Genomic DNA, 140666 nt, shown 5'->3' with positions numbered 1-140666 from the left:
CAAACAGCTGTCTCCGCCAGAGGTGGCTTTCCAAAGGATGCTGGCGATGGAGCTGCGGAGCCCTGACCATCCCTGATGGGCGCCCTGACTTCTCTCCCTCCCAGGGCTGGTGGCTGGACTCGAACAACTCCCTTCAATAAAGGGGCCAGTCTTCACTGGCAGTGGCTGGTACTTGGCTCTCAGCCTGGGATGGCAGCTCTGCTAGCAGCTGGGTTCACTCCCACTTCATCCTGGCTGAAGGCAGTGCTGAGCTTTGAAATGTAGCCAAGGAATACCCAGTCTGATTACCCGGATTTGGGCAGACCAGCAGTGCTCTCCAGAGTGGTCTGGCCTGCTTTGGGGGATCCAGGTGGTGTTACATGTCCATTTCATGCTCTGGGGGCTCCTAGCCCCACAAAACACTTTTAGCAGAGCCTTGATTAAAAGGAAACCTGCAGACTCTCCTGGTGACCGACCTTTCCTTTCTGTCCCCTAAGACTTAGCTGGGGAGGGGAGGTGGGCTAAGTAGTGGAAAATCGTCAACCATGGGTAGGTTTGGAAAGAAATGCCACAGATACTACCAGATTTAAATAAGCATTTAATTAGGATTTCATTAGTATTTAATATTGCTTTTTCAATTCCAAAAAGTTAAATTTTCACTTCTTAACAGATATTTTAAAGTACAATATTAAGTTTATACAAAATGAGCAATTAAGCAAACACCATTATTTCACATTCTTCAAAAATACAAATTCATATTTACTCTTTTTTGGGTTTGGAGGTTTCTTCCTTTGGAAGTACTGAACCTGTAACGTTTTCATATCGCTCAGTGGAAGTCCGTTGTTCCCATGTTTCACACTTCAATAAATTTGATAGGCTTTCACATAATCCAAATAAAACCATTTGAGATTTAAAAAACTGTCACCAAGACCTCTGGCCAATGACTACTAGTGTGTGTCAAAAAAGAAGGCTCTCCGTGGGTCTTGCCTTTCCTGGCCAGAAGATGTGAGCCAGAGATTCAGCAAAAACCTGTTTCCAGCCACCTTCCCCAAAAGGGACCAGGAGGAGTTGACAGGGAAAGGTAACAGCCACCTTGAACTCTGACCTCCCCACCCCCATATTCTCCAAAACACAACAAAGGATGTAGACTGTTGAATCAAAGGCGCCCTGGGGAGGCCTAAGGACTTGAGAGAAGGGCAAGAGAGGCCTCTGACTTGGCACCACTTCGAGGATAACAAGGATATTGCAAAAAACACCCCTGGGTTTTGGTGAAAAAAGTTTTTATGAAAAATTTTCCCCTAAGAAAAAAGAGTAGAAACTGCATTGAGCTGAGAAAGTGACACTACATTATCACCCAATTTTTGGCCCAGCAGGCACACCACCAAAAGGGCAGTGTGTGGTTTTAAACTTTGCTTCCAGTAAAAAAAGCTTGTACTATGTACACATTGACATAAGATCCAGTTTAATTTGCATTTTTCAGTGCAGACTGAGAAGCCCTCTGGAACAGGAGTAACAGTGAGAAATGCCCAAAGAGTGATCATCAGCTTCCCCAAAGGGCGTGAGAGGACCCTCTCCCTGTCCCCCCAAAATATGCAAGAGGAAACAGGCTAAACTACCAACCAGAAATATGCAAAATTCCGTTTTGTCGCCTCCCTCCACCCCCAATATTAGGGAATGGACAATCTCCCATCTATGTCACAGCAGGACTATTTGCATATTGATCTGTGGAAATCCTTCTGCTTTGGCTGAAGTGTTATTTCAAAACTTCTCTATTCTACAGTAGCCTGAGAATTGGAAGATAAAATGGCGGGGGACTCCCCCCTCCAAGACAAAAGGGGAATATGGGGGAAGGAAGAAAGTCAATAAAGGAGATTATTAACAGCTTTGTTTACTGGATTTAATGAAGGCTGGAGACATTTTTTCTTAAAGAACCAGCACGGACGGTGAGGGGAGCAGTAGGGAAATGGCTCATGTTGCCCGCTCCCCCACTACCACCACAACCTCCCTAACATATTTCTGATTGGTGGTGGAGGAAAATGTAAACTCTAGCAATACTGTTGCAGTTCCACAAAGCAATGGTTTCAGTGACTCTGGAGAAGTCTTTAAGGACAATGAACATGATTACAAATAGAAAAGTCTAGAAGGTGCCAGGTTTCTACCTAGGAACAACCTGTTCCTTCCTTTCAGGCATCACTTTGTAATGGTGAAGGCGGGGCAAGATGGCAAGGGACCAAGAAGTGATGAGAAAGGGCCTCAACAGTCAGCAGAAGAAAACAGGACCCGCAGCAGTTCTTCAGAGAGCCTGAGGGGGCGCCCTCGGGCACACAGGGAAGGCTTGCATAGATTGAGCAGTTGCTGAGAATGCATAATAGTGTTTCCCTATAGACAGCCTTAGAGCACAGGGCTGATCCAGTGGAAAAACGAGGCCAGGCCAGGGCCACATGGGACAACGACCGTCAAGCTACACATATTGCACCAAGGTAAGTGCTTTTCTTTTCACACCTCAATTTAACTTTTTATTCTGAGCAAAAAATAAAACTTTGTGGAAAGTATATATATGTATATATATATATACACAAAAGAAATTGCAGCAATTGGGTTAAAGATAAAATAACCTAAAGTGCTTTTTTATTTTATTATTTCTTTAATATACCAATATGAGGTTCTGCAAACTCATCCCTCTGGACACATTCAGCATTATACAAAGTCTCTCAGGAAAACCCACCCACCCTCCATGATTCCCATCAGTCCACTGCCTTGACCCTGAAGGTAAAACTCCAATCTACTGACTTTCCCAGAGCTGGTGGAGAGAAGTCCCTGGCTTCTACCCAGAGAGGTCTTCACACCTTAAGGCCCCTCCTGGGCTTTGTACCATGATCTCCTTCTAAGGGGAAAGGGATGGAATTTAATAAATGACACCAACTCCTGTCACCAAACTAGTGATGCCCCCATGAGGCTGGCCAGACCCCGCCCCCCGCCCAGGAGAGGCAGGGCCATTCTCCCTCGATGTCCCACCCACATGCTGGGAAGGGCCCACTTCGCTAAGGCAGTTTGGGGGTGCCAGCCGGTTTCCTACCCCTTCCTAAGTCCATGAACTCCAGTCCCTGGTGCTGACGACACCCTGTAAAGGGGCGGTGGAGCTGGAGATGCTAGTGGGAGCTGGAAGCATACATCTACCAGGTAGAAATGATTAAGGTTACCATGGGAAGAAAAAAGGCTTGGCTTCACCTGCCCGAAGTTTGCAGTCCTTCCCTAACCTCACCACAGGTTCATTCCTGGGTTTGGGGAAGCACACCCTCCATGAAGGCTCTTTCTAGCTCCACTTTAGCCAGTGGCCTGCTCTTCCCCAAGGTCCCTGGCACCAGTGGCCAGGCTTTGCAGGAGGTGATGGAAGGGAAAGAGCTCTGGAAGAGGAAGGAAAGACTGCCTGCCCTGTAGAAAAAAACCTGCTCTTTTTCCTACCAATTTTTCTAAAGCTAATTGGCTCTGATAGTCCCCCTTATAATTTTGAGTCACCCTCAAAAGGCAGATACTTCCACTAGAAAAATCTGTCATTCTAAATACTGTTTTAAGATGCTTCTTCATCTCCCCCAATCTTTGGAGAGCAGAAAAGCCACTGACCTACCTAGGCCCAAGAGGAGCACAGCCCTGGCTAACTAGAAAGAGATCATGAAACCACGGACACTTCCAATGGCCTTCCCTGGGCTCCTGTTTCCCACCTCAGCTCCCAGGAACTGAATCCCTGGTGCCCCGAGGCTGGCTATGTGGGGAGGTCATTCATGTCCTCTGATATGAGCTACCTTTGGGACCCCATCACGTTGCTCTGTCAGAAGTTGTAGCGAAAACAGCAAGGTTCCTGCCTCAAAGCTTCCTATGGGTTCAAGACCCAGAGACAGCCAAGGACAACCCACACTCAGCAACTGGTTTTCCAGGAAGACTAAGCCACTGTGGTAATAGAAGATTCCTCCCCCCTTATCAACTTCTGCTGAGGTCAGTGGTCACCAGAACCCTCCAGCCTTTGGGGGAGGGGAGTGCAGAAGGTCAAAAAGAAATGGATTCTCCAGACTAGACTCCTGGAATGAGAAACCACCAGCTGCCTGGGGGGAAGGTCCTTTTCTCTTCATGGCAGTAACAACATTTACTACTTCTGCTCTCTTGTCCAACTCTGTCCCTGCAATTCTGTCAAAGGCAGGGCCTCTGGGCCCCCAGATAAATGATCAGCTCTGGATACTGTCTTGGCTGGCCCTGAGTAATAGCTCAGAGAACAGAAGAGTGACACATGCAGATCTCTTTATGTTAGGGAATGGAAAAAGAAGGCAAAATTATGGCTGCTGTCTCCTGACTCAGGAGAGCAGCCTTGTTTGTGGACCCCTGTTCCTCGCTCAAGGCAGGGAAGGGGCTCTTGGAGGCAGAGGCCTAGTCTAGACCCTGGGCCAGGCCTCATTTCTGAGCTCAGTGAGCTTGGTGAGCACTCATGACTACGTTAATATAGCCAGTTGAGAGAAACTTTCCATTTTAGTGTGAATTGTATTTTAGGTTTTATTTTAAAGAGGCAATGACTTGGAGCCAAAGGCAGACAGATGGATATAATTCTATACACAAATCAAAAAAAATTTTTTTTCCTATAACACAACTTAATGAAACATTCCAAATGAGATAACTTATTGCAACATTTCAGGCTTTTTGGTGGAAGGGGGATTTTTGTTTTGTTTTGTTTTGTTTTACCCTGAGTAGAAGATCATCGTTTTGTGGTTTTTGTTTTTTTGTTTTTGTTTGTTTAGAAATCACATGACTAAGCTGAGCAAGTCACATCCTTCTTTGCACTGTACTAGGACTATATGCAAAATCCAGAGGGGTGAGAGGCGGAGATGGGCGGGGCCACCAAAAGCCTGGCTAGAACCTGGAACCAGGGCACCTGGCCTGCCAATTACATGCCGCCTTAAAAAGGTAACAAAAAAAAAAAAACAAAAAAACTCCCTTAAAGCTGCACCTTCTCCCAATAAGCAAAATGCAGCTCTTCTGCTCGGAGGAAGAAAATACCATTAAAGGCAGGCAGACCACCACCCAACCACTGGCCATAAGCCACATGTCCACTCTAGGACAAAACAGGGACATTCCCCAAGAAAAATTCACTGCGATCTGCAAGCCCTGGCTGCCAACCGAGAGGGAAAGAACCAGGAAAGCAAAGACTGGGATAACATGGTTAGAGCTTGCTCTGCACACGCACGGACAGACAGTGGTCAACAGCTCGCCCAGGGCCCCCGTAGAACCCGATCACCCACACAGCCTCAGGCCAGGCTTGTCGCTACCCACTGGGCCACAGCCAGCTGCTGGATGACACCTGCCACAGCCACCCTGAGCTCCACCAACACCAAGAGCAAACAACAAAACCACCTCACGCAGTCCCTGTCAGGCTCACAGCTGTCTGACCTGCCTTGGCCACGCCCCCTCTGTCGGAGCCAGGGTCTGGGCCAGCTGCGGCCTCAGACTCAGACTCAGAAGACGCACAGGGAGGAGCAACACCCGACACACTGAACTCTGCTGCCCAAACCACAGAGATCCCAGTGCAAGTGATGGGCAGCATCAGACTGATGGAAGCCACACCCTTTCATTTCGAATGTTTATGCAAACGAGTAACCTTAATTTCCAAGTTCACATGACAATAAGCAAAAGTGACATACAGTGCAGCCAAACAGTTCATTTATAACTTAGCTTTTTTTGTTTTGTTTTTTTTTTGTTTGTTTTTTTTTTTTTCTCCAAAGATCAGTTCCTTAAAATGGATACTCCTGGGATATGACTAAAGAAAATACGTCTGAAAGGTGAGGATTTCAAACAGTAGATTTCTTCATCCTTCGAACTGCTGACCCCCCCAACCCCACCCCCGTGACGGCGGGCACCGCACCTTCTGCTTCCCGCTCGCCCTCCTTTCCTGGAGGTGAGCGCGTGCGGCCCTTTCACTTGGAGAAGCTGGTCAGGCCCATCTCCTCCTCCCCCTGCAGTAGTGCTTCAATGGGAATCAGATTGGACGGCGTGTCCAGGCTCTGGAGGGACAAAAACTCTGACACATCCATGGCACTTAACGTTTCTGTCTGAGGGTCTGAAGGAGTCTCTGTTTGTCTGCTTTGCTCACAGGAAGAGGGGACAGCGGAGGAGGACGACAGGGGGCCCGGGGGCGAGGAAAAAGTCTGTGGTGGTAGCTTCAGGCTGGGCCCGTCAGGAGGCTGGGGGCTCAGCTCTGCAGGGGGTGGGGAAGAACAGCCCTTCCTCCTGCCCGCCGCCCGCTCCTTGGCAGAGTCCCGGCACGCGCACTGACACTGACACGCCTCCTCTTGTTTGATGATGATCACAGGAACACTGAGGCCAATCTGCTGTACAGAGCTCCCTGCGAGAGAGGCAAGAGACACTGCTCCTCAAGCAGCCGCGGGCAGGGCCGTGAGGGCCGGGGGGGGTACAGACTAGGTGGGTGCCGAATGCCATGGCGGCAGAACAGTGGGGAGGGAGGATGCCACACTGCAGGCTTCGCTCTGCCTGACACTCCCCGTCCCCTCCAAGGCAAAGTCCCTTTTCCTCAGAAAGCCACACACACCGTCTAGAGGACCCTGTATCTCCAGCTTTGTTTCCAACCATTCTCCCCTGGGCCCTCCATGCCAGCCAGAGCAGATGCCTCCCTTTTCCTGACATGTTCTTCATACCTCTGGGCCTCTGGACTCTTCCTCCTGCCTAAACTCCCCACACAGGGCTGCTTTTCCGGAGAACTTACTCTTCTTCCCTCTGAAGACACAGCTCATCCCCTCCTCTCCCAAGGCTGCCAGGCCATGACTCCAGCAGGCTCCCACCTAGGGCTGGCTCTCGGGCATCCGGCCCACGAACCTCCTGTCTGTGTGCACGGGGCGCACCTCTCTCCACACTGTGTGGGACGTGGGGCTTGAGTTGCCCCCTGCCCAAGATCAAGCTCCTGCAGAGCCTCTTGCTCACACTTGCATCCCCAGTCTCAGACACACGGTCGGTTGGGGGGATCCCCCTTAAAACTGCCAGCCTTGTGCTCACGCATCCTCCCGCTCTTTTGTGCGTGTCTGTGTGCTCTGCACACGCACACTCTGAAATCAGACAGGCTGTGTGTGTCTCAAAAAAGCTAGAGACCAGGGGAAGGAGAACAGAGTGGGAGTCAGGAGCCTGAGAACTAGGGCTCTGGCTCTCACAAACTCACTTAGGATTCCGGAGGAGTCACTTCATCTTTCAGGGCCCCGTTTCTTAATCTATAAAATAGTTTGGAAAAAAAAAAAAAAAAGGAACTTTCTGCTCTATAGGAGTCTCTGACCCAGATGCTATTTCTTCATTACTGTAATTAGAAAAGAGTCCAGTGAATTAACAGCTGCCCTCTTTGGCATTAACTGTGAGTCAGACTTTCTTCTGGTTACATTTAAAAGCTGTATCTGAGAGGGAAAGAACCATTACTCCTTAAGGAATGTTAAATGTGGTATTTATGCCGTAGGTGTGCTCACTTGCAATAGCTGTGAGAATGTGAAATACTCTAATAAATAAACAATACAATCTGACAAATTTGAGGTTTTAAAAACTGGGGCAAAGCAACAAAGAACTGTGCCTCAAGGGGCCCAGAAAGCGGACCTGCTGTTAAAGCTCCCACACAATTACATACCTGTGCTACTGGCTACTGGCACTGCAGTGGTAAAAAACACCTTCTCAACTTTAGACGCTTGCTGCTGGGGGGAAAAAAAAAAATCACATTTACAGCCACTCGAGTATGGCACATCTCCAAGGACCTGAAGCCTGCCCAACTGTACTGGTCATCCAAGAGGACAGAAAACCCTCCGTGTTCAAGGATTTTTGCACTGAGTGATGTTTTGTTTGTGCTCTGACATGAGGTCACTGCACTGTTTGACATTCAGTGCTGACGATGCAGCCAGCTTTGTCCCCTACCACTTGGCTGTCTCCCAGCTGCCCAATCTAGTAGGTTCTGTCTGCCCAAAGGCTCCGCCGAGGCTGCTTTGCTTAAGCTGGGTCTTCTCACAGGGCTCCCCAGGGCTAGCTTCCCTACAAGCCCTCCACTGCCGCCACACCCCGACACTTCTGTGAGGCTGGAAGGTTCTTTTGCCTCCTCAAGGATCAAGCTGCACACTAAGGACCGGCTAAGACCCTCTTATGGGCAGAAGAGCCCCGGGAAGTGTGCTGTAAGCCGCACGGGGAGCAGCTCCAGGGTGGGCCCAGGCCTCAAGTCCAAGCCCCACCACCTCTTAGTTCTTGAGGCCAGGCAAGTGATTTAACATCTTAGACTCTCAGTTTCCTCATCTGTAAAATGGGGATGATAACCAAAGGACCTCTCCGAGGGCCCCCGTGAGGGTGAAATGAGAGGAGGCGTGTGGAGCCTGCGGCGCATGGTGAGCTCACAGCAAATGTGCGCTATTTATGTTACTATGAGGCGGACCATAGAGTCAGGCCCAGAGATCACCCCTTTCACTGTGGTAACACATCCTGTTACACTGGCTACAGGATTTCTGCTTTCTGCAAGTGTTATCTTAAAAAGGCTTTGTCGGGGCGCCTGGGTGGCTCAGGCGTTAAGCGTCTGCCTTCGGCTCAGGTCATGATACCAGGGTCCTGGGATCGAGCCCCGCGTCGGGCTCCCTGCTTAGCGGGAAGCCTGCTTCTCCCTCTCCCACTCCCCCTGTTTGTGTTCCCTCTCTCGCTGTGTCTCTCTCTCTGTCAAATAAATTAAAATCTTAAAAAAAATAAAAAAAAGTAAAAAAAATAAAAAGGCTTTGTCTTTTATCCCTTTAAGGAGGGAAAAGGGTCCCTCCTGGCTGAGTCTAGGAGGAATGTGAAAGCTTCTGGCTAAGTTGCAGACTTAGCTGACACTATAAAATAATGATGGAGAAACGAGACCCATATTTACATACACAAAGATAAATTGTATGGAAAAGGAATGACACCTGCCCCATGCAGCTCTCCAGGGCAGATCCAGAAAAAAAAAATGATAAAAATGACATGGAGCAGATTGGATTACGACACCAAAAAGGCCTTTCCAGTGACTCTGGCTATCTGAACATGGAATCAGGTGGCCTCCAGAGGTGGCTGGCACCTGACCTATGGAATCTGAATGCCCTGGCCTCACTGTTCAGCCCTAGACTACCTTTTCAGTTTGATAGCGTCATACATCTACCCAGACATTCTCCTACTTGGTACATCCTTTTCTCCATCTATTTCCCCCTCATACCTCAAGGCTCACCTGCCCTGGAAGGCTACCCAACAAGCCCCGACTCTCTGCACCCCTCATCTGGCAGCACGATGTAGTAGTCAGGAGCACAGGCTCTGGGACCAATCTGTCTATGCTCAAATCCCAGCTTTGCCACTTACGAGCTGTGTGACCTTGAGCTAGTCACTTAACTTCCCTGGGCCTCAGCTCTCCACTGGGGTAAAATCATACCTACCTCCTAGGCTTGTTGTGATTAAATGAGCAAAGCATTGAAAAGTGCTTAGTTAGCACAGTGGGTCACATTTAGACATACAGACATTTAGAGACTGTAAAAATATCAGTGGTTGCTAAGGGAGGGGATGAACAATTGAATAGGGATTTTTAGGGTGGTGAATCTACTCTGAATACAGTAATGGGAGACACATGACATCATGCATCTGTCAAAACCCACAGAATGGTGCACACAAACAGTAAGCCTTAATGTAAACTATGGACTTTAGTTAGTAATAATATATCGATACTGATTCATCAGCTGTAACAAATGTGCCAGACTAATGCAAGACATTACTAACAGGGCAAACTGGGTGGGTGGGCGGGGGTGGGGGTGGGGGTGGCCAGGGAGTGTATGGAAATTCTCTGTACCACCTGTAGAATAAAATTTAAAAAAAAAAAAAGGTAATCTAAGAATAATATACGTAAGGTAATGACTGGCACGTTAGACCCTCAATTTCAAAAAGTGCTTAATCAGCACAGTGAGCCCTTACACATAGTAAGGGTTCAATAAATCACTGCAGTTATTTTTTTATTACCATTTTTATTATTATTTGGCACTTTTCCTACTGGTAATGTTAACTTTCTTTGAGGCATTTTAGCCTCTTTAACTAGAATGTAAGTTTTTATGAAAAAGAGATCATGGTTTTCACTTTTCTGTAACCCCAAGAGTATCATGCATGGTATCTGGTAAACACCAGGCCTTCAGGGCACCTGGGTGGCTCAGCTGGTTAAGCGTCTGCCTTGGGCTCCAGTCATGATCCCAGAGTCCTGGGATCGAGCCCCCGCTCAGCAAGGGAGCCTGCTTCTCCCTCTCCCTCTGCCTCTGCCCATGCTTGTGTGCTCTCTCTTTTGCTTACTCTGGCTCTCAAATAAATAAATAAAATCTTAAAAAAAAAAGAAAAAATACCAGGCCCTCAAAATATATTTGACTGAATGACCAAGTCATTTCCTTCATCATCGAGACCAAACACTTCTGTAGAAACTGGCTCTCGAGGAGGCCCTGGGAGCACAGATTATCTCTCTGACTTGGCCACTGCTGTGTTTTCTGCCTGATGGGGTCCCACCATCCCCTCACATCAGTCTGACTCTGCCTTGGAGAAGAACCCGCTTTCCTAAATTGTTCTTGGGCCTCTGCAGTCTGTTGACTGCTCTGCTGTCCTGGATGGTGGCGTGACACTGCAGATGGAATATTCGTTCACGTGCCTCCTGCTACCTGGCAGAACGGGAGGGCTCTTTCTCTGCTTTCCTGTTGCAGGTGTGCATCATGGCATTCCCTGGATTTCTACCACTCGGTCATGGGGAAAATGACAAAGAGGCCGAATCACAGGTTTCGGGGCAGATATGATAACCATTTTCCTTTCTGAAGCAAAACCTGGGAACATGTCACCTATGTAAATACACTCCACCCCACTGGATCCGTTTAGACAGAGTACTTACAATTTGTTCTTGGTTTTGCGGTGAACTGGTGGCACCATTTAAGATCCATTGCAAGTTCTGTTCTCCCATGACCAGGCTGGACTGCAGGATGGCCGTGTTGGGCGTCGGGGTGATGGTGATAGTGGGATTATTAGTCAGGACAGAGTTGGCGCCCAGGGGCAGAGTCTGGACCACGGCCGGCAGGGGCTCAGTAGTACTTTGTGATCGGGGCGGTGCCGCCACGCCTGGTACGGCCGCCGAAGCCCCGGCAACGACAGAGAGTCCCGGTACGACGGGCTGCGGGGCCTGGGGGTGCGGAAGAAACTCTTGATGATTAGCAGCAAACTGTGTGCTGTGGGAAACAGGCACTTCTGGAGGTTGTAAGAGAGCAGAGGGGTTGCCAAATGCAGCTTGCTGGGCACCAGTTCCTAGGGAAGGAGCAGGCGGAGGAGCAGACGGTGCTGAGGCTGGTAGTAGAGGCTGCGGTGGCTCGGACATGCCAGGCTGCAGTACAAGTGGAAGAGATAAAGATGCTGAATTTCCTGTGGGTGGCGGAACATCACTGACTGACTCTGCATCACCATTAAAACTTTCAATCAAGGCAGCTGGCAAGAAAAAAAAATAGAAATATATATACATATCCCAAGCCTTACAGGAGCCACAAAAACACAGTCATCATGGCGATACCAAAGACAGCTGAAGTCCGTTAGGGCCAAGAGCTTCATTCCTAGAAGGCTGGCTTCCCACTTTCCATTTCATCACCCCTCTGGTCGATGCGCCAGGCTTCACGACCGACCTCTCTCTCTAAATGTGAGGAGCTAGTCTAGGCTTCACCGTAACAAAAAAAAATGTATTCTAAGGCTTTTCTGGAAAAGAGACTAAACATCCTTTTTTGGCATAAGCAGCGAACACGCTTTCTGACTGCTGTGAAGCTTCAGGGACAGATTTTCATTCAAACACAGAAGGATCTATGCATCTGATGCCGGTCGTGGATCCTGCCCACTCATGAGCACAGTATCGCATCAGAAGAAGAAAGAGCTCACAGCTCCTCTTATTTTTGAGAGCCAACAAAAGCTTTTGGAGAAAGAGACCCTCTTCTTTTGAAGGGCTAGGAAAAGCAGGCCCTCAAGTAGACTCTTGCTGAGGGAAGGAGAGGAAAAGATGGAATCAAACAAAAGGCTCATACTTCCCGGAGCCCTCACCAAACGCACGCATTGTTCAAGGGAACTGAAATCTACTTCATGGCGCCCGCATCGGTGTGTCACCGAGGGAGATTCACTCCTTTGCCCGGTGCCGAGACGTGAGTAGGAAGAGAGTCTGTGGCACAAACCTGTCTGTTGAGGATCTTCCTGAATTGCTGTATCATCGGAATTCTGGAACATGGATTCGAAGATGATTGCTGGTGAAATTGTGCTGAGGTCCTGGCCCTGTGATTGATGGACAGAGACAAAGATGTGAAACTTGTCATCCTGAGGCAATTCTTCACCGGGAGAGAACACACAGCAGCAGAACTAGAATGATCTTTTTTGATACGCTTCTTGTTTCTAACTTCTTCCTTTCCAAGGTGACATTTATTTCCCTCAACCTCAGACACTGGAGATTTGGGTCCTCAGATACTCTAAAACAAGAGCCCATAAACTATGACCTGTAGACTGCATGCCTGTTTTGGGAAATAAAGTTTTACTAGAACAGATGCATGCTCGTTCATTTATTGTCCACGCTGTTTTCATGCTCTGATGGCAGAGCTGAGTTTTGTCAGAGACTCTGCAGTCCGCAGAGCCAAAAATATTTTACTATCCGGCCCTTTCCAAAAAAACAGCTTCCTGACCCCTGCCCTAAAAGAAGACCAAATCCTTCCTAAAAATGGGATTGTATAATATCTATTACCTGCAACCTGCTCTTCTCATGTAATAATATACTGTGAGTATCCTTCAAGGTCATTACATAACTTCTATGATAGTCTAACATGTATGCATGGTAATGAATCAAACAATACAAAACTTTTCACGAGAGGCAGTAGTTATCGCCTTATACTCACTATTGTTTGTCACTGCAAGTTTCTTTGTAATTAAGAATTAAGAAAACGTCAGAGGCATTTTTAAAAAGATAAAATGTGTGTGTGGGGGGGGAACATAATGCCCTGACCGTCTGACTCCTGATAGGCACCAAATAAAATGGCCACCTCTAGGCTTCTCTTTGGTGAAGGGGAGGGGACAGCAAATCTTTACCTCTAGTCCAGCTCCAACCCACATTTGGTAGGGCAGGAGTGACAGAGGCAAATGCCTCCAGGAGAGCAGGCAGGTAACACAAGTAATGAAGCCAGGGTGGTGGGGACGGGAGGCTGGGACAAACCGGAGAGCATGCGCCCCTGGCACCTAAAGGGCTTCAGAGGAACGCTGCCCTGTGATGTGCAGACTGGGGATTTCCAGCGCTCAAGAATGGTCTGAGATTTGGATTTTTTACGTGAACTCTACTGACTTGTAATTAAAAGCAAGTAACTGAAAACAAAGCACTGTATAGACCAAACAAAACCCATCTCCTGGCCATATTTTGTGTCAGTGCCAACTTGTGTTTAAAGGTCATTTTGCAACAACTCTGCTTCTGGGAGGGGGAAGGATCACTCTGGGCCTGGGCAAGTGTGGTGAGTGGAACTGTCCAGCAGCCTAGAGGTCCTCAAGATGAAACTGCCCATTTGAGCCAAGGGGGCCATTATTCTAGCATGATTCCATCGACTGGAAGATGAATCTGATTTCCAGCATGACACACACTGAAGGCACAAATCAACATGAGGCCTTCTGCTCCCAGTGCAGAGGGAGTTAAGGATCACAGGCCAAGACAGTGGCCTTCAAAGTCTTATCATGATGCAAAGTAAGAAATGCATTTTATATATACACACATACATGCCTCACATTACGTAACTATCCATATGCATAACTGTAACAAAAGTCTACGAAACGAGAGTTATCCTTACTACACGCAATGCCTTCTGATACTCTCTGTTGTGCTGATACCCTAAAAATGCTGACCATAATCCCCTACTTTATAACCCAATAAAGAGGCACAGCTCAGTTTGAAAAGCAGTGGGCTAACAACTCCCACTAAGCTGTCAGCTCTACAACTTCCTCATGGTGGTTATTTTTGTTTTACCTGTTTACAAAATATCCGCAGTAACGCTGTTAAAAAGGAATAAGCCTGTGTGACTCCAAAAGATCACCTACGAAAATGTTCACAGCAGCACTATCCTGATGGCTCCAAACTAGAAACTATCCAAATGCCCAAGGGAAGCAGAAAGACCAAATTGTGGTACATTCACTTAGTGTAATACTGCTCACCAAGGAGAACCAATGATCTACAACCATGCAACAATATGGATTCATTTCTTAAACGTGATGTTGCCAGGAAGAAGCCAGCACAAACCAGTACAACGGGCATGATTCCAACTGTACAAAGCACAAAAATAGGCAAAATCCATCTTAGGTTGTTAGCAGTTGGGATAGTGATTATCCTTAGGGAGAGGCAATAGCTGTTAGTGGGCATGGAGGGTGGGAGGCTTCTGGGATGCTGGGAATGTTCTATTTCTTGATTTGGGTGCTGGTTACATGGATGTGATGAATTGTGATCATTCATTAAGCTGTGCATTTGTGGGGCGCCTGGGTGGCTCAGTCGTTAAGCATCTGCCTTAGGCTCAGGTCATGATCCCACGGTCCTGGGATTGAGCCCTGCATCGGGCTCCCAGCTCAGCAGGGAGCCTGCTTCTCCCTCTCCCACTCCCCCTGCTTGTGTTCCCTCTCTCACTGTGTTTCTCTGTCAAATAAATAAATAAAATCTTAAAAAACAAAACAAAACAAGCTGTACATTTGTGATAGGTATACTTTTCTGTATGTATATTATACTTCAATAAAAACTATTTTTTAAAAAAAAGTGCTGAAGGGACCGTGACTCAGCCACTGCCAGGCTTCAGAGCACAAACCCTGGGGGCAGAGTGAGTTCAAGCAGCTCCCCAAGGTAGAGGAGACCAGAACAGGCTGAGCCTCTGGGGCCTGGAGCAGAGAGACAAAGAACCCTGGGAGCTGTCAGGGACCAAGATGGATCCCGGAGCTCAAGAGCAAAGATGCCCAGAGGATCATTCCCTAGCCACTTCAACCCTCCTTTAACATAAGATCCGAGCAAACCGAAGCTCACTTCTGGGACACACATACACACATGGCTGCCCAGAAACCTAGAAAAGGATGACCTCGTCAAAATGTATCATTCAGTATTAACAATTCATCATTTTTTTTTAAAAGCAGAACAAAGCAAAATTAATTCTATTGCTTCAAGGAATTGTGGCCTTAGAATGAAAGACTACAAATGAGACTATTTCCAATCCTGGAATAAATGATGGGTGGTGAGGGTACACTATGTAATTTGACCCCAAGGGACAGAGCCTCTCTCCCTGATGTCAATTGTGTTAGAAAAGGCATTCCTTTTTCCGCCCCCCCAAGAAGGATTCCTCACCTGATGACCCCAGGGCTCCAGAAAGCTCTTTAGTCCTAGGTCATGGCCCTGGCCAGGGAGTGGACGCCTAAACAAACCATTTAATACAACCTCTGAGATTAAAGAGATATTATACCCAGAAATCTTAGGTTCCATAACTCAGAGGGCATCGAGGCCGTCCAGTGTGGAAATTTTATTTTAGACTATTAGCTCTGATATGTGAAATCCTGTGAAGGGCTTATGTGATGTCTTTCTTTGTTCTTCAGATTGGTTCATTTCTATTGCTCCGTCTTCAATTTAACTTGTTCTCTCTTCTGTCATTTCCAATCTGCTGTTAAGCCCAACCAGTACATTTTTTACTTCAGATACATTTTCAGTTCCAGAATTTCCATTTGATGTACTTTTTATAGTTTCTTTTTCTCTGCTGAGATTTCCTATTTATTCAGTTACTACAATCATATTCCTTTATGTCCTTGAGCATGAAGGAGCTACTTAGAAATTCTTGTTTACTGGGGCACCTGGCTGGCTCAGTCAGTGAAGCATGTAACTCTTGATCTTGGGGTCGTGAGTTTAAGCCCCACACTGGGTGTAGAAATTGCTTAAATAAATAAACTTAAAAAAAAAAATCGTTTTCTGTGAATTCTAGCACCTGGCTCATCTTGGGATTAGTCTCCAAGATTACCTTTGCTTTGAGTAGGGGTAATGTTTTCCTCTTTCTTCTTACATTTACTAATTTTAGATTACCCTGGACATTGTAAATGATATGTTGTAGAGACTCTGGATTCTGTTACACTTCCTGGAAGAGTGTCTGTTTGTCAGCTTGACTATTCTGCTGATCTGGCTAGGCTCCAACCGCAAACTCGGTCTTCCCTGCAGGGGACAGCGGCTGCCTCTCTGTCCAGCTCCTCAGCCTTGGCTGGGCTGCTTAGGGTCGGTCTCACACACGCACAGTTCGGGGGCCAACCAGAGAGGTGAACAGTTTATACAAAGAGCCTGGGGCTCCCACTTTGTGTCTCTTCACTTGCCAGGTGCTGCTGTGGTAGCTAGGAACTCTGTCCTCTGGTTATTCAAGCCAGTGAGCCTGAATGTTTCCTGAGTTTTAGCCATCTTGTTTGGTGTCACCTGGGGCTTGCCCTGAGGCTGATAAGCCATAAAACTTGAAAACCTATCCAGTCCCTTTGCCATTGTCCACGTGGCTCCTTCTTCCAATCTTTACCTCTGCCTTTTTGGGGGCTGCTCTTTGGTGCCTTCAAGTAGTTGTTCTTGATCATTTGGCCAGCATATGAGGTTGTTTTCTATGGGAGGGTTGGTCTGTTAAGAGCAACTCTGCCATTACCAGAAGAATCCAAGCCTTGGGGTGCTTAGATAAAAATGCAGTGTCAGATGCCATTCCCAGAGGATACTGATGAAGCAGGCTTGGGGTGAGGCCCAAGAAGCCACGTCGTCAGAAGCGCTGCAGATGACCCCACTGACACACTCTGGGAACCAGCACACATTTCAGGGCATTCCTGAGTCTTTCCGCCTCTATTCAAATACCGCCTATCACATTGATTCCTTCTTATTTACGCATATACTCATAGAAAATCCAACTTAAGTTATGTTTATTTACCATAGAAGAACAACAAACAATGCACACTTAACAACCAGTGTTGGTGACAGAGCAAAGCACAGATCCTCATGAAGGAGCATAAGCTCAGGCTTCAGGCAGTGGCCTACGAGGCACATCATGGAGCCACAGGAATGGCAGGGAAATTCCACACAGAGTGAACTGAAGCCATCAGATCAAGAGACAGTGGGGTTGCTCTTTAGAAGAGAGCTTATAGAGAAGGTTCCCTTCAGGAACCCAATGCAGTGAGCTCAAAGAAAGACAAATACAGACTCTGGTCAGATCAGCAGGGCTTGAGGAAGTCTGCAAACTGGACTTCTGCTGAATTCTGGCCCTCCCCGTATCGTGGACTAATTTCAAACTCCTCAAGGACAGACCACACCTACTTTTCTACCACTACAAGCTCAGCACCAGCACACTGCCTGATGGACTAGGTCGTCAACAGATATTGGCTAAGCGAATAAAAGAAAGAAATTTCCTGGGGCCAGAGGTTATCGAGTGAGTGACATGGGTCAAAAGGCATTAGACATCAGAGAGAACAACCTCTCCCATGGGGGCTCTATCGGGAAATAAACCAAAACAGCCCTAAATGGTCAGTAACTGGACATAACCAAATCTGGAAGACTGCAAAGGCTGGCCTCCCTCAATTTTCCCACCAAAGGGAAGCACTCAATTCTTGCACTTATTTTTCTCATACTCATATCACAGGTACACTTACTGTAGAATTTTCTCGCAGTTCAGAATCTGTGGACAGAAGGCTCAAGTCACTCAGACAAAGTGAGTGATTTGTATCCTGTGAAAGAGAAAAAATTCTAACTGAGTAACAAAAAAATCAGAATTTATAGTAGCATAGCATGTAATAAAACACTTGATCACAATGTCCCTATGGTTCCAAATGTCAAGATTTGTTACTTGGAGAGGTAAAAACCATCCAAAGAAAGGGCTATGTGAATTATTTTAATTTTTAAAATCCTGATATTCTTAGAAGACTGTCTTATATTTCTTAAAGATGGTTAATAGAAGAGTTTAAGAAATCTCATGACTCCGGCTCCAAGTAACAAAAGCTGTAATAATATGAAATTAGTAATATTTGTATAATTGGTTTTATCCTTTACAAAAAGCAATTTCACATGACCTCATCTGCTATTCATATGAACCTGAAGTATTTTATTTTTTTTTTTAAGATTTTTATTTATTTACTATTGAGAGAGAGAGAGAATGATAGAGAGAGAGCATGAGAGGGAGGAGGGTCAGAGGGAGAAGCAGGCTCCCTGCTGAGCAGGGAGCCCAATGGGGGACTCGATCCTGGGACTCCAGGATCATGACCTGAGCCGAAGGCAGTCGCTTAACCAACTGAGCCACCCAGGCACCCCGAACCTGAAGTATTTTATATTCCCATTTAAAGTATGAGAAAATTAATGCTAAGACTGACAGTGAACTGTCCAAAATCACATAGCTAATTAGCAGAAACACAAACCCAGTGCTGATGGGAACTCCACTACTGTATCGCTGTGTCCCCAGCATCCCAGGGATTCTTACTCAGCAGTACTGAGGACTTGCTTTCAAATACGACTGCCTCGGCTAACTCTGAACTCTGGATTCCTAGAATGCCAGCTGCAATTCACACACTTTAGGTGGTATCCCTGCTTACCTCATGGATCAGATGTTTCCATTCATACATGCATTCAACAAATAGTCACTGAGCGTCTACTATGTATTAGGAACTGTTCCAGGCCCAGGGATACAATAATGAACAAAACAAGGTCCCTGCCATTAACATAAGAATAAAACAAACAAACAAACAAACAAAAAACAAGGTCCCTGCCACCATAGAGCTTACACTGGGGTGGGGGGGTGTGACAAAATCCCCGAAGAATACAAGATGATGCTAAGTGCTACGGAGGGTAGAGGGAATAGGGAATGCCAGAGCAGGAGATGCCCTTTTATTAGATCAGAGGAGGCCTCTTAGGTAAGCTGGCATTTGAGCAGATACTGAAGGAAAGAGAGCATGGGCCATGCACATCTCTGGGAAAAGTGTTCTAAGCAGAGGGTACAGCAAGTACAAAGGCCTGGAGGCAGGAATGGGCTTCCCTTGTTCGAGGCACTACGAAGAGGACAGTACAGCTAAAATGAGAGAAAGAGAAGTAAATGAGGCCAGAGAAGTGACCAGACCAGAATCTATAGGGCCCTGTGGGCCACTGTAAGATTCTGACTTTTGCTCTAAGTGATGCAAGAAGCTACTGGAGAGTTATGAACAGAGAACAGACATTATTTGCCTTATGGTTTAGAAAGATTGCCCTGGGTGAAATAGGTAAACCAGTCTGCGTCAAGGCAGAGTGGGAGTAGGGAGAAGGAGAAAGGTGTGAGGAAGATCACTTAGTGGTTACCGCAGTAATCCAGAAAAAAGGTGACAGCAGCCTGAACAAAGTTATCAGAAATGATCAGATTCTACGTATATTCTCAAGGTAGAGCTGACAGACTTTGCTGGCAGATGTGGGATATGAGGGGAAAGAAAGCGGTATCAAGAACGACTCCAAGACTTTTGGTCTGTGCCACTAAAAACACAGAGGTACCATTTACTAAGGTGGGGACCTGTAGGTGGAGGAGGTTTGGACATATCAAATTTGAGAAGACTGATGTTTTCTGGGTTGAAGAGGGAGGCTGAATATATTGCTCTTCCTCAACTTATAGTGCAGCTACGTCCTGATAAACCCAGCCTAAGTTGAAAATGCACTGAATACCTAACCTTCTAAACATCACAGCTTAGCCTAGCCTACCTGAAACGCGCTCAGAACGCTTACATTAGCCTATAATTGGGCAAAATAATTTAACACAAAGCTGATTTTATAACAAAGTGCTGACTAGCTCCTGTAACTGACTGAATACTGTACTGAAAGGGAAAAAACAGACCAGTTGAATGGGTCTGGAATAGTTGGAAGTGTTATCAGTTGTTTACCCTTGTGATTACAGGGCTCACAGGGGGTTGTGGCTTGCTCCCACTGCCCAGCATCACAAGAGAGGATCATACAGCCTACTGTTAGGCCAGAAAAAGATTCAAATCAAAATTCAAAGTATGGTTTGTACTGAATGCATATCACTTTCACACCCATAAAATCAAACCATCCTAAGTGGGGCCTGTCTGTACAAGGCTAGAGTTCAGGAAGAGATCCAGGCTGGAGATCTTTATTTAGGACTTAGAGGCAATCTAGATGGCATTGAAAGCCTGGGACGAGAGGAGCTTCCCTTTACTGGGGAATGAGCTGTGACCCAGAGAAGACGAGATCTGAGCACCATGCACTGGGGCGTCCCAGTGCTTAGGGGCTGTCACCAATTAAAGTGTCCTTGGATTGTCACATGAATGAGAAGATTGATCACGACTTAGTACAGGCAGCTTAGTAGATGAAGACTCTCGGATCTTAATGTTTTTATCTGGTTTTCCAGAAGAGGAAACTGAGGCACAAAGATGCCATTTGCCTAAGGGCATCCATCTGATCAATAGCAGAGCTTGGATCTGAATTCAGGAAGCTGAGCTCCACAGGCCACAGCCGTCACAGCTAACGTTATTTTGCCTCTCACAACACAGGGGTCAAGAACCAGGCTCTGGAATCAGACTGCCTGTCTCAATTAGAGTAATTAAAAGCTTTGGATACTTAAGCAAGTCATTTAATTTCTCCTTGTCTCAAAAGTTTCATTACTGGTAATGTGGCGCTAATAACAGTATTGACCTCACAGAGCTCTTCTGAGTGAGATAATCCATATAAAAACACTTAGCACCGAATCTGGCACAAGGTAAACACTCAGTAAATGTTAGTTATTGTTACTAATAAGATACAGGGGCAGAATCTGTTTGAAGGGATCCTTTGCTATTTAAAAATTGGAAACCAGAGAATTAAAGTATGCTGTCTCTCCCCAAATCAAAATCGTATTGCCTACTTCAGGTAAAAACCTCATTTTTCAAAAGGAGGTCAGTATGTTTCAGTTCCTTTATCTATGAAATAGTAAGATAATAATAATACTCACTTCCCAGGTTTAAGAGACATACATAAGTGCCCAATATGTTAGAAGTAAGAACAGTAGGGGTGCCTGGGTGGCTCGGTCGGTTAAACATCTGACTCTTGATTTCCGCTCAGGTTGTGATCTCAGGGTTGTGAGATCGAGCCCCATACTGGGCTCCACACTTAGTGGAGTTTGCTTCTCTCCCTCTCCCTCTGCCCCTCCCCATGTTCTGTCGCTCTCTCTCTCTCCCTCAAATAAATAAATAAATCTTAAAAAAAAAGAAGAAGAAGAAGTAAAAACGGCAAATTTCTCCTAGGACCTCTCCAGAATGGAGCTGCAGAGGAGAGGGAAATATGGTAGAGGGCCTTGGCAAAAAACAGACCAACTGTCCAAAACTGCAGAATAATGTTCTGTGGTTCAGCACCTCCTGTCAGTGGCTCTCAAACCTTCTGGCCTACAGACAGTTCAAAAGGGCAAGGAACCTTCCAGATTCTGCCTGGTTCTCCAATGATAGATTAAACAGATGTATGAAGCAAAGCATTAATTTGTGTTCCAAACTCAAGTACAGATGTACCATTTTGTAGACACAAATGAGAAAATAAGACCCTTTTAGAGCATCTGGCTGACCCATCTGAGACCTCTGGTTACAAGGCACCTCTTGCACCATATCTGATGGGAAGGAGGCAGAGCCGAATCAAAAGCTGAAGTACAGGGCGCCTGGTGAAATTTCTGGCTTGCACCATCCTGTCACAAAGACACAGATCTTGACCCTGATTTCTTCCCTCTCACTGACGGATACATAGAGAAGATGTTTTAACCTTTTATTTTGATACACAAACAAATGTTGCTGTTCCATGTTGCCCAGATCAAAACAAGGGACAAAACACCACGCACCTCTGATCCATTGTGATTTGGAAGTGCATTGTATGAATGTCCTTTGTTATCGTGACCTTTCATGTGACTTTTGAGACTGTACTGAGTGCTGAATGTTTTCTCACAGCCATTACTGGGGCAGAAAAAGGGTCTTTCACCTGCAAGAATGACAAATAGTGTTAATATTCCCATAGTCATTTCACTGGATTCAGACATCTACTTTTCCCTAACAGAGGGAAGTAAATATTCCTGAGGGTTCAGGTAACAGTTGTTACAAGTTGGACAAATTACATGTTAACCATTTCAGTCCTAAAACTGAATGTAGAACAAACATAGCCTGCCCTGGTAAGTTTAAAGAGAAGATATGTTCCCCCCCCCCCCCCCAGCTTCTTCTTTTGAGAATCTCTGCACTGGTTTCATTTCTTAAGGTTGGATTCCTGAGTCCAACCTTTAGATCCTTTTACCTCTGGAAGAAGCTCAAACATTATAGGTGAAGGCTAAGCTGATTAGGCTTGCTCCTTCCACGAAGCTCTACAGGTCCCAAGGGAAACACAGATACTTACTGGCTTGATGAAGGTTAAGAGGAAAACTACAAATCAGCCTAAACTCACCAGTATGTGTACGGACGTGAGTTTTAAGGTGGTGGCTTGCCGCGAACGCCTTCCCACAGCCATCATGATCACACCTAAGGAAGTTGTTTAAGCAAAAGAAACAGCAGTCATTAGGGAAACAGGTCTTTATCGTCACCATCTCTTATAAATACAAGCTCAAACTAAAACACATGTTCAGAACACTGAGGTCTCATCGAGGAAATTGGTTTTAGAGATGGGAAATGGAGATAGGTCACTGGAAAAAGTGACAGATCTGGGAACAGAGGGAACTGATGATCCAGGATAAATATTTCTTGTCCTACAAGTAAGTCACATGTTGAGAGTTCTGACAATAAAAGTCTTTTGATGAATTACTTAACAGAATTCTATTGACGATCCAGAGCCGATATGGAAAATCTACTGCCAGTGGAATACCAGGGATGTCAATAGTGGGAACAGAGGCTCTCACAGAGGCAGGAGGCCTAAAATATAACACTACAACAAAATCAGTCCCAACTACATTGACCATATAATATAGAATGTATAGTGGTTGTAATGACTTATTCATAATCTTCAGTGTCAAGATCCATTTCTTTCTCTTTTACTTTCTTGATAACCAGCGCTGGAAGTAATCTCTCCCTCCTGAGAACTCCTGAGGCATTTATCTATGTGCTTCTTTTATGGCATCTGTCATTTCCAATCTTATTTTATCTCTATGTGTATACATTTGTTATCTGTTCTCCTAGATTATAAACTCTTTGAGGGCAGGGTCCAAGTAGTCCTTTACATCTGCTGTAGTTCTTGCACACAGCAGACATTCAGTAACTATTTATATGAATGAATGCATTTTCTTGTAAGCCAAAGTATTTTATTTCTTTAAATAGAAAGCTTCTCTGGAGCATTTTACTTCTTAATAATATATAATCATGTGTCTAAAGCTCCATCTAATATTCAAGAAAAATTAGCAGTTTTAACCCTCAAAAAATGCATGTGATTGAATAGAAATTAGAGTCCCCTCAACAGCCCTATGGAGGAAAAAGTAACCCAAGCGTCGCAAAATGTGGAGAGTAACCAACTAGAATTTAAATACTCTTACTTTCAGGGGTACCTGGCTGGCTCAGTCAGTAGAGCATGCGACTCTTGATCTCAGGGTTTTGAGTTCAAGTCTCATGTTGGGCATACAGCTTACTTATTTACTTACTTACTAAATAAATAAATACTCTTGCCGTTAGAGGGGCTATGACTCAGGAATGAATCTTTAATTTTATTATTTTTTAAAGATTTTATTTATTTATTAGACACAGCGAGAGAGGGAACACAAGCAGGGGGAGTGGGAGAGGAAGAAGCAGGCTTCCCATCGAGCACGGAGCCCGATGCGGGGCTCGATCCCAGGATCCTAGGATCATGACCTGAGCCGAAGGCAGACGCTTAACAACTGAGCCACCCAGTCGCCCCCAAATCTTTAATTTTAAAACACCATTCCATTCAGTTGATGTTTAAGAGTTGACTGCCCCTGAAGACAGGGGCACCATCTAAGGATCCTGATAAGGAGAGGGGGAAGGTAGCATATTTGATGCCATGTACGTAACAGCAGTCTCTCCTGCCACAATTCAGAGACAATGTTTATGGGCAAGTTTTCAATAATACATCTATATTATATTTAGGGGAAATCCTTACAAACTGATGATCTTATTTAAAAAGTCATATAGGGGCGCCTGGGTAGCTCAGTCGTTAAGCGTCTGCCTTCGGCTTGGGTCATAATCTCAGGGTCCTGGGATCGAGCCCCGCATCGGGCTCCCTGCTCCACAGGAAGCCTGCTTCTCCCTCTCCCACTCCCCCTGCTTGTGTTTCCTCCCTCGCTGTCTCTCTCTCTCTGTCAAATAAACAAATAAAAATTTTAAAATAAATAAATAAATAAGTAAATAAAAAAGTCATATAATCATCCCAAAGTTGTTTTTGAACCCCTACTGAATGCCCAGACCCACACTCTACACTATGAGTAGAGAAGAAGGTAGATGATACAAGTCCTTCCTTCAAGGTTACCCGTTTACACGTGTATGTATTAAATACACATATATACACATGTATATATAGATTGAAATACAGACAAAAATGGATGCTCCTATATGTGTGAATACACACGTATTACAAGGCAACAACTAAACAAGCCACAAAATAAAATACCTGCATTCTTACCCCTCATCTCCCCTCTCATCGTCTCCTCTCCCCACCTCGATTTTTAGGTAGCTCTCCCTTCCGTTGTGCTCAGTCGTTTGAGCACCTCGGTCTCATGTACTGTCTGGTTACTGGGGGTTTCTTTCTCACCAGACTACGTGCCCAAGAGAAGAGCGTGTGTCTTAGTATTTCTCTAGCACCGATAAAAGTGCCTCCCACCTTAAGTGAGTTTCAACAACTGCTCGTTGAAAAAGGGAAAGCATGAGGCGGAAAGGCTACCACCAGAGTCCAGAGTAAGGATGCTCTTAGAACCCATCGCCACGCCTCCCGTGTGCAGCAGTTGGTTGTAGCTGCCAAAGAACTAGCGGAGGGAATTCTCTTTCCACTTTGAAAAATGTCAGGGCCACATGACGACACCCAGCTGCAACCTGGTCAGCGACAAACAGACGACAGTAAGACTTACCGAAATGGCTTTTCTCCTGTATGGGTTCGAATGTGCTTCCTCAGATCACTGAGTGTGGTGAAGTACTTGCTGCAGCCTTCGGATTCACAGTTAAACGTTTTCCCTGTGTGAAGCCTCTGATGTGCTTTCAGCCTGCGAGACAGTCCAGAGACAAAGTCCCTCGGTCATTTGCATAATGTACGACAGAGCTTCCCCTCCCATGTCAGCTTAATGTGCTTCAGGATCCAGTGCCTAAGAATTCCATATCCATAATATACTAGTGTGCAAAATTTTTTGCTTGAAGAGAAATTCAGAGAAGTATGTAGCCTAGTGGTAGGAGTGTGACTGTGCAGCCAGACTGCCTGGGACTCAAATCCTGGTCCCACTTCCTATTGGATGGGGGAGCCTCGAGCCAGGTACAAAACCTCTCTGTGCTTCCACTTACGTAACAGCTCTGTGAGGATTAGAACTCAGGACAGTGCTTAGCACACGGTGAGTGCTTCCTAAGCGTTAGCTATTGCCACATTTGTTATTTTAGACCCAAAGTTGAAGACTAATAGAAGTCTCCTGATACAAACGTGTACAAGAGAACTGGCTAACGAGTGGTAGAAAAAGTTATCTTCAAGGTGAGGAGGGAAAGAAAATGACAGAAGCCTCTGTACAAGACCCTGAGCCAAGGGGAGGCAACAGTACAAGTATTAAAATCCCCAGGCCAGTATGTCACTCCCGGAGATACAAATCTGAACACGAATGTACTATCCTTTTTAACCAACCCCATATACGTCAATCTTTAAGTAAGTTCCTCCAGCGAATTTTAAACATTCGAGAGCACAGCTGTGCTCTTTATTTTTTAATTTTATTTTTTTAAGTAGGCTCCATACCCAGCGTGGAGCCCAGCACGGGGCTTGAACTCACGACCCTGAGATCAAGACCTAAGCTGAGACCAAGAGTCGGACGCTTAACGGACTGAGCCACCCAGGCGCGCCCCAGCTGTGCCCTTTAAAGCACTGGAATTGCCCATCTGCACAGGGCAAGGAGAGGGCTCGGCAATCACAAGGCCAGGGACAGGGGCTGGAGGAGAGGCCGACCTGTACAGCGTGTTGAACGCCTTCTCACAGCCCTGCACGTCGCACTCAAATGGCTTCTCCTTCGTGTGCACTCGCACATGGATCCTGAGGCTGTAGGAGGTGAGGAAGGCCTTGCCACAGCCCTCCTGATTGCAGACAAAGGTGTACTCTCCTCGGTGAGTCTTCTGGTGGGTGCGCAGGTTGCCTGCTGTGCTGTAGGTGCGGGGACAGCCCTCAAAGGTGCACTGGTACCGCTTTACCTGGCAGACAAAGGACACCTCATCAATAGGACAGAAGAGCTGCCCAGGGCCTAACTGCCCCCAGAGCCTGGCTCCCAGGAAATGTGGACACAGAGGTCGGAATCATAAACACAGAAAACAACCTCTAACAACAAAGTGGGGAAATCTTCCCCTTGATCAAATCACGCCAGAACAACAAATAATAAGTCACAGGGATGAGATAAGCTTGTAGGCAGATGAATATTCTAAATGAATATACTAAGGGGGGTTTTCAAACTCTTAGCATACATCTAGCATCTAAAGGTGGGCCCACACTGTTACAGTTACCTATACTGAAATAACATTTTGGCTTTGTTTTGTGTTTTTTTTTAAATTTATTTATTTATTTTAGGAAGAGAAAGAGAGACTGAGACTGTGTGTGCAGGGGGGAGGGACAGAGAGAGTCTTAAGCAGACTCCCCACTGAGCACGGAGACTGACACGGGGCTCAATCTCATGACCCTGAGATCGAAATCAAGAGTTGGACGCTTAACGACTACACCACCCAGGCGTCCCTTGACTTTGTTTTTTTTTTTTTAAAGATTTTATTTATTTTTTAGAGAGCGAGCGAGAGAGAAACAGCATGAGAGGGGCGAGGGTCAGAGGGAGAAGCAGGCTCCCCGCTGAGCCGGGAGCCCGATGTGGGACTCGATCCCAGGACCCTGGGATCATGACCTGAGCCGAAAGCAGACGCTTAACCATCTGAGCCACCCAGGCGCCCCCTTGACTTTGTTTTAAGGCTTGATTAAACACCCTGCTTTATGGCACCCCACCTTGATTGGAATTGACCAATGTTAAACTGGGTCTAAAATATCCTGACATTGACATACTCAGTCATCAAGCAGTATCTCCCTAGCATAGTTTCCACTGCAAAGTTTCAAGTCTATGAAATGAAAATACTGTATCGTGAAATTCTTGGAGTATTTGCTGGTATGACATTTCTCAAAATGCCAGCCTCTCGGTTTCACTTTCACCGCCAAACTTCTTGAGAGGGTGGCATACATGTGTGCCTCCCTCTCCCTCGATGCCCACATATTCCTTAACAACTTGGCAAGCTGGTTTCACTGCAGGAAATTATTCTCTTGCACTTCCCAGTGGCCAAACCCTTCCATCCTTCTCCATTTGCCTTCACTTATTTGCAAACCTCTTGCATCGCCCTCCCTTCCTGAAAACTTGTCCTTCACAGCACAGCAATCCCACAGGGCTCTCTTTATCTTCTTCTCCTCGAAGCCACGCCTTTCCCTTCACCTTGATATGTAGGTTTATTCTGGAACTTATCTCTCCCCTCCCATGCCTGCCCAGTGCAAGGGAAGCAGCCTTAGATGTGGCTGGAGGAGACTGAATCTCTGGCACTTATGTTCAAGACCTTCCGCAACTCATTTTGCTTCTCTGAGCCTCAGTTCTTTATTTCTCAAATGAGTATTAATGCCTACCCTGCCTGTCTCATGTGCTGTGGAGTGGAACGAAATGAGATCAAACATTTGTGAAAATACGTGGTGAATGATCTGATGCTGTACACACCAGGGTGCTAGTATTGTCTCCTCTTCAGCTTTCGCCAACATCTTCATCCTTTGACCCGACCTTGCTCCAAAGCCAGTCCACATCTCCAACTACACTATTAGTATTCATTCCACAGTTACTGAACTCTCAGGTCCCAGGCAACAAGCTAGATACCATATCAGATAACAAGTGAACAAGACAAAAATCTCTGCTTTTAAGGAGTGCCAATTTTAAGGAGGTATATGTGCACAAATTATTATAAACTATGCTGAGCCCAGCAACAGATATTTGCCCAAGGTGCCTAGGGAATATAAAAAAGGGAAACCTAACTCTTCCTGGAAAGACTAGAAGTAGTAAAAGGCTCAGAAGCTGAGGTCCTCTCTCTGAAGTGTTTTTTTCACTTGCCTGTCTGTTGTAGGGATAAACTGAAAATGTGTTCCTCAGACAAACCAGGAAGAGAAGGGCAGTCTAGAAAGTGGTGACACAGGGTGCCTGGGTGGCTCAGTAGGTTAAGCATCTGACTTCAGCTCAGGTCATGATCTCAGGGTTGTGAGATCGAGACATCAGGCTCCCTGCTCAGTGGGGAGTCCGCTTTTCCCTTTCCATCTGCACCCCCTCTCAAATAAAAAAAAAGAGGTGACACCTTGGGAACTGCATGGAAAGAGGAATGAGTGTGCTGGTACAGTGAACCACAAACATACCTGCAGTATATAAGAGACTATAAGGAGAAGGATCTAGAAAAATAAGGTGAGGCCTCCTTAGTCAAGCTATGGAGTAGAAGAATAGGACAATGGGGGCTCACCAATGGATTTCAACCAAAAGAGCAACATATCAGATCTGCAGTTTAGGAGAGATCCTTCTGGTAGCCTAGTGGAAGATGGACTGGAAGGGTAAGAGAACAGAAGAAGGCATAGAGACTAAGAGAAGAGGGACATTAGTCCAGGAGGGGATGAGAAGAACCTGAACAAGGAAGTGAGAGTGGACAGTATGAGAAATGAATTCCAGAGAAATTAAAGGGGGAGGAATGACTGGCCATAGTGGCAACTGGGTGCAGAGAAGCAGAAGGGGTTAGGCGGAGGCAAAGTAGAGGTCAAGAGTATGGCCTGGATGACTAAACAGATGGTCACATCACCAAGCTGGGGCTGGATGGAGGGTGGAGAAGAGATCATGAGTTGGCTTTGAGGTGGTGCGAGGACTTCCAGGTAGAAACTTCTAGTAGATAGACATACAGGCTGCAAGCTGAAAGGAAAGCCTACGGCAGGAGTCATCAGTACACGTAGATGACTTAACCTATAGCAGGCTCTGGTTCAAGCCCAGCTCTGCCACTTATTCTGTAACCTTGGGAAAATTACTTAAGTGCACTAAGCCTCACTTTGCTTATCTATAACATGGAGAAAACAAAACCTGTGTTTTTAGGTTTGTTGTAAGGATCAAGAATAATTTGTGTAGGGGCGCCTGGGTGGCTCAGTTGGTTAAGCGACTGCCTTCGGCTCAGGTCATGATCCTGGAGTCCCGGGATCGAGTCCCGCATCGGGCTCCTTGCTCCGCGGGGGGCCTGCTTCTCCCTCTGACCCTCCCCCCTCTCATGTGCTCTCTGTCTCTCTCATTCTCTCTGTCTCAAATAAATGAATAAAATCTTTTAAAAAAAAAAAGAATAATTTGTGTAAAGCATTTAAATATGGTGACAGGCGTATCATAGGCATACAATAAAATAATAGCTCTTGTAAGAGGACAAAGGCTAGACCTTGGAAAGTCACCAATGTGTAAGGTGCTGGTAAAAGAAGAGAAGCCACTGACAGGTGAGTGGGGGGAGGGGAGGGGAAAACAGGAAGAGATGCCAAGGAGAACGATGGCACAGAAGCCAACAGAAAAAGGATCTCAAGGAAAAAGAATGATCCAAACATGAAATGTCCAAGAAAATAAGGAAGACAGGACTGGGGCAACTCCTGGATCCAACAGCTAGGAATCACTAATGGCTTAGCAAGGCTAGTTTTAATGGACTGCTGGGGCCCGAAGTCTGGAGGAAGGTGAATAAACCAAAGGTGAAGTGGAGGTAAAGATGAGAGATGGACAGCAGCAGCAAGAGAGGGCTTCTGAGTTGATGAGGATTTCTTTCTTTCTTTCTTTTTTTTTTTTTGAGTAGGGTAGGTCCTGAGCATATTTGGAAAGAGAAAGGTCCCGGAAAAAAAGAGAAGCTGAGGATCTGAGAGGAATATAAAAAAGAGAAGGGTATTTAAAAGGCTAGTGGAGGGGCGCCTGGGTGGCTCAGTCGTTAAGCATCTGCCTTCGACCCAGGTCATGATCCCAGGGTCCTGGGATCGAGCCCCACATCGGGCTCCCTGCTCGGCGGGAAGCCTGCTTCTCCCTCTCCCACTCCCCCTGCTTGTGTTCCCTCTTCTCGCTGTGTCTCTCTCTATCAAATAAATAAAATCTTAAAATTAATTAATTAATAAAAGGCTAGTGGAGGGAAAAACCTCAGGTGGGAAGAGGGACAGGCAACTTGAGAGCAGAGAGGGACTGAGGTAAGGACAGGTGTGTTCAAGGGTGTACTAGGTTTCCATAAAGGGCCAAATGGCACATATTTAAGGCTCTGTGGGCCATGCAGACTCTGCTCCAACCACTCGACCCTGCTGCTATTATGTGAAAGTAGCCATAGACAATATATAAATGGACAAGCCAGGCTGTGCTCCAGAAAAACTTTATTTATGGACAGTGGAATTTGAATTTCATATCATTTTCATATATCACGAAATACTGTTCTTGTTCTGATTTAAAACAAATCATTTAAAAATGTAAAAACCACTCTACAAACACAGGCATCTGGATGGACTGGGCCTGTGGGCCACTGTTTGCCAAACCCTAAAACCTGTGGGTGTGGGGAAGGGAGGAGCCCTAACTCCTCCCATCTCCCCTCCCACTCCTTGTCTCATCTGTCCAACCCCCAACACAATCTTGCACAAGTGCTCCCTCACTTTTCATTCCACAGCCTTCCCACTACTACACAGGAGGTGCTCTGTCAGCCCTTGATGACAGCAGAATGACTGACCCCGAAGTCCAGGCGTTTTCGTGTCTCAGTGCCTACGTCTGAAGCCAATCGTTCCCAGATTTGTTCTACAATGTATTCTCCACATGCCACCTCTATGCTCAGATGCGAACGTCCCTTCGCCTGATATTCAAGGTCCCCCCGTAGGTGTCTTCTGCTTTCTCCCCTGCGACTCCATCACCAGCCCAACAGGAGGCTCTGTTTGGGCCCACAGGCAACAGGACCCCCCTTCCCTAATCGCCACAGTGAGTCCCCGCTTGCCTGCCTCTGCTCTCTCCATTCTCTCTGCTGGAAGTGCCTGCTTCCTTCTCTGCTTTTCTGAGTCTCTCTCTTCCTTCCCTTCAGGCCTCACTACCTCCAAGGCACTCCAGGATCAACACACGACGAAGTGACAGTGCCCTTCTCCGAATTCCAATCATATTAAACTATACCACTTATTTGGCACTTAGCCTGTGTTGTTAATTTTCCTCTCGTGCCTATATCCTGATTTCCCATCAAGACTGAAAACCTCTTTGGTTCTGCCAGGCAGAGATTTCAAAATAGTCACCGACCAGGAAGGAGAAGTGGACCGTGGCTGCAGCAATAAAAGAGTAGCATGTCTCAATCAGAGCGCGTCAACAATGGCAGCTGATAAGAGCAGACTCTCATTCTTAGGATGCGACAGCAGTTGGTCACTTTATAAGGAACAGTGCAATCAATCATTAACTACCCCTCCTTGTCCCCTTGCCCGGCCAACCCTACTCCCGTCCAGGATTTTCACTTGGCCAACTCAAGCTTCCATTAAAAGCTCCTTCCTCAAGGAACTGTTTTACATCATTAGCTCTTTGGTTGGTGGGCATGGCAGTAGCTGGAGAACATGAGGCACTAAATAACTAACTAAATAACTACTTGTTGAGTTAAATGCAGGAATGGCTACTCTCCTGGTGGACTGTAGGCTCCATGAGAGCAGGGCCCACATCTGTCTCAGTCACAGCCTCAGGGTCTAGCCTGGTGGAGGAGTGGCACCACATTCATATTTGTTGAATGAATGAAGGATTGATTACACAAACAAACAAAAACAAACCAGCAGGACTTAATATTGAGGAAAGTAGTGACAAAGGGTGACAAATGACAAAGGAAGGATGGTCAGCTAGGTCAAATGTAGCAGAGATGACTATTGAAGCATTTCTTGGGTTCACCTGACTCGCCAGATCCTAAGCACCCCAGCAAGATTAGCTTCACTGGAGGGGTAGGACTAGAAGCCAGAATGTCACAGGCTGAGAAGTCAGGGAAAAGCAAGAAACTAAAGACCAGAATATAATTACTCTTTCAAGGAACTTGGCTGAGAAGAGAGAGGAGAGAAAGTTGGGAAAGGACAGAGACTGGGGAAGGTATTTGTGTTTAAAGGTAGGGGAGACAGGTTGACTGACAAAGCCAATGCGTGCTCCCCGATAACGTGCTGAATAGACGAGTAATCTCTTACCCCATCAGGAGGGAGGCTGGAAATGGAATTCATTATTCTGGGTCTTTCAGAATCGTTTTTAAATAGCACCAAATTTCACAAAAGGGAAAACTAAACCTCCTCAAACTGGATCCAAACAGGAAGTTGCAAAAAACACGTAAGTTTTCATGGTTACAGAGAAGAGGTATTGCAACATATGGTACATTTAAATACAAGTAAGGTTTATCATGATTTCAAAAAATTATGTCACAGGGATTATACTGTCCAAGGTGCCAGGCATACAGAAAAAACAGTCCCTGCTCTCAAGGAGCTCAATGTCAAGAGGAGAATCAAACAGACAGACAAGACCAATACGATATGAGAAGTTGTGCTGATAATGGATGTGAGAATAGAAGTACAGGGAAAAGCATCTAACTTAGACTTGGAGGCCACTGAGAAAGACTTCTCAAAGGAAGTTATGCTCAAGCTGAATCTAAAGAAAGAGGTGACGCATAACTCACCTCTCAAAATTAACTAGCATTATGTATAATATGAACATAAATGTCACTGACGATTCCACTGGATAATAAAGAATGCGTTTCTCTAAAAGAGCTGAAGAATTGCACCACTTTAACTTTCCTGTGTGGCCTCTAACACTTGTTGATTACTAAGGTAAGGAGCACGGAGGGGTGCAGAGTAGGCTCATTGAGGATGGGGTCTAATGTTATAATGGGCAAGAAGCATGAGCTTTCAGAGAACTGACAGCGGTTTACAAGATGTTCTGAGTAGTTCTAGAATAGAGAAATAGTTAACAAAGATGACTGCCTGGTTAAGTCAACAGAATCAGAGAAGGAAAGGTAAATGAGACAAGCAAAAATGAGAAAATTAAACACTGGACTCCAGGAGACAAAAGCTTAAAAATTTTCAGAAAGGAAAAAAGGCTGGGTTTCTGCTGGAGGAAAAAGAAACGAGAGACCAAGAGAACTAGATTTGACCCTCCTTACCAGCCCCTTACTCAGTGAGGAAAAGGAGTCTCTGGCCCTGAGCATCCAGTGCATGAAGGTTCTCACAAGTCAACGACTGGCCTGGCCTCAGTGGCTGTGGGAGCTGTCCGTTCCTCCCCAATGCTGGAGACTTCCCACCCCTCTCCCCGATACCGCCTCTGTTCCCAGGCAGGCACTGATCTCACTTCTTCTACTCTACAGTGTGCAACCACAGAGCTCAGAGTGGAAGTGGGAGAGCTCTGACTGACCTCATTGCTTCATCGGGCCTCGCACTGCCCACCCCACCAGAGCTGGAGTCACACAGCACTTCCCACACCTCAGCCTTTTACACTCGCAGAACTAACGCCTTCCTGCTGCCCCTTTCCACGGCTAACAGGCCTCGGTGGCTGAGTCTCCCCTGTCTTTACAAAGGTGGTGTGTTATGTCTGAACAGCACAGGCTTTGGCATCCAGAACATCCTCAGTTCAAACCTCATTTCTGCCACTTGCTAGTTGTTTGTTTCTAAGCCTGTTTTCTTCATCTGTAAAATGAGGGCTAATAGTACCTATTCTATAAATTGTTATGAAGATCAAATACGAAGCTATGCTGAAGCCCCTCACACAGTGACTAGTATACAGCAGGCGCTCAGCAGATGCTAGCCGTCTTACCCTCTCACCACCGCCAGCATGACTGGAGTCCTCATTCTTTAGCTCTAAGGGCCCTCAGCTTATAAAATAAGTCATGGGGATGTAGCGCACACCATGATGACTACAGTTAATGGTATATCATATTGTGTATTTGAAAACTGCTAAGAGAGTAGGTCTTAAAAGTTCTCATCATAAGAAAAAAATCTATAACTATGTGTGATGACAAGACTTATTGTGGGGGTCATTTCACAATGTACACAAATACTGAATCACTACGTTGTGTATCCGAAACTAATATAATGTTACATGTCGATTACCCCTCAATTAAAAAGGTGTTTTTGGGTTTTTTTTTAAATGAGCCCTCAGCTTTTGCCTGGTGCTCCAACTGCCCACCAATGGAAGTAACTTCCAGTGGCCGGGTGCTAAGGAAGTCAAATGGAACAGATTACATGTGGCAAGGGCTGGTGTTCACAGAACCCAAAGGACTACAAACATGTTGTCCTGATTATAAACGGTGGTTCATATTCTGTAGCGATATTAATACAACAGCTCAGCTAATTAGGGGTTACTGGGACTTCTGCAGGCTATCCTGGAACCCAATCACAATTTATAACCTTGTTTTAAGGAGAAAATGCTTCCCAAAGAGTTCCTAACAAAGGCCATTTTAACCTCTTCTTAAACAGGAGATTACCTCTGAACCTCCTTCAAGAACCGCATGGGCCTACAAGGGACGGAGAGTAAATGAGCATTCACTGAACAACCATGATGATCCAGACACTGTGCTAAATGTTTTTTGCACATACTGTTGTATATTTATGTATGAATAAATCTCATTTAATCTTCACAAAATGCAATGGGGTATTTTTATTTCAATTTTACAAAAGAGGAAACAGAGCAGCTTGCCCAAGGCCACACAGAATAAGCCAGAGCAAAGATGGAACCTAAGTCTAAATTATCCCTTTGCACATCACAGAAGAAACAATTTCAAGAACAGGATTGATTTAAATAAGAGAAAAACATTAAAATTTGGGCTCTTTCTCCAATGTCCTACACTACCAAAATGTTAGCAATACCCAATAGGTACAGCTCATATAAAATGTAAATTTGAGACCTGTTATTCCTGCAGCACCATGCTATAAAACCAGTAGGTACACAAAACCACTCTGTTCCTCTTTGGGCGCCTGGGTGGCTCAGATGGTTAAGCGTCTGCCTTCGGCTCAGGTCATGATCCCAGGGTCCTGGGATCGAGTCCCGCATCAGGCTCTCTGCTCCTTGGGAGCCTGCTTCTCCCTCTGCCTCTCTCTCTCTCTCTGTCTCTCATGAATAAATAAATAAAATCTTAAAAAAAAAAAAACACTCTGTTCCTCTTCCAGGCCAGGGGGCCTCAGTGATGGAAGTGCCGAGGGCTATGGAGAGGTACTAACAGGCATACCGGCTTCGGCTTCTGCCCTGGGCTCCAACAAACTACCCCCCCCACCCCGCCCCCAGCAGTCTCCCTGAAGGGCTGGGACTATTTCTTTGCCCTACCGGACAGCTGACAAAAGTAGGTACTTCATAAGTAAAAGCCTGTGGAAAGAGTGAATGGATCCTTAACACCAGAATTTTAAGCAGCAAAAGTCCTAGTTCTGAATGGCAATTCTGTGGGAGTTCAGAAGGGAGCCTGGAAGAAATGTAATCACAATATATGCAAAGACTAACAGCAAGTAGTTCCCCTCTGGGAGAGTCAGCAATATCCAGGTTTGTCAGAGTGGATCATTCTACTGCCTGAGGGGCTGATAATGAGGAATGAAATTGGAACTAGGTCTCCCAAAGTAAAGGACGTATTGCAAAACACTAGAGTCAAAATTTCCCCTTTATTCTTATACTTAAAATTTGTCATACTAAGGGGAAAAACCCCACAAAACTCCTCTTGGAGTGTCACTGACTAGTAATAGCAAGCAGCCTAATTCACAAAGCATCTCTGTAACTATGCTTCTTGGTAGGAAAAAAAAAGATATTCTTTTCCAATCAACGCACTGGAATACTTTGGTGCATCGTGGAGAACATATTTGGTATGGGATTCCTGGCTTTCTTCATACTTCCTGGCCAACTACTGAGCAGAAAAGTGGCAAGGTCAGTTAGCTACAGGGGGTACATTATGTTCACCAGTGTGGTTCATACAGAGGTGGATGAACACATAACTAGACAGTCCTGGCAGGTTCTCAGGAAGGGATGGATGCAAGAAAGTTTGGGAAATCATGGGCTACATGAACCAACTAAAGGAAACACAGCTGCTCAGAAGCCCAGAGCAGGGCATTAAAGGAGCAACCCCCTTTAGAATGCTGACTTGTGTAGAAGGACATATTTTGATTGGAGATTAGCAGGTGGATGGTGGTAAGACAGCAAGTATGAGAATAATATACACGAAATTAGAATCAGAATGACCAGTGGGCCTGTGGAAGGAGGAGAAGACAGTATCTGTAGCAAGGTTCTGGTTGGTTTATTTTTACGCAAGACAAGCAAAAGGCAAAAAAGTGAAGTAACAGGTAAGCCAACTACACACTATAGGAAACAACAGAACAATCAAGGGTAAACAGGAAAATCAGGCTAAAATCTGACTCAGAAAACAAACTGCTTGGGAAGCCAAGAAAACTAACTAGTTATCAAATGATTTGGTTTCTCAAGAGTAACACCTGGACATGGAGATGGAGGGAAAAGACCAGGTTTTCAAAAAGGGGGAAGAGTGGGGGTACAGAAATCATGAAAAGTATTATCAAACAGTCATAAACATTGGCCTCTTTAGGCCAATTAAATGGATTTAAGTGCCCCCCACCCCCACCCCAATCACTGTTAAAGCAAAAGCTAAGGTAAGATGGTGCCTCAGGAAGGCAATGCCAGGTCATTAAGCAACATTTTCAAAGACTAAAAGCCACTGATGATTCGCCCTCAATCTCCAACAAACTCCACACCAACTGATTTTTTTAAAGTTTCTAGAATCTTCCATTTAGGTTCATGGATAGACTAGAAAGATACGATGGGATGAAAGTACAGTGAGCCAAATCCATAGTAGATTGAACAAGGTGTTCATAGTACCCTTCACCTTATCTACTCAACATGATCATCAAGACCTGAAGCCATGAATCATAAACTAGGCTTGCAAGTATAGTCCCCAATTTACGATGGTTCGACCATACAGTGGTGAGGAAGCGATACACATCCAGGAGAAACTGTACTTCAAATTCTGAATTTGGATCTCTCCCCTAGCAGCGAGCCACGGCTCCCAGTCAGCCCCATCAACAGGAGGGCAAACAACCGATATACTTCTAGCCATTCTGTACCAATACAACCATTCTGTTTGTCACTTCAGCACAGTATTCAATTAATTACATAAGCTGGTCAACACTTTATTACAAAACTGGCTCTGTGTTAGATGATTTTGCCCAACTACAAGCTAATGTAAGAGTTCTGAGCACGTTTAAGGCAGGCTAAGCTAAGCTATGAGATCGATAGGCCAGGTGTCTTCAATGTACTTTCCATGACATTTTCAACTTCTGACGGGTTTATCGAGACATAACCGCACCATGAGTCAAGGAAGATCTGGAGCACGGAGTGGGAAAGCGACAGCTCATATAAGTGATTGCATAATATCATTCCCTCCCTACCATCTCCTTTCCTGCCTAGATCAGCATTTCCCAAAATGTGTTCCACAAAATACCAACCCTGGAAATGACACCTGAAAATGGTTTCCCAAGTTCAAAGTATTCAGAGAAGTCTGCATTTCCTTCCTTCGCAATTATTAACACATCAAAAGCTCTGAAAAATTCTGTAATAAGCCTCTGTCTCGATTCAACTTAATGTTTCCCAAACAGTTGCTCTCAAAGCACTTTCACATAGTAATCATTAACTGAGGATGGCTTAAAGTTTAGGCTCTAAGCCAGGTTCACATTTTCTGTGTTAAAGAAATGATTCCACCCCCTTGAGTTGCTACTACCTCATCACTCTTCCTCCAAATACCATAGTAAACACACACACACACACACACACACAACTTGACACTTCCTGCCTCCAGTTTCCTCACCACCCACTCACTTCTCCATCACTGGAAATCTGGCTCCAGCCTCCAGTGCTCTATAGAAAGTCTTCTCATGGTGTGATCAGTGGACAGAGGGCAGAACCAATGGCTTCTCTTTGGCCCCTCAATCCCTCTGCAGGGTCACAGAGGAACAGTCACACTCCCTGACACTCTTCCCTGCCACAACACTGTATTTCACCCATCTCTTTGACTATGTGATCTTTGGTTCCTCTTTATCTTTTTAGCCTTTACATTCGCGGACCAACTCTGACTCCTCCCTTGAGTGAACTGCCCGTGATTTGAACCCTTTGTAAATCCTGAGCCAGTTCCTTGACTTCAGATCCACATTTCCAATGGGCTTCTCAACTTGTTCACTTTACTTTTCCTCAAGGACTCTTCATTCATTATACTCCGAACAAGCTCATCAGTTGCCCCCCCCAAAACTTTCTCCTCTTCCTGATTCTTCTTATGAACTCACCATTCCCAGACGATGAGGCGAACAGCAGAGTCCCCTGCTTTCTCCTCAGCCTGACACGGCAGTCTGAACAGGCCTCTGATAAAGTACCTATCATGGTTTACTCTAACTACTCAACATGCTTCCTAGTCTTGAAGCTCCAATCAATCCTCTGTGCAGCCTCTTAGCTAAGACAGAGAAGAAACCCGACATACTTGGAAAAATGGATGAATCCTTTGAATCATACCCAATTCATGGCTCATTCTTCAAACGCCAGTAATATATGAGGTTCTCTTATACTTCAACAAAAGCTCTGGATTCTTTCTACTTACAAGGCCATTAACCTTCATCAGACTCAAATGAAACCCCAGATCTAAACTACGACTACCTCCTAACTGGGCAATCAAGCTACCACTGCTACCAGAGCAATATTTCTAAAATGCTACTCTAACCACATCACTCCTTGGCTCAGACACCTTCAATGGTTTCCCACTATTTCCAGAATACAGTCCAAACCCCTGGGCATGTTATCACTGCCTTCCATGTCTGGATCTCTGCTACCTTTCCATCCTTATTTTCAACTACCCCCTAACCCCCTAAGCTCCCTATGTTCTAGTCCAGGAGTAGGCACACTCCAGCCAGTGGGCCAAATCTAGCCCACTGCCTGTTTTGTAAAAAGTTTTACTGGGTAACAGCCAATCAACATTTTGGGCCAGATCATTCTTTGTTGCAGGAGGCTGTCCTGTACATTGCTGAATGTTTAATAGGATCATTGGCCTCCACCCACTGGATTCCAGCAGCACTTCCCCAGTGTGACGACCAAAAATGTCTCCACACATTATTAAATGCCTTATGCGGAACAAAACTGCCCCAATTAAGAATCACTATTCTAGAGATTTCCAAGTACAAGCTAAGAGTAAGTACGATGTCACTGCTAATAAAATACAAACTATACAGCAATTGTAGCATAGTGTACAGATTAAGAGATAAGAGTCGCACAGTATTCAGTGCTGGCTGCCTCACTATTGGGAGACTGTGCTCCACTGTGAATTTTAAGAAGACTTTGGATAACTGGAATTCATATAATCCAAGGTGATCAGACTGATGAGAAACTAGTGAAGAATGTCACAGAGGAATATTTAAGTAAATCAAGGTGGTTAGCCTGTACAAGAGAAGATAAAGAGAAAGCCATGATCTTTAAATATCTGTTGTCCTGTCAGAGGAAGGTTTAACTTGCTATTGTTGAGGAAGGCAGAACCGGTGGGCAGCAGCTGCAGGAAGGCAGGTTTTTGGCCCTATACAAGGAAAAGCTTTCTAACAATCAGAGCTGGCCAACAAATGTATGAGGCTGAGTGGTGAAACACAGTGCTCTCGTCATTCTGCAAGTGTTCAAGCAGAGACCAGATGAACTCATGTCAGAGATGCCATAGAGAAATCCTGCCTGAAATGGAAGGTAGGACGAGAAGGTTTCTCTCTGGTTGCTTCCAGCTCTGAGATTCTACGGCTAGCAGTGGAAAAGCCATATGGCACGAATAATAAAATTCTCCAATTCCAAGACCTTAATTACAACATAAGAGAAAAATATTTTGCTAAACGATTTACCCTATGTCTGTCTGGTAACATTTTACATTTAGTCCCTGACACGGCGACTACCAGTGATCTGTTTTTTTCTAATGGACCTGTAATCAGTTCTAAATAATGCCTGTCACTACCTTTAAACCATCTCTTTCATTCTGCTAATGATCACCACACCAGTACAATTTGTACAATGCTTTACGGTTTTCCAACCATCGTGACGTACATTACCTTACTCACAGTAGCTAAGTATGAGCATGAACACTTATTTTAGATAACCTGCTCTCATTTACTGTCTCTTGCCTGAATTTCTTATGAGAGAAAGCGAGGCCTTATTATTCATCAAATATTCACTACGAAAATAAAACATATTCTACAAGATACTCATCTCCAAAACAAATTATTTATCCACACCCAAGAAATAAGCCAAATCTAGTTATTTCAGCATCAAAACATGGACTTACCTCAGTGAAATTTCTATTTTATTTATGATTTGGGGAGGAAAATTTGAAACACTAGAATTCAGCTTTCCCAAATTTCAATGTGGCCATACAAACTAAAAGTTCCAGAAAGCAGTCACAACAAAATGTGAAGCATATGTGTTGTTGACAAGCAAAGCCATTGTAGGTCCTTATTGACGGGACTCCTTTATTCCCCAGCTAAAACTGCCAACACGAGTTGTGTAAGGACTTTGCTCCAAAGCTAAACTGGGCCCTCACCCACTGCTTTACTTACTTCTTTACGTTTCGTTTCTGGACATTCCGACTGCAGAGTGAGAGTTGCACCTTCGATATTTCTTGGCATGGGCGTGGAACCAGGGTTTATTGTTAAATGAATCTGATCTGGTGAGATAATGTGTTGCACATAACCCTGGGACATTGCTTCATGATCTATTAGGTGAAAGCCTTCTTCACCCCCTACTAGAAAAGGCAAGTGTTCGCCACACTGTCCATCATCGTCTTCATCCTCCAAAGTGCCAGGGTCCTGCTCAATAAGAACAGTTGTCCTATCATAAACAGTTCCAGATGAGGAAGGCACCAGTCCGTTTTTATCCACAAACCTGAGCATCTTGTCATCGGGGGTTAGCTCATCTTCCTCTGCCTCAAAGTAGATGATGTTGTCGTCTGGACTGTGTTCCCCCATGGTTCAATCGTGCTCAGCCCAATTGTGAGAAATGGAAAGGTAATGACCTGTCTGCAATAGGACAAAGCCAGAGTTAAGAGTCAAACCCAGGGACCTCCTCAGCAACCACAGGGCTCATTTTTCCTCTCACTTGAAGAATAGGCCAAAGTAAATGAAAATCATTTTCTTTGGGAATATTTTTTGAAGTTTAACTTTGAAACCATCAAGTCATTTTAAAGGAAAAGCAAAGTCTTTAAAAAAAAAAAACAAACTGAAGAAATAAGTAGCAGTTCTTAAGACCTTCCAAACATGCCTTACTACCAAACAATTCCTAAAGGGGATAAAAGGGCAAACTGCTTCAAGGCTGAGTTGTTTTAAGTCTTAAAGTAAGAAAACCCCAGTCACATATCCCCCAGATTAGACCATGGGGGCAGCATAGTCTATTGTGGAAATAGAATTTTGGAAGCAGGGTCACCTACCCACAAATCCCAGCTTTCCCACTTACTACTTGGGTAACTTTTCTGTACCCGATTTTTCTTATGGGTAAGCTGGGACTGGTAGTTCCTTCTCCCAAAGTTGTTACGCAGAGTAAAAAAGATAATGTATGTTAAGGCACAATGTCTGAGAATAACAGGGAAAACAAGTGTGAATTCATTCCCTCCTTCTAAAACAGATGTTTCAGCTTCTGGGTAGGGGGGCTGATCCCCAGTCAGGCATATTCAATGAGGATCATTATATCCATTAATCTTCTAAAACAACGTGGTGTCCGCTAGAACCTATGCTTGTATAGTGTGATCTCTGCAGCGAGGGAACGGTGAATCTTATTTTTGTTTCTACTGCCCCTCGCACAATACAATTACACCAAGAGTTCAGGAGATGTCAGCTAAATGAATGAAAGACCTGCAGATATACTCTCTTGGGAAGACATACTCTCTTGGAAAGGTATGTTCTCTTGGAAAAAATACCAAATTTGAAGCTTTCCTGTTCTGGATTCGTTCTTCTTCCTTTAGCTGCAAACACACAGGTTCTACAAATGTGGGTTTGGCAGGCAGAACAGAATTTAAAAATAATCAGCACATCACTTTTAGTTTTCAGTCTGGCTTTGCACTTTTTCTCTTCTGCTCTGGGTTAGAAAGTGAACCTTTACATAGTGGGGCGGCTAGACAGAGAAGTATTTAGCAGAGACAGGCCAAGGGATCAGATCCGGGAGGAACCTGCCCGACCCCTTGCTCTGGCTTACGCAACCCGGTAGATGCACATTTCGCTGCATCTGAGGAAAGATAAGAGCACCGGAGGCCCCACAGGGCTTCCCCGGCACCATCAGCGGCTAAGCGGAGACCAACTGTCCGGAACAAACAAGACCAGGAGGCTTGAGGGTGGCATACGAGGAGTACAAACGGAGCACCCTTGAGAGAAGGCTGAGAAAAGGAACCTGACTGGGACAGCCCCGACACGGGGCTACACAGAAAAATCTGAAGACAGGCTGGGGGGCTCCAAGCCGGGCGAAGAGGGGCAGGGTCCAGGTCTCCATGGAAACAGGGAAGGGGGGCTGGATACCCATCCCCATGGAAACGGAGGAGGGGTGGGGTCCCTATGGTGACCAGACTGGGGTCTCTAGTGGGAAATGCTTCAGGAGGGAGCCTAAGTCCCGCGCCCCCCGGGAAGCCCCCAGCCCAGGCCGCGTCTAGTTTCGCCTTTTACCTCCGCGGCTCCCGGCAACGGCGGCAGCGGCAGCTTCTCCCCTCCCCAGCGGCACCATGATTGCCCCCACCTTCCCCGAACGTCACTTCCGCTTCCGCTTTCCGGAGGAAGGAGGAGATACCGGCCCCGCCTCTCCCTGGCGCTTCTAGTTGGTTTAGGCGGTGTGGGGGCTGAGCTCAAGCCTCCAATTGGCGAGCAGGAGGGGCGGGGCGGGGCGGGGTGCCGCGGAGACGTCGCGGGGCCGTAAGTTCGTCCCGCGCTGAGAAGCGCCCGCTGCGTCGGCAGTCGGCCGGCTGTCGGGGTGTCCGCCTTTTGGCGCCAGACGCAAGGAAAGGGGGTCGAATCTCCCCAACCACTAGTCGAAAGCAGCCCCAGCCCGGCTTGCGCCGGCCGCCCTCGCCCTCGCAGCCACAACTGCAACGGGAAGGACCCCAGTTAGCCATCCGAATTCCAGCTCGGACCCTCAAGGGGAGCCTGCAAGGCTATGACCTTCCCGGCTTTCGCCCTCTGGTGATGAGGGGAAGCTGGGACCAACCAAAGTTAATGTACCAGTGGGGTCAAGAAAGGAAGATGGGATCCAAATGGCAGAACCAAGCCCAGCCAGAGGACGCCGCCGCCTCCCCCGCCCCCACTAGCTATCACAAGACGCCCCACTGCTTCCCTCTCATTTCTGCCCAGGCTGTCGGTTCCAACTTTTCCCCCTGCGGAGGACTGCCGGCTTCCACGGGACTCCCGCCCGGGCCCGTCAGCGCCACCTATTTGCCATTCCCCCCTTTTATTTTTGACCGGTCACGCTGTCATCCTATCAGCCCGCCTCTGAGTCACATTTCACACTGCCAAGGAACGTTGGTGTCCCAGTGCCCAAGAAGCGACTTTGCACGTGCCTTCCTTATTTTCTTTTTAAGATTTATTTATTTTAGAGCATGAGTGGGAGGGGGACAGGGAGAGGGCGAGAATCTCAAGCGGACTCCGCCATGAGCGAGGAGTGAGGAGCCATGACCCTGAGATCACGACGTGAGCTGAAACCAAGAGTCGGATATTCAACCAACTGTGCCACCCAGGCGCCCCTCTCCGTCTTTTTAAAATGCCTGTTAAATCTGTTAGAACCTCCCAGCGGCCACTGCCTGATTTTCCCATAAGCTACTTTTCTAGAATATTCAGAGTGGGACAACTCCCAGAGACTAGATCTGGGTCAAGGTGTTCAGGCCATGCCTGTACATCTCTTGCATGAAAACTATGAATAGTGATTGTTACCCACCAGACTGCCAGGCAACTACCTCTTTGGCTCCTGACCACCTGCCCCAATGCTTAAGCCACAAAAAGTCCAGCAGCCATCCCTTAAGAGATAAAAACATACAAACAACCACTGTTAAAAATACATTTATCATTAAAATATATTACATATATGAGAGAGGGGATGCATCATACACAGTTCAGAGGATTTGCTGACCCAGAAAATCCCATTTGTTTCACCAAACACCACTTTCTTCGGTACCTTCATTTTCAAGCCACTGTATTGCCCTGAGGCTGAGTGGCCAGCCCCAGAATTGCTGAGCCACATCTGAGTAGGAAAAGGGGTAGGGTTTGTATATACATATACACATGTCCTTAGAGCACTGGAAACATCTGGGGTGGCTGTGACCTGTTTATCCAGCAGATTCCACTTGCATTCTTGCTGTCCAATTCATTCTCCCTTTAGGACCCCAAAGTTTGTTCAAATATCTGGTCATGGGGAGCCCAGTCCAGGCTACAGGGAAGGCACTGACTATGCCCAGGAGGCACTCTGAGTGAGCACAGGAAATACAGTTATTTAAACATCTTTAAAGTTTAAAAAAATAGAGAGATCTGTGTTGAATAACTAAAGTTGAACATTGACTGTCAGTTTTATTGTGGCAGATTTCCCCCATGTCTTCAGAACTCAGAGTGACGGGACTGTGACAGCCATAGTGGGGGGGGGGGGGTGTCAGGGCTCAGGAAACAGGCAGCTGCCGCTGCCATCAGACCAACTGCCAAGACGACTTCTTGTGGTAGTTCTTGATCTTAAACAGGTGGGGCTGGTAATTGGCTGCCTCGAGTAAAATAGGAGAGGAGATAGGCTCAGGGTGAGTTGCAGAGGAATAAGTGAATAAATTCTTGAGCCTTCTTCTTCTCTGCCGTGTCAAGCTTTTGGTGACCAGCTGGGTTTCGAAGCAGTAAGCTGCCAAATATGCTAGCTGCATGAAAAACACAAGAAGACAAATGATTCAGCAAAAGAAACACTACTTATTCTGGTACAGTTGAGTTGGGAGGAGTGCCCCAAAGCATTATTTTCTGCTTGAAAAAAACTATGTGAGGGTAAACTTGGCCCAGAGCTGGAGATTTAGTTCCACTACAGTGATCTTGGGACCTTCCTCAAGCACATTCCTCATAATGAGTCTCTCAGTATGCAGAGATGCTTTCCACAGGCACTCGACTGCTTACCTAGAATATTTGCATCCAAATGATTTTTTGCTGATTTTTTCAGCAGTTCTCGCAGAAACATCATCAAGTAGTTGAAGACATTTTGGTGGAATGTAGGGAGGGTGGAAATGACCTGAAAGAGGGAGAATTGGCATTTGTCTTTTCATTCATTCATTCAATCATTTGTCAGACATCTACTATATCCCAGGAGCTGAGTACATGATCCAAGGACATGAGTAAGACTGTGCACGGGAAACCCTGATCACTTACCACTTGGCACAAGTGTCAAAAGAGAAGCACAGATCAAACGCTATGTGAATTTAGAGCTCGATGGCCTAACTATGTGTTCTCAAAAGGTTTACAGGAATAGAAGACATTTTAAGCCGGGTCTTGAATATAAGACAAGACTGGACTTGCAGAGGTAAGGCAAAAGAAAGTGTAAAAAAGGTAAGAGAAGGAAAACAGTGAGATAAGGAGAGAGAACACACTGAGAAGTCAATTTTAGCAGGAGTGCCCCTGTTTGAACAGGTGCTGAGCCCGGAGGGGTCGATCAGGCTAGAATTCAATGAGTATTCCAGCTATCTGCGTATCATCCTTATCACGTGGGAAGCTTGTACAAGATATATTCCAAAAGAGATTCTGATTCAGTGGATGTGGGGTGAGGCTCTGGAACCTATATTACTAGCAAGTTTTCTAGATTATTCTGCTATGGCCTGTTAATGTGTGAACTATTAGGCCAGATGGTTAAAAGTCTTGAACATTTGTTTAAGAAAATCATTAATTGGCAAATGGAGAGCCAAGTGTGGTTTCTGACCAACAGTGACGAGAGTGATTAGAGTTTTAGAGCATGCGGTCTGATGGCAGTATACAAAACAAATGAGCAGAGGGAAAGCCTGAATGCGGGGCTTAGAACCAAGGTGAGTGGACGAGAATGGAAGATGGGTGACAGATCAAGGGAACTGGGCATGTGGGAGGCGAGCAGAGGACGACTCAGAAATGACTCAGGTTTCTGGGTTGAGTCACTGGAATTCAGGGTGAAGCCATGAAAAGAAGAGGGGACATGAGAGGAAGAACAGGTTTGGGAAGGAAAGCTATGGAGTTGAGTTGCCAGGACACTGCGTTTGAGGGATTGCACCCACTTTGTTCCCTCAGGCCCCATGAGGCCTGGGGCTGCAACATGTGAATGCTCAACGCTTCCCCTCACCTGTTTACTCGCAGTGTAGTTGCCAGAACACTCCAAGCAGTTACGGTAGGTGTTGTAGCAGATGACGGGCTCTGGCAGGCTCTCCAGGAAAAGCAGCAAGGCTTCAGCTACAGAATGATTGCTGGCGGCTTTTGGCCCATCGTTAAGGAACTGGCGATGCCGTGCCGTGGTTAGGAAAAGGCCCAGGAGCGAGCACATGTCAGACATGCCGCCTGCCCGGTACGGCTCTGCTCAGAGTTAGGATGCCAGCCTGACATAGTGAAGGGGCCAAGCTGTTTGTCGGCTTAGCTGGGCCCTCCTGAGTTCCTGCTATATTGGTTGCTTAAAGTTGTAAAGTCTTCTCTATGCAAACTTTAAGTAAGAAAAAATATGATAGCTGAGGACACAAGATCTGATTTTGAGCCTTAAAATAATACTCCTTCTTTTCTCTCATCTCTTAATCATATTCACACATACAGGGCGCCTGGGTGGCTCAGTTGGTTAAGCAACTGCCTTCAGCTCAGGTCATGATCCTGGAGTCCCACATCGGGCTTCCCGCTCAGTGGGGAGTCTGCTTCTCCCTCTGGCCCTCTCCCCTCTCATGCTCTCTCTCACTCTCTCTCTCTCAAATAAATAAATAAAATCTTAAAAAAAAAAAAAAACAAACATATTCACACATACACATGCACGCACACATACACAAATGTCTGAGGATACAGAGGGTTTCAATCATTCCAGTATCCAAACAGTCCCTGATATGCTCAAATTCCGACCTCAGGCCTGGCTGCTGAAACAGATCTTCCTGCAAAAAAAAAAAAAAAGAAAGAAAAGAAAGTCACCACATAATTACATTCTCAGAAAATCAGCCATGATCTCCTGACCTAGAAATATGATCACCACCAAGGTGCAAAAAGGGAGCAGTGACGTGAGGCCTTTGAATCAACCAGTAAACAATCTGATAAAGTTAGGGCTGATGCGGCTAACTCATCTTGCAGGCTTTCCCGAGCATGCTCCCATGACAGGTCTTCAAAGTCATAAAACATCTATTATAAAACTATAGGTAGGGCATAGTACTCACAACAGTAAGGGAAAACTTAAAACTATGTTTCCTGCAGTGTTGTGGAAGGATTAACCAAAAAAAGAAAAACATGAAGAAAATATATCATTTATAAGATAGAAAAAGTTAAAAAGACACCACCTTGCTTTGTGAAAACAAGATTATGGCAATAAAGGTATTTCCATTAGTCCTAACATGTCTTTATTAATTTGTTTTATTAAATGACTTAATGCCACATAACTGAAAATAATATTCTATGTATTGTTCAAGTTACACTTGAAAGGAGCTCTATGGAGAAGGCAGATACTAGCACAGTACTTAAGAACGTGACTTCTGTCCTCGATTCAGCAGCACATACACTAAAACTAGGACAATACAGAGAAGATTAGCATGGCCCCTGCGTAAGACTATGACGTCTATAGCCAGACTCCCTGGGTTCAAATCCCCATCCTGCCCATTTATCAGCTCTGGGATTTTGACCAAGTTACTTAGCCTTCCGGACCTCTGGTTCTTCATCTGAGAGCTATCATGAGAATGAACTGAGGCAATGCTGTTAAACACTTAGAATAGTGTTTGGGACACTGTAATAATAAGGGGGGGGCAGGGCAGCGGCGGGGGGGGGGGGTAAAAAGAGAATGTCGTAAGAACGTACGTTGCTCCCAAGTGGTAAAGCTGTGGTAGACTATAGTTTGTATTAGTCTCCCTATATGAATGAGTCAGTGAAACTGACTGATCTGATCTCATGAAGCTTGCCCAAATCACTCTAGAAATCAGGCCTCCTGACTCATGGCCTGGGGGCTCCATCTGGTCTCCTGCCTCCATCTGGCTTATCAACAAGGTAGCCCCTCCCATTCCTAGAAACTGGCAAGAGTTCATCAAAAGGAGAGCAGGCTGACATCTTGAGAAGAATCCAGATGGCTCTCTACTTGGAGGACCCCAGAGGCCAGGGGAGGGAACATGCTGTACCAAGAAGGCCATCCTATGCAAGGCTGCTTCCCTTGGGGGTAATCAAGTGCTCTATGTAATAGCAAGGTCTCGTGTGGGTGTAAAACATGAACCTATCTGTCCCCACTCACTCCCTCGGGAAGGGACAGCTTTCCACAGATTCCTTGGGGTAAAAGCTTCTTACACCAAAAGTTCTTGGGGCTGATGCTCTTCCCCAAGGCAGTCTGGCCTCAATCAGGTCTGACTGCTTAACCGCCACCTACCTGCTGGACAGCATTTTGGTACAGGTAATCAACCATCATCCAGAGCTCTTTGGGGATTCCCAACGGGTTCTCCAACTGGACCCCATCATCTTCAGGCTGTAGGGGCATCAGAGTCTGAAAAGAAATAAAAAGCATAATACAAAGACCAACCAATGGACCTTCTGACGGGCTGGCTCCAGGAGAATACAAGATAATGGGGGCAGCAAACCCACAGAGGAGGGAAAGCACTTCAATCCCCTAAGCAAACATTCCACAGGCAAAAAAATGAAATTAGGTGGCATAATCAAGGTACAGAAGGTGATTTTTGAGAATTAGGAGTGGGTTATGGCAAGCAGTTTCAATAAATCAGGTGAAATATGCATCATTTTCTTTGAAAAAACATCCTGCCAAGAGCATTTCACTGTCAGGAACAGGGAGACAGTGTGGTCTGGTGCAGTAAGGGCAGAGACTTAGGAGTCCAAAAACCTAAATGTAGGGGTCAGGTCCACTGTTAACTCACCATGTGACCTGTGACCAATCACTCTCCTTACTAGGCCTCTGTTTTCATCTTATATAATGGAGAGGATAGAAATCAAGAGTCCCTAAATTAAAAAGTGCATTGGAATGGGGGGGGGGATATGTACATTACTATAAATCGGCTCTGAAGTAGAGTCCTTGTATTCAAATTGTCTCCACAGGAGTCTTTTACATCTCAGAAAATTTAGTTCAGGATGATGACCAAGTAATGATTAAAACAAAAAAAAGGAATAAAATCATGGGCCAGGGAAGCTTCGTATCTTAGTATCCATGGCTGAGTTTCTGTGATATACTATATGTGAAAGACTGAGAATATCCTGCTTCACTGGCTTGGCTGCTACAGTTATATATGCTTCCATATGGCATGAAACTCACCAGCTCTCTAATTGTTTCCAGTGGCAGGTCCAAGATCGGCTCCCTCATGTAGCACAATGTATGAATGGGAGATCCAAAACAGCTGGGCAGGTAGTTCCCAGACACAGACAAAAAGTAATCCTTTCCCCTGTCCAAGTGCAAAACCAGAATGTCTTCGATTTTGTCTTCACCTGAGTTGAGCTTTGTAGCTGTGGTCTTATTTACAAATAGCTCCAATTCAATCTCAATGGCAGAATCTGAAGAAAAACATTAGAAGTAACATTGGCTGGTGGGAGGCCAAGAGGAAAGGGGGAAAGAGGACAGCAGGGTCAAGGATCAGGCACAAAGGGCTGGGAAAGGATATCAGAGGTATCAGCCAACCAACAAGTATGTATGTGCTCAGCACTCAGAGGACACATGAACAAGGAGTTTATAGTCCAAGTGGGGATATAAAAACAACAAAAACACGTGAAGAGGCAACTGCTATGAAATTCAAGTACAAAGGAGCACAGCTCAAGTTAGAATTATTAATACAATCAGAAGGCATGGATCAAAGAGCTTGCCCTGGGCCAGGTCACATGAAGACACCTGATCCAGGAGAAAATATAATGCAAGTATCAGCCTGTGAATTGTCCACAAAACAGGCTTTCATCCCTCTGCCACACAGCATGATGCAGAGTGCAAAGGAGAAGTTAGGGGAAAGACACAAATGGTACATTCCAGGGCCAGATATAATTTCTGGATTACCACCCCGTTATCTTTCCCTACAAGAGCAGACGCTGGGAGCTGATTATAGTGAGGCAGACAGTGAAAATGGGTCCTTCAAGAGCAGCACCTGCTTCCCAGCGATCTTCTGTCTTCTCTTTCTGTGAAATTATGGAACACACACATGGCTGAGAAAGCTTTTCAAGCTGACCTCATGCCCCTTCCTGTTTTATTTCTTATTTATGGATGGTTCCCCCACAGGGCTTTTAGAAGTTTCGATCAGACAAGAAATACTCAGAAACAAAAAAAGCTTACTTGAGAAAAATAAACAGTCGGGGTAGAGCGTTCCCCAAACCAGCAACCAGGAACCTGGGAACAGAGGCCTCACCTGGCAGGAGGAAGCCTCTGCTGGGGTTGGCATTCAGCCACTGCTTACAGTAAGACTTTTCATCAGGCTTGTTGATGAATTCAAACTGACAGGGAACTTGTCCATTTTGAATTGTAAAGGACTGTACTTGCAACTGCATGTACTTCACATTCTGAAAACAGAACTGGGAACAGGCCCGGGACCAGTCAGATCAATGCCCTCTTCTTGGCGACCCGCCCAGCCATCCCAACTGGGCAATCTTTGCCTTGTCTGGAAAAACAATGAAGGACCACCTCTTTCAAATCATGTTTCTGCTTTAAGTATGTCCCTGGGAGGCCACGGCGGTCTGTGTTTAACCCAGAAACCCAAAAACTTAGGTTGTTTTATAAATAAATTTCCTGAGGGAATCAAAGTTCGAACCTTCTATTTTCTATACCCAAAGACCATTTCCAAAATACCTTTACAAATTCCACCCCCAAACATAAAGACCAAGCACATCCTTCCAAGTAGCTGGACATCTAAGGCATTAAAAAATACCCACACCATAAATCCCCATTTGACTGACTTCTTGACATTGTCCATTCTGAATAATCTATGCTGTAGCTCCTCCACGAAAAATCTTCTGCCCTAACTTGACTTTCCCCACCACCCATCCCTTTTCTACACTGCCTGCCCTCCCACCAACACCGGTGTGTGTACCCAAGAAATTGTGACTCAACTTAATCTTGGTCAAAGCAAAACATCCAGAGGAAGACAACCCCCTGCAAGAATACAGACCAGCTATACTAAAACCAAACAAAACACCTCTTGGCTCATCTGTGCCATCATTTAAATCATGAATGGCCCATATGTGGGTGAAATCTATGAGCCACAAAGGTCAAAGACTTCTGATACAGAAGATTAGGAGAAGAACATAATCTAAACCAACAACCCCCCTCTCCTCTCAGCTAACACCAGCAGCTTCACTGTAACTAGAGGCGGCCCGTCTAAAAGACTGGAGTCCAGGGGTCGGACAGGTGGCTCCTAGATTTCTGAGGCCTCAAAGATGAGATTTAAGTTCTACAAATAGAAGAGCCTGTTGCCAATATTCTCAACATGTCCTTCCTACCTCTCGCTTAGAAAGGGACACAGAAGGAATGTTGGCATTTTCCATCTTGTCCAGGGAGCGAACAATCTCCTCCAGAGTCTTCCGGTAACGTTCTTCATTGACCATCTTCACCTGGGAGGGAAATAGCGGAGCCTGAGTGCCTTCTGCCCGTTTCCTCCTTTTTAGGAAAGAGGACATGCTGGGCACTGGGCAAGAGCAGTTGGCAGCCACACAGAAAGTGAAGACCAAATAGATTTAATTAACAAAGAACCCAATTAACAATAGATTCAGAGGGGTCCTCCAGAGGCCGAGCTTGTGATGAAGTCAATTGCTTCCTGATGAGCAGGGAGAAGACGCAGGGGTGGAAGCCTGGTGGGCAGCTCTGCCTGGGTCGCAGCTCTAGAGCAGAAAGATGCCCAGTGACTAGCTCTACTTCGTTTGCTGCTATCCACAGGCCTGTGGCGAGAAACCTCTAGGGTTTGATTTCAAATAGCATTTCTCAAGTTTTTGTAACCTGTGTTCCAACAGCCAAGATTTTGTCAGGCTTTCCCTTCTGTATTGTGAGTTATAAACACAATTTTTGTCACTTTCCAATAAGAAAACTGTACCATTCATTAGGCTTTTTCAAGCTACTCACACCCTCACAGATTCTGATATGCCTCTACCTGAACCCTTGAGAATGGATAATATAAAGAAACAGAAATCACAGAAGAAGAGATAATAAGCAAAAAGATGTTCAACCTTACTAGCAAACAAAGAAATGTGATCTAGAATAATGAAAGATCTCCTTCTTTTGGCTCCCTGGGTTGGCAGAAATTTAAGACAGGTAAAATCCAGTATTAGCCAGGGTGTGGGAAATAAGCTCATATAGAGTTGGCAGAGGTGGGAGGATGAGGGAACTCTACCTTTACTGACATGGAAAGATCTCCTAAGACATAGTCAGTAGGGGAAAAAAAAGATGTTCTCTCAGGACAATATGTGTAATATGATCTCTTTTACAAAAAGAACAAAACATCCTCTATGTTGTATATAGAATACGGACATGTTTGTAAATGCATAGAAAAAGTCCTGGAAAGATACAGTCCAAAAAGCAAAGGGAACTTCCATGAACATAGAAATTTATACTATAATTAGGAATTAAATTTAAATTAGAACAATTTTTTTTTTTAATTTTTAAGTATCCTCTATGCCCAACGTGGGGCTCGAACTCACAACCCCAAGATCAAGAGTCGCATGCTCTATGGACTGAGCCCGCCAGGTGTCCCTAAAAACAATTTTTAAGAGCTTTCTCACACAGAGTGGGGAGGAGGCCAGAACGACAGAAGTGGTGTTGGTTATGAGAACCAATTCCCAGAGTGCTCACGACAGGTGTCACCTGCCCACCTACCCCGATGTCAAACACTGAGCTGACAGGCTTGTGGTCACTGGTCTTCAGGGCCATGTGGCTCTGGTAACTCAGCTGCGTGATGTTCTTCCCTTTCCAGAGGACCCGGTCACACCAGGCAGGAGCACGACACTTCTCACTGAAATGCAAAGTCCGCACCGGGGGCCCCCACAGGCATAGCAGCCCCCGCTGCGTGGCCGGCGCCCCGGCGCCGCTGCGGAATGAGGGGCCAGGGCCTTCAAGTCCACGGGGCCCGAGGGATCCAAGAAGGCACAGCGATTCGGGCCCACCAGGGGATAGCATGTACCCTGTGGGTGTCACCGAAAACAGCTGTGAGGGCTCCAAGGCAAACGCTGTTCAGAATGACTCTCTGTTCTTTTACCCTCCTATGGGGAGGAGATGAAAAAGGCAATCTGGAAGTAAGTACTCTGCTTGACACAGGCTCTGAATTCCTACGGCCTTGGTTATAATCCTGGTTCTATACTAGCCTGCTTGGGAGGCTCTCTATCTTATTTTTATCTCTTTTCTTTTAAGATTTTTTTTATTTTTAAGTAATCTCTACACCCAATGTGGGGCTTGAACTCATGACCCCAAGATCAAGAGTCGCACGCTCCACACCGCCCGAGACAGCCAGACGCCCCTTAGAAGGCTCTTTAATTTCTGCATGCCTCAGTTCCCCGATCTCAAAGCTGAGCATTATAAATCACACCTCCTTCAGCTGGCAGCTGAAGGATGAAGTGAGGTAACAGAGGTAAAGGGTATGAAATAATGGGAGGCATACCAGAAGCACTAATGCAACGTGATGAACTCCTACTAATGACCAAGTACAAGCTAAGCGGGTTGGAGTCATCCTATCCCCCTAAGCACAGCTGAAAAGTAAATCGTAACGGAACAAGGCTAAGGCGGTCAAAAAGAAAACATGCAGGAAGACAGAGCTGCTGAATGAGCAGACACTGACGGAAAATGTTCGACGCCAGAGTGCAAAACACAGGGAAGTCACAGGAATCCTATCCTCCTTCTTTAGGCCCACGGGGACAAGTGCTTCCCTAAATTCTGGGGTTTCCATTTGCTCAGCCCCCCGGAAGAAACCCCCTACCTACCTGGTATCCCAGTCATCGGAGCCAGTATCATACTTATAGGTAGGCTGGAATGTGAGCTCGCCTTCAATGAAGCCTTCAAAGACAGCCTTGGTAGCCATCTGAGTTTTCAGCTATAAGAAAGAATGGAAGGGGGGGGGAAACACCTCAGAATAAAAAAATCAAACCTTGAATTAGCAGAGGAAAGGAAATCAATCTGGAATCTGAACACTGACCCAAAGGGAAAGGCCCATGAGAAAGCTATCCTATAAGATCTTGAGAACTAGGGGCGCCTGGGTGGCTCAGTCGTTAAGCATCTGCCTTCAGCTCAGGTCATGATCCCAGGGTCCTGGGATCGAGCCCCACATCGGGCTCCTTGCTCAGCGGGAAGCCTGCTTCTCCCTCTCCCACTACCCCCGCTTGTGTTCCCTCTCTCGCTGTGTCTCTCTCTGTCAAATAAATAAATAAAATCTTAAAAAAAAAAAAAAAAGATCTCAAGAACTAAATCCTAGGAAAGGGAGTGAGTTGACCACTCCTTTGCCTCTTATACAGTTTTTAAGGCTCTTTTATAAGAGGATACCTGCATCCAGGGGGCCTGAGTACCATCTTGCTGAGATGTCCCTAAGAGGATCAGGTACCAACACAGAGCTTTTCCTTCCAAGTATCAGATATTTATTTCACCTGTGTAACACAGCTGTTCCCACCGTACAGAGAGAACTAAACAGAAAAAGGTCTGGGGCGCCTGGGTGGCTCAGTTGGTTGAGCGACTGCCTTCAGCTCAGGTCATGATCCTGGAGTCCCTGGATCGAGTCCCGCATCGGGCTCCCTGCTTGGCAGGGAGTCTGCTTCTCCCTCTGACCCTGCCCCCTCTCATGTGCTTGCTCTCTCTCTCAAATAAATAAATAAAATCTTTAAAAAAAAAGAAAAAGAAAAAAGAAAGAAAAAGGTCTGGGAAGGTACAGTCCAAAAACAAAGGGGAACTTCCAGGTGTCTTAAAAATAAATAGTAGAAGTATACCAAAACAAGTATGAATTAAATTTAAACAATTTTCTAAAGGAGTTTATCAGATGAGTTATATGAACTAGGGGAAGCTCTGTGCCTTGATTTCTCCCATCAGCAAATTTTGGATTTGTAATAGAATCTGTCTCTCAGGGCTGTTGGAAAGAACTGTCAACTTAGAATGGCGCCTGGCACATTCTGAGAAGAGCCAGCATTCCTCCTACTGCACTCATTTTGGGAACTCCTTCCAGATCACACTTGCAGCAAGATTAACAACCACAGGTGCTCCTGCCTCCTCCGTGGAGGACCAAGCTCGGCCCAGTGTGGACTGATGAAGAACTATCAGCTAACACAGGAGACAGGGGGCAGCTACGCAGGGGACAACAGTTGTCAAATCCCCCCAAATATGAATTCTTAAAAAGACTATTAAGGAAAAAGCCACAGAAATAATAAAAATGTAGATATTAACTTAGGATGATTCTTAAATTGGTATACATAGACCTCAAAACCATCTGGGAAGTAGCGAACACACGAAACAGGTACTGTTAACTTGAAGAAAGACCAGAAAAGAAGGCAAGACGAGGTGGGTATGAAACCACCAGGGAAGTTATTAGAATGCCTCACTCTGGAATCCAGATGCAATAGACAGTTACAGAGCAGACTGGCTTAATGCTGAAACGGAGATTAAAGAGGAAAAAAAGGTAATTTACCAAGGAAAGGAACAGGTGAGAAAAATGGGCCAAAAAAGATATTATTCCATAAAGAAAGACTTAAAGTTGAGATTTTTTTTTTCCCTTTGATTGATGTGCACTGGGGGACAAAAAGGTTAACAGGAAGATTCAGACTGATGACAATACGAAGGTGGCTACAGACTAAAAACGACTCTGACCACTTGAACAGTTTTGAAATCCACTGAGAGGGGTAGTCTAAAGAAAGTCAGAGAGACACAGATCGCTCCTTCCTGTGAAACGGCTGGTGCTCTGAGCAAGAAACGCCGACCCCAACCACAGTGGAGAGCCGCAGCTTAGAGAACTGGTTTCTGTCAGACATGAAGAAAGCCGCTCAGGAAGAAGAGTGGTCATTTACACTGGACAAGTCTGGTGAGAGCAGGAGGGGTCAAGGCAGGCTCACTCAGAAAACAATTAACAAATCATCTTAAACATACCAAGTGTCTTTAAGAGAAGCTTGGTACCCCTTCAGCCCCTACTGGAATGAATGAATGAATGAGCACCGGGGAAAGGGGTTGAGAGAGAGAGAGAGAGAGAGAGACTGAGACCGAGAACACACACGCTCTTGCCCCCCAGGGGGACGAGGCGCCTTGAGGGAAGAGCCAACGGGGGGACAGCCGTGGACAAGGAAATGCAGGTGAAAGGAGAAACGGCTGGTCATCAGCTCCTCGGGGAAACCTACCCAGCCGAGGAAGAAGAGGCCAAAGGTTGGGAAGCCAGGCCTTCCTGTGCCCTCACAGTGGGGGGACAGTTGCCGAAGAAGGCACAGGTGGCCATCTGTACCTGATCATACGCATACAGGGTTTGAAAGTCCTCCTCCTCGATGAGGTTTTTCACCGTCTCCACATCCAGCTCTTCTATCCTGTAGTTGAGGTCCCCCAGCCACAAGATCACACTGTGAGGACAGAACACAAAGGTCACAGGTTGAGGAGGAACTTCACCTATCCTAGCCAGCATGCTTCGGACAGAAGGGCCCTGAGGCTCAGCTTCTTGGGAGCTGGGAGGGAAGTGACTCTGCTGTTTGGGAAATCTTTTCTTTTGCCGCCCCATTTCACATCACGGCTAACATGCTGCTTACTCAGTGACCCTTTGCTCCAGGTTCATCAGAAACAGCCTTGAGTTGTCCTGGACTGTTTTACGCTGTGTGGTTGGAAAGACAGTCTAATAAGATCTAAAAGAAAGACAACCATTTACCTCATTCCTGGGAAGAAGCACAAAAGATCAAATACTGGGAGTCATGTTGGTAGCTCGGGGGCCCCAAACCAGATGATGCCATGATGTCGCCTCCATGCACATGACAGTCCACAAAACACACTCTCAGCCTTTGTTTCTAGAATTGAGTTCCTCTGAAACAAAGCTCAACCTGTACAGTGGAGTCTGGGTTTAAGACCCACTGTATCATCGGTTGGCTCTTTCTGCAAAGTGTGACAGGTGTTTTATCACACCTGCTGCTTCGGGAGAAGGGTAACTGGACATTCCCAGGTGACAGTGCACAGCCCATAAAGTCCAATCCTGCGCCATCTGAAGCCCGCAGCCGGGTCATTAGAGAACCCACACAGCAGGATGCACGCACCAAGATAAATGCATCCACAAGCTAAAAGCGGACAAACCGACATGCAAGCTGCAAGCTCCCAAACTAGGATGCTGGAGGTCCAGCAGAACGGAAGCCACACTCCCTGCTAGGTTCCCTGGAGAAGGAAAGCCATCCTGTCAGCTTCCAGAACACCAGTGAGCTCAAGACCGTTCCGCCACCGCAGCAGGCGGGATGAGAAGCTTGCATCTGTGTACTCCCTGGCAGATACCGTGGCCTCAGGGGCTTCTTCCTTTTTCTAAAAGAAGTGGCATAAGCTCCAAGTGTTACTGTAAGGTCTGAAATTCTAATATGCCTTGATCTGAGACATACAGAACGTTTTAGAGATAAACGGAACAAAGAAAACAAAGATTAGCCCAAGATGCTCCAAGCAGCTGTAATTGCAGCTTTGTAACGTTGACTCAAGAGGTATAAGAGCCTAAGTGAAGGCGGACCACCGCAGTCCAAATCTCAATTACATGTGCTTCTGGAAAGAATAGACATGTAATATCCTAAAACATACTTCTGAAACCTGGACTTGAGACGCTCGCTCTTTGCTTGCTTTCCTCGTGATGTTTAATCAAGGCAGACCCACGTTAAAATAAATCTGACACATTTTCTGGGGACAAATGATGTGTGAGAAAGATTCTAGAGGTCTGCCCAATGGTAAGTTAGGACACGGAACATTTCCACGAGACATAATCTGCGTGTAAGTGAGCGTTAGCTGGAGGTCCCACTCCAGCAGCGGGGAGCCTCCCCCAGTCACCTCCCTGACAAAACAGAGAGGCCCCAACTCTGCATAGCCAGAGCGGCAAACTGCTTGGGGTCTGAGCCCAGACTCACTCGTGCTTGCTGATGGTGAGAGGGGGAAGGCCTGCGTCAATCTGACAAAACTGCATTCGAGAACAGATGTCTTTATAGTCCTGGTTCCTCCTCTCATACTCTTCTGTGTGGGCTGCCAAGTGAGAATTCACGACGCAGATGCTGGTGTTGTGGAACTGGAACCTGATGGCCACGCCTCCTTTGTTACCCTACGGGAAAGAGCCTGAAAGAATCCAATTCACAACCTCAAGGTGGCAGCCATTTAAATCTGCACGTTTTCAACATGTTTTCTCTTCAAAATAATCATGAGAGCTAAGTGAAGCAGTGTTACTGTCTGTATTTTATTTTTTAATTTTCTTAGAGAGGGAGAGAGAATCTCCAGGAGACTCCCTGCTGAGCGCAGAGTCCGACACAGGGCTGGATCTCACGACCCTGGGACTGTGACCTGAGCAGAAATCAAGAGTCGGGCACTTAACCGACTAAGCCACCCAGGTGCCCCTATTGTCCATATTTTAACAGGTAGGAAAACAAATCGAAGAAAGCAGAGTGACTAGCCAGTCAGTGGCAAAGCCGAGTCCACTTTTCACTAAATCACAGGCAAACCACATGCCTGCCCTTCTCCACAGGAAGCTAAGCTCTTGCAGGAGAACCTAAAAGCAGGACTTTAGGAGCCTCAAGAAGAGGAAACGCACACCTGTGATCAGCGTTCTTTCTGTATCTTGGTTTCCCAACATAGTTTCTGCGAGCAATTTCATGGGGGAAATGGATAGATCAACTCTGGTGTGGAGTAGACACGGATACATGCTATATCAGTCAGCAGCTCACTAAAATACGATTTCTAAGGGGTCCGCTCCACCTAGCCCTGCTTGAGGGCACCATTCATCTTGTCACACCAGCACCCTCAAACTGGGATGCACTCAGTCACAGTATCATGAGAGGCAGGGCCAAAACCTTAGGGATCAAGCATACCAACCAAAAACTCACCATCCTCCCCATGATTCCTGTCCCCACGGTCTCGGCCTCCACCTCGGAGATGTGCGCTGCATGTTCATGTCTGACATACAGCAGCAGCATAATCCCCACCAGTCGGATGAGCTTCACCTGGACAACAGAGCCAAACATTCCGGTCACACCATGAACTAGAAATCGAAAACAGGAAGAACTATCCCAGAAGGAAAGTGGTCTCAAAGCTGGCTGAGGACACTAATGTGTTTCCTTCTCCACAGGAGGAACACAGGGTAATCACTTGTGCAGCTCACCGAGCATGCTCCGGGATAACCTGAGCAGCCTACCGGTGCCCAGACCTGCATCTTTCCTACCCAGAGAACCTCTTTTGGAGGACTTGGACTTGAAATAATTAGGACGGACTTATGATAAGGGTCACAGGTCTTTGAATTTCCTTGCATGGCAACCTAAAATTAAGGGTCACTGACCCCTCGCTTACCTTTGCATACTTGGCATCTGGGTGAAGACCTTCTGATACAGCTTTAAACCACTCTTCCTCCTTCGGGGTATCATGGAAGAAAAAGGCTTCCTTACTCAGATCAAGCTCCTGGAACCTGTAACAAGCAGCAAGCAGTCAGAATAGAGAAGAGTAATGTGCAAGACAACAGGTCCTCAAATTGGGTTAGGCACATGTGTCCTCACTTTCTAGCTAAACTGCAGGGCCCTCAAGAAGGGAGAAAAATAAATACGTGGAGCCAAGAGACTAAATGCTAAGAAACTACCAGCGCTTTCATGAGCAGCCACCCATTTCCTTTCCATACCCAGCCCGTGAAGCAGTCACAAGTGTCTCCATTTTACACCTGAGACTACTAGTTCACACAAACACCATATGGCAAACTGGGGGCCAAGCCTAGGTCTATATAAATTCCAAATTCTCGGCCCTTCCCACTTTACCATACAGGCTCCTTTGCTGCCCCCTCCCCATTCCCAGGCCTAGGACAGTGGTAGGAAGATAATATGTATGGAAGAAAAAAATGACTGACTGATGGACTTTTTTTTTTCTTTTTAAAGCTAACCTTCCTGGGACACCTGGGTGGCTCAGTCAGTTAAGTGTCCGACGCTTAATTTCAGCTTGGGTCATGATCCTGAGATCAAGCCCCGCATCTTGGGGTTCTCTCTCTCCCTCTCCCTCTGCCCCACCCCACACACTCTCTCTCTAAAAAAATTTAAAATTTTTTAAAATTAAATAAATAATTTTTAAAAATAAATTAAATAAATTTAAAAAATAAAGCTGGGGTGTCTGGGTGGCTCAGTCGGTTAAGCGTCTGCCTTCGGCTCAGGTCATGATCCCGGAGTCCTGGGATCGAGTCCTGCATCGGGCTCCTTGCTTAGCAGGGAGTCTGCTTCTCCCTCTCCCTCTGCCTGCCGCTCCCCGTCCTTGTCCTCTCTCTCTCTGTCCAATGAATAAATAAAATCTTAAAAATAAATAAATAAAGCTAACCTTCCTGCCCTGGCCTAACCTTCTGCTTTATGACCAACAAAGAGCTGAATGTCTAAGTAGACAGTTCGAGGTGTAGTGATTTTAACAGAGGGCTGCACTAAAAATTAAACAATAGCATTTAAATGCCAAGCACATCACTTTAATGGTGCCAGAAATTGGTTTACTTCCAGGAAGAACATCAAACAGAGAAGCAGCTGTTATTAAGCACATGCTCATTTTTCAATTCCTTCACCTGCTGTGAAGACTCGGTTATACATTCATGTCCTTGTCCCTTCCGCCCAGCTACACTGTCTAGAGATGGAGAGGCAGAACTGAGAAGAGAAGCACTCACCCCACACAGTACACATCTGGGGCCGGGATCCCATGGCTTAGCCAGGGCCGGAGGCCTTCTTTGGGGGACTGGCCATTCACATTGTATGTTCCCACAAAAAACCTGTCAGCAAAGAGAACTGATCAGTCACTTGGGGAGACTATGGAGATGACAGGAGAAAGCATCCTACGCTGACTTTGCCCAGTTTCAGTCTCTTTGGAGTCAAAGTTTAAGACCTAAGAAATGTCACACCTGATCTGGACCGAGGACTGTGGCACCAAAGGGTGACTTGCAGTCTGCCATGGTATCTGTTGTTTTTGTGATAACTTCAAACAGTATAGGGCGATTGGGAACATTCCTATTTAGCTTTGGCAGCCACTAGAGAACCGTAATCCACAAAATGATTCCTTACCCTGTGTGTGCTAGGGAAATGAAAAAACAACGAAAAGTACCTTGGTAATTATCTTCAGAAGGAAAGCAACAGCAGTGTTCACCATAACTGACTGTTTATATACCTGGAAGCAATGTCACTTTGTGTTACAGTCCCCGTGCACTGATTTAAAAGGATCTAGCAGAATCCTGCAACCTCTATTCATTTAACTTTCGGTAATCCTGTCTAAAAAGATTACCAAACACTACCTTCAGTTTACTAACTTCAGTTTAAATGACTTTCTTCAAAGGCCCAGAATGACCAAGAGATACACAAATCTCAGGATAACGTTCCTTCTTCTGTCCTATATGCCTCTTCAAATAATACCGTGACTATTTGCAAATCGTGTGACTCGCGCTATGCCACACCCACCACTGTGCCTGTCCAGGCAAGACACAGAATAAATGGCTGCTCATGAAGACTGAAAGGAAATGATCATTTAGAGAATGATGGGTGAGATGCTGTAGAAGGATCTACTTACAAATCTAGGGTATGGGGGCAGCAGGGGGTTGCTGAAATTTCAGAGAGCTGAATGATCATTTTGCTTTGAAAACAGTCTGCCCAGTTAGCTACCTGAAGTTCTGGATATAGGTATAATCCTCTTCTTTCTGCACTAGACGTGATTTCACTATTGTATCTCGTAGCCCGAACTTCTGCATGGATAAAATGTGAGCCTTGTCTGATACTGTGATAGTGGAGGAGCGAACCATGTCGGTGATTTCATACTTGGATTTATTCTGTCTAGAAAAACAGACAGACAAAAATTTATCATATCCTGATGAGTCCCCCATGACAAAATACATGAACCTGAAGCTTCCACACACACGTGTCTGAGTCACAGAAGATGAGCGAGGCCAAAGTCAAATGTATTTACTAAAAAAACCCCACTATGTCTATGTGCAATTAAGTAAACTTATATGTTGTTGATTGTATAGCACATTGGTCTGGAGATTTTCTGATAGAGAGCTCAGATCAGAGGGGACCTTGAAGACATTCTGATCTAATCCCTTCCTTTTCCAAATAAGAAAAATGAGATCTAGCATCATCAATGATCCACCCAGTTGGATGGCAGCAGAGTATGGATTAGAACCCAGATTTGACAGTACTCTTTCTAGACCCTACTGCCTCATGTAACGAGACTTATAAAACTATCCAGATCCTTTGACTTGACAATTCTACTGTATCTCTATTCCACAGGAATAATCTGAAATAAAAGAAGAGCAATGAAAGTTTGTATTTCATGATTATTTGTGTAGTTTTAATAGTCAAACTAAAAATTATTCAAATGCCAACATTTAAAGTTAAGCAAAATTTAAAATTTGACACATTTATCTAACAGAATCCTAATAAAAGTGCAAGAAACTTTTGCTGAACGTTACTTAATGAATTAAGATACATAAAGCACTTGTAACAACTGCTGGCCCTGAATAAAGAGCACCTAAGTATCTGATATTATATCCTCAAGTACATACTAGTTACAGCTATGTAAAAATGTATCTATGTCTATCAAAAAGGCTCAAGGTGAACTGAGAATGACAGATCTAGCTACATTTAAAGTTCAGGGATTGTTCCTTGCTGCTTAAGTGCATAAAAATACACAAACAAGCAAGTTTTTTATCTTGACCAGATGATTTTGGCTATGAGCAGTAGGGGGCACTGGTGTACAGACTAAATATGATAGCACATCAGGAAAAAAACGAAAGTAAATAAAAACAGGAAAAAAAGAAGTATATTCAGAGTCAGGAAACTCCTGAAAGAACGGGAAGGAGAAACAAAAATGTTTCTAATCTTCTACATTTCTAAGGTAGCGTTAGACTACCAGGTTCAAATCCTAGATGAGCTACTTGCTAGTTCTGGATCTTGAGTAAATTATATAGTCTCTTCTTCACCTGTTTCTGTAGCTGTAAAACAAAGAAGACAATGGTACCTATCTTTTAGGTTAAAATAAGATAATCCAGGTAAGAGCATGGTGCCTGGCATACACAGTCAATGCTCAATAAATGCCCAACATTTCTTAAACCAGCTACCCCGGGACAACTTACATCACGCACAGTAATGGTCTCAGTTCTATACTGAGGGAAACTTTGGCCTTAGGAAGTACAAATGAAGGGACAGCTGCATTACCTTGTGAGCAAGTTGTCTGGTGTATCCTGACCACAAGAGCTTGGGTCCACAAGCAGGCCTCTCTTATCTGACCTCGAATCATCAAAGTCAGAAACACCTAAGGGGAAGTGGAAGGAATGAAAACATGCTTACACAGACTTTAACATAGAGACCACAGCTTCTCCAATTGTTGTCTAGAGATCACTGGTTGTGCACATAGTGCTTGAAAGCATAGGAAAGGCGGATGGTGGTGCCTTGTGGAGCACAAGAGAGAGGGCAAAAAAAACAAGCATTTCATCCAGAGATCTTTACTTCTGAAAACATAACCATCCCAGCTGGTCTGACTCCCTTTTCTTAGAGACAGAATGCATTACAGAGAGATTAAAACTGTGCAATCTGCAGACCTAAGTTCCATCACCAGCTCTACTATTTATTGGCCTTCTGACTTCAGGCAAGTCATCCAACCTCTCTCAACCTCGGTGACTTGACCTGTCCTGCCCTTATCACAGGTATACTGCCGGGATCAAATAGCTGACATGTGAATAAGCACTTTGGAAGCCATACAGCATATTATGAAATATAAGATAGTGATCTCATTCCCATTTACTCCAAGTGGGACTTCAAGTTCAAGGAAGAAAGAGGCAAGGGTCAGAGATCTGACCCTGGAAAGGGTCTAAGTGCTCTAGAGAATAGGAAGTGCTTGTCACTGTTAATAAATTCCCTCAAAAACCAAAGAGCAAACCAAGGACTTTTAATAAATAAATACTTTGGGACAGTTGTTAAACCAAGATAAACCTGAAAAGAAAAAGTAATCTGCCAATAGCTTCTTTGCTCCTTAAAAGCCAAATCTCTTGTCCACAGAAAGCATGGAGAGGCCACAGAAAGCGGATGCTTCAACACACAAGTTAAGGAGCACTGGAGGCATGAACCATCACGAAAGAATTCTGCCCTGAAGACTATTATTAAAAGTGGATTTTTTGACCACGCATTCACAGGAACAAGAACACACACACACACACAATTTGAAATATGAAAATAATGATATTTCAATACCTCCAATCAATCACCATGGCCTTTCAATTTTGTTTCCTGAATGCCTCTCAAATCAATATATTCCGGGATGCCTGGGTGGCTCAATCCTTAAGCGTCTGCCTTCAGCTCAGGTCATGATCCCAGGGTTCTGGGATCGAGCCCCGCATCGGGCTCCCTGCTCAGCGGGGAGCCTGCTTCTCCCTCTCCCACTCCCCTTGCTTGTGATCCTCTCTCGCTGTCTCTCTCTGTCAAATAAATAAATAAAAGTCTTTAAAAATATATATATTCCAATGTGGCCCTATTAGCCCACGTTACCAACATCTCCCTGGAATGACTTCAAACTAATCTCCTGGCCTCCTTTCTCACCCCACCATCTCTGACCCAATTTCTACACTGTGGCCAGAGGATTTTTTGAAAAAGGAAGGCTAATCACATCACTTAAGACCTTTTTTTTTTTTTTTAAGATTTTATTTATTTATTTGAGAGAGAGAATGAGAAAGAGAGAGATAGCATGAGATGGGGGAGGATCAGAGGGAGAAGCAGACTCCCTGCTGAGCAGGGAGCCTGATGTGGGACTCGATCCCAGGACTCCAGGATCATGACCTGAGCCGAAGGCAGTCGCTTAACCAACTGAGCCACCCAGGCGCCCCACTTAAGACCTTTTAAGAGCTTCCCATTGAATAAACTCAAACCTCCCAGTACGGCTACCAAGTTTCCCTCCAGTCTGGATCCCACCTGCCCACCTGCATCTCTCACCATAGTCCTCTGGCTCCCCACCTCCTTGAATGCCATAGTCTATGCATATTAAAGTTACTGCAGTTACACTGCAATATCCCATCAGAAACCCACTTCCTTCTTTCATTTTGCTTTACACAGCTAACTCCTACCCATCCCAGGCCAGGGGTAAGCAAACTTTTCTGCAGAGGGCCAGAGCGTAAATGTCGGAGGCTCTGCAGGCCGTACCGTCTCCATCACAACGATTTGATCCTGCTGTCATAGAGTAAAGGAGCCATGAACATGGCCGTGTTCCAGGAAAACTTTATTTATGGACATTGAAAGCTGAAGATTACATAATTTTTACAAGTCACAAAATATCTCTCTTAATTCTTTTCAAACATTTAAAACTATAAAAACTATTCTTAGCTCACAGGCTGTAAAAAAGCAGGCAGTGAGCTAGATTTGGCCCACAGACTGTACTTAGCCAAGCCCTGCCCGCAGACCACATCTCAGAGCTCACTCCTTCTAAGATGCCTTCTCTAACTCCCCCTAGATCAGGTCAGATGCCCTACCACTGGTGTTCCCACAGCTCCCTGTATGTCTTATTATAGCCTCAACTGCTGTGTATTATAATGTTTGTTAGACTGTTAGTCTATAAGCTTACTGTTAGACTGTAAGCTTACTGAGGACAGGACTATGTCTGATTTATTCATCACTGTATCCCCATCACCCAGCACACCAGCCAGCACGTAATAAGCAGTTCAGTCACTCAACAATTCAACAGAAAATACTGGATGAACATGGATTCCTTATGTGTCTTACAGAAATATGTAACATCTAAGCTCAAGTCTGTAGCATTCTTTCGGAATGTTTCAGGTCATCTTCCCATTGTCTTCAGCATACAACAGAAATAAGGCAGAACTTGTTTCTAGAATTTTACAGCTCCGTGGTTAACCAAATTATTTCTGAGAACCAAATCCCCAACTGTATTCTACCTCTCTTGCTTTACTCTCACTGAACTCTAAAGCTTAGAGAACCAAGGTACCTGAGTTAGTGAATGGCATAATGGGAAACCTTTAAGAATGGCTAAAATCCAGGGGCGTCTGGGTGGCTCAGTCGGTTAAGCGGCTGCCTTCAGCTCAGGTCATGATCCCAAGGTGCTGGGATTGAACCCTGCATCGGGCTCCCTGCTCAGCAGAGAGCCTACTTCTCCCTTTCCCTCTGCCTGCTGGTCTGCCTACTTGTGCTATCTCTCTGTCAAATAAATTAATTAAAAAAAAAAAAATCTTAAAAAAGAATGGCTAAAATCCAAAAAGCTAACAATACCAATTGCTGGCAAGGTGTGGAGTAACTCATTTACTGATTGTAAGAGTGGAAAATGGTACAGCCACTTTGCAAGCAGTTTGATAGTTTCTTACAAAGCTAAACAGCCTTACCATATGATCCAGCAATCACACTCCCAGATCTTTATCTATTTGAAAGTTTATGTCCATATAAAAACCTGCACATAGCTTTCTTTTTAAATTAATTTATTTATCTGAGAGAGAGAGAGAGAGCACGAGGGGGGAGAAGGGCAGAGGAAGAGGGAGAGGGACAAGCAGACTTGCCGCTAAGCGCAGAGCCCAACGCAGGGTTTGATCCCAGGACCCTGAGATTACGACCTGAGCCGAAGTCAGACGCTTAACTGACTGAACCACTCAGGCGCCCCTACAGCAGCTTTATTCATACTCATCAAAAACTGAAAGCAGGGCGCCTGGGCGGCTCAGTTGGTTGAGCGACTGCCTTCGGCTCGGGTCATGATCCTGGAGTCCCTGGATCGAGTCCCGCATCGGGCTCCCTGCTCGGCAGAGAGTCTGCTTCCCCATCTGACCCTCTCATGCTCTATCTCATTCTCTGTCTCGAATAAATAAATAAAATCTTTAAAAAAAAAAAAAAAAACTGAAAGCAACCAAGATGTCCTCCAATAGATGACTGAATAAACAAACTATGGTATATCTATATAATGAAATATTATTCAGCAATAAAAAAGAATGAGTCACCAAGTCACAGAAAAACATGAATGAATCTTAAATACATCTTGCTAAGTGAAAGAAATTCACTGTGAAAAGGCTCCATGCTGTAGGATTTCAACTCTAGAGATGGTAAACAGATGAATGGTTGCTAGGTGTTCAGTGGGTGGGTAAGGATTAAGTAAGTGCCGCACAGGGGACTTTTTAGGGCAGTGAAACTATTCTGTGAGAAGCTGTAATGGTGGATACATGACACCACCCATAGGCTTCAAAACCCATAGAACTTTAGAGCACAGAGTAATGTATGCAAATTTAAAAAAAGTCATTTTGGAGATTAAAGGATCCTGGAGTGAAATGAGAAAATGACAAAAGAATCTAACTATATTACAAATGTATGAAACAGCCTCACTGAGGGGGGATAGAAGAAAAAAGTGCTGACCCAAATAGCTTTGGAAATGAGTGGACTCTGTAAGACTAAAGGCAAAATGAACTGTTCATAAGCACTCTCCTCTGACTGATAATGCTGTTTCCCACAGGGATATGGGTTATCAATTCTGAAGCCGCTATACACGGATCCTGGAATTTAACACTTAAGAAAATGGAGAGTGGATTGTGGGAGCCAGGTTTCTCATTGTTGGAGTGGGAGATTCCAGGTAAACAAGGGGAAGGGGCTAGAATGATCCATGTGGTAATGGGTTAGAGTTGGAGATATCAGCATGAGTTCATGTTTACCTAATATAGATACATATGGTTACATATGGAAATATAGAGATACACACATTTAAGTATACACACATACATTTCCTTGCTCCATCAGCTAAGAGAGCCTAGAAGCAAGGACACACCACTAGCAAGGACCACTCTTTGATGCCCAATCTCGATTTCCACTACCATTCTCCAATAAAAGGAACTGGGGCTCCTTGAGATATGGTTATTTTAGGACTGGGGTAGGAAATATACAAGACGGAGCATCTTCTAGTGCCAGAAAACAAAGTACTAAAAAAAACTCCCAAAATAAAAACACCCACAATGATGAGGGTATGTCAAATGGACACAGAAGCCAACTGAAAGAGCTCCAATGGTCACAGCTGGAACAATTTGAGCAATGAAATAAAGCAATATTGGATTATAATTCCAAGTATAAAAGAAATAACCATCAATCCATACTGCTATAAAAAATTGAATAAAAAAATAAATAGAGGCAACCGTCTTGGGTCCCCTGCCTCTTCGGGAGCTTTGTACTATCACTTTACTATCACTCAATAAACTTCGCTTTGGGGCACCTGGGTGACTAAGTTGGTTAACTGCTTTCAGCTCAGGTCATGATCCCAGGGTCCTGGGATGGAGCCTCACGTTGGGCTCGCTGCTCTGCAGGGAGCATGCTTCTCCCTCTCGCTCTCCCCCTGCTTGTGCTCTCTCGCGCTCTCTGTCAAATAAATAAATAAATAAATAAAATCTTTAATAAAAATAAAAATAAATGGAGGAGAAAAGACAAATCTCCTATGAAGAATTCATAGGTGAATGTAGGTGAATACTCTTCCCTTCAAAGTGGTGGAGCCTAACTCCCCACTACTCTACCGCAACTGATGTGTTAAGGTTACTGATAACCTTCATGTTGCCAAATCCAGCGGTCAGTTCCCAGTTTTCAGCTAAGTCCACTCCAACTTCTTTGGCAGCTCTTGATAGAAACCACTCTCTCCCCCGGTAAATACTTCCCTTAGTTTCTGAAGGCTCCTTTTTTTCTCCACGCACCCCACGCCCCACCCCCAGGAATGAGTCCGGGCAAAGCCCCTGGCACGAGACCGCTTCTCCAGCCAGGTGATCTCACTTAGCCTCACAGTTTTAAAAACCACCTACATGCTGACCACTCCCAATCTCCAACCTTTCACCTGAGCTCCAGGTTGTTCTATGCTGCTTCCCCTCCTTAGGCTTCTTCAGCTCGGTAGATAGCACCATCATTGGGCCAGCTGTGCAGAATAAAAACCTGAGACTGACTTGTGACTCCTCCTTTTTCCCCTTACTCCCACACCTAATTCATCAGCAATTCAGCCAAGTTCTACCTTCAGAAATATACCTGGAATTTTTCACCACACCGGCTTCCTAACTGTTCTTGACTTCCACGCTTACACACTCCTGTCGTTAGTTTTCCAGATAGCAGCCAGAGTGAAAAGAAGGTGTATCACTATGCCACACGAATTAACTTCTCTGCTTAAAACTTTCGAATCGCTTCCCACACCTCAGAATGAAATTTGGCCCCCTGAGAGAGTTGATAAGGCCCTCCGTAACCTGGCCCCCATACCTCTCTAGCCCCCATCCACTGCACTCTCCCTCACTCAGTCTGCTCTGACCACACCTCCCTTCCTGCTGTTCCTGGAGCACGTCAAGCTCATTCCCAAGTCAGGGACTTTGCCCTTGCGGGTCCCTCTACCTGAAATGCTTTTCCTTCAGATCTCCACATGACTCACTGCATTTCGTTCAGGCCTCTGCTGTCAGAGGCTCTGCCACCCTATTGTTTTTAAACAGCCCCCCACCAGCCCACATCTCTCTATCCCCTTACTTCAGAGCTTCCTAAATTCCTCTGTTCACAGCACCCTTACTATCTCAGTGATTTTTTCCAAAGAGCCTCGAGGCCATAAGAAATACCTACCAGTGCTGTTCAAGTAGTTAGGGCCAAAATAAAATCATGAAGTACTTAAGTCCTAACAACTTAAGTAGCAGTTTGAAAATGAATACACATAAACAGAAGGAAAAAATACTATTTCTATTTCATTTGAAATAACCACAATTACCGACTAAAGAGATGCGTGCGCCTGCTGCGTACTGCACACCCTCTCAAACCTTGGAATCCGAGGGGACACCACCTACGATGTGCCACACTGATTTCTGCCTGGTACTTGCTTTTGATCCCAGCAACCACCCCAAACCCAGCTTCGCAAAGATACCATGTCATCAAAAAGAATGCAGCACCATCTAACGTTGAAACTGTGAACTACGTCGAGCTAGAAGGTTGGTGTTCCAGCAGACTGACAGGTATCTCTGTATTTCCTTCCGAACCTTGAAATGTCCCACCGTGGCCCTGTGAATTCCCTCCATGGTGCTGGGGAGCTACAGTGCACCATCTGGGAACCACAATCCTGTTACATTTTTCCTCTTAGTACTAATACCATTTGATATTACCTCTCATAAGTACTCCTCAGCTTATTGGAGCCTATGTCCACTGAAAGGTAAGCTCTGGAAGGCAGGGGCCTTGTCTTCATGCTCTTTCCCAGGGACCTGGAGCAGCACTTGGCTTATAGTAAGTACTCGATGTGTTAAATGCATGCAAGTATCAGGAAATGTAAGCTGAAGCCTAGTTGTACCATTATCCTCCTGTGTGACAAGTTCCTTCTTTTCTTTGGGTCTCAGTTTCTTCATCTACAAAGTAGGAACTTCAGTATAAATATCTCATGGGGCTTTATGAGGAGCCAAAGCAAATTAAGGACTAAGGGATAGAGCTCTGTTCCTATATCAGCGCTTTCTAAGGGTCTTGTTTTGGGGGGGCAGTTCCTACTAACAGCCAGACTGAAAGGACATCTCCTGGGGACAAGTGGTGTGTCCCTATGGATTCAGCTTCCGTCCATGAATGGACTGGAAAATTGCCCTGCAGACCTACATCACCGTGTCTGCCGCAGGACCCAGTCCGGCAAGGACGAGAACATCTTCATTCCTCACTCTGTGCATGGAAACTTTAAGGCATGATTTGGGGGATTTCCAGCCACAGGGCAGTCTTCTCGGAATCTCTTCTCCCCTGAATCTAGCCCGGAAGCTGGCTGTCAGCGGCTCTTTACCAAATTTACCATCAGGCAGCCCCATGGTTCCTTTTTGACCACAGCTTCCTGTCCTTCCTCCTCTCCTGCTTCCCTATTCACACTCTGCCCTTTTTCCAACCTCAGACCTCCATTCCTTTGTCAGCCAATCTAACAGCGGACATCTGGGTTTTTCCTTTCTTCCCATGTTTTTCCACCAAGTCCTATAAATCCTCTCTCCTAAATATTTTTATACCTGACCGTCTTCCCTATCCCTATGGTCATGCCTAGTTTAGGCATTTACTGTTTCTGGAAAGCACATTCAGTGATTTCCCTGCCTCCGTTATCTCCCCCTCCGGTCCATTCTGCCACCATCTCAAAGAAAACACAAATCTGAGCAGGTCATTCCTGTGCCTCCAATCCCACTATAACTTCTTTTTTTTTTTTTTAAATATTTTATTTATTTATTTGACAGAGAGAGAGAGAGAGAGCGAGAGGGGAAACACAAGCAAGGGGAGTGGGAGAGGGAGAAGCAGGCTTCCTGCGGAGCAGGGATCCCGATGCGGGGCTCGATCCCACGACCCTGGGATCGTGACCTGAGCCGAAGGCAGACGCTTAACGACTGAGCCACCCAGGCGCCCCTCCCACGATAACTTCTATCACCTGTGCAATAAACCCCAAAACCTCTGAGTATTACGTACAAGGACCTTTGCAATTAGCCCAGACTCCCTTTCCAGCCCCGTCTCCTACCACCAACCCCCATACAGTCACAGCAAAACGATTTCTCTCTTTAGATGCTGCCTCCTCACCGCCCCCCCCCCCCGATCCAAATCACGCCCCAATCCCACCTTCACGGGGTGAATTTCAGTCATCCTTGCAGACTCAGCTCCGGATTCACCTCCTTCAAAAGGTCTCCTCTGGCCCTCGTATTTTCACACACCCAGGGTTTGCCTCTGTCAAGGCATTTATCATAATGGAACCGTAACTGTGTTTAACTCTCTTTGTCTTCCTCCTTTAGCTAGACCACAAGCTTCTTGGAAGCAGGAGTTGATCCTTTTTCTCTGTGGCCCTCGGCTCACCACAATTTATGGAACATATCAGGCAGCCAGTAGACACTGAACAAACAGCCACAGGGTGTCATTTCTGGGTGTTTTTTTTTTTTTAATTAATTTTCATTTAAATTCAATTCTTTTGTTTTTAATTAAAGATTTTTATTTGTTTGAGAGAGAGAGCAGAGTGAGAGAGAGAGAGCACGAGCTGGGGGTGGGCAGAGGGAGAGGAAGAAGCAGACTCCCCGTGGAGCAGGGAGCCTGATGCGGGGCTCAATCCCAGGACCCCGGGATCACGACCTGAGCTGAAGGCAGATGCTCCACTGACTGAGCCACCCCAGGCGTCCCAGGATTTGGGGGATTTTAGAAAGCTAATACATTACCTATGCTGCCTATAATACAACACCCCCAGCAGAGTCTGAGGCGACACCAAGGAATCAAACACTTTAATATTTCCACAGTGCAACTTAGGAGTAGTAATACGCGATGGGATAAATAAAGCCTATAAATAGCCTCCTGTCAGTTCAAGCGAGTCTTACTGCCAAACTGAGCTTGGGCCAATCTTGCAAAAAACATTTTTTCAGTCTTTGGAGCTTTAAGGACTTCAGAACTGCTGATAAGGGATTGAAGATGGCAGTTAAGAGCATGGCCTGACATAGCTACACACATCAGAAAGGACTAGAGTGTATGTCTGTGTTCATATAAAACACACTTCTAAATATACCTATACATTTTATAGACACATACACATACACATTGGAAAGCCTGGATGGGGAGAAACCAAAGGGTCGACAGTAGTCATTTCTCCATGGTAGGACTTCTTTTGCTTTTTGCTTACAGGCACTTTCAAAGTTAGTTACAATGTGTATTTTATTTATATACATCAATATCAAAGACCCAGGTTCCATTTTTGACTCTGCCACTCACTAGCTCTACGACTCTGGGCAAATCACCTAACTTCTCTAAGTGTGGACTCGTCCACTGACCAGAGATAATAGTGTATCTGCCTTCTGTGGTTACCGCCTTCTTTTCCTATGGCTAACTGGAGCCTCTCCCTCACTGCAAGGCCAAAAGGTGCTCTAGAAGCCAAACCAGACCTATTGAAGGCCCAGAGCTACAAAACAAAGACAGGAGGCAAGGTCTCGATGTCAACGTCTTGTAGCCAGGCCTATCACTGACCTGGGGTTGGGGCTTTTTCTCACACAGGACATCACACAAGGAAAAAAAAGTAAATTCTAACCCAAATCCCAAGTACCGGACTTCTTTCAAGAATTGTCCGAGAGGCAGCAACATTCTTTCTTTCTTTTCTTTTCTTTTTTCCCCCAGCAACGTTATTTCTTAATTCAGTTGCTCCTCCTGTCTCCCCCTCTTGCTCCATTTCCCCCTGTAGGTCCCCTAGTTACCTGTAGGTACTCCCCAAGATCTAGACCAGTGCTGTCCAACAGAACTTGCTAAGATGGCAGAAATGTTCTACAAGTCCACTGCCTGAAACAGTAGCCACTGGCCACACTGAAACATGTGAAATGTTTCTAGAGCGAACGAGAAACTGGATTTTTTATTTTATTTACCCAAATTAAGTAAATAGATACGTGTGGCCGCCACAGTGAGCAGTGCAGATCTAGGTCGCGCTCTTCTCTTGCACAAGAATCCTCAGTCATCACAGTCCACTCCAAACAGAGCTGTCCAGTTCTGCCTGAGCGCAGTCCCACCACTGTCTACATTTCCACCAGACGTTCTGTGTTGATCTATCCCAGGTAAAGCTGTCGTTTGACTGCTGGGCCCTCTCCCTGAGCTCTCCCTTTGTCACCTGCACCAGCCCCGTCCCCACCAGCCCGGTGTGCAATCCTGCCATCCGCTCACCCCTCTCGCTGGGCCCCCAGAGCCGGTCGGCCACCGATGTCTTTGACTTCGTTCCCACGGCTGCCATCCCCCAGGCCACCCTCTTCTCACTTGTCATGGCGAGAGTCTCCCACTCCAGGATCTTCCCCCTTCTCCCTACCCCACTTTGTGTCTGGACGTGGGCAGACTGAACTCTGATTTCCTGTCTCCCTGCTCTAAAGCTTTCAGGGTTGCACTGCGGCCTGCAGGTTAAGATACAAACTGGTCCAACTGGAAGATGAGGCCCTTTGCAAAGTGGCCGTCCTCGCCCAGCTCACGGCTCCACCACCTAAAAACAGCCCGATCGAAACAGCCAAAACGGCCGTGTATGCCACCCTCACTCCTGCTTCCAGGGGAAGGCCCTCCTCTGTGCCGGCCACCTCTGCTGCAAAGCCCAGCCTCCAATCCTACGCCCTCCCTCATGAAGCCCCACTCCCGCCATCAGGCTAGTCCTCGGTCTCATTTCTCTGACTTCTGAAGACCTTCTCATCCATAGAACTTGTGTGGCACTTTATGAGAAATTAGAGTGTTTGGGGAAAGAAGCCTTGGGCTTTGGAATAAAACAGACCTGGCTCTTTCACTGGCTCCATCCATTACCTCGTATGAAACCTCAAGCAAATTACTTGTTTCCTCATTTGTAAAATGCGGATGACAACACCAAACTGACAGAGAAGTCCAAGAATAACCAAATGAAATCTAAGTGGGTCAAGAGCCTAGCACAATGCCTGGTACACAGCAGATGTGCAGGAACTGTTAGTTCCTTCCCTCTACCACTTTTTTCCCCAGCTCTAACACTCCTAACCCTCCACTGCTCTGATCATCAAGCCTACCATTTATCAAGTACCCTCTAATCGCTAGGGATTGTCCTAAGTGCTTCCTCTGTTATTTCCGATTATTGGCTTCATTTTGCAAATAAGGATACAGAGGCCCACAGCAGAGAGCAGATGTGCCCAAGGACACAGAACCAAGCCAGTAAATGGCACAAGTGACATTAAAACCCAAATCTGCCTGACTCCACAGTGTCTCCCTCTGCAAGCATGAGCACATCTTCAATGAAACTATCACCTCATAGAGATAAGTACTCTGTGAGTCTGTCTGGATAACAAAGCAAAAGTACCACCACGGTGTCCACAGGGTGTGTGGGTGTGTGGGTGTGTGGCTGTCATTGCTGGGTGGAGACCATGTCCTACCCTTGCTGAGCGTCTACTAGACAGGTCTGAGAGGATCCTTCCTACCTTCTCAGCCACTGGCCTTCGCAGTCCATTTCCAGCACACAAGAAGAACCGGCAAAACCAAAGGAGCAACATACCTGACAATGCAAACTGGCAGCAGTGAGTGAGTTGGTTCAATGCTTATCAGTGACACTATGCTGTGTACACAGAGGGGGCCATGCCCTGGGCTCTGGCAGCCTCAGACGGCAACACATACCAGCAAGAGACACATGCAACTGACAGGGAGATAAACAGATCCAGATCCAACTATCCAGAATCCAAGTCAGGCTGTGTTAATGACAACAGCGATAGTACTACTAGTGTGAATAATATTCATAGCAAATACTCAGGGCTTACTACATGCCAGGCATGGTTTTAAATGCTCTACATTTATTTAATCTTCACAGCTACTCCAACAGGTAAGTGCTATTACCTGCACTTTACAAACCAGAAGGTAAACACAAAGAGGTTAAGTCACCAAAAAAAAAAAGAGGTTAAGTCACTTGCCCTGGAACACACAGATAATAAATGGCGCAGCCGGGATTCAAGCCCAGGGAATCTGGGTCCAGAGTTTGTGCTCTTAACCAGTAAACTATATTAACTATCAGAAAAATGTGAAGTTCAGAAAGCAATTCTGGCAGAAGAAACAATTTCAGTACAAAGATATAGCATTATGGTATCCTCAGAAAAAAAGGCATAATGGGTAGTAGAAACAAGTAGGAAAAGTTTTGTTTGAGAAGCATTAGGGGAGACGAAAGGATTAGGGCTCAAGCATTAGATTCAAACCAACAACTTGAGTTCTGTTCTCAACTCTGTCACTGACCAGTGAGTGATCACAGGCATGTTACCTACCCTCTCGGAGCCTCAATCTCTCCATCTGAGAACATCCTCTTACTATACTTTTGTGGCACAGTGTGAGACCCACTGACCCACAGTAAGCACTTAATAAATGGTAACTGCTAATAATAATAATAGTTCACAGTAATACATTTTTTTTTAATTTTTTTTTTAAAGATTTTATTTATTTATTTGACAGAGAGAGCGAGAGCAGGAACACTAGCAGGGGGAGTGGGAGAGGGAGAAGCAGGCTTCCCGCCGAGCAGGGAGCCCGATGAGGGGCTCGATCCCAGGACCCTGGGACCATGACCTGAGCCAAAGGCAGATGCTTAACGACTGAGCCACCCAGGCGCCCCCACAGTAATACATTTTTATAAACAAATTTTTTTTTTTAAGATTTATTTATTTATTTGAGAGAGAGAGAATGAGAGAGAGAGAGGGAGTACATGAGAGGGGGTAGGGTTAGAGGGAGAAGCGGGCTCCTCACCGAGCAGGGAGCCCGATGCGGGACTCGATCCAGGGACTCCAGGATCATGACCTGAGCCGAAGGCAGTCGCTTAACCAACTGAGCCACCCAGGCGCCCTATAAACAAATTTTTATGTTAAAGGATTTGTTAGTATATACTAGTAATACATGGCCAAAGTGTAAGACTTTGAATACCATGTAGAGTTTGGATTTTACTCTATGATAAAGGGGAGCTAGGGGTGCCTGGCTGGCTATTTGTTGGAAGAGCAGGCAACTCTTGATCTTGGGGTCGTGAGTTTGAGCCCCATGTGCGGGCATGGAGTCTAAAAAAAAAAAAAAAGGCGGGGCGAGCTAAGTAAACAGCACACAATGCAGGAAACTCTGGAGAGAAGCCCATAACACAGGGCACCCAGCATTACAAACAATGGAAAGAATCAATTTTTCCTATTTCAGCCTGGCCACCACCCAAACAGCTCTGTTACTTTCTTTTTTTTTTTTTTATAAAGATTTTATCTATTTATTTGAGACAGACAGAATGAGAGACAGAGAGCATGAGAGGGAGGAGGGTCAGAGGGAGAAGCAGACTCCCTGCCGAGCAGGGAGCCCAATGCGGGACTCGATCCCGGGACTCCAGGATCATGACCTGAGCCGAAGGCAGTCGCTTAACCAACTGAGCCACCCAGGCGCCCGCTCTGTTACTTTCTTAAAAGTCAAATAACCGTGCTTCTTCGTTTTCTCTTCTTTCTTTAGACATCTCTAAAAACACCTCCTATGTCCTGCAAACCAAGAAGCCCTGGATTCAAACTCCAATCTGCACCCTGTGCAAATCTGACTTAGGTTGGCAAGGACTAACCATGGCCAGTTCAGCTTTCAAGGAGGAAGACTCCAGTGCAACCACTTCACAGCAACAGGTTGTAGTGGTGACAGGCTATTGGACAGACGTGACTTTTTCCCTCCAGGCTCTCCCTTTGCTGGACCTTCTGTGAACTGTCTGTGGTCTGGTGATAAAACTAAAAGAGAAGTGTGCAAGAGCAAACCAGGAAGGGAGGGGAGAGGAGTTCAGAGCGTGCTCAGAGAGGTGGGGGCCAGGAGCTGCTCACGTGACTGAGCACTTCAGGGGATGAACTGCCTGGGTCTCTATACCTCAAAGCCACAGACATTTTTGAGCACCTACCGATGTGCAAGGCATTCAGGCTGGTATTTATGGCGGGGGGCGGGGGGGGAGTGCAAAAATGCTAAGAACAGCAAGTTTAAGCTTATAAAAATGTAGCTGAATGAGCAGTCAACAAAGATGAAAAAGCAAAGGGCTTTATCCAAAAATTATAAGCAGTCAAGTTTGAAGAAGAGGAAATGAAGGTGAGCTGGGGTAGATAAGACTAGATAAGATAAAAGGGGGCTGAAGCCAGGCTGTGCAGGACTTGAACTGCCATGTAAAAGAATCTGAACTTTATTCTGTGGACACCAGGAAGTGGCACAATATTCAAGTTCACATATAAAATAGTAGGGTACGATAAAAATTAGAGTCTAAGGAAATCCCTAGGGAGAAGAGCTTAAGGTTAGGAAGGTCTGTAAGGAAACCACTGGGTTCATTCAGGTCAGAGGCTACTTACATGAACTATGGGAGTTAAAAAATTTTTTTTAATGTTCCCAAAATTTTTTAATTGCAGAAAAATAATGGACAGAATGTGGTTATTAGAAGAGGAGAGGGAAGAGTCCAGGATGACCAAGGTTTTTAGTGACTGTATTAACAGAAAAGAAACCGGAGGGAGGGCAGAAGGAAGATGATGAGTAGTTACCTGGAAGAAACCAGCCTGGGATAGGCCCTGAAGAGAGCAGCCAGTTTCTAAGCTCTGGGAAGTGGGCATTTGTAATTCCTGAATGCGTTTCTCAAACGAAAGCACCTCTAAATAATTCAGAGGTTCTCTCTCTCCTTCTCCCTCTGACCCTCTCCTCAAATAAATAAATAAAATTTTAAAAGTAAATAAATAAAGGGTCTCCTGAGTGTCTCAGTCGGTTAAATATCTAACTTTGGCTCAGGTCATGATCTCGGAGTCCTGGGATCCAGCTCTGCGCTCAGCGGGGAGTCTGCTTGTCCCTCTCCCTCAGCCCTCCCCCCAACTCGTGCTCTCTCTCTCAAATAAATAAAAAATATTTAAATAAATAAATAAATAGGGTGCCTGGGTGGCTCAGTCATTAAGCGTCTGCCTTCAGCTCAGGTCATGATCCCAGGGTCCTGGGATGGAGCCCCGCATCAGGCTCCCTGCTCAGCGGAGAGTCTATTTCTCCCTCTCCCTTTGCCTGCTACTCCCCCTGCCCATGCTCTCTTTCTCTCTCTCTCTGTCAAATAAGTAAAATCTTTAAATAAATAAATAAATAATTCAGAGGTGACCCTTCAGGAGGCAAACATTCGCTCTCCTTGTATAGATGGAAGAGAGGAAAGTCAAGAGACACATCTAATATTGTACCAAGGTGCAATAAGGAAAATAAAAATAAAAAATATCAGGCCACTTAGCCACACACTTTGTTCAAATCCTCATCATTTATCCAATTTCAGCTCGCCTAAGCATCATCGGTGGTAAAGTCTACAAATTTGTTACAGTATATTTTAGGCAGCAAAGAAAACATGCAAGTCAGCGAGCTTCTATGTTCCAACACTGTCTTCCCTCTAATAAATATTGATGCCTCTCTTCCTGAACCTTCCGTCCCTGAGGATTTTTCTGTGCAGAGCTCCTTCTAAATGAATGTTTATGGGTCACTTCTCTTGCTCTAGACTGCCACTGTAGATTTTCAACACAAACTGTTTTCTGAGGGAAAGAAGTCTTGGGGGGGGGGGCCTCTTCTGTTCTAGAAACAAACACAAGGTTAAATGGGACAAAGAGGGAAAATGGTGAAGGGAACAACAAAAGGAGGAAGAAAAAGGGAGCACAGTTCTCTTTTGTTTAAAGAAACAAAGTGATTCAAACTCATTTGCTTAGGATCAGGTGGAGCTTCCCACAAAGGTAGAGAGAGAGGACGGGCATATTCCTACCTGCAGAAACATCTAAGAGAATTCCTTTTCTCCACACTAAAAGGATATGTTGGTCACACAGATTTTACTTATTGAAAGACGGGGGGTGGGGCCCTGAGCTGACCATCCCAGGGGCTATTTTTCCAACATTCTCTCTGGCTTCTACCCTAGTGATCTAGGTTACCCTTTAGCTGCCCTGAGATATAAATAGCATACATTTCCTTTCTCAGGCCAGACAGACTTTAATGCTTTGTTTCCTGGGTTCAGGGGAAAAAGTACTCACAGCACATCTCATTTGAAATTTGAGTTACTACAAAGCTGCCTCACTTTGAATCAACCATGGAAATAAGAAAACCACTTCAAAAGACCAAAATTTGTTTGTTATTACCGCTTTGTTAAATCAGCCCAGAAGAGCCCCACTGGGACTTCTGAGTAGTTCTTTCCCTTCCTAGCGCATACCTCAGAATCTTCCAGAACACAGCTCCAGGTCTTTGCATGTGCCCAGGATGAAATGCAGGTGAATGTTTTACACAAGGACAGGGTGAGTACGGAGGCCTAAGGAGGATCCCTCAAGGGGTTTTCTGGATAAGAGCACCTTCACTTGCTGGATAGGAATAAGAAGGCATTTGTCCTTATTTCTTTTTAAGGAAAGAAAAAGCTCCATAGAGAAGAACAAATAAGTGAAGAAGCAGAAAAGCCCCACCTGTGATAGCTACTTGTCTTAGCCTAAGAGAATCAGATGAACAGGTTACCACTCCTCCAGCAGAGTCCGCAACCATTTCAACATCACATCTGTCAGACCCCTCTCGGTTAGACTGTCAGCTCCTTGAGGGAGCCCTGTTTCTCCTGAAGTGCATCACGAGTAGCATTTTAAAGCAGCCTTTTGCCTCGGGTCAGTTCCTCAGGCTATCAGGAAGTGGGTATTTTGATCATATGCATATGGGAAGAACCAAATCCACTACCTGTTTCTGGGCCTGGACTATCCAGAACATCCAGAGGAGACCCAGAGAGTGACTCTCCTCTGAGGCCAGAGCAACTCTGGAAACAGAGATGAGAGACAGAACGGGGGGCTTGGCGCCATCTCTTACCAATTTTAACATGAGCAACTTAGCAATTAATAGCATAACCCCACTTACTGTAGGTACTATGATGGGGTCAAATCATTTTAAAACAAAACTAAAAACAAAACCTTGACAATCATTCCTCACCAGCATGTGACTAGGTTTTGTTTTTCGAACAGAAACGAAAGATTCTGAGATCCCTTGCATTTATCACCCAGGGGCAGATAACTGGTTTCAGAGCTGTCCTGACTTCTCCCAGAAGACCTCAGTCCACTTAGAGAATGAAGCACTCCAGCAACCTGGCGCTGGCACGCTGGCTGAGAAAACACAACCCACCTTGTTCTGTGGCCACGGGGCCTGTTCTCAGTCGCAGGCTCTCACCAGTCCCAGCACCACAGCCCAGAATGTCATGGGAACCAAAGCAACAGCTGTCTCAAGATCAGTACTTCAAGTGAGAAGAGATAAGCCCAAGAAAGACACAAACTATAAGCACCATCAGGAGCCTCAACTGCGCCTTGCGGCAGCTGCAATGAAGAAAAAGTATAAGCACTGAGGAATTCCTTTGCTCACCCGATTTCCTCTCATTTTACAAACTTTGTGCAATATGCTATCCCCACCCTCCTTGCCCCAGCCCCTCATAGTTTCCAAGCCTTATAAGAGCAAGCGGAGTGCTGGCCCACACTTAACACAGCTACTTGACCGACTCTTCATCTTTCGCAAATGGCTGAGAAAAGGGGCACGAATGGGTACCAGTGGTCATGCCAAAGCTCACACATAACTGGAGCCGCATGGGCACACCCAGGAGAAAAACATGCCAAAGAGCCCTCGCAGAAAATCCAGGTCTGCAGGTCCTCCCAAAGCACCAGACTGATGCACACTTCAGCCCTGGGCCTCTCGCTTTCCAAAAAACAACCTCCTGCTCAACAATTGGGCTTTTGTGCTGCACAATATTCCCCAGTAAGGGCTCGGTTTAAAAAAATCTAGTCCCTTTCACCTGTAACCTCATCCTGGCCTCGGGTCCCAAGGTGGACAGGGCCCTCTTGGACTCCAGGTCTGTGCACATCCCCATCTATCACACGGGCCGAAGACCGACAAGAGAGCCAGGCGGCCCCAATACACACACCCTTCCTTGCCCAAAGCAAGGCACCATCAAGGAGAGCGCACCCCCAACACAAGCCAAACACGGAAGGTCAGGATGGAGAAACTGAGGCTCAGAAAGGGGCAGCGACTGGCCCCAGGTCACACAGCGAGTCAGGAACGGAGTTTCACTACAACCCCAGCCTCCCAGATTCCTGAGTACCACACAGCCATCCGCCTGCCCTCACCACTCCGGCTAAGAATAACATCCCCACGGAACTTCAGTCCAGCGTCCCCGCCTCCTGAGGGCCAGGACCTTAGTCTTTGCCCCGTGCGTCCACCGGCCAAACCGCAGACCGTGCCCATCCGCGGGCCTGGCCCGCCGCCGGCCCCCGCCCAGAGCCCCAGCCCAGCCACCCACAGGCCTCCAAAGACCTGCAGAGTCGCAGTCCCGAGAGTCGGCGGCGGCAGACATTTCCCTGCCTGCTTCTTCAAGCTCTTCATCACGCCGCCCGCACCGCCCCACCCGCTCCGCCCCCAGAGGGGCCCACCCCGCGTGTCACCTCCGCCAATCGAAGGCCCAGCTTCCCCATAGCCCCGCCCCCAAACAGAAAGGTGCCCGCCCCCGTAGCCGCACTTTCTCCAATCCCCACCACCCGTTTCGAGACGGATACCTGCCTCCGCCAATCCCGGCGCACGGCGGCCCGGTGCCTGGAGGCGAGTTCCAACCGAGCGGCGTGGGCGGCTCGGGCTCCGGCCGGGTGCACCTGTATTGAGACAGCCACAGGAACTCAGGATCCGGAGTCGCAGGATCGAAACCTGTGGCGGGGACATAGACGGAATGCTGAGCTATGGGCTTGAAGAGCCGGTTCCACCTCAGCATGACTGTATGCAAATCGCTCAGCCTCCCGGGAGTCTCTAAGCCTGTCTCCCTGCGCACTCGGTGCGTTTCAGAGTCAAATGCAATAATAAATGTGAAAACAAAAGTAACCTTCCAGGCTAGACCCGCGCCACTCCTCCGTGATAACTATGTGCCAGTGTCTGTGCTTCATAGGTGTATCTCTCCTTAATCCTCACAACTAACTTCAGGAGGTAGGGAACTATTTTCCCATGGCAGCTGAGCTCAGAGACCTTAAGTCTAAGGTTGCGACGGGGGAATTCAAATAGCTGTCAGTAGTAGGGAGTGGGTTGGGTGCTTTTATTGCCCATCATCTCCGTCAGCAACTTGTAAACTACTCCAAATAAACACACACTCTAAGTAAAAGCAGTGTGCTTGCTATGGGATACGCCTTCAAGACAAGTCCTCTCAAAGACAAGTCCTCTGGTTCCCCCTTAAGCAGACTGCCACTCCTTCCTAGAAATTCTCTAGTGGTTCCGCCTTTCACTCAAACCCAGGTCTGTCTGAGCCCCAAACGCTTTTGGTTTCCTATGCTCTTTTGCCTGCTCTTGTAGAACTGCATGAACCTAACCGAACTGAATTGGATTTGCAAGGGTATCATAAATGAAGAAATTTGGGTTCCAGGCCCCAGTGTGGCACCACCAGACACAGCTTTTAAAATTCTTTTCAGCATTAACATACTGTTAACCCATCCTGGGCCTCATCTGATCCTCACAAAACTCTTGGAGTAGTAGGGAAGGCAGGTTCATATCTCCATTGTACAAATGATAAAGCCAAGGCCTAAGGAAATAAAATATACTGTTCACGTTCACAACTAGGAAGTGGCAGAGCTGGGATCTGAATTGAAATCTCTGGACCCGGTGGACATGAGTTAGAACCTGGGGTTCCAAACCTTGTCATATTACTTCAATTGATGAATGACCTTGGGTAAGCTACTTACCTTCTCTGTGTCAGTTTACTCATCTATAAAACAGGATATCTACTCTTTAGTATTGCTCAAAAGACAGAACAGGAGAACATGGTTGGTGTGCATTGTCTAGATGTCTAGAAAAATGTCTGGGACATAGTAGGTGCTCATTTCGGGTTAGCTACTTCTTTTCTCTAACTGTGGTCTCTTGACCAAGGTACTTCTACTCCCTGACCTTTTGGTTGTGCTGCATATTACCCACCAAGGACTGGGTGGAGAAAACCTATTTCCTTTCACCTTTCACCTCACACCTCATCCTGGACTCCAGTCCCTTTATCTGTAAAATGCAAGGGTTGGGCTGGTAGACACCTAAGAGTCTTCAGCAGTGAGAGTCCCCTCTTACCCGGGCCCCTCCCTGAGGAAGTCCACATCCGGACGACTACTCAGAGAAGAACTTGATTCAGTGCAGGTTCCTGCTGGTTGTCCCAAGTGTGGGCCCCAGAAGGCAGAGTAGGGAAGACAACCGATAGACACACACTTAAGCCTAAAAGAGGGAAGTCATCCTTGATTCCTCTCTCTGCATCCTCACAGCTGGCCTCAAGCTTGTTCTTCCATTCAACACATATCCATGAAGTATCTACTAGGTGCCAGGCACCGTCCTAACCACTGGGGGTAAAGATGTGAACACAACCCAAACTCACTGCCCCCGGGGCACCTTCATTCCTTCAGTTTGAGTTCTCCAGTGTACCCTCTCCTCCCCATCCCTATTACCAGGCCCTAGCTTGAGCCTCAGTTTTGTGGGTTGTTTTTTTTTTTTTAAGATTTATTTATTTGAGGGGCGCCTGGGTGGCTCAGTTGGTTAAGCGACTGCCTTCGGCTCAGGTCATGATCCTGGAGTCCCAGGATCGAGTCCCGCATCGGGCTCCCTGCTCGGCGGGGAGTCTGCTTCTCCCTCTGACCCTCCCCCGTCTCATGCTCTCTCTCTCTATCTCATTCTCTCTCTCAAATAAATAAATAAAATCTTTAAAAAAAAAAAAAAGATTTATTTATTTGAGGGGCGCCTGGGTGGCTCAGTTGGTTAAGCGACTGCCTTCGGCTCAGGTCATGATCCTGGAGTCCCTGGATTGAGTCCCGCATCGGGCTCCCTGCTCGGCGGGGAGCCTGCTTCTGCCTCTGACCCTCCTCCCTCTCATGTGCTCTCTCTCTCTCATTCTCTCTGTCTCAAATAAATAAATAAAATCTTTAAAAAAAAAAAGATTTATTTATTTGAGGCGGGGAGGGGCAGAGGGAGAGAAAATCTTAAGGAGACTGCACACTGAGTGTGGAGCCCGACCTGGGGCTTGATCCCACAACGCTGAGATCACGACCTGAGCTGAAATCCAAGAGCCAGGCACTCAACTGACTGAGCTACCCAGCGCCCCTCCAAGCCTAAATTTTTACACCCGAACCCTTGCAATACACTTCCATTGACCTCCCTGCCCCAGGCTCTCCCCCTTCCGCACCAGTTGCCAGAGGAACTTTTCCTACATGCAAATCTACCTTGTCATTCCTTTGTTTAAAACTCCTATAGCTCCCCGAGCTGGAGGGCAAAGTCCAAGACCCTTCCTCAGCTGTCTTTGCTGGCCTCTCCTGGCTCAGCTCCTTCCACATCTTCCTACCCCAAGTTCAATCCCACCCAACAACCTGCTCTTCCCTCTGACAGCCCTTTCCCCCTTGTTGCCTGCCTGGGAGAAACCTCATTCATCTTTCAGCTCTCAGCTTACACATCACCTCCGCCGAAGTCTTTCCTCACAGAACCGTTTATATGGGATAAGGTGGCATAAGCTTAGAAAGCACTTATAAAAGATTCTGCATCGAAACACAGGAGCTCGGGGCACTTGGGTGGCTCAGTCAGTTAAGCGTCTGACTTGGGCTCAGGTCATGATCTCAGGGTCATGGGATGGAGCCCCGATGGAGCCCCACAACGGGCTTCGTGCTCAGTGGGGAGTTTGCTGGTCCCTTGTCCCTCTCCCTCCGTTCCTCCTACCCCTCACCCCTTCCCCTGCTCGTGCTCTCTCCTCTCAAATAAATAAATAAATCCTGTAAAACAAACAAACAGGCAAACAAAACCCATAAGAGCTCAAGCTCTGGAGGAGACTATCTAGTCCTGTCTTATCCTGGCTCCATGGGTTCACCAGCTGTGACCTCAAGCAAGACACTTAAACTCTCTGAGCCTCAGGTTCCTGATCTGTAAAATGGAGAGGTTGCTGATACCTACCTTGTAAGGCTGCAGTAAGGAAAACAATATAATGTGTGAAAAGTTCCTAGAACGGGGTCAAACACACACTGCGTCAACAATGAACGTTAGCTAAGTTATGGACCCTCTTGTACAGAAGGAAGAAACAGTTTCTGAGCTCCTACTATGTGCTGGGCACTCTCACATGTGTTATGCCATTTAACCCTCACAACTCCGTGAGGAAGATATTCTTTACATGCACAAATCTACAAGCCAAGGTTCAGAGAGGTGAAAGGTGGTTTGCCCCAAGTCACACACAGCTAGGGATCAGCAAAGATAGTTTCAAAGGCAAGGGGGCTGTGTAGCTTCAAGGTCCATGCTCTTTGCTTGTTTACTATTGTTACCCCTCGTACATCTACTAATAATAATCGTAAGATGAGTTATCCTTATGAGTTGAAGCTTTGGAGACAAATTTCCCCCCGCTCATAGAATAAACTTTAAACCCCTTAACCAGGCATTCAAGGCTCTGTAATCTTGTTTCTACTTCCTTTTCCCACATATGCCAGGTTGCACCCAAAGCCAGTCTCCTTCCTGGCACACCAGGTAGCTAAGTTGGAGCGCCTGGAGGTTCAGTCTCTATGGTGAGACCACGATGGGAGGGAGGCACCCCCTGCCCCATTCCCACAGAGACAAGGTGCTGGCTGGAAAGGAAACAAGTAACAGTGTTGGGTAACACCTAAGCCCAGCACCTGGTGGCTCGGATTTGCATGTTCTGTGGCTAATCCTCTGTTCTGTAAAAACTCTCCTTTACCTGCCTGGCTGAAATCCTGATCCAAACAAATTCTGCCCCAGAAGCCACTAACCTCTCACTGCTAAGCCAAAGCTAGACTCTTTCCTCAGCTGCAGTGGGAGAGAGAGCAGGGTTCAAGGGCAGGAGAGCCCATGTGCCAGACTTCTCTTGGTCCCATCTGTGGTTGCCAGAGACAGGAAAGATGGGCCTCTAGAAGCTACAGACCCAGCTAACTTGTAAAAGATTCTACATCAGAATCACAGCCTATCCTGTGCAGCCCTGCCCAGAACCAGGAGGACAAAGGGGGCTCTGCTGGAGTTAAAACTCAGGTCTGGAAATGGGAAACCAGAAATGCAAACAGGTGGTTGGCTCACAGCCTGAGGGCACTGTGGCTTCAGGCCAGCAGGTTTGAGAGGGCACAGAAACTGTGGAGTGTGAGGCCAAAGGGTGGAAAGTCAACTGGCAGCAGGGTAGGTCAGTGCACAGCCAACGCCCCCACCCCAGAGAACTTGGGGTCTTACCTACCTGGACAGGCCCTGGCAACTTCTTGGAGGAACACCCTGGTGTGTGAACCAAAGGGCAGCTGGAACACGAGGCTGAGCTCCGCTGTGTCCAGTTGGACGGTCACATCTGAGCCTGCACAGAGGAGGTGGGAATTGAGACCTTGGCCTCCAGGAACCAAGTGCTAAGGCTCGCGGCCCCAGAATGGAGATCCCAAGGCTCCTTCGGCCATAAAGCAGTTCACCCAAGGCTGCTACTGGGCCATAAGGGAATCTCTGTACCCGGAGCTACAAATGAACATCCTCCTCGCTCCACGGAGGGGGTGGACCAAGGTTCTAACAGTCAGGAAGCCTTGCCACAAGAGTCTTAGACGGGGCTGGGAGAGAATAAGTTCTCTAACCTGTGGTCTCTCCCTCCTCGAGCAGAAGGAAAAGCACATGGAGGCAGACAAGAGCAGCTATCTGTCTATCCATGGTCCACCTGACTATGACAGGCATGAGCGAGGTCCTGGGAATACCATGGTGAAGAGAATGGACACAGCCTGTCTGCGGGCTCATGGTGAGCACCCACAAATGTGCTGAACTAATAAGTGAGTAGGAGCAATCCAGCACCGTGATCAAGAGGGTGGGCTCCAGTGTCTGGATTCTGGGTTTGAAACCTGGTTCCACCACTTACTAAGTTACTTAATTTCCCTGGGCCTCGGTTACCTCTTCCATAAAATAGGGATGAGAGCATTGATAACCTCATGGAGTTGTGAGGAAAGCAGCATATGATGCCTATAAAGCTCTTAGCACAGTGCCTGGCACAAGACGACCAGGGATTAAACATTCATTTCTGTTGTTATTACCACCGCCATTACTATAGTCTGGCAAAGGAGGTAAGCATTAAACTGGTTCACCACCGATAATTAAATCAACGTGAATGACAGAGACCTGGCGAGGATGAGAAAAAGGAACGGGTATCAGTGAGGCTTGGACAATTTCAGGAGGCTCAACAGAAGCTTCCTGGAAAAAAGCAAAGTGTGAACTGAAGCCCTGAAGGATGAGTTGGCTAAGTGAAAGGAGGTGTAGGGGCTTTCAGGAAGAGGGAACAGCATGTGCAGGGGCTCGGTGGTGTCATGTTTGAGGTGATGGGAAGCCATCCAGAGGATTCCAAGCACAGCAAGGAGGAGGAGAATGATGGAACCCAGGCCAGAGAGGTGGGCGGGCTTGATCCTCCAGCGTCGTGCTTGCCACGGGAAGGACATCAGAGTGCTCTTACTTCACACCATTCTTCTCTCTGCAGCTCCTCTACCCCCTGCCCCAGCTGGGACTCACGCTGAAAGGACCACTCACCAAGAATGTAGAGTTCGCCTTCTGGGGACACTGTGGGGAGGGAAACGGAAAGGCCCTTAGCCATTGGGCACCCTAGCCCCTGCAAGGGCAGACATGACCCAGGGACCCAGAGAAGAGGGATTCATACCGCCCAGCCCTTGTGGCACCTTCTTCCAGCGTAAAATCCTGTGAGACTGGCACTATCTGGTCCAAAGAGACATCGTCCCCCGTAATGGCCATCCTCCGGTGCATATACATGAAGAGACTAAGGGCAGGAAGCAGCAGTGAAGACAGGGCCCACTGGCCGTCCCTCAGGCCCATCAGGGAGGCCTTGGGTGCTCACATTCCCTCCTTGGTCCCTAGGGTCATGCTGGGGGTGCCTAGTTATACACAATCCTCATGCCTTCTCTGTCCACGGTGCCCATCAGAGACCGCAATTCTATGGATAGGTCCTCAAAGCTGAATGTGTCTTATTTTGGGGGCGCCCCTGCTTTGTGAGTAAAACATGTGCGTCATCTATCCATTGTGTGTAACAGCAATAGCACAATCCCGGCCACCCCCTTCCCTCTCTGACCGCAGTTTTGCTATCTGTAAATTGAGGGTGGTAGATTCGAAAATGTCTCATGCCCCTCCCTCCCAGCTCTGAGATCGTGAGGTTCACTTTCTGGCTCTGAGACCTTTGATAAGTAGTCTTCATTCTCTCTCTGCTTCTGTGTAATATGTAGGCATTACTAGCAACATTTATTGGGTACTTTCTATGTCCTTCACAGTGTTTGAAACATTTTACAGGTACAAACTCACTCTAATCTTCAATCTGGACAAATTGAAGTACAGAGGTTGCTTGCTCAAGATCACGTGGTTCAGGGGGTGCCTGAATGGTTCAGTCGGTTAAGTGTTGGACTCTTGATTTTGGCTCAGGGTGTGCTCTCAGAGATAGAACCCTGCCTGGGGCCTTGTGGAGCCTGCTTAAGATTCTCTTTCCTGGCGCCTGGGTGGCTCAGTCGTTAAGCGTCTGCCTTCGGCTCAGGTCGGGGTCCCATCGAGCCCCACATTGGGCTCCCTGCTCCGCGGGAGGCCTGCTTCTCCCTCTCCCACTCCCCCTGCTTGTGTTCCCTCTCACTGTGCCTCTCTCTGTCAAATAAATAAACAAAATCTTTAAAAAAAAAAAAAAAGATTCTCTTTCCCTCTCCCCCTGCCCCTCCCTGCCCCACTCGCTCTCACACTCTCTTTCTAAAACAAAAAGAAAAAAAGGTCATGTGGCTCAGAAGTAATAAAACCTGGGGCGCCTGGGTGGCTCAGTTTGTTAAGCAACTGCCTTCGGCTCAGGTCTATGATCCTGGAGTCCCAGGATCGAGTCCCACATCCAGCTCCCTGCTCGGCGGCGGCAGGGAGTCTGCTTCTCCCTCTGACCCTCCTCCCTCTCATGCTCTCTCTCTATCATTCTCTCTCTCTCTCTCAATAAATAAATAAAAATCTTAAAAAAAAAAAATAAGTAATAAAACCTGGATTTGAACCCAGGCAGAAAGACCACGCAACTCAAGATCTGGACAAGTACATTAAGTCATCTATGCCTGAGGAGTTTTTTCATCAGATTTTGAGGATTATATGAGCTAATACACATGATGAAGCGCTTAGAATATAGTGTTCAAACCATGTTAAGTATCATTATTATAATTAATCTAGAAGACTTAGACTCTACCCCAGAGGGATGGCTGAAGTCCAGCTGGAGGGTACAGTGAAGAATAACCCCAAGGCTCGACAAGCAAGGACCAAACCCCTCACTTACGCATGTTCCTGGCCACGTTTCTGACGGTGGCGCACGAGTCCCAGGAGGCGGCTCTGTCTGCTTTCTCCCTCACACAGCACACCTTGTACTGCCTGCTGCGTAGGGTCAAGGGAAGCCAAAACGAAACCCCAGGCCAGGCCTCTGCCAGCCCAGCCCAGCCCACCTTCCCTGCCCTTCCGTTGCTCATCCAGATTCACTGTGTGACCTTGAGCAAGTCACTTCACTTCTCTGATCCTTCCTTATCTGTGAAATGGGGATGATAACACCCAACTTCACAGTAGGTTGGGAGCATAACAGTATTTAAAGCACTGGGAAGAGTCCAGCACTGAGCAAGTACTTAGTAAATACTGGTTTCCTTCTCCCCTGATGGCACAGAGAGAGGGAGGAGAGCAGATAGACACATAGACACGGTCCATTCCACTTCCCAGGGCCAGGGAGGGTGCCCGGGCTGGGAGCTCACTGCTGGGAAGGATATGATGATGCAGTATTCTCCCTCAGCCAGGGTCTCCTGGATCGCCACAGACTGGTCCATGCTGGGCCCTGCTGGACAGACACACCCTGGGGAGACAGCAGATAGGAGCCCCCTTTGGTCAACAAGTTACCCAGGAGGTGATAGAGCTGCCTCAGAGGGCTGGGGGGCAGGGAGGAGGGGCCCTTGTACAGGGAGAGGGTAGAGGAGGCCTGACTCTCCTCTTCCTCCTCCTTAGATGGGCCTTTTAGTTTCTAGGGAGAGGGGCCATCCCTTTGGCCCTGGAGGGATGTACAATTTGTTGTACCACCCTTTGTCTGGAAGGGCATCCAGTTGTTTCTGAGTGGGGTCCTGTCAACTAGTTGGAAGATGGGTGCCTTGTCCCATTACTGGAGATGGAGACACGGTCCCACTGCCCCCGGGATAGGGCTCTGCCTCCCTTTTTGGGGAGCAGTAGTAGTCCTGGTGGCACCTCTCTGGGAGGTGTCCGTGGTGTGTCTGCATGGGTTTTGGGGGAAACGTCCTGTTCTCAGAAAGGGCGGTGTCTCATCCTGGACAAGGACCCCAGTCCTGTTCCTCTTTCCTTGGAGACAGGAAAAAACATCCCACTGCTCCTTGCCCCCCCCCCCCCGCCGCCCCGCCCAGCAGGCCTCATTGCATCAGCCACAGGCCAGGGGGTGTCTGGTTTTGACAGCCGCAGGACAAGGGTCTCAGCCCTCAGTTTGCCCACTCCCTCCTGCCCAGCCCTGCCCTGGCTTCCCTGCTCCGCACCGGCTCCCAGCCCCCTGCCATTGCCACCTACCTCCCGAGCTGTCACTGCTGGGTAGTGGGACACCGCGGCCCTGGCCGGCTAGTGACTACGTTTCCCAGCAGCCCCTGCGCCACAAGATGGTCAGCCAGCCTGCAAGTCCCAGCATGCCCGCACCAATCACGGGGGCGCTGGTGTGTGTGTGGGGGGGGGGGGTGCTCCCCACCCCCATTAACTCTTTAGGTCCTGGGCTACGCTGGGCTCCCGATTCCAGAAAGGTTTTCTTAGTGACTGATCTAACTTCCACCCCAGCCCTCCAAGTCATGGGGCCAGAGCTCCTCGCCCAGGGCATGGAAGGAAGATGGCCACGTCTGCCTTAAGGGAAAAAAGAATGCATTTTCATTTTCTCCTCTATTCCATCCTCAACTCCCATCCACGCTGGCCAGCTCTGGCCTTGACTGGAACGCTTTCTCCCCACAGAACTACCTTGTCCTAGCTTAAAGGAGAACAGCACTGTTGAAGAACCATCACCTGTTTCCCAGGTGGAGAAACTGAGGATCAGAGAGGTTAAACAGTGTGACCAAGGCCCTGCAGCTAGCAAGTGGCAAATTGGGCTCAGCTGGTCTCGCTCCAGCTTCCGTGCATTGACCCTGCCACACACTGCCACCTTTCCTCCCTTCTCCCGTGTGTGTGATGTGTGCCTGACGGGAGCACCTGGTCCTGCCCGCCTCATGGGACTGCTGGAAGACAATGAATGTGAGTGTGCTTTGCAAAGGGGTAACACTGTTCATGTGCACTGCCATGCAGAGACCCAATCCTCCTCCTCCCCTCCTCCTCTGGGAGGAGAGAGGACATGGGAGGGAGCCCCTCAGCTCTCAAGACAGCTATTGCTCTGAAGCCCCCTCCCCCGATTTACAGACTTTCTCCTTTTGGGCCTTGATTTCTGCGTCTAAGATAAGGAGTTTGCCCCAGATGGACAAAAGGGGCCAGCTCGGATACGGGAATCCAGGACCAGTCTCTCACCCTATTGGCTATGTCACTGTAAGCTGTAAGCTCCCTGAGGACGGGGTGATGTCTTTTCCATATCACCCTGCAAAGTTTCTGGCACAGTCAGCCCTCAGAATGTGTTTACTGAATTAGCGAATTAATGAACTGTCCTAATGTATACACCTTCTCTTAAGCTTTGACCCAAACTAAAGGGTCAGTGTTGGGGAAGGAGTGGCCACTGTGACCTCAAACCAGTGCCACCTTCTCTTTCACTAAGCTGGGAGTTGCTGCCCTAATGGCCAGTCCAACTCTACCTATGTAAACATCTTCCAGAAACAGATGGCACCTTCTTCCCAATCTTCTCCTTTTGCCAGAAATCCACAACTCAAATGGAGTTCAAGTTTATTTGAATTTGATTTCAAAGTTACGTAGGGGATGAGGAGAAAGTGAATTGATTCAGACCCTTGGAGATAAAGGGGGTGGGATCACCAGGAAAGCAGGGGAACCCCAATTCCAGCCCCACACTTAATGATAAAAGCTGGGGAGGAAGGTCTGGGAAAAGTGGACCGGGCCAGACTTTGGAGTCCTCCCATTTGATGGGGGTCAGGAGGGAGGTTCTGTTTTCCAGACGACCCCCAGCCTCTCCTTGAGACTGGGGCTGAGGCCCTGTCCTCTTGGAGGGCACCAAGTTCAGGCCCAGGCCCTGGGAGGGAGAAGTAAGGATCCTGGAACCCAGGCTGTGGACTTGACAAATCCTTTTCACTGAAGATACAGCTGCAGGAATCAGAGCCGGGGTGGGACTGGGGGTTTGCAGGACCTTGCAGCTCCCTGGTTCTGCTGGGCCCAGCTAGGGGAGTGGGAAGGGAGCAGGGCAGAGTGGAGGAGCAGGAGCATGGTCCCAGCCATGGCCCAGCGCAGGGGGCTCCTAGTGAAGATTCCTAGTGAAGCTGGAGGCCGTTGCTGAGGCTAAGGCTTGGCGGCACTCCTGGCAGCAGGGCTGAGCCACAGCCCTGGGACCCCCAGGGGTCCCTGCCATGCAGGCCTGGCTGCAGCCCGCAGCATAGCCTGAGCTGGGCAAGTTGAGCTGCAAGAAGAGATGGGACCATTCGTACTCCACTTGCCCCTGCCCCCCACTCACCGAGGCAGAAAGTGTTAAGTGGGCCTAGGGCTGAGCTGAACCTCCCTGGACCCGCAGCTCCCTCCCCACGAGGTCAGCCAGCCGGTCCCCAGAGAACATACAGGGTGACCCGAAACAAGGAAGCATGTCATGGAGACTTGGAAAATCCCAGCTGCTGCCCTGGATTTGGTATAATGCAGAGCTGAGAGGGTCAAGCTTGCTGGACCCCGGGCAGCCTGGCCCCCAGCAGCTCTAGCTCCAGCCAGATCCAGAGGCTGACCCGCTCTGTGCAGGCGCGAGGAGAAAGGCGTGCAGTTCTGCGGAAGGACAGCAATGCAATCTTTGGAGTACTCCCAGGGCTCACCTCACAGAAGCCCAAGCCCTTGGGGCACGTGGTCACAGCTTTCTGCCCTTTGAAGCAGTCACTACCTTGGCAGGAGAAGGTGGCACAGATGTTCCCCTGCAAGAGAAAGTGGAGGGCAGGCTGAGGGGCGGGGAACTCTGTTCAGGCTGAACAGGGAGTGAATGCTGCACAGAAGCGGGGCTGGAGCCTCACGTGTCTGTCCATCTGTCTGCTGGTCCGCTGGTCCGAGCCCCCACTCTGTCCCTGCCTCCCAGAACAGGCAGGTGTGAAGGAGCCACGTTCCTCTTGGGGGTCACCAGGAGCGTAGCAGGAAGCAGCTTGTCCTCTAGGATGGTCAGGTGGCCTAGGCCTGGGAGCCAAGCAGGGCTGCCTGGGGAAGTGCAGTAACGGTCAGTCGGTCTGCTGCAGGGAGTGGGATGGGGTGGTAACCCTCTGCAAAGTCCCAGCTCTCCACCCCAAATGGTTCGTGTGGGGGGTGGGGCAATCACAACCTGAAACTCCCCACTGTGCTGCCACCCTGGACCAGCACTGTTTTGTGGGGAGGGAAGTGCTGGTGTGGAGAGGGGGGAAGTGGGGGGAGGGGGAATCTGGAGGGGGTAGGGAACCAAAGGTACAAATCTCAGACTTGGGGAGTTATGAGAGGAGTAGATCTCAAAGGTAAGGGTCAGCCTGACCAGGCTCAGAGGTTAGGGTGTTGCTAGAGGCTGAGGATTGGTGAAAACTGACCTCAGACTTGAGGGCCTTTCAAAGAGTGGGGTTCAGAGTTGGGGGCTAGTGGGTGGGCAAGGCTGGGGCTTGGGAGCGGTGGGGTGGGGTTCAGAGCTCACGGGGCCAATGGGAGGAGTGAGAGTCAGGGCAATGGAGGAGGGGCTCTGGCCCCAGGCTGGTGGGCCTGCTCAGCAGAGGCCGGCTCACTAAGTGCCAAGCAGAGAGAGCGGGCTGCCACTGCAGCCCTGCAAAGAGCAAGGGCCTGGGCTGGCGGCCCAGTTGTTGGCCCACAGGCAAGGACTGGGACTGGTTTCATTTCCCCTGTTGTAAGTGAGGCTGCAGTGGGCCGTGTAGTGGGCAGCATTGAGTCGAATCAGCTGGAAGAGAGTGCCCAGAGTCTGGGAGGAGCAGGGATGGCCAGTCCTGACCAAGCTCAACCCTCTGCCCCAACCCCAACCACTGACTCCTCTTCCACCTGTCAGCATCTCTCTCCCAGGACCTTACTGCATGCAGGGTCAGCAGCAGCCCCACCCGGCCCCTCACCTCACAGCCATGCTCCCCGTGCTCTGCTCTTTGGAGAACTTTGCCTCCCTGGTAGCACATCTCTCTGAAGCAGGAGAAGCTGTGCATATCTGTGGACAGGTGTGAACACTGTGACCCCATTTCCATGGGGTGAAGGCATCAGGAGGCTCTCTCCTCCTGGACAGGAGCAGGGGTCAGCTGACTTCACCCCAGGTTCTGGGCTACCAGTTAAGACCAGCAGGAGAGAAGTAGGAGGAGGAGAGAGGGGACCACTGCAGGGAGCAACCAGCTGAAGGGTCCCAGGTCAAGGAAAGGTCAAGTGAAAGAGGTCATGAGGTCAGAGAAAAGGAGGGGCAGTCCCAGGGTCCAGCAACAGTCATGAGTTAGGGTTGGTCGGAGTGCGGGAAGGGCTGGGGTCCCCAGGCTGAGGACAGCTACTGCTGAGCAAAGCCGCCCCGTGGCTACTGCTGGCCACAGACTGCTGCCGAGGTGCTACAGGAGCTAGAGCGTGACGGACCCAGCTGAGGGCTGCACGAACAGGACAGTGGTCGGTATCCAAGGTGCTGACGTGAGGCTTGGCAGTAGGGGCCACGTCTCTCTACCCTCACCCCTGCTAATTTTTTCCTTTTGTAAGTAATCTCTACTCCTAACATGGGGTTCGAACTCAGGACCTTGAGATCAACAGTCACATGTTCTAGGTACTAAGCCAGCCAGGCGCCCCTACCTTCACCGCTTCTTACCGCCAGGTGCCTCAGCCCCTCTGTTGCTCCCTCCCCTCCCAACACCACAAGCAAGAAGTTCTCCCATCAACACCTCTCCAAGGGGAACTGTTTCCAAAGGTGAACAGGTTAAGAGAAGGGCCCAGAGGCTCTCCAGAAGTCTGTGTCCATGTGAAAGGAAGGGCCTCCCACATGGGCCTTTTTTCCTCCTCCCTGGTTTGGGTAGATGAGGCTGGAGGGACAACTCAAGAGTGTGAGGGGGCCAGACACTCAGCAGAATCAGAAAGCCTGGCTGGTTAGCTTCTAATCTGCATTACTTTGGGTTTTTGCCCATCTACTTTAATTTTTGCACCTCTCCATGACTAGAGAGAATATTCCCAATATTCCCTGTGCCCCAGCACTCTCCCAGCCATTGACCCACCTGCACACCTGAAGCTATGGAGGGCAGGGAGCATGTGCGCATGATGCAGCCCCCGGAATCACTTGTCAGCTCTGGGGATTCCTTCCAACACTGCCGCCGCTGAGGACACAGGGGCCACAGACAAAAGAAGGGAGCACAGCCAAAGGATGTCCAGACTGTAGCTGGAGGGAGAAATTAAAGCCAATTGGCAGCATGGGGAGACTGAAGGACCCCCATCCCAGGGTCCTGCTGGGACATGCCTCTTTGTGTAGATCAGAAACCTGGTAGGTAGAGAGATCAGAAACTCGGGAATGACAGGAAGGAGGGGAGGCCGTGTCCTTCCAGAACCCACCTGGAATGGGAGAACTCAGGCTGGCTGGTAGTAGAAAGGGTGGTGTGTGGGGAGAGACCACAGGTCCATTCCCACCATGAGAACTCTGAGGTGAGGCTGCTAACAGGATCTGAACAATGAGGGGTAGCCATCGTCCCAAGGATAAAATAATGCAGAGGGAGGAGAAAAATCCCAGAACTATGTCTGCTCCTCACTTCCCCAACACATTGGTTATGTTTAGGGTACTCTTCTTTGTGAAGCCTTCCCGCTCAAGTTGACCCCAGGGAAGGGAACAGAAAGAAAGTGGAGGAAAGGGATGGCCAGTTGTGTCTGGACACAGATCGATGATGGGCTTTCCTCTCAGAGGTGGGACTGAGGAGACTCCTGTTTCTGGGAGTTTCATCCCAGGATCAGCCTCTGGTTTCAGCAGGACCAGTCTGGGGGACAAGCCCAGGAATGACTCCTTGGCAGCTTCCTGCCTGGACTCCCTTCCCTGATGAGCAGCCTTCCTCCTTGAAGAGGGAGCTGTCACCTGTTCTCAGCAGCAAGCGCCATGGTCTCCACCAGGAGGTGGACGTTCGGACTCCATGTCTAAGGGAGAGATTAAGACTCAGGAACCAAGAATGGACTTCTGGGCATTCATGAACCCTTCAAGTGGTGTGCAAAAGTATCTATGTACATGTATATTCCTGGGGAGAAAGTCCACAATTTTTATCTTTGTATTTCCAAAGGAATCTAGGAACCCGCCAAGATTAAGGATTACTGCTGTAAGCTGAGAAGGAACCATCCTGCTCCTGCCCGAACCCGGTCAGGTCGTTGAGTGGGAGCCCTGTTCTTGCTATGGCAGAGCCCCTGCAGGCCAGATTTCAAGGAGTTACCTCTGGGAGAACCACTTCTGCCAGTCTGTCCGCACCTCCACTGCTAACTCCGTGCCCCTCGGGCCTGGTGGAGTTGGCCGGAGGGCTTTCTCCCTGTCCAGGTGGTCACTGAGCCTCCATACCGCTGGTTCTGCTCCCACTCACCATCTCACCTCCACCTAATCCTCAAGGTTTGTAAAGCCAGCTGGGACACAGATGGCACTAAAAAATATTTGGATGAATGTAACAAAGAAGAAAAGAATCCTCAGCTGTGACAGGGAAGAGCCCCAGGGTTCCTCGAAGGCCGCTGTGGTGCACAGTTCGCTGGGCGGCAGTTACCTGGGCAAGGGTGACGGCAGGACTCCTCAGAACCCGGTCCTGCCTCCCCTCCACTTGGTACAATACAGGTTCTTGCACGTACCCCGGGATCCAGGTACCCAGTCCTGAAGAGGAGGCTCTGAGGGACGGGACAGTTGGAAAGCAGCAGGTTCATCCCTTGGGAGCCCCAGTGCTGCTACCGCGCCAACAGGAAGGCTGGACGGAAGCGCCCTCTCCACGTTTCCCACTTCCAAGGCTTTGTTCGACTCTCTTCCCAAATGGCAGGGTCTCCTTGCAGTTGGGCCAGTTTTTGGTATTCAGTGTTTCTAGGTGCTCAGTTAGATTTAATTATCCACTCACTGTGCTTCAGAAGCTCAGTCCCTGGAGAGGTTGCCCAACTGGGGTTTTAAGCAACAGGAGGAGTCAAAGCACAAACGAACAGGTGAGGAGCTGCCGGAAGGGATGGTTAAACCAGGAGGGAAAACACCAACCCAGAGTGACGTGCCACAAGGGCAGGGGTGGTGAGAGCTTACTGCTGTGGAGATGACCAGGGCAGCACAGGAGCGTGAGGGAAGGCGCAGTTCCGGAGTTGGGATTTTTACAAGCGGATTATAGACAGACAAACTGAAGGTCTGAGTGCTGAGGGCCAAAGGAGGCCTCCAGAGAAATCCTGTTCTGGTGAACAGGCTCCGGCCTTCAGACAATCGTGCCTGTGGGCGGATCACTGCCTCCTTGGCTCCCCTAGGTCTTTCCGTTCGGGATACCAGATCCAGACCTCAGGGCAGCTGCTCAATGCCACCCAAATCTTGGCTACCTGGTGTTGGAGTACATGAGCATATTAGCCACTTCTTAGTCAAGGAGGGATCTTGCGGAAGAAACAGACAGACAGGATCACCAAAGAACTAGCAAGCAGGTGAAGTCACAGCTGGTCTTAGAGCCACTGGGCACCAGGCTGCTGAGGCATGGGGCAGGCGCAGGGGTGCAGACCCATTCCAGGACAACTCAACTCCTTCCTTTATGCAAATAAAGGCAGCAAGTCTTGGTGCCACAATCTTGTCCTCAGCAGAGGCCCTGGCTCACCCTCCCCATCTTTGTCTAATACGTGCATAATTGGCTGACTCAGCAAGGGCAGGGCTTATCCTGGGGTGATGCGCCTTTAGGGGCACCGCAGCGAATGGGCCTGGGGAAAGAGGTTAGGTCAGATCTACCTAACAGAATAAATGTAACATAACCACTGCTCCTCAAACCGTAGTTGCTACTTAAATTGATGAGAAAGAGGTAGGGAAGTGTTAAGAACTAAAGGACTGAGTTAGTCCATAATCCTGGCCTTTAGAACAAGACACATTCCGAAGAAGGGCTGGGTTTATTTTCTGACACAATCTTTTAATATAAAACAAAGATAAAACACACCTCAACCCTGCAATCGGCCAGCATGCCTTGTTTTTTACAAGATGCATGCTAGACCTTAAGACTAAGTAGCAGAGTCTTTAGGAGCATTTGGTTGGGAGAAATAGAAAAAGCAGATTTCAGGTAAGCCTGGGCAAGCCCAAAAGCTGAGATAACGTCCCCGAACACTAGAGCAATCCTTGTCTTTTCAGATCCTCGTAAGTCTTCTTATTCACAACATTCCCACTGGAGTCTTCATATTCTTCCTGAAAAGAAAGGGGCACACCATTAGCTATGCCTCCTGGGAGAAAGGTTTGGAACAAGCCTCTGGGTACCTGAGCTCACCCTGGCTTGATTTCATGGCATTCATCTAAGACAGCCTTTCTCAACTGGGGTTCTGCAAGAGAATCAAACCCGACTGCTCTAAGGCATCCACTGTGTGTCATGAACTAACACATCCCAGGCCTCTAGGGTGGTACCATTTATGACCTATCTTTGGGAAACCTGAGAAAATAGTTCGTTCAAATCACTCTCTATTTCTAAGATGGTGAACGCCGGTTGAGAAAGGGTGACCTAAGACAACAGTTCTCAAATGATTCCCAAGACCCTAGGTTTCTGCCCTTTCTACCTGAGGCCACTGAGGGTTTAAAAGGGAGGCAGACAAGGCTGAGCTTCCTCATTTCCAGTATAATCCTCCTTTATTTTATTTTATATATCACCCAAATTCTACATTACTGTTTGTAAAGGGCTTTGCTGCTAAAAAAGAAAAAAAAAAAAGGAAATATTGGAAATCACGGACCTAAAAAAAAAAAAAAGAACAGCTACCACACCTCACATACATGTCATTCCTCATCTCTGAATCTGCTCTTTGGGATGACTATCTCAAGACCAACAAGGATGCCTCCCCACCCCATGAGACAGGCTCATCTCTCACTGGATGCTTTCCTCAAAGGAGACCTAACCTATGATATGGATTCACAACTTCTTAGCCTATGAATCCTCATGGCGGGGTAAGACATTGGGTACTCCTGCTTGCCACTTCAACATCTCAAGAGCAGAATACAACCGGTCTTAAGACACACATTTCAAGTCTGACACGTGTAATATCACAAATAAACTAGGCTTACATGTCAAGAGCCAATTTACAGATACTGGCACAGAATACTCGCCACTACTGTGAACCAGGGACTGCCTTTCACCGCCCTTCCACAGGATGAGAGAGCGGTCACTTGACACTCTCCCGACACTATGTTAGCACCCACCTCGGTGTCAGGCTGCCACCGTTCTGATGCCTTCTGCAGTTTCAGCTTGGCCCACACTGCAGGATGAGAAATGAGCAGCAGTCAAGACTAGACTGAGTATCCATCAGGCAGACAAGTGTTACAACATCCCTGTCCCCATTAAGATCCCCCTGGATAAGCCTGTGCTTGAGACTTTTGCCTGCCCCAGACTAGAATTTCAGTTCTGGACCACCTACAGACAAAACCCCTTCCATGGCAAAACTTACCATAATCTTTGCTGTGCTGTAAAAGAAAAGTTGGACCAAATATAACTAAAGACCTCTTAGAACAGAGAACTGATATACCCTCAAAGAAAGAAGTTAATGTGGTACAACATATGGGAATTATGGGAGAAAGTGACATTATGGTCTTAAAGTTCATTACAGAAGAGAAAGGGAACACTAGACATGGTCAAGTATGTTTATTTAAAGCCTGGTGTGCAGATTTCAAAAGCTTCAGAGGAGGAAAAAAAAAAGAAAAAGCGGTGAAATATCATGGCCAAAGAATCTGACAGATAAGATGGCTCAGCAAACACTGGAGATTTTAAAACAAGAACTCTGACAGTTCAGTAAAAGTATCCCGACGAAGACGAAAGGGAGCAGATGCTTCCAGAAATGACCACAGCTTCAGAGGGAGCAAGCACATATTCACAAGGCAGGACAGGCACTGAACCAGAAAAGAGAGCCCTAACGCTGTCAGACTGGTGTCAGAAGGTGCACTCGCAGAACAGAGATCCACAAAGAATGGCTAGGACAGGCCCACAGAGGGAGAGAGGTAAAATATTACCAGTATTAGGAATATTGATTCCTAGATGCTTCCACATTTCCCACCAAGTAGAGCAACTCTAAACTTGACAAGATTATACTGTGATGAGCAGTGGGTGTTATATGTAAGAGATGAATCACTAAATTCTACTTCCGAAATTACTTTGATGCTATGTATTAATGAACTAAAATTTAAATAAAAACTAGTGGGTGCCTAGGTGGCTCAGTTGGTTGGGCGTCTGCCTTCGGCTCAGGTCATGATCCCAGGGTCCTGGGGTCAAGCCCCACATCGGGCTCCCTGCTCAGCAGGGAGCCTGCTTCTCCCTCTCTCTCTGCCTCCCTCTCCCTCTGCCTGCTTGTGCGTGTGCTGTCAAATAAATGGACAAAATCTTTAAAAAAATAAATAAATAAAAACTAGAAATATTAAAAAAAAAAAAACATGACAAGAGTGGAAGAAATACCATAGAGAGCAAGCTTATTCCTAAGACGGGGGATGGAACAGGAGACAATATATGAGAAAGTGCTTAGCTCTGTCCCTGGTGTACAGATGCTTGCCTCATCATCCTTTCCTTCCTTGCTCATTGCTTCAAATGAGCTGAAGTCTTCAGGCCCAGACAATATGCACATCACAAGTGAACACAAAATTTCTCATGTGCTACAAGGAACCAGGGCAGAATCTTGTCACATTCTATGTCCAGGCCACTCAAGAATCCAATCCAGAGTGGTACTAAAATACTGGAGATTGGAAATGCTGTTGTGATTGCTTTTCCTTTTTGGGGGGCTGTCACGATTTTTTTAAGGAAAAAAAATGGATGTAGGAAACTATGGAACAGTAAAGGGGATATTATTTTTCAGAGGGATCTGGAAACAATTAGAAAAGAATGGGATCACCTCTGGGCGCCAGTGTGGATTTGCTAAGAGTAAGTGAAGCAAACGAATTGAATTTCCTGTTTCTGGTGAGCTAGCTGACCCAATATAAAGCCAGAGACATAGGATATCATGATTTTAGCAAAGTCACTGCTCTCATTGGCAATGTCCACAGAGTTCATTACAATATTTAAATTTCTTATGCTATTATTGTAGACAACATGGTGGTAACTGAACTTGATGCTATTAGTTTATGAGTTAGACAAATTTATACCTAGTGAATACCGGTCAACGGTGACCACCCATCTAAATCATGGGGATCTCTGGTGGCAATTTCACAGGACTCTAATTTCTTAGTTGTTTTTTCAACTTAAAAAAAAAACAAAAATGCGGGTGCCTGGGTGGCTCAGTCAGTTAAGTGTCTGGCTCTTGATTTCAGCTCAGGTCATCTCAGGATCTTGAGATCAAGCCCCGCATCGGGCTCCACGTGTGGAGCCTGCTTAAGATTCTCACTCTTGGGGTGCCTGGGTGGCTCAGTCGTTAAGCATCTGTCTTCAGCTTAGGTCATGATCCCAGTACCCTGGGATCGAGCCCTGCATCGGGCTCCCTTGCTCGGCGGGAAGCCTGCTTCTCCCTCTCCCACTCTCCCTGCTTGTGTTCTCTCTTGCTCTCTGTCAAATAAATAAATAAAGTCTTTAAAAAAAAAAAAAAAGTAAAATATTTATTTATTTATTATTCAGAGAGAGAGAGAGAGAGAGAGAGAGCAAGCATGCGTGCACACAAGCAGAGGGAGCAGCAGGCTCCCCACTGAGCAGGGAGCCCAATGTGGGGCTCAATCCCAGGACCCCGGGATCATGACCTGAGACAAAGGCAGATGCTCAACCGAGTGAGCCACCGAGGGGCCCCAACTATTTTTATTTTTTAAAAATTTTATTTATTGGGGCGCCTGGGTGGCTCAGTTGGTTAAGCGACTGCCTTCGGCTCAGGTCATGATCCTGGAGTCCCTGGATCGAGTCCCGCATCGGGCTCCCTGCTCGGCAGGGAGTCTGCTTCTCCCTCTCCCGCTCCCCGTTTGTGTTCCCTCTCTCGCTGTGTCTTTCTCTGTCAAATAAATAAATAAAATCTTTAAAAAAAAAAAAATTTATTTATTTAGGGCGCCTGGGTGGCTCAGCCGGTTGAGCGTCTGCCTTCGGCTCAGGTCATGATCCCAGAGTCCTGGGATCGAGTCCCGCATCAGGCTCCTTGTTCCTTGGGAGCCTGCTTCTCCCTCTGCTTCTCTCTCTCTCTGTCTCTCATGAATAAATCAATAAAATCTTTAAAAAAAAAAAAAAATCTACTTGGTGGGATGCCTGGGTGGCTCAGTCTGTTAAGCATCTGCTTTCGGCTCAGGTCATGATCCCAGGGTCCTGGGATCTAGCCCAGCGTCGGGCTCCCTGCTCAGCAAGGAGTCTGCTTCTGCCTCTGCCTGCTGGTCCCACTGCTTGTGTGCACTCTCGCTCTGACAAATAAATAAATATAATCTTAAAAAAAAAAAAATCTATTTGGTGAGAGTGATTGAAAGAAGGCAGTATAGCATTGTGGAAAGAGTTTGATCCCTGGCTTTTTCCCATTTACAAGCTATGGGACCTTGAAAAAGTTACCTAACTTTCCTCTTCTGAAAATGTGGGTGACCTCCTACCTCAATCAACTATATAATTAAAAATACTCTTTTAAATAATTTAAGAATCAGAAATAACATCTTTAATAAATAAAGCTCTAAATATAACATATCAATAATGGATATCCCTAAATGGATTTTTAAAAGAATAACATCTAGTTTAAACACCTGGATTAAAAAGAATAAAGAAACAAAGAGAAGAAAGTTCTCACTTAAAGACTTAAGAAAGGAATTTAAAAAACTGTAAGATTATAGAAAGTACTGGCAGGAAAAATAAAATAAGAGAAATGAAGCACTTGGTTTCCACTTTGTCATAATAAATCATGGAATTGTACGGGTTATTAACTGGAGAATCTTTTTAGGCTGGTCCCTTTGTATGAAAAAGTAATCTCTATTTAAATATAAACAGTTTCAAATGACAGAAGAGAATGTTGCGTGTAATCCCATCCATTTTATGTCCTAAAAACGGCTTTGATCCCTAAACCTGACAAGTGATTCAAAGGAAAACAAGAAGCACCTCTTTTTTATGAACATAATATAAAACTTCTGAAGAAAATCCTAATAGGATAAATAACTGCATTAAGAGTATCTACCACTAGGGGCACCTGGGTGGCTCAGTGGTTAAGCGTCTGCTTTCAGCTCAGGTCATGGTCTCAGGGTCCTGGGATCGAGCCCCACATCGGGCTCCCTGCCCCGCAGGAGGCCTGCTTCTCCCTCTCCCACTCCCCCTGCTTGTGTTCCCTCTCTCGCTGTGTCTCTCTCTGTCAAATAAATAAATAAAATCTTAAAAAAAAAAAAAAAAAAAAAAAGAGTATCTATCACCAGTATGAAAGAATCTAGGAATGCTGTTTAATCCAATGGCCCATAAAAAATGGTAAAAATACAATCTTTCTCTTGTGGAATGTGATTAATAAAACCATGAATCAATCTTAAAATCAGTGTAGATGCACAAGAATCACTTCCTTTGAAAACACCAGCCAGGTTAAGGATGACCTATCACCTACTTCGATTTAATTTAACATAAGACTTGGAGAAAATGCTTAGGATACTATCCATGAAACAAACAAAATTAATAAAACTATCACTTTTGTTTTACCAGTTGGCATGACTGTAAGCTTAAAATGATGTCAACATCAATCTGAAGGTATCAGAAATAATAAATTAAATCAGGCAAATTGCAGGACATAAAAAAATACACAAAAAATGAACTGTGACCTACTTACTAGTGGTACACATCTGGAAAATACATCTTAAAATGAGACTGCATTCAAAATACAGTGTTATGATTCTAGACATTTCATTACTATTTTAATTTCCTCTCAACAAAGTGAAGGGCAAAAATGAAAAGTAAATTAGAAGTGAACTGGATGATCTGATAATGAAACACATTATAATTCTGACTGGAGATACTATATGATCCTGACCTGTAAATGAGTAAGGAAAGACAAGAAAGTGGGAAGTCCCCAAAGCTGACTGCATATAAAAAACCCAATAAAAAAGTCCCCCAAATCCACAGGCTAAATCAGGATCAGGGAGGCTTTCCCGCAAACTCCCCCCCACCCCCGTACTACTGCATGGTAATTGTATAATTGACATACGACATTCTGTTGGCTTCAGGTGTACGACATAGGATTCGACAACTTTGTGTCACTCAACGCTCACCACGGTTCAGGGAGCTCTTTAGAAGGTCGTTTCTAATTTGGCTCTGCAATGGATGTGAAGAACCCCAGAGAAGGGGTCAAAGGAGTCAGCTGGCCAACCAGCTGAGCAGTGTGATATGAACCCGGGGGTGACTGTCTGAAATTTCACAAAGCGGAGTGTGCAGGACTCCTTTCTTCTCAGTCTAGCCAGCTCAAAGTGAAAACACAACAGAGAAGAGACAAACTAGAAAGAAAGAGAAAGCCTTCAAGGGTGAGGCTAATGGCAGGAAAAGTTACCGCTGCCAGGCCAACAGGGAGTGTGACTGAGGTCACTGAGTGCTTTAACAACACATTTCCCAACACGCACTCCACTCAGCTCTTTCTACAAAAGGTATTTTGCTACCCTGTTTCCGTGCATCTGCCCTGTCACCTCAGAAGTAAGCTTACTGAGCCCATTTCTATTTTCCTCTTAATATCTGCAGTTCCTAAACCATTAACATCAATTCAGAAAAACATATATACCCATTCACTCAAAATCTTCCATACAAAGGAGTTCCAAGGCCCCAGTGAACAGGCCTGTTTTATAGTTAGCACAGGGCTCTCCTCAAGAGGGAAACAATCAGTATGCTGGCCAACCCATGCCCCTCAAAAATGTAGTTATTGTGTGACTGTGGAAGCTTTTACACATCCACAACCTTCTGCCCCTAGACCTGGATACAGCAGAATATTGGGGGCTGTGAGCTGTACGAGTGACCACTGGATCTGGCGCATAGGAACCATAAATAAAGCATACTTACAGGAGACGGCATCTTCGATCTGGGTCACATTAGCAAAGTGGGCAGTGTTTGGGATGCCCAAACACCTCATGCCATGGGCATGACGCCACTCCTGGGAGAAGAGAGAAGCAAAAGAACCATGTGAAATAGGTATAACTAAACACAGAGCACAAACTCCTAACATAAACCCTAACCTGACCCTCTGCAAAAGACTCCACCTAATGGCAGCCTTCCTTCTGTGGCCACGTTTGTAAACAGCTGGCCATGACTGATAAGCAGCAGCATTGCATTGTTTTCCTCACTGGGCTGGTTTCTCAAACCAAGATCTAGATCCAGTAATAGTCCAGACAAAACCTGGGTCAAGACCACAGAAAAACACCACAACTCTAATTAACCAGTGACCTCCCACGCAGCCCCCACCACCAGCATGAGTAAGCGTTACTGATGGCAGGTCACCTCTGTAAGTAAGGGGGAAGGATGTGAAAAAGAGCATGGAGAGACAATGACAGTTTGGGCTCAGGGATGGCAAAAGGCATGGGCTTTATCCTGGCTGCAAATTCCAATGCATTGCAGGTAGTACTGAGAAAAATTCAGAGATGACTCGGGGGTTCAATAGAAAAGACCCAGGATCAGTTAGTGATATGGATGTCTGAGGGAGGGAGCAAAGAGTTCATATACATTCTCTACCCTTGGTCTAGCAAATCTTTTCCATTTTTTTTTTTTTTTAAAGATTTTAGTTATTTATTTGAGAGAGAGAGAGAGTGAGAGAGAACGCAAGAGGGGGTAGGGTTAGAGGGAGAAGCAGACCCCCCGCCAAGCAGGGAGCCCGATAAGGGACTCGATCCGAGTCCCGGGATCATGACCCAAACCGAAGGCAGTCGCCTAACCAACTGAGCCACCCAGGCACCCAGTCTTTTCCCTTTGTAAAACTTCCTTCCAAGTACTAAGAATCAAAGGCAGAAACACAACAAGGGTAAATCCACTTCCTGGAGTACTACCCAGATAATGCCTTGTCTCAAGAACTGCTTGATAAACGTTATCCTTAGTTCTTATTTTTCAAAGAGGAAAAGGCCCATTTAAGACACAAAAAAGGAGGCAGCCAGTCCCTGCTTTGGTCCTATGTACTAGCAGTGGGTACAGAAGTGAGGATGGTCTAAGGTACTGAGAGAAAGATAAAATGAGAGAAGTGCAAGAACAAACAACAGCAAACAGAAATGAGGTTCAAAGAGCAGAGTGCCAGAATGCCTCCAGAAACCATCTCAGGCATTATTCTAGGCTAGCACGGTGCCAGAGGTCAAATGCCACATGCTTGACTTTAGATCCACTCCTTGCTTCTCTTAAGCTCTGGGTACTAGTGCTCTTCTCAGGCTGTTCTTATCCTCTCTGAAAGCTGTGTGTTTCACACTTCAATTTCCAGGAGAAATGGCTCTGAATTCCTTACAGCAAAGTGCCGCTGGAAGGCCTTGGGACCTCGGTAGGTGTAATTTCCACAAATCTCACAGTTATAGTTGATGTTTAGACCATGAAGCTTATACAGCCAGTAGGGAATAGGCTAAAAGAAATCAGATAGGAAACAGTATTAGACTCATGTCTGCATCTGCTTCCTGAATGGGCAATGGAAAGGAAGGTGGTAATGCTGGCATGTACTTTGCCATCCCAGCCGAGGGGCAGGTTCTTGGGGTTGTAAATGATCTCATTCTCTTCGTCTTCACTTTCACTCTCACTGATCTGCTCTTCCTCTTCTTCTTCTCGCTCTTCTCCGGTCCTTGCCTGCTTGCGTTGTACATTTTCATGAGTGAGATGTCGCTGTTCCTAAGTCAGGTCCAGAAATGAAAAGGGAAGTCAGAAAAAAGTAGTGCAGAACAAGAAGGGCAATTTTCTACAACCCTTGCTGACCCCTCACTTCCAAGGATACGGTTTTCTTACTTGTACAATAAAGGGACAATCTTGCCTTCATATCAAAACTCCTTATCTTACCAATAGGCTCTCCCTGATCCCAAAGGAAAAAGTCAAAGGTTTTAGGTCACTTGCCTAAGATACTCATCTGAGGCCACGGACTATTGCAGAAAAGAGAACAAAGTCTTTTCTGTCTCTAAAAATATTTCCTTACCCAGTCCTTTCTTCTTCCTCACCAAGATGACAACCTTCTTACTTGCCCTGAGTCTCTCCTCATTCCAGTCCAACTTCCATTTTTTCCCCCAAATTTATGTATTTTTAAAAAACCCCAATCTAATGGTACACTCTTTTTAAAAAATTTTTGTCTTTCTACTATTTAAAGAACAAAGTCCAAATCTCCAACATAACTCTCCAAATTATTCTCTGACCACTCCCTCCCTTATAAGGCACACTCCACACACACTGGTTTTCTTCTCATTATTTTCTAATATCTACTTTCTCTCCATGATGTTTTACCTTCATCCTTCCTGTTTTTGCTTCCTAGAACATTCTTTTTTTTTTTTTTTTAATATTTATTTGACAGAGAGAGACACAGTGAGAGAGGAAACACAAGCAGGGGGAGTGGGAGAGGGAGAAGCAGGCTTCCCGCTGAGCAAGGAGCCCGATGCGGGGCTCGATCCCAGGACCCTGGGACCATGACCTGAGCCGAAGGCAGACGCTTAACGACTGAGCCACTCAGGTGCCCTTCTCCTTCCTAGAACATTCTTTCTCCCTCTTTCTACTTAGAAAACACAGTCTCAATGTGTTGTAGCAGGCATCAGATTGTGCTGCAATCATTTATCTCCCCCAATCACAAAGTGGCCTTTTCAAGGTCAAGAGACATGTCATATTCACTACTGTATCCAAGGATTGAGCAAATGTCTGGAAACCAACAGGTATCAATAAATGGTGAGATAAGAATAAAAATCCTATCAGTACATAATAGGAGCAACTCCTGAAAACCGTTCTGGCTGGAATTCTAGAGAGTGGTGCCACCTCCTGGCAGGGAAAGCAAAATGCTCTCAAAGGAGGAAGAGAGTAGTAGGTGCATCTCAGGTCATGGGTACAAATCAGCCTCCCAATCATCTTCAGAGGACTAGCAACTCAGACTGCTGCCCATACTAGCACAGCCAAGTTCACTGTGGAGAATATTAGTGCCCCCAGTGTCCAACATTCTAGCTAGGAAAGCAGTTGGGAACCAAGAGGTGACGAGTTCTATGCTATTATATGCATGGTCCTCAAACAAAGGCAGAATGAAAACATCCATGCAACTGACAGAGACATGTAAACAGGTTATCTGAGCCAGAACCATCACTCAAAATGCCATCTGAACATCAATAAAGGGAAAGGCGGGGCGCCTGGGTGGCTCAGATAGTTAAGCGTCTGCCTTCGGTTCAGGTCATGATCCCAGGGTCCTGGGATCGAGCCCCACGTCGGGCTCCTGGCTCAGCGGGGAGCCTGCTTCTCCCTCTCCCTCTGCCTCTCTCCTTGCTCATGCTCTCTCTCTCTCTGTATCTGTGTCTCAAATGAATAAATAAAATCTTTAAGAAAAAAAATAAATAAATAAAGGAAAAGGCTCTGACAGCAGCTAAAAATTGTGCAAAGCAGACATTCTCTGAAAAGCTGATCTTCTGCAGGACTCCCAGAGATACTGACCATTTTCTTTGGATGTGTGCTGCCCTTTCTTCTACCTTCTCTTCCCTGAAAGAGTGATTTCCCTTGTATTCCTCCTCCTTTTTCTCTGAGATAAGCATCCTGTCCGGTGAGACCTTTTTCCACTCTCAACCCACCCTTCAGCTTTCTTAAAAGAATATTCAAGAAGCAGCTCATAGCCAGCTTTGTACCACTAACATTCTAGCCCTAGCAAATTCCCCGCTATCTTCTGAATATGTAAGTATTGTCTTTTCGTACCTGAAAAGCTGCTGTAAGCAGACTTTCTCCTAATGCCTTTTGAGTATCTGCTTCCATCTCCTAGGTATATTCGGGAACTTCTAGGTATATTCTGGAATGCAAAGAACCTACACCATTCTGGATACTACACTGAGAGGGGAGTCTACTCTCTCTGCTTGGCCTCATGGAAATTGGGCAACCCTGGGAATATCACATAACAACAGGCACCTATGAACAGAACAGGACCTCAGTGAAGGGTCAAGTACCTGAGAGAACCCTATTTTCTGCTGAAATAGTTTAACACCCACCCTTCCTCTTTAGCTCCTAAAAAAAAAAAAATCCCATGAGTTCACATTTCTCTGATTCCCATACCTAGTAGTATTTACTGCTCTCAGCAGAGTTCATTACTTACCCCAAGAATCTCTACATATTCATAGATCTGGGCTTCTAAGAAGGCAATGTCTTTGTTCCTCTCAGTGTCTCTGGAAACAAGAAACAAGCTGTATCACTCAAGGATTCTTTTACCCAATGCCTTGGAACATTTATTCCAAGGGTGCATTAAACACTACAAGCATGTGACAAATGTCATGCTGTGAAAGCAAATGCTTTGCTCAGCTCAGGACTTGCTGACGGAAGTATTAAGGTTATTTCTTGGAATGCATGGAAGCTTCTTCTTTGACCTCATTCTAGAAGACATAAAACACATCAAGATACTTAAATTTTCATTATTATAATCTACAGAGAGGGCGCCTGGGTGGCTCAGTTGGTTAAGTGACTGCCTTCGGCTCAGGTCATGATCCTGGAGTCCCGGGATCGAGTCCCACGTCGGGCTCCCTGCTCAGCAGGGAGTCTGCCTCTCTCTCTGACCCTCCCCCCTCTCATGCTCTCTATCTCATTCTCTCTCTCAAATAAATAAATAAAAATCTTTAAAAAAAAAATCTACAAAGAACATGTGGTATAGGAGACAAGCTCTGGGACAGGCAGACTTTGGCACAAATCCTGATCCTTAATACTTAGCAACTCTAAGATAGTGGGCACATTCCATATCTTTTCTGAGTCCTTTTCTGCAAAAATCAGGGTAACAACTACTTTTCAGAATTACATAACACATATTAAAAAAATACCCTGTATAAGCATGTGGCTCAGGAAGAGATTCAACTACAGGGATGAAAGGTACAGCACAGGGAATATAGCCAATGGCACCTTAATAGTGTTCTACGGTGACAGATGGTAGGTATGCTTGTGATGAGCACAGCATAACGTATAGAGTTGTCAAATCACTATGTTGTACACCTCAAACTAACGTAACATTGTGTGTCAACTATACTTCAATTAAAAAAAGATTCAATTGTCATTAGTAAAAATAAACTTAGAAAAATATTTTTGGAACCTATTTAGGCTCCACAGCCTCCTGAGGTAACAAAAAGTACCTACAGCCGTTTCAACATTAACTCGCTCTCAATCACCAGAATAGACTGTCCTTGGTGTATAACAATGACAGCACTCTACCATTTGCAGAGAAAAAAGGCAAACTGGATCTCTCTGAATCAATAATGTCAATAAAACAGGTTGCTATGATACAAATTCTGCATGGGAATAAAATCTTAAAACTGTCCACAGAAGTGCCACCCCAGCCACTCACCGCTTGGTGCCTTTTGACTTGGGATTTTTGGCAAACAGGGAGGTGTCAAGTGATTCCAGGGACTTTCCTTTGGTGCTGAAGAGCCTCTGGGCTCGCTCTTCTAGGGTCCTAAGGAGACAGGAGGGGAAAGGGTTTCAGAGTTACTCTACCATATAGGCCTGCATATTTTTGCAGTGCAGGATAATGGAAAGAATGGAATCAGAGTCAGTTATTGTGCAAACATACAGTAAAATAGGACAATTCTGATAGAAAAAGCAGTCTCTTACCCACCACACTTCAAGCCTAAAGCTAAGAGTGCAGATTTCAATCTGTCCAGACCCAGGGAGGCCAACTCCTACATAAAAAAGAGCCGAGTTACAATTTGATATAAGTAGATTTTGAGAAACAACAAATGCTTAAACTTAGGTCTTTGCAGGCGGGTGTCTGGGTGTTCTTGAAGCTATGGCAAAACCATACATCACATAGCCAATACCTAGCACTAAGTTCAAACTCTCCAAAGGACTGACCCTGTGGTCAAGTTCATATGTAATCATACTGGTAATGATAACCTCCACTATAGTTTCATATAGTTAGAATTATTTTACAGTTTTCAAAGCAATTGGGTAAGTTTTTTTTCTTTTTAGCTTTATCTTTCCATATTCTTTGTAGATGCCTGGTCCTAGGAACTGGTGTCTCATCGTAATACATCCATGGCATTTGAAACAGGAAACTGAGTGGTTTCTCTGAGGAGTGAACAGGTGAGACCAGTACAGTTACTAAAGAAAATATACCTCCCAGGAGGAGAATGCAGAAAGATCAAGATGGGCTCCAGCATGAGTCAGGGCACTGCTTGTCTCTTTCTGGAAAGAAGAACAGTAAGATCCAGGTTTAGAACAAAGACAAAAGAGCCATCCATCTACATTACCAGGTAGTAGATAGTCTTTTTTTTTTTTTTTAAACAATTTTATTTATTTATTTGTCAGAGAGAGAGGGAACACAAGCAGGGGAGCAGCAGAGGGAGAAGCAGGCTCCCTGCTGAGCAGGGAGCCCAATGCGGTACTCGATCCCAGGACCCTGAGATCATGACTTGAGCCGGAGGCAGACGCTTAACTGACTGAGCCACCTAGGTGTCCCAGATGGCCTCTTTCTTATACACATGCGTGACTATGAATTAAATTCCCATAAGAGCAGAGCCAAAGATAAGATGGTTCATACTCTCCCTGAGAGTTCAGGAAAACTCAAGTTTATCACCAGGAGTGAAAATACATGATGGAGATTCTAGCACATAATCTTTTCAGTTTTGGGTCAATAGGAACCACACAGTAGTAATGACATAGTTGGCAAAAATGCTGGGCTCAGCCAATGGCAAGAATGCCCTGACAAATCTCATTCCAAAGTATACATGGGAAGAAAACCTGACATACGTGGCAGAGGACACCTCATAGTCACAACTGATCCCGAGGGATCAGCAGCTAATGCCCTAAGGTGGAGGCTCAATATTCAAGTACAACAATTAATTCAATTCCTCTGCATGTCCTCTCCCCAACCCCACTGAAGCTCACCGGCCATCCAGGAAAGGTACCATTCTCCCATTTCTTCTCAAATTCATTCTGAATCTTCCCAAAAAGTTCATTCTGATCTTGGAGGGGCTTCACTCGATCTGTGTAATCTTGAAGGTACTCAAGAAGCATCTCCAGGTATCTAAAAAGGAACAATACAGAGAAAGCAGAATTTGTACTTTTTATATATTATTATGCTCTGTAAAATATAATTCCAGTGATACCAGTTTTTCAAAGTAATAATACTAATTTTTAGAATGAGTTTGCAATTGAATTTTTTCCTGTCATCTTTTTTTTTTAAGATTTTATTTATTTATTTGACAGAGAGAGACATAGCGAGAGAGGGAACACAAGCAGGGGGAGCAGGAGAGGGAGAAGCAGGGTTCCCGCTGAGCAGGGAGCCCGATGTGGGGCTCGATCCCAGAACCCTGGGATCACGACCCGAGCCGAAGGCAGACGCTTAACGACTGAGCCACCCAGGCGCCCCTTTCCTGTCATCTTGATTCTACACTTTCTGATCTCATTTCATCCTCATGACATAATTTCAAATACTAAAATCTTAACTCACATAAAAGATTTTAGTTAAAAAGAAAATGAGAAAAAGAGAGAAAATCAGTAGTACAGATCACTAACCAGGGGCATAAAAACACAAACAAAACTTTCCATCTATACATCACAGCCAAGCACCTTACTTCAGTCACAATGAGAAATGCTAATCTTTTTCTTGTTAAGCTCCAAAGACACAGATCCCTGAATGAGACTTCCTTCTATAATGAGACAAATTTAAGAGAACAGCATGGGCATAAGATCACAGATGTGCCAACAGATGCACATTCTTCCAGAGCCAGAGTATGACAAATGTTTAAAACTATGGCATTCAAGGGCGCCTGGGTGGCTCAGTTGGTTAAGCGGCTGCCTTCGGCTCAGGTCATGATCCTGGAGTCCCGGGATTGAGTCCCGCATCGGGCTCCCTGCTCAGCAGGGAGTCTGCTTCTCCCTCTGACCCTTCCCCCTCTCATGTGCTCTCTCTCTCTCATTCTCTCTCTCAAATAAATAAAATCTTTAAAAATAAATAAATAAATAAAATAAAACTATGGCATTCAAAATCCCTATCCTCCAATAAACCTGGAAGTCATTTGTGTTCTTCTTTCAGGCAATAAAATTCAGAACTCTGCCATCAAATCTTTACATTGAATAACCTTCTAATCAAATCCAGGACAGGCCTAGAGGCTAGCAATGCCTACCTCTTATATTCGGCATTCTTCCTTTCTTTAGGAATGTCAAATAACTGGTCAAAGATGGATAGATATGTGATATAATCCAGCTTCTGAAAAGAGAAATGACAAGAGATCCAGTTAGGGGTTTGCACCAAGTTTCATTATAGTCTCAAATAAATGAAATCAAAATTGAGTGTTGTCTAATAAAGTAACAAGGCCTGGCTCATCTTAGTCTTTTTCTCGCCCATCATTTAATTCCTACACTACCTGGGATGTTAATTCCACTGCACTGAGTAGACTATTAGACATGTAATTAACTCTGCAAAATAAAGATCGAGTCAATAAACAGTAAATGAAAGAAAGATTTCTCCAACACTAACTGCATTCAAGGTTGAAGGCTCTGACACCACTATATCCTAAACCAAGGTCCTGAAGGTGCCGTTTGTTCTCTCATGCCGTCACTTACTGAACATCTTTGGACCGAGTACATGGATACAGATGAGAACAAGACAGATACAGGACCTGCCCTCTTTTTTTTTTTTTTTTTTAAGATTTTTATTATTTTTTGACAGAGACAGCGAGAGAGGGAACACAAGCAGGGGGACCAGCAGAGGGAGAAGCAGGCTTCCCGCGGAGCAGGGACCTTGATGTGGGGCTCGATCCCAGGACTCTGGGATCATGACCTGAGCCAAAGGCAGACGCTTAACAACTGAGCCACCCAGGTGCCCCAGGACCTGCCCTCCTGAAGCTTAAAGTACAGTCACTGAGCTTTTGGGACATTTCCTCACAACTCCGTGAGGAACTTAATCATACATGTCCTTGTAACCTGAGATTGTCACATTCAATCTCAACTCTTGTGATAAAAGACACTAGTAGCCTTTTGCTGGCAGAGATTATATTTTTATATTTTTCACATACCTAGTACTATGTGTGCCTAACACAGGGGCTCAATATGTATTTGTGAGTTTTTAAAAACAATGTTTTATGTTTATAAAAGCAAAATATGCTTGCATTAATAAGCAATAACTTTTATTAAGAAAACAGTATGCTTGGGGCGCCCAGCTGGCTCAGTTGATAGAGTATGTGACTCTTGATCTCAGGGTCGTGCATTTAAGGCCCATGTTCGGTGTAGAGTTTACTTAAAAAAATAAAAATAAATAGGGGCACCTGGGTGGCTCAGTTGGTTGAGTGTCTGACTCTTAGTTTTGGCTCAGGTTATGATCTCAAGGTCAGGAGATTGAGCCTGCTTGAGATTCTCTGTCTGTCCCTACCCTGTGCATGCATGCATGCACGCATGCGTGCTCTCTCTAAATAAATAAATCTTTTAAAAAAAATTTAAAAACTAAAAATAAAGTAAGATTGCCGTATTCACTATAAAAACCTTTCATTTTGCGTATTATTTTGTTCTAAGAAAGTCCATTACATCTTTTGTAAGGGTTACAAAACACAAGGAAGATAGTCTAATTGCTTTCTGTCCAGAAAGCCTGACATCCTAACCCACTCCCAGAATCAGACCCATTCCCCGCCGCCCCTGCCACTGGTCCTACCTCTGAGGCCTTCAGGTTAATGTATTTGAGGTAACAGTCATGGAGGTCCAGGTAACGACCATATCCCTCTTCATCTGTGAACTCGACCAAGTCTGAAAGAATCAAAGATATCCGTGATTCAAACATTAAAGACCACTTTCTTGGATGTGGCTTTTCAAATGGACTGCTAGTTCTCTGTTTCATGACACAGCCTTTCACCCAAATGTCCTATGCTCATGGAGTGAACACACCTCAGTTTTCCAGGCCAGTGAATTTGAGCGAGGGTAATACAAAATGATTATTTTGTCCAAGGCCAATTTAGGATGTCAATCGGGCCTAGAAACCAGCAAAGAGAGAACCTGGCAATAAATTTCTCTGGGGCTCTGTTTTCTAGGGCCCTCAGGGAAAATCTTAGCTCTGTCATTAACCTGCACTTTTGTTAGTGTTAGAGACAAATGTTGAACCCTACTTACTCTGTGCCTCTTCACTTGGATTCTCTCGAGCCTTCAGAAGCTCCTCAAATTCCACTGACATTGGCACACAGATCTGAGGGAAAAAAGAAAAATTCAGGTGGATTTTTAACAAACAAGTTCCAATGTTGCAGAAATGGACTGTATAGTAAGTTAGCCTTCTGACATTTGAGGCTTGATTTTTCATTAGGAGCCTACTATTATTCTGCAATTACCTTCCTTTTTTCTCTTTTTTTGTACTGTTTAATTAAAAACTCCTGAAATAACACATGCTCACAAAAACTCAAAACACAAAATGCAAAACCAAAGTCCCCCTTTATTAATTCTGCTGCAAATAGGTAAGCACTGTTAAGAGACCTTTTTATACCAGCTGTTTCCAAATTTTGCTCAACATTAGGATCACCTGGGAGTATTTTAAAAAATCAAATCTTTAAAAAAGTAAAAATCCCCAGAGGATTCAAACATATCTCGAAAAATTTGCAAACCACTCTTCTGTATATTTAAATATATGCATATGTACAAGCACATACAGGCATGTGCAAAGTATTTTTTTTCACGTAATTGGCCTTTTTTTTCCCTCACTTAGTCTATCTTGGGCACCCTTCCAATCATTTCTTAAAACCATCTATTTCTCGGGGCGCCTGGGTGGCTCAGTCGTTAAGCGTCTGCCTTCGGCTCAGGTCATGATCCCAGGGTCCTGGGATCGAGTCCCACATCGGGCTCCCTGCTCTGCGGGAAGCCTGCTTCTTCCTCTCCCACTCCTGCTGCTTGTGTTCCCTCTCTCGCTGTCAAATAAATAAAATCTTTAAAAAACAAAAACAAAAACAACCCATCTATTTCTCATCACCTTTCTACCAAGGCTGGAATAAAGTTAACACATCAGAATGGTACTCATGTCTTCTCTCTTAGTTAGCAAAAGACTTCACTCTCGATGCTTCAAAGGGGTGGGAAGCCTTCTGCTGGTGTGAGAAAGCACCCTCATCTCCTTTCCCTTAACTTCAATGTCTTCTTTCTGTTATTTCCCGTCTCCTCCTCTCTCTACCTGTGCCCTTAAACATGCACATGTTCCTTAGTTCCTTATGATCCTCCTGCCTCTCCTTTTCTCTGCCAAGCTTTAATTTTTTTATTTTTTATTTTATTTTTTAAAAGATTTTAAATATTTATTTGACAGAGACAGAGACTGCGAGAGAGACAACATAAGCAGAGGGAGTGTGAGAGGGAGAAGCAGGCTTCCTGCTGAGCAGGGAGCCCGATGCAGGGCTCGATCCCAGGACCCTGGGACCATGACCTGAGCTGAAGGCAGACGCTCAATGACTAAGCCACTCAGGCGCCAATCTGCTAGGCTTTTAAATGCCTGTCCCCCCCATCCATACTTCTGCTTCTCCATGACCCACTTTTGCCCATGACCACATTTCCATTCCCACTGCTTCAATGAGGCAGCAATCCTGGCAGTTACCAGTCAACAACAGCTGATGCCAGTGGCCTCCTTTCTGAAATGGTTTTGCTTAGCTTCAGTAAGACATGCCCTAGAGCTATTGTTTGACCTCTGTGATCGAAGCATTCCCAGGTTCCATTTCACTAAAGTACCTTATTGTCATCAGTACACCCTCACAGCACGTGGAGCACCTGAGTCTACCTTTGCATTGTCTCTTTCCCAAAACCCTACGATTCATGGCTTCAACCATCAAGTCTATGAAATAATTCTCTAAAGCACAAGCTTTTTTAAAATCTCTTGCCTGACCCCAGTCACCTAACTTCTACAACTCACAGGACACTTCTACCTTTATAATATCACCTAAAAAGCTACATATATAAAGATTCATTCCCACTGTAAGTGGGTTACCTCTTTACTTCCCCCAAGGGAACAAACAACTTTCCAGTTACACAGTCATGAAAGCTCAGAATAATCTATGACCCATCCCTCTCCACATCCGCTACAGCCATGGTCTTGCTCTCTTTCCCCCCTAGAACTCTGGTCAGCTGTTCAAGATGTTCAACGGCTTCTAGATAATTGGGATATAATCCCTGCTCCTTATACTATTACAATTCAGTGGGGTACACATTCATTGTCATAAGATATAATCAGATCATAAAGATTAATTGGAAGAGAGAAGTGGACTAGGAAAGATATTTCATTAAAGACTTGGCCTCTGGGCTAAGTCCAGACAGTGTAATGATCACTGCAAGTGAGTAGAGCCTCTTTGTGTTAGTTGGATCCCCTAGGTAGCAGATTTCAAGACAGAGTTAGGAGCGCAAGGAGTTTATTGGGGGTAATGCCTGTGAAAGATAAAAACCTTTATGAGAGCACGATTGGGCAGGGAAAGCCTACATTGTGATTCAGACAAAGGCTTTATCCTCCCAGTGAGGAGCTGTGGAGCAAAGACTACTCATTACAAGAGTCTTGCATTGAATGGAAATAGCCAGACCACAGTATCCTCACTTGTGCTCAGTTACTGGCTGGGGCTACCCAGGAAGAGCATGGCCTTGGCCTAAAGATCAGGCAGAAACTGAAAGCACTGGAGTTGTAGGATGTCAGCTAATCATGCTCCTTGCAACTAAATGGTAGGTTCTTTTGAAAGGACATCTGAATGGTGCATCTCCATTCTCCTTTTTTTTTTTTTTAAAGATTTTATTTATTTATTTGACAGAGAAAGAGATAGCGAGAGCAGGAACACAAGCAGGGGGAGTGGGAGAGGGAGAAGCAGGCTTCCTGCTGAGCAGGGAGCCCGATGCGGGACTCGATCCCAGGACCCTGGGATCATGACCTGAGCCGAAGGCGGATGCTTAATGACTGAGCCACCCAGGCGCCCCTACATCTCCATTCTCCTTACACCCTTCCTTTAGTATGCTCTTCAGGCAGGTGTGGAAAAAAACACTTTCTGAGTCTCATACCTCATTTGGGTGTTTCCGATGGAATTCCTTTATTTGCTTGAGTCTATTATAAAATTCGGCAAATTCATTGGGTCCTGAAATGGCACTGAGTTCCTCCTTTCGTAACCTGGAAAAATCCAAAGAACATAGTGCACAAAATCAGTCCTTTAATCATAGCTCCTCAGAGGCACTAACTTCTGGACTAGAAGTGACTATCACTTACCCATCCTTATCATCATACAAATCCCGCAGGTTCCCACTGACTTCCATATACCTCTGAAAGGCAAACACAAAACCCATCAGAAAAAAGCAATCTGTACAACTATAGGGCTAAGCAACCAACAGGGCTCACTAGTCAAAGCCCAGGGAAACCTTGAGAGATGTAGTGTTAAAAGTTCCTGTGCTGGGGCGCCTGGGTGGCTCAGTCGTTAAGCGTCTGCCTTCGGCTCAGGTCATGATCCCGGGGTCCTGGGATTGAGCCCCACGTCGGGGTCCCTGTTCAGCCGGGAGCCTGCTTCTCCCTCTCCCACTCCTTCTGCTTGTGTTCCCTCTCTGTCTCTCTCTGTGTGTCAAATAAATAAATAAAATCTTTAAAAAAAAAAAAAAGAGTCACCCTCTGCTAAACAGCAGTTCCCATTCCCACCTAAGACCCTCAAAGATAAAAGCGTAGCCCAGGATAATTTTCACTACTTGAAAAAGCTTGATTGAGTGTATAAGCTAAATAAAATCTCACAGCTAACTTTGAATTCAAACTCAAGATAGTACGGTACCTAGTCCCTTTTTCAAAACTTTTGGGGCCAGATCTGCCTCAGAATTTGGAATTTTTAAGTTGGAAAAGGTATTATATATCATGTGCCATCCCTACTGGAATCTGGAACACAATTCTGCAGTGAAAATTATGCATTATTTACTAAGTGGGATAAAGACCATAAAAAGCTTATCTGTTAAGGTCAGGTTTTGCTGCCAAATGAGATCAAGTCAGATTTTGTGCTAAGTAAGTACAACCCCCACCCCACCCTATACCACAAAGAAACTTTGTTTTCACAGTATTTTGGATTGGGGGATTTAAATAAGGAACTAGGAGCTAATAATACTAATTATGTCCTGCAAATCTGAAACTCTGATTAGGTCTTTCAATCCTTCCTAAACAGATTTCAAATACACGCAAGAATAAAGAGCACTGTATAATAACCTTCATTTACCTATCATTCAGCAATAAGTATCAACATTTTTTTTTAAAAACTTTATTTATTTATTTGAGACAGAATGAGAGAGAGAGAGAGAGCACATGAGAGGGGGGAGGGTCAGAGGGAGAAGCAGACTCCCCGCCGAGCAGGGAGCCCGATGCGGGACTCGATCCCGGGACTCCAGGATCGTGACCTGAGCCGAAGGCAGTCGCCCAACCAACTGAGCCACCCAGGCGCCCAAGTATCAACATTTTGATTAACTTCCTAAAAGTTAGAAATTGAACTATTACTAAGAAAACGTAGTTTGGTACGTAAAAATAACTTCAAAACGGTATTCTGGGAGGAAAACACTAATGCCCAGCATTTGGGGGGTGGGGGGAGAAAGGATGGTACCTTTTGCGTCTGGGCCACTGACTCCTAATAACTATTCTTTGTACATCATGGGGCACAGGATGGTATGAATAAGAGGTCCCATTCACAGAGGTGAGGAAGGGCAGTTCAGCACCCTCGGGTTTGGTAGCCGCGAGGACATCTCCAGGCAGACAACCCGCGACTGGTCAATCTGGCTACTTTTGGCCAGGGCTCATGTTGAGACCCCGCACCCCGCCTCCCCTCTCTTTTCCACCTCATCCCGACCCAAAGAGAAGCGGACAGCGGGGCACTCACATCTTGCATGGCCCGTGTGCGGTGGTCAGAATTGATCTGGTCCCGGAGCTGGAGAAAAGCAAACGGTGACACAGACGCCGTTAGTCGGAGTTCTGAAGGTGGAAAGGCCGCCCGAGGGCGGAGCTTACCCGCCCGGGTCTCGGCGGCGGCAGCGAGGCCTCGGGGGGCGCTGGGCCTCGGGGGGCGTTTACCACGGCCGCAGCTCTGAGAGGGAGCCCCGGAGGGAGCCGGGGGTGGGGCGCGGGAGGGTCTGGGGACCAAAGAAAGCTCTCCGAGGTTAAACACCGGGATGGGGCCCAGCCTCGACGTAGCCTCTGCTCAAGCCCCACTCACCGTGGACTTCTTAGTGAGCATCTCTTTGGCCATGACGTCCATGAGCCGTTCCTTTTCCTCATGATACCGCCGCTGCTGCTCCAGAATTGTCTCCATTTTTCCTCCGCCGCTGCACCTCGACCACCGACACGGCCGGAAACGACTCCTGCCGCTTTGCGCGCCCACGCCCCACGCTGAGCGTCCGGCTGCACCAAAGTTCCGCGGTGCCGGAAGTGCCTCGGGGTTCGAAGAAAAGGGAGCATCACAAAGTGAACACAGTTTGTGCTATCGAGGTGGCAGCAGTGCCCCCTGCTGGCCGGAGGTGTGGTGGAGGGATGCAGAGCGATTTCCAGGTGCCTCTAGGGGGCGTACAGAAATTCAGGAATCTGAGGTGAAGGGGCCGGCTTCCCAGGGTTTTATGAGGCCGGCGGGGCAGGCAGGGACATTATAGACTGAGGAGTAGTTGAAGAACCTGTATGGGAGTTGGGGGACCGGACCTTGAGTCCTTAGCTTTCAGGGTGACTCACTCAACGTTTTTCCCTTCTCTAGACCTCGGTGTCCTTGTCAGTAATCCTTTTTTTTTTTTTTTTTTTTTAAGAAATTCACATGTGGGGGCGCCTGGGTGGCTCAGCCGTTAAGCATCTGCCTTCGGCTCAGGTCATGATCCCAGGGTCCTGGGATCGAGCCCGGCATCCGGCTCCCTGCTCCGTGGGAAGCCTGCTTCTCTCTCTCCCACTCCCTCTGCTTGTGTTCCCTCTCTTGCTGTGTCTCTCTCTGTCAAATAAATAAATAAAATCTTAAAAAAAAAAAAAAGGTACTTCCAAGCAGCAAAATGCTATACAGCCATAAAAAAAGAATGAATCAAGTTTCTAGGTATGGAAATTAAAACATGTCCATATATTCAGACGGTCATAGTGGTATCATTTATAATCAACAAAACTGTCGCAGCCCCGATATCCATTAACTGATGAATGGTTAAACAAAATGTGGTATATCCATACAGTGGGCTATTATTCAGCAGTAAAGGAATGCTACAGTACGGACGAACCATGAAAACATCATGCTAAGAAAAAGAAGCCCTACACAAAAAATGACATAGGTTATATCGAGATGAAATGTCCAGAAAGGCAAATCTATGGAGACAGAAAGTAGATGAGTGGTTGTTTGTGGCTGGAAATGAGATTGGAAGTGACAGCAAATTTGGTGGTGATGGAAATGTTCTAAAATTGGATTGTGGAGATAGTTCTTCCGCAACTCTATTAAATTTGCTCAAAGTAATTGAGTTGTACACTCAAAGTGGGTGAATTTTATGGTATGTAACTTATCCCTCAATAAAGCTGTTAAAAAAAAAATCTATATGAACTCAATGGAAAGATGGCCACACAAAGTGAAAAAGATGTAGACACATAATAATGTGTATAAAAATAGATGCACAAAGAGATTATTTCTGTGAGGATATCCAAGAAACAGTAAACAGTGGTTGTTTATGAGGAGATACCTCAGAAGATCTGGTACGGGAAACTTTTCTTTGTGTATACCCAGAATGAAAGGTTTTTTCCTTAACATATACATATATTACTTTTGCATTTTATCTTATTTTTTAAAAGATTTATTTATTTATTTATTTATTTATTTATTTATTTATTTATTTATTTGACAGAGAGATAGGGCCAGAGAGCACAAGCAGAGGGAATGGCAGAGGGAGAGGGAGAAGCAGGCTCTGCACTGAGCAGGGAGCCCGACCCCAGGACCCTGGGATCATGACCTGAGCCAAAGGCAGCCACTTAACCATTTGAGCTACCCAGGCGTCCCACTTTTGCATTTTAAAAAATAAACTTAAAACTCAAAATGAAAATACATATATGCACATGCATGCTTAACAAAAAAGAACCAGGAGGCTATAATATGTCAAGGAATTATTAGCGATTTACCTATTCTCTTTACTTTTTGTAATTCTCCAATTTTTCTACAATAAGAATGCATTGGTTTTTGTTTTTTAAAGTTTGAAAAATAACAAAGGGATAATGACTCTTGTCTTGCCTGCTCATGGGGTGTTGTGAGGGTTATATTTATACCTAAAAATGTAAGCAAGATTTCAACCTTAGATAGCACCCCTGGCAAAACTCACCAGAGGGCAGGAGAGAGAGAGAGAGAGAGTGTGTGTGTGTTTGTTAGGGTTTGGGATCTACCATATTTCATCAAATATGAGATGCCATCAAATGTTAACTCCACCATTATTTTATGTCCCACTAAGAAAGAAAGGAAAAATTATTAAACTATGTCACATCTTCTATTATATAATGCATCTGGGTTTCCAAGATGTTAAATCTGAAAAATGTTTCTCTTGAAATCAGTGACACGGTAACTGTGTATCTCTTCCTCTTAGCGGGGTGGACCACTTAAGCAAAAGCATTCACCTCCCTTTCCCTAAAACCTTCTCCTTCTCCAGTCCCTCGAGCCAGTCACCAAGTCCTGTCTTTTCCACCCGATGCCACTGGCTTCTTTCTCTCTCTCCTCCACCAGCGCACCAGCTTCCAACAAAGCCTGTTCATCTTACCCCTGCAATCCATTATTCATGCTGTAGCCAGAGTGATCATCTTATGCCCCTGCTTGAACATTTCCACTGGCTGCTCTTCCCTCAGGGTAAGGTCTGTTTAACTTGGCATTTGATTTTTTGTGACCTGGCCTCTGCCTGCCATTTTAGTCTCTTGGCACTTCCTCCAAATGAAATTATCTGCTGCTTCCCCAAAGCGCCATATGTTTTTTTCAGGCCTCCGGTTCTTTGCATCAGCTGTTTTCCATGCTTGGACTACTCTTCCTCAACAAGTATTTATTGAACAAGTAGTTAAGTGCCGGGAGCTGAGAATAGTAGGGTGCGCAAGGCAGGCGCGAGCGCAGTCCTCGTAGAAGCCGGTGGGAGAAAGAGACAAAAATGTAAACATGTAATTACTAATTCTAAGCACACATGGTGCGTATTTGTAAAGGTTTGTTGAAAATGTCAACCACAGCCCCAGAAAGTTTAGGATTCGAATCGGGCCCGGGAGGCAGCCTGAAAGGAATCCACCTATGATTACCTAGGTGGCTTTGGGGAACTGACAAGTGGAGTCTCCGCCTCTGTGAAACGGAAAAATGCGCGCCCCATAGGATTTCTGGGAGGATTTAGTATGAGATACAGATGATCACGCGGGTCGGCCGGACCGGAGGGCCCCTCCCCCAGGGGACGCGAGGGTCCACCCGCACCGTGGCGCCGGTCCCCCACCCCAGGAGGCGGCGGGCGGGACCAAGAGCTCCCTAAGCCGCGCGCCTCGCGAGTGCGCACCAGTGCGCCTCCGACCGTCGGGAGCCGAGGGCGGGGCTGGGGCAGCCGGCGTCGGACGCCGGCAGAGGGGAGCTGCGCTCCGCCCCATCTCTCCACCTTGGGGGACAGCCCCCCTCGCTCATTCCCGCCTCCGCCCCTGAATCACGGGGGGGCGGGGCCGTGACCCATTCATGCCGGGAATCGGATCCAGATGTTCCCGCGGCGCGTGCAGCTGCATCCTTGCCTTTTTTGGCAAAAAAACGTGCGGCCGCGAGCGGATCCCGGGCCGCCTCCGCTAATCCTCGGGAAGAGGGGGAAGGGGGCTGGGGGTCTGGGCCCAGACTGGGAATCCGCATCGGGTGCTCTGCGGGATTTGGGAAGGGCTGCTAAGGGAGGGGGGCGGTTTGTACTGGACCGGGGAACCCACTGCCAACTCCACTCCCGTCCGGGACCTCCCCCAAACCCCTCCCTCCCCCACCCGGAGGAAAAAGCCCTTTGCCAGCAGCGGGGAGGCTGGCTAAGCCCGAGAGGGACGGTAGTAGCGGCGGGGATCCCCGTTCTCCGGAGATTTCCCACCCCGTGGCCCAGCAGCTTCCTCCTTTGCCCTGCGCAGAGGAGGTCTGGAAGAGCCTGAGTCTCGCGGTCTGTGAGGGAACCTTCCTTCCCCCGCCACCTCCGCCACCCCCAGACAAACACACAGAGGCCTTCGCTTCCTCACACTGCTTTATTGCAGAATCTGGAAGGGGGGGGGGGGTGAACCAATCCCACCCCTCTGCCCATCTCTGGGCAAAAATGGAGCTCAAATGAAATGAGAAAACACTCGACAGACACAGACTGGGCAAAACCCTGTGCTCCAGGATCCCCTTAAACAGTGAACCCCTGATTCGCGGCCCAGAGAGCCCCAGCCCTGGGGATAGGGTGGGATGGAGGTGGGGAGGATCAAGCCTGAGGAGAGTCCACTTTTGAGGCACCCACAGAAGACCTAAAGTCTCTGGAAAGAAGTCTAGATTGAAGGGGGCCTGGGTCCCAGCGTCCAGTTTGGAGGGTTGGGTCTAGAACCTTGATTTGGGGAGAGGGCCTGGTCTGGGACCCAAACCGTGAGGAGAGGGCTGAATTCTGGAGTCCAGGCTTGAATCATGGAGGCTCCATAAGGATCCAGGTTGGGGGGCCCTGGGTCAGGGAGTACCGGTTTGGGGATGTGAGAGCAGGGAAGCTGACTCCTGGAGCCCAGGAGGAGCCCCAGTTTGGGGAGGGGCTGGGTCCCAAAGGTGGTGTGGAGAAGGAGCCTCAGTCCTGGAGCCCTGGTTTGGGAGGCCCTGGGCCCAGGAGTCCTGGCTCAGGGCCCTGCCTGGCTGCAGCCCTGACACAGCACTTGGTCTCCGTCCGGCACGAAGCCTTGGCCCACCAGGGAGGTAGAGCAGCGGGCGCAGGAGAAGCAGCTGTGGTGCCAGTGGCGGTCTTCAAAGGACACATACTTGCCTCCACCAAGTCCTGGAGGGAGGCTGGAGGTTAGCTCTGTGGATCCGGAGTGCAGTCCTGTCCCTCAGCCTCGCCCAATACCAGATCCCATTCCCTTGCTTGCACCCTACCCGCCATGCTCTTTGACCCTTTGTCCCACCTGTGATGGGGCGCTTGCAGCTGCTGCACTTGGGTGCAAAGAGTTCTCCAAAACAGGCCACACAGTAGGGATCATCATCCCGGGAGGTGAACTGCTGCCCTGCTAGGGGCGTCTGGCACCCTGTGCAGACTAGGCATTCTCGATGCCAGGGCTGGTCACGGTAGGTCACGCCACCTTGTGTCAGCGTCTGTGGGGGCAGCATCGGTCAGCGGGAGGGGAGTGGCGATCCCCACCCCGGCACGGAGCCTTGCTCACCCTCCACCCCACTGGCCCAGCCCCCACCTTGCTGCAGCGGGCGCAGCGAGGAGCGAACTTGTTCTCATAGCAGGGCACGCAGTAGTGAGCGCCCTTGTCGGGCACAAAGGAACGGGAGCCCAGCGGCTGTTCACAGCCGCTGCACAGGAAGCAGTGCTCATGCCATGTCTGGCCTCCGTATTCCAGCTTCCGGGACCCTGTGGGGAACAGGGATCCCACTCAGAGGCTGTGTCCCAAGCTCCTGAGGGCCACCCTCTGCTAACCCCTGAGGAGAGTCCCTGCTGTTCCCAGAGCCTAAGCAGGGTGGCATTCACGCACATGGAGCAGGACCCTTGTCACCTACATGGCACATGCGACCCTCCACCCCCAACACCGCACATGCTACACACATGACTGGGCACATGCTAAGCCCCCATAATCTAGATGCGAGGATCTGGCATATGTGAAGTCCTCACATGTGCTAGATATGACTATGTCAGCATACACCAGGCCTCCATGTCGCAGGCATGATGACTCAGTTCCCACTAAGTCCTTCTACACCAGACATGATGGCTTTAGCCACACCCACAAAGACCCCCGACAGAGTTCTAATGCCCTGGACCTGATGGATTCAGTACATGTGAAGCCTTGGTGTCTCCTGATCATGTCATTCTCCACCTGTCCTCAGCCCTCACATATCTATGAGGCACGCAGGTCACGACACATGTTAGGCCCTGTTGATCTGTCTCTACACACACCAAGCCCCGATGCGCCAAGCATGACGGTCTCATTGGACTCCTCGCTCCAACACGTACCAAACACGCAGGTGTTCATGCATGCTGAGCCCCCGGGTGTGTCTCAAGCTTGTCAGTCTGCCCGTACATGGTAAGCCCACAGGTGCACACGCTAAACCCTCGGGAACATACCAAGCGGGTCCGTTCCTGCTTGTGCTAAGCGCTCGTGCGTATACTTGGGTGTGCCAGTCCCCGCGCACGCTAATATCCCAGGAGCGTACAGGCAGGACTGATCCCGTTTGCGCTCAAGTTCCACAAAGACGCCGTGCGTGCAGGTCTTTATAACACTAAGCCTCCCTGGATGTACCGTACAGGTGCCCGTCCCTCGGCCGTGCACGAGCCCGCGTCGGGGCGGCACGCGCACGGCGTCCCCGGGCACGTACCGGGCATGACGGTCTCGCCGCAGGCCGAGCACTGCGACGAGAAGGCGCTGCAGTAGCAGTCATTGCAGAGCAGCTCGCTGTCCTGGCAGGTGAAGGGCTCGTCGGCCAGGGAGCGCTGGCAGCGGCAGCAGCGGAAGCAGCCCTCGTGGAAGTGGCGGTCTTCATAGAACAGCTCCTGCAGGGAGCATGGCAGGGGCGCTGGCACCTTTGCCCCTCCGTCCCAGCCTCCACCCACTCCTTGCCCGCTCTGGTCCAGCCCTTACCCTGGAGTCATGCCCGATGAGCTGCTGGCACTCGGCACAGGTGTTGGCGAAGGTGCTGTCATAGCAGGGCACACAGTAGGGGCCGTTGTCCGTCTGGATGTATTTGCGGCCATACAGGGACTCGCTGCATTTTGCACAGTCAAAGGCCTCGCTCATGGTGGCTGTGAGTGAGCCCTGCCAGGCGCCAAAGGTGGGGCACGCATCACCCAGAGGGGCTGTGGCTTAGCCCCTTGCAAAAGCTCTTTGCATTAAAAGAAAGAGCAAGAGACCAGGCCTAAGAAATGCCAGGTCCGAACAGCGGGCGATGAAGAAGGGGGTGCTTCTGGAAACCCAGGAGTCCTGCATGTTTATTTCTGTATTTAACAGCATGTGGGGCGGGAGAGAAGGGGTCAGGAAAAAATCAGGAAGCAGAAGTTGTTTTCTTATCTGGGCCCTGGCAGATCTGGGGGGAGGGGGCTTTTCCTGGGTCAGTGACTCATTTCCTGCCCCAGCCTGAGTTTAGCTTCCACTGTCCCTACTGTCCCCAAGGGGACAAGAGCCGGGGCAGGACGCCACCCCACTCTCTATCCCGAAGGAACAGCACTCCCACCCTCTCCTGACTCCCAGGAAGGGGCCCGAGGGATATGGAAAAAGGATCCTCTACCCAGAGCTCGGAATGAGGAGCTTAGGGATGTGAATGGGCTGTCTGCCCTCTCCCGGTCCAGGAGCCAGTGGAATGTTAGAGGGATGTTGGGCCCTGAATGGTGGAGATGGAAGTCACCTCGGGCCTCCGTCCATCCGTCTGTCTGGGAGAGTCAGCCCAAGCAAGGCCTTCAGAGGCTCAGGCTAGGTTTGAGCAGGAAGGAAGTCCTGCAAGCTGGACACAGCCAAGCTTCCCTAGCTGGACTCTCTGCCCTCAGCCCCCTGCAGCGCCTGCTGGGTCTCTGGTCACACCAGCCTTGGCCTGCACAGCAGCTGTGGCAGCATGACAACGGCCAGATGTCGGGTTTGGCCAGCCACAGGGGTGAGAAAAGGGAACCGAGATGAGATGCCTGGGGAGGGAGAGGGGAACTAAAGACAGGGATTACGCAGCATGCCCCTCCAGGCATCACTCCTGGCCCATCTTTCCAATCGCCTGGGTCATTATTTCCCTCCCCCTGCCTCTGGGAGAAACAGCCTCTCCCCGGCTTTTCCGGTTTCTGAGGGTTTGGGGTAGGCTTGGGGTAGGCGGCGTGGAGGGTGAGCGAGTGGGAGCCACAGAAGACATTTTCTCCCCAATCAGGCCCCCTCTTGGGTGGGGAGTCAGGCACGGGGGGAGCCCTGAGGGCTGCTGCAGACACCCAGCCCCCACCAAACCTCAGACACTTTCCATTTTCTCAGGAACAAAGCATGTTTGCGGGATGAGGTCATCCACACAGCTGCCTCTGGAACAGGAGCATGGGGAGTGGGGGGGGGGCAGGGAAATGGGGTTCCCAGTCCCTTCTGCTGCCCCTGACTCCAGCCTCTAGCCCCAGATTCAGAGCTCCCCACCCCCAGTGTCCTCCATCATGAAGCCTGCTCTCTAAGGGCTGGGATCGCAGGCTGGGTGGAGAGGCACCACTAGGACTCATAGGAAGGGGATGTTCTCACAGCTGCAGAGGAACCTGGAGAGGACAAAGGAACCCACCAACCCACTACCCTCCCCCCCCACACACCCCCAGTAACTGGCAGTCCCCAGAGCCTGCCCAGGCTCGAGTTGAAGGAAAAGTGCTCCTTTTCTCAGCCACCCCCAGTGAGAAATTCTGGCCAAGAAACGTTGCTCTGGCTTGGAGTTCAGACTCCAGGCGCCAGCAAACGCCCCAAGCCTGGAGGGCCTGGCTCTTGAAGGGATGGTTTGTGAACTCAAAGCTGCCCCTCTGTACAGCGGGGGAAGATACGAAGTTCGTACCCCAGGCCAGGCCAGGAGGCCTCCAGGGGCTGGGGTCTTCAGAGAGGTGATTCTGGGGCAGGGCTATGCTGTAGGGTCGAGGGTAGCCCTCCTTCTTGGTTTGCTCCCCACCAGTGAGGCCTGGGTTTCCTCTGGCCCAACATCTGAGGGTTGCTTGGGCTGTCAGCCACTGGGCAGCAGGGGGCCACACAGGTGGAGTGTGTGGCCATGGTGTGTCTGGGAGTGCCCGAGTCTTTTCCTTCCTTCCTGGCTTGGCCCACAGCAGCCATCACCTTCCCAGGCCCAGGCTAGCCCTGGGACCACCCCCTGGGAGGCAGTCACCACTCTGAGACAGGGGCACCCCAAATAGGGTATGGACATGGCTTCTGTTTCCTTCCCAGAATCCCCCAGTCCCCTAGTCTGTCCAGCTGCGCTCTAATGAGGACAGAGTGAAGGGCATTATCAAGGCCCACCTGTCCCTGCCCATCCCCCTCCCTCCCCACCTCCCTCCCACTTTCCCTGGCAGGGCTAGGGGACTGAAGAGAACCAGTCTTATATTCCTTCATGGCTGGTGGGGTGGGGGGGAGGTGCAGGGGAGACTGCCCAGTCTGCCAGATGGCTCTCAGCCCCTGCTCCCACCAACACACACACACACACACACACACACACACACTCCACCCCTACACCTGACCCAGACACACATCTGGCACATCCCAGTGAACCTCCCAGAGCTCGGAATGGCTGGATAAATGGCTGCAACATGTGGAGTATAGAGGCCCAAATGTGGCATGTGGGTCTGAATCCTGACTTCTTCGCTTACTAGCTGGGTGATCTTGGGCAAGTCACTTAAGGTCCTGGGCCTGTTTTCTTATCTAAGCCTACCTCCTACTCCTGGGGTTGTTGTCAGGCTGAAATGGTGCTTGGAAAGCACCTGGCAGAAAGTGAGTAGTCAGTAAATGGTAGCCGTCGGCGTTTTTATTATTAGCTCCTCGCTCACACAGGGGTCAGACAAGTTTCTGAGCCAGGCCTGGGTCAGGGAGCTGGCCTGGGTTTTGACCTGGACATTCTCGGGGTAGACCCAGGGATAGAACAAAGAGGGACCCCCCCACCTCCCGCCAGTTCTGCTGGGGGAAGTGAAGACGCTCAGGCCGTGGGGCTGGCTGAGGAGATCAGTGGGGCCAGCCTGACCCCAGGGAGACCCCTCACACAGGTACACAGGTACACACAGCTGCATGCTGCCCTGCCTCTCACAAAGCGCCATCCCATCCACCATCTCACCAGATCTCACAAAAGGCAGGCAGGATAGGCTATCATTCCCATTTTACAGTTGAGCACAGAAACCAGGGACAAGCCAGGCCCAAGGTCACTCAAGTCTCAGAGAGGCCAGGTTCTCTGCTTTCCAGCCTGGAGCCCTTTCCTGTTTTTCTCCCCAAAAATGCTGCAGTGGTGATAAAGGGGGTGGTCAACACTTAAGAGCAGGGGTACAGGAGATACTCGGTGATGTCCCTAGCACTGGAGTCTCACTCTTCTCCCCCAGCTGCTAACTCTGCTGTTGGAAGACACCCAGAAGCCTTTCCAACTACCCATGCCAACCGCTCAACTCCTTTGCCCCCCTCCACCCTGCACTGTCCAAGAGGACCCTGGCCAGGCCCCACAGCTGTGAGTCAGGATCAGATCAGACCCCTCCCTCAGCTCCCAGGAACTGACAGGAGATTTAAGGGGAGAAACCTAACTCCCCCCACCCCCCACCTCCTGCTATCAGGCACCAACCCCAAACTCTCCCTTCTCCCTTTCCCTCCCCCCATGGGGCCTGGGAGTCAGAGCAGTTTAGGGGCAGGGGGGTGGGAAGCAGGATCCAGCAGCTGCCTTGGGGACAGGAGGAGGAACAGTTCATTCACCCTGGGTCCCCCAGGGCTGAAGCAGCGTCCAAGATTTGAGTTTAAAAATAATTTGGGGCTGTCTTGGTATATGCCTGGGGCTCCTTCTTGATCTCGGTCTGTCTCAGGTCCTCTGCCTCACAGGGGCCTGGCTGGCCCAGAGTTTCTGTTTCCCCACATCCTTGCTTCCCAGTCTTTCAGGCCTGAGCCTTTCCAGGTCTGTCTGGGAAGCTGTCAGTGCGCCTCCATCAAAGCCAGCTCTGCCCCACTCAGCGTGTCTGTCTCTGCACACTTCAGCTGTCTTTATGTTTTGCGTGTATCTCTGGCTGGTTATCTCCCAACAGCCCCCCTCTGCGGATTTCTACCTCTGTACACCCAAATCTTGGTATCTGAGTGTCTCCAAGGGGTTCCCACCCCTTCTCTCTCTTAGCACCTCTGTTCCTGAGTGTCTGTCTCCAGTTTCTGGACGGCTCTATAGGCCTCACAGAGGCTGATCTATCACGAGGCTAACGAAGCTTAGGCTTCAGGGCCCCTCACTTGCCCAGGACCCTGAAAAGCCCCGGGAAGGGCATTACAACGTGTTCACTGGGATCAATGTATGCTTCTCCTTCAAATGCTTCGCTCCACAAAACCTGGGTCGGTCCCTATGCCTCGTGTCTGCCTCTCGGTGACTCTACCGCCAACTCTCTGTCCCTTCCTCGGGTATCCCTGCAGCCTCCTGTCTAAGCCTGTCGCTCGTGTCCCAGTCTTGGTCTCGCTCCACCGGGCTTTCTGGGAGCCTCAGTTTCTCGAATCCTCCCGGCCCCTCGCTCTACTCTGGCTTCTCCGTTTCAAACTTGGCCCCCTCCCCCGTTCAAGTCTCGGAGCAGCCCCCGCCCCGCCGGGCGGCCAGGATCGGTGCGATCCCGGGGGCGCCCTCAGGGGCTCAGCGCACCCCGCGCCGCCCGCTCCCAGCGCGCCCCCGGTCATCGCGGCCGGACCCGAGCGGGGAGCAGGGGGCGGCGGCGGGGCCGGGAGCCGGGATTCGGAGCCGGGTTCGGCGGGGAGCTCACCTCGAAGCGGGCGGCGGGAGCGGGGAAGCCGGGCCGCGCGTCCCTCGGCGGCTCGTACCTGCGGGCCGGGCAGAGCGGGGGCCGAGCGAGCTCCGCAAAGCTGCTGGCTGCACACGGACTGTGTGGGCGAGTGGGAGCGCGGCCCCAACCCCTCCCCGAGGAAGTGCGCGCGGGGCCCGCCCCGCCCGGACCCCGCCCCCGGCCGCCCCTGCCCGCGGGGTGCGGACCCCGCCCCGGCCCCGCATCCCGCAGGCGGGGGGCCAGACCCCGCCCACACCTCCTCTGTGGGCTGGAGCCCGCTCCAGGCCCCCTCGGCCGGCCCAGTCTAACCGGGCTCTCTCAACCTTTCCGGGCGGCCAGGACCCCGCCCCCGTCCCCTCCTCGCTTTCCTCGTCCTCTCCCCCTGCCTTCCCCCTCCTCCCCTACTCCCACTGGCAGCCAGCGGGAGACTGCTGTACTCCATCTCAAGCAAGGGGTACAGGACCCAGCCGACCAAGGTCCCTTGCGGACCAAGAGTCTTCGGCCTCTTCGTGTCTCTTCCCCCTCCCCTTCCAGCTTACCCCCTGGGGTCACACCTAGACCGAGTTTGTAAAAGAGGACTTAATCAAGCCTGGAGGAGGGGGTGGTTTAGATTCTGCTGTCCCGGCCCTGTCAGTGGGAACCAAGGTGTTCTCTGGAAACAAGGACCCCCAACCCCAGACAGGGCCTTGACTTTCAGAGGGCTTGATTTCACAACTCTGAGTGGCAAAAACAGAAGTAAGCACCTCCTCACCTCCAGCTGCACCCTGGGACAGAGAAGTTCGGCCTTGGTTTCCACAGTGCCCAGGAATAGTTTTGACCTTTGAAGCCCAGGGGAGACCCTAATCCTTGGCCCCATGGTTTTTTGAGTTTCTCAGGGAGGGGTGTGAAGAGTGTGCTCCCATCGGCACTGCAGGGTTGTTGGAGGGAAGTGGAGGGAACCTCTCCTCCCCCACCTCTACAGTTTCCAATCCTCTGGCTTCCTCCCTGTGCCTGGGAGGGAGGACTGGTGCCTGCCAGGGACACAAGGCCCCTCCAGGTCCTTGAGGCCAACCCCCCTGGGATCCTCAGGCTTGTCACTAGGCATAAATAGCCTCATCTAGAAGGGTGGGGGAGGGAGGAGGCGGCTCTGCTGTGCTGTTTGCAAAACAAGAGACAACAAACCAACCCTAGAAATAACCTCAGCATCTAGAGTAGAGATTCAGGTGCCCACAGAGGTTCTCCCATCCCCCAGGCTGGGTCCAGCCAAGTCCTCAGAGCAGAGACTCATTCCCTCCCAGGCTGGGGTTCCTGAATACCTTCCTCTCCCATCTCTGAATCATATGCCTGCCTTCCTGGGTCCCAACTCACCCTCGAGGCCAGGTTTCCTTCCAAAATCAAACTAATTGATTTATGATTGTTCCTGATGCCTAGATTGTCAGTGCCTTGAGGACAGGGACTGAGTCCTTGTTCACTACCACATTCCCAATACCTACCCCAAAGTTTGGCACATAATAAATATCTGATGAATGAATGAATGACAATGACGGGCACTGCTTCAGTTTCAACTCCCCTCTACCCCAGTTTGGATCACAGATACTTGCCCATGGGTAGGCCCTTTCTCTGGGCTTTGTCTTGTAGGTGTAGGTGACTCCTAGCCCTGGGGAGGGCAGGGAAGATTGCCTGGTTGGAGTAGATGACAAGGAGGGGTCTGTTCTGGGTGAGGGGAGGGTAAAGATGAGCAGCTTTCAGAGAGGGAAGGATTATGACTGAATAAGGAAGGTGCTAGATCAAAGGTAGAGTTGGGGTCTCTGGTATTTCCTCATGGCTTGAATCTCTGCTGAACAGCCTTAATAAGAGCCAGGATTTCCTGAGTTCTTTGCACCAGTCCCTGCCTAAGCACTTTGCATATAACACTTCACAGAATTAATGTTCTTGATTATCCGACAACTGTATGAAATGTGTATTCTTGCCCCATTTTAAGGATGAGAAAATGGAGGTACAGAGAGAGTAACAAACCTGCCAAGGGCGACACAGCTAATAATGGCAAAGGCTGGATTCAAATCCACACAATCAAATGTCAAAGCTCCTTATGCCAAAAAGGGCTTAACTGGCAGGCCCTGCAGCCTCTTTTGTCACTCAACCTCTTTACACCGCAGTCTGCTCATACGTTGAGTGCTTGACTCCCTGTCTCCCAGCATTCTCATGAGTATTGGAGGAGAGTACACAGTAGGTATTGAATATGTGGGACTCGCCTGGTGCAACACATTCCCTTTCACGGCCAAGTGTTAAGGTTCTGCTGCTTGGACTGGAAGTCTGGAGGCCAGAGAAAATTAGATTTCTGGCTTGACCCAGCCTGGGGGAGGGACGCTGGTGTAGGGCAGGGGCTATGTCCTTTCCCCTCTCCATTTCCAGCTCCACAGTGGGCTCACATTTCCCTTAGCCCAGGAGGACTACGTGCACCAGGGAGGTCTAGGGATCAGTCACATGGACTCCCTGTTCCCATTTCCCATCAGTCCTCCCCCCCTCTCTAGGGAACAGGTGTGTCTGAGCAGGGACTGGAAGAAGAGACTGATCGCTGGATGACTAGCCTTGGGTGAGTGGGATCTGGCTGTCCCTTCGCCCACCCACACACCCTTCCTTATCTCATGGTGGAAGGGGGTTTGCTCAGGGTCTCCTGGCTGTTCTCTCATCTTGGAAGCATTTTTTAAAAGGAGGCCCTGAGTGACAACTGACAGGCCTCTCATGGTTTCCTCTGGGTGCTGAATCACTCCCTGATGCTTGTGATCACAAGCCCTCCTTTCCCCAGTGAGAAAACTTCCTTCCTTCTCTGGGCATATTGCCCACTCTTACCCATTGGGCTGCCTGGAGCCCCTGCCAGGCCTCATGGCTTGCAGACACCCTCTTTCAGATTGCCCAGAAACACTATTCTCCTGACCCCAAGCCTCTGTGGGTGTAGAGGGTGTAGAGGGTGTAGAGAATACTTTGTAGTTCTACAAAGTATGCAGGGTTGGGGGGGTGAAGTGGGAGAGCTAACCTGTTAAATGCCCACTACATGCAGGGCACCATGCTAAATGCTAGTCATTGCCTCCTTCGGTTCTCACAAAAGCCATATGAGTTGGTTATATTATTATCACTATTTGATACAGTAGGATGTGGGGCTCAGAGAATTTGACAATGTGGCCCCAAATCCAAGCTGATAGTGGTGGATGTGCGATTCAAATCCAAGGCTGATTCCTGGGTCCCCTGAACCGAGCTGAGGCTGGAATAGTGGGCCAAATCATGAAGGGCCTTGTCTTTCAATGGTTAAGTCACAAATGAGGTGGAAGTTTGTTAATGTCTGTGACCTGAATTGGGCAAAAGGCTCAGACTGAGGCAGGAAAAAACTTTTCACATGGCAGATCTCAGCACTTTCAGCTTTGTCATGCCCACCCGTCTACTGGACTCCAGGCACCTCTGGGGACTGAGGAGAGGATTTCCTCAGAGTGCCTCGGCTGGAGTGGTGAGCTCTGTCATGACAAATGGGTGCAATTACAGAACTCGCTGAGGGTTAGCTTCATGTGATGGAAAAGAAACCAAATGCCTCTGAAGTGTCCTGCTGTGCCCAACCCTCTTGGGGTTGTAATAACAACAACCATTGCTCCAATTGATTGTGAACTCGTTTAAGGGGTGAACACAGCATTAAGCACTTTAAACATATTAGTTCGTTTAATCCTTACAACCATTCCGTGGGTATACTATAATTACTAACATTTTAGATGGGGAGATGGAGGTTCGTTGAAGCTAATTTTGCCTTGGCTGGTGGCAGTTAGGATTAGAACACACCTCTATGGTTTTTGGTCCTAATCGTTACATTGTACTGCCTCTGACACTCATTCTGTCAGCCAGCCATTCCCTGAGGGTGTGAGGGACTCAAAGTTTTTAACTACTGCCGGGATAGAACTCCTCCATTCAACTGTGAGCCTCCTGACGGTCCTGTGAAGCAAGCAGAGCACACTATTATTATCCTTGTTTTATGGACGAGAAAAATGATGCTCATTAAAGTCAAAAGACCTGTCAAAAGTCACACTGTCAAAAGTCACACAGCCGGTAAGTGGCAGAGCCAAACATGGTTTTAAGGTCTCCTGTCAGACTATAGAGTGCTCTTTCTGGTACACCGTAAAATTCACACGACTCGTACCTTTAAACGCACCACGTAAATAGGGTAAGTGGAGCAGAGCCGTAGGTGACTGCGCATGCGCGTACTCCAAGCACAGCTCAGCCCGAGGGCAGTGCCAGCCACGTGTTCCCAGGTGCCAACGCGAAAACGAGATCTCGGTAAACGTGCACAAGTTCTGGCGAATGAGAACTGACTCTTGCAGAGTCACGGGACTAGACCTAGAAAACTACATTTCCCAGAAGCAGTTTGGAGCTGGACGCCTCTGCTGGAGGACGTAGTTCCGGAAAGGCAGGCGCCGGATAGGCTGCGGAGAGGAAGTGGGCCGTTCTAAGCATCTGGGGTCCTGGCCTATTTCCGGCAGGGTCGGTGAATGCGGCGGCTGAGGCGGTGCGAGACCGGCGTTGTCTACTGAGCTTCTCCAGGCGTGAGCCGACATGGCGGCGGCTTTTCGGAAGGCGGCTAAATCCCGGCAGCGGGAACACCGAGAGCGAAGCCAGGTAGGACCGCACAGGCCCCACAAGCGCCGGCCCGTGGCCTCGTGTGCTACCCTCGCTCTCTCCCTCTCTCCACCTGCGGGCCCTGGTTCCTTGTGTACGTCGAGGGGGGCATGTAAATATAAGCAAGTGTATCCTAACGACGCCGGCGTGCCTAGGGCGGAGCCTCGCGGCCTGGCGAGGTGGGGGGTCGTTATGCTCACTCTGGAAGGAACACGGGCTGTCTTGCGAGGTTTCACTGAGGGAATTGGGTGAGGCACTGTGTGTCTTTAAAGTGACCTTCTGGGGGGAAGGTGAGGTCAAAGCGCACACCGGCTGGAACTGGAACCCCCATCTGTGGGCGTTCAGCCCTGTCCGCTGCGTAAGGGGGCTGTGACCGAAGAAATTGGTGATGATAACGTTGTTAACACCGTCAGGCGTGGCCTTTGTGCAAAATCCATGAAGATCTTCCACATAACGCTTTTTGTTTATGTCTCACACTGTAATTTTGTTTTTTTTTGTTTTTTTTCCATCCCCATTATACAGATGAGGAAACTGAGGTCCCAGGAGCTGAAGTGACTTGCCGAGTCACAAACACCAAATTCAGGTGGATAAACAGTTGTAGGACTTCTGTGGAGGGTGTGTCTTTGTTGAGGAGGTTGAATAGAAATTAGTTCAGTATATGAAGAATCAGTGTATCCATTCCACTGTGCTTAGAAATTACATCATAACCAATCCAGATAGGCCCTTAGGGATATCTGGTCGAACTTCATTTCGCAGGTGGGGAAGAGAGAGGAGGACGCGACCAAAGTTGTGTTGCTGACTGATGGGATGGAACTAAGGCCTCTTGACCACAGTTCAGTCTTGCTGCCCAGACATTTATTGTGCACTTATTGTGTGCTCCGTGGTGTGCTGGGAGCAATAGTGTAATTTGCCACCTTGTTTGAGCCTATTTGTGGACCTGTGTAAAAGTAGTGATAGAAGTTGTTGGGAGCCGGAGCCAGATAAAGTGCTGTCAAATTTACTGTCATCTCATTTAACTCTCGACACTGTGTGGATGTAGGTATTACTATTTTCTCACATTTGCAGATAGGGAAACTAAGGCTCAGATAGGTTAACTTGCCCAAAGACGTACAGCTGTAGCTGGCAAGCAGCAAAGCCAGGAATCAGGCTGCATGTTTTGAATCCAGGGGCCACTAAAAGATGAATAAAGAGGCACCTTTATAAGAGATGGCACATGAAAAATGCCAAATGAAGAATTTTTTTTTTTAAAGATTTTATTTATTTGACAGAGACATAACACAAGCAGGGGGAGTGGGAGAGGGAGAAGGAGAAGCAAGCTTCTCGCTGAGCAGGGAGCCCGGTGCGGGGCTCGATCCCAGGACTCTGGGATCATGACCTGAGCCTAAGGCAGACGCTTAACTATCTGAGCCACCCGGGCGTCCGCCAAATGAAGAATTTGAAGTGGAAGAGTAGCGATGATGAGGGAAAGCATCACGATGGAACTTGCTGGACTTGAAAGGCAATGATAACAGCTTTTTGAGCACTTACAGTATGCTAGGTACAGCCCAACAGCTGTACAGGATTATGTCATTTAAATCTACAGCATGTCTGTGAGGTGGATTGTTATCCTCATTTTCCAAATGAGGACTCTGATGCTTAAATAGATTGAATAATGTGTCCAAAGTCACAGTTGTAGGTAGTTGATTTGGATTAACAGAGAAGACAGGGCTTCTGTGGCTGGCCATAAGCATGACATGGTCATGTCTGAGTAGCAATAGAGGGTGTTTGTGGGAGAGGTGAGGAGAAAGCCATGCTGGCGAGGCGGGTAAACATGTTGATAAGAGCACTCCATGTTTGGGTCAAGTTTGGACTTTATCCTGTAGATCCTTCACTGAGGTGGTGGGTGAGATACCAAAGATGTTTTGTATGGAGAGGGTAGGTGTACTTAGGTGAGCTATTTCAGATGCAGTGCTAGGTCTCCTACAACACAGATCCCTTTGAATTAGTGTTTTTGTATTTTTTGGGTAGATACCCGGTAGTGCGATTCCTGGATCATAGGGTAGTTCCATGTTTAACTTTTTGAGGAACATCCATACTGTTTTCCATAGTGGCTGCACCAGTTTGCATTCCTAGCAACACTGCAAGAGGGTTCCTTTTTCTCCATATCCTCACCAACACCTGTTTCTTGTGTTTTGTTTGTTGTGTTGTTTTTTTTTTTGGTTTGTTTTGTTTTTAGTTCTGGTGTTATTTTAATTATTGAGTAATTTATTGCATCATTTCAAGGATAAAAAATATGACTTAAAAATCTCATCTAGGGCGCCTGGGTGGCTCAGTTGGTTAAGCGACTGCTTTCGGCTCAGGTCATGATCCTGGAGTCCCGGGATCGAGTCCCACATCGGGCTCCCTGCTCGGCAGGGAGTCTGCTTCTCCCTCTGACCCTCCTCCCTCTCATGCTCTCTGTCTCTCATTCTCTCTGTCTCAAATAAATAAATAAAATCTTTAAAAAAAAAATCTCATCTAAATTATTAGACGAGTTTAAACGTAGAGAAGTGTATGTACTTCTTCAAAAATTGAGACTATTCAGGGGCGCCTGGGTGGCTCAGTTGTTAAGCATCTGCCTTCAGCTCAGGTCATGATCCCAGAGTCCTGGGATCAAGCCCCGCTTCTGGCTCCTGCTTGGAGAGTGGGAGCCTGCTTCTCCCTCTCCCACTCCCCCTGCTTGTGTTCTCTCTCTCGCTCTGTCTCTCTCTGTCAAATAAATAAATAAAATCTTTAAAAAAAAGTTGAGATTATTCAGAGCAGAAGAGGAGGCAGTCTCGTGTGGTGGGGAAGAGCACAGACTGTGGCCGCATATGGAATGGGTTCTAGTTCTAGCTTTGCCAGTTATTCTGTGTTCTTGGGCAAGCCTCATTCCCCTTTTGGAAAATTGGGGTAACAGTTGTGTGTTTTATCTACTTCCCTTGTTTGTTGTGGGGATTAAATGAGATTGTATGTAACAAGCATAGCAGATTGCTTTGTAACAGAGTAAGCGCTTAATAAACGTGGCCTGTTATGTGGGCAGAAACATCTAGCACAGACAGACATGTATTAATTGCTCAACAAATAGCTTGTAGAAAGATAATACCAAGATGTAATCCTTGTGCCTTCCATGCTATCCAAGTTCTGTGTCAGAGAAAGTATTTTGTATCACACTTGGTTTTTTCTCTCATACTTCTTACCAAAGGTATAATAGTAACAGTAATGTGCTGGGTACCTGCTTTGGGCCAGGC

General features: G+C 47.3%; 6 protein-coding genes and 1 non-coding gene across 11 annotated transcripts in view; 3 read left to right on the top strand and 4 right to left on the bottom strand.

Annotated features, from left to right (window-relative positions):
* Nucleotides 1–443, top strand: part of CUNH1orf122 (chromosome unknown C1orf122 homolog) — a 1151-nt gene extending 708 nt beyond the window's left edge. For both annotated transcript variants that reach the window (XM_045898049.2, XM_064589440.1), the window contains exon 3: nucleotides 1–443. This exon is cut by the window's left edge and continues 30 nt beyond it. In XM_045898049.2, the coding sequence (XP_045754005.1) occupies nucleotides 1–66 (66 nt within the window). In that variant the 3' untranslated portion in view covers nucleotides 67–443.
* Nucleotides 444–2191: 1748 nt separating this feature from the next.
* Nucleotides 2192–42950, bottom strand: MTF1 (metal regulatory transcription factor 1). 2 transcript variants are annotated; one of them, XM_045898042.3, is made up of 11 exons: nucleotides 42875–42950; nucleotides 40787–41245; nucleotides 26123–26361; nucleotides 25056–25187; nucleotides 22439–22512; nucleotides 21849–21985; nucleotides 17677–17751; nucleotides 12207–12303; nucleotides 10898–11481; nucleotides 7637–7700; nucleotides 2192–6361 (listed from the first exon to the last, which is right to left on the bottom strand). In XM_045898042.3, the coding sequence occupies exons 2-11, from the start codon at nucleotides 41192–41194 to the stop codon at nucleotides 5934–5936; spliced, it is 2238 nt and encodes a 745-aa protein (XP_045753998.1). In that variant the 5' UTR covers nucleotides 41195–41245; nucleotides 42875–42950; the 3' UTR covers nucleotides 2192–5933. The 2 variants fall into 2 exon arrangements, with proteins under 2 accessions (XP_045753998.1, XP_045753999.1); XM_045898043.3 differs by having other exon boundaries at nucleotides 7637–7697.
* A 1288-nt stretch (nucleotides 42951–44238) lies between these two features.
* On the bottom strand, nucleotides 44239–91610 carry INPP5B (inositol polyphosphate-5-phosphatase B). The gene is given in 26 exon segments (XM_045898040.2): nucleotides 44239–45087; nucleotides 45335–45446; nucleotides 46518–46645; nucleotides 47214–47298; nucleotides 48762–48875; nucleotides 49653–49888; nucleotides 50725–50887; nucleotides 51812–51922; nucleotides 53178–53313; nucleotides 54275–54384; nucleotides 56761–56872; nucleotides 58391–58578; nucleotides 59354–59470; nucleotides 59814–59928; nucleotides 61147–61248; nucleotides 62129–62296; nucleotides 63680–63776; nucleotides 82223–82319; nucleotides 82321–82418; nucleotides 82421–82606; nucleotides 87123–87233; nucleotides 88433–88462; nucleotides 88579–88676; nucleotides 90198–90289; nucleotides 90673–90755; nucleotides 91469–91610. Coding segments are annotated over 25 exon segments (2979 nt in total). The 5' UTR covers nucleotides 90730–90755; nucleotides 91469–91610; the 3' UTR covers nucleotides 44239–44971.
* On the top strand, nucleotides 47889–47996 carry LOC123860671 (U6 spliceosomal RNA). Its single transcript, XR_006794791.1, has one exon. It is a non-coding gene; the product is annotated as a U6 spliceosomal RNA (small nuclear RNA).
* Nucleotides 91611–99099: 7489 nt separating the features above from the next.
* On the bottom strand, nucleotides 99100–121720 carry SF3A3 (splicing factor 3a subunit 3). The gene is made up of 17 exons (XM_045898039.2): nucleotides 121383–121720; nucleotides 121050–121097; nucleotides 119420–119472; nucleotides 119218–119323; nucleotides 116329–116401; nucleotides 115877–115968; nucleotides 114357–114439; nucleotides 113116–113254; nucleotides 112345–112413; nucleotides 111841–111908; nucleotides 111575–111682; nucleotides 110345–110414; nucleotides 107755–107919; nucleotides 107549–107659; nucleotides 106129–106219; nucleotides 100386–100441; nucleotides 99100–99389 (listed from the first exon to the last, which is right to left on the bottom strand). The coding sequence occupies exons 1-17, from the start codon at nucleotides 121476–121478 to the stop codon at nucleotides 99312–99314; spliced, it is 1506 nt and encodes a 501-aa protein (XP_045753995.1). The 5' UTR covers nucleotides 121479–121720; the 3' UTR covers nucleotides 99100–99311.
* Nucleotides 121721–125364: 3644 nt separating this feature from the next.
* Nucleotides 125365–132927, bottom strand: FHL3 (four and a half LIM domains 3). Of its 3 annotated transcripts, none has more exons than XM_064589437.1 (6): nucleotides 132766–132927; nucleotides 127952–128304; nucleotides 127689–127863; nucleotides 126560–126729; nucleotides 126278–126464; nucleotides 125365–126150 (listed from the first exon to the last, which is right to left on the bottom strand). In XM_064589437.1, the coding sequence occupies exons 2-6, from the start codon at nucleotides 128105–128107 to the stop codon at nucleotides 125996–125998; spliced, it is 843 nt and encodes a 280-aa protein (XP_064445507.1). In that variant the 5' UTR covers nucleotides 128108–128304; nucleotides 132766–132927; the 3' UTR covers nucleotides 125365–125995. The 3 variants fall into 3 exon arrangements, with proteins under 3 accessions (XP_064445507.1, XP_045753994.1, XP_045753993.1); XM_045898038.3 differs by having other exon boundaries at nucleotides 127952–128192; XM_045898037.3 differs by having other exon boundaries at nucleotides 127952–128125; nucleotides 132766–132926.
* Nucleotides 132928–137246: 4319 nt separating this feature from the next.
* Nucleotides 137247–140666, top strand: part of UTP11 (UTP11 small subunit processome component) — a 9807-nt gene continuing 6387 nt past the window's right edge. The window contains exon 1 of the mRNA XM_045898036.2: nucleotides 137247–137418. Coding sequence (XP_045753992.1) covers nucleotides 137356–137418 — 63 coding nt within the window. The 5' untranslated portion in view covers nucleotides 137247–137355. The remainder of the gene's footprint in view (nucleotides 137419–140666) is intronic.

The sequence above is a fragment of the Mirounga angustirostris genome, unplaced genomic scaffold (genome assembly GCF_029215605.1).
Source record: "Mirounga angustirostris isolate CCGP_5_RB_7025 unplaced genomic scaffold, mMirAng1.0.hap1 SCAF_4, whole genome shotgun sequence".
Lineage (NCBI taxonomy): Eukaryota > Metazoa > Chordata > Mammalia > Carnivora > Phocidae > Mirounga > Mirounga angustirostris.
This window is presented reverse-complemented; position numbering and strand designations above follow the sequence as displayed.

What these genes read in the sequence shown, in the direction of transcription:
- MTF1 (XM_045898042.3), bottom strand. Translation starts at nt 41,194, where the DNA reads ATGGGGGAACACAGTCCAGACGACAACATCATCTACTTTGAGGCAGAG. An exon ending in ACAGGAGAAAAGCCATTTCG is followed by an intron (nt 22,513 to 25,055) that starts GTAAGTCTTACT and finishes CAACTTCCTTAG; the next exon opens with GTGTGATCATGATGGCTGTG. An exon ending in GGAAGATCCTCAACAGACAG is followed by an intron (nt 11,482 to 12,206) that starts GTTTGTGCCACA and finishes TTTTCTTGCCAG; the next exon opens with CTGCCTTGATTGAAAGTTTT.
- SF3A3 (XM_045898039.2), bottom strand. Translation starts at nt 121,478, where the DNA reads ATGGAGACAATTCTGGAGCAGCAGCGGCGGTATCATGAGGAAAAGGAA. An exon ending in ATCGGAAACACCCAAATGAG is followed by an intron (nt 116,402 to 119,217) that starts GTATGAGACTCA and finishes TTTTTCCCTCAG; the next exon opens with ATCTGTGTGCCAATGTCAGT. An exon ending in CTGCATTCTCCTCCTGGGAG is followed by an intron (nt 111,909 to 112,344) that starts GTATATTTTCTT and finishes TTTTTTATGTAG; the next exon opens with GAGTTGGCCTCCCTGGGTCT.
- FHL3 (XM_064589437.1), bottom strand. Translation starts at nt 128,107, where the DNA reads ATGAGCGAGGCCTTTGACTGTGCAAAATGCAGCGAGTCCCTGTATGGC. An exon ending in TCATCGGGCATGACTCCAGG is followed by an intron (nt 127,864 to 127,951) that starts GTAAGGGCTGGA and finishes TGCTCCCTGCAG; the next exon opens with GAGCTGTTCTATGAAGACCG. An exon ending in GCTGCGCCCGCTGCAGCAAG is followed by an intron (nt 126,465 to 126,559) that starts GTGGGGGCTGGG and finishes CTGCCCCCACAG; the next exon opens with ACGCTGACACAAGGTGGCGT.